The 144179-nt window shown below is 38.7% G+C and overlaps 3 protein-coding genes across 3 annotated transcripts; 1 reads left to right on the forward strand and 2 right to left on the reverse strand.

Moving 5' to 3' along the window:
- The first annotated feature begins 10362 nt into the window (after positions 1-10362).
- On the forward strand, positions 10363-20144 carry LOC126815903 (solute carrier family 22 member 21). Its single transcript, XM_050541997.2, has 8 exons — positions 10363-10607; positions 11439-11857; positions 14374-14613; positions 15315-15449; positions 16628-16710; positions 17424-17544; positions 18300-18372; positions 19121-20144. Exons 1-8 carry the CDS (start codon positions 10401-10403, stop codon positions 19319-19321), a joined length of 1479 nt encoding a protein of 492 aa, XP_050397954.2. The 5' UTR covers positions 10363-10400; the 3' UTR covers positions 19322-20144.
- A 20716-nt stretch (positions 20145-40860) lies between these two features.
- Positions 40861-98199, reverse strand: LOC126815887 (baculoviral IAP repeat-containing protein 7-B). The gene is made up of 2 exons (XM_056099474.1): positions 95316-98199; positions 40861-41317 (listed from the first exon to the last, which is right to left on the reverse strand). The coding sequence occupies exon 1, from the start codon at positions 98172-98174 to the stop codon at positions 96426-96428; it is 1749 nt and encodes a 582-aa protein (XP_055955449.1). The 5' UTR covers positions 98175-98199; the 3' UTR covers positions 40861-41317; positions 95316-96425.
- LOC126815912 (neurofilament heavy polypeptide-like) lies at positions 73350-79374 on the reverse strand. Its single transcript, XM_050542012.2, has one exon. The coding sequence runs from the start codon at positions 78679-78681 to the stop codon at positions 77239-77241; it is 1443 nt and encodes a 480-aa protein (XP_050397969.1). The 5' UTR covers positions 78682-79374; the 3' UTR covers positions 73350-77238.
- Positions 98200-144179: the final 45980 nt, after the last annotated feature.

Below are 144179 nucleotides of genomic sequence, written 5' to 3' on the forward strand. Positions count from 1 at the left end.
ATGTTATGTTATGTTAAAGACATACATTATGACGTCACATTAATAATGACGTCATTGTATTAATCATATTAAACATACATTATTCAAGAGCTAAATCTGCCTATTGCAGGCCTTTCTTAGGGCGTGAAATGTTATATAAACTATCTCGATGTCATCGTATGTGTCGGATTTTCACTGGATTTGAATCCGATCTGCAGCTCAACGCTTATTGATGATTAAATCCAAAACTGGATAATCGAGACTATGTTTTTTTTTTATCGTACCGACTTTAGTAATGATGATCGAGGCTAGGCTTAAAATTCAAAAGCTAATATCTTGGTTCAGAGTGGAACAATTTGACTGAAATTTTCAGCATATTCTGTTTATGTTATCTAGTTTTTAACTATTATAACGAGAACTGTCAACCCTTTATCTAATCTCCCATAATGTATCTTTTAATATTTACCATAAAGGTGTATCTTTAAGTTATGTAAATCAACCAGGTAACCAAGACAACGACGTTCAAAATTTAAACTGTCAAATACGCAGGGTCTTAGGCTCTTCTATAGAGGGGTGGGTGGCCGAATGTTTAGCGCGTGCGCGTTGTATCATTAGGTCTGCCATTGAGTCAACTGGCGTGGTATCGAATCCCCGGTTGTACGTGACAAGGAGTGGGGTCGCCTGCCCAACCACGTGAGTTTTCTCCGGGTAGTCCGGTTCCTCCAAGCGAATTATTGAAATAAAATTGAACCATGTGTTAGTCCCGAAATGACCTAGTTTGTGTCGAGTGGACGTTATCCCCTCTCTCTCTCTCTATCTCTCCCTCTCTCTCTCTCTCTCTCTCTCTCCCTCTCTCTCCTATAGAGACTCTCCTACGAGTCTTTTTTGATATCAAAAATATCAACATAAGTCGATAATGTAAAAAGAACGACGAGTGTTGATATTGTTTGATATCAAAAAAGACGAATAAAAGATTTTATTTATCATCCAACCCTTTCCATCTTTTGAATTGACCAATCAAATCCATGTAAAGTGATATCTCCTAGGAGATATGCAAGTTACGTAAATATACCGGTTACTTTCCTCGATTGAAGGTTGAGAGTCTCTAGCCTCTCTTGCGAGGGACTAGATATAGATGGCTCTCAAACCCTCTAGAACACCCGTTGTGAAAACAGTTCAAAATCACTGGTTCTTCTGGCTAGATCGTTTGTCTAGTGGCTTGGACTATCTTCTTTATTTCTTTCGTTGGTTCGTCACAAAGTCCAAGTTTGGTTTAAATAAATTTATAATCCAATCAGACACATACAGTTATACAAGGCTTTGGTACGGTTCACCCTTCTTACAGAGTTATATAATAAGTTTGTACTTAACACTTGGTACGTTTACAGCGGTAAAGTGCACGTCCGATAAATTCTTAAAGATACATTATGGGAGATTCGATAACGAGTTGGCAGTTCTCACTATAATCGATAAAAACCAGATAATGTAAAGGGAATTTACTGAACATTTCCGTCAAATTGATCCACTCTGAACCGAGAGTTGGAATTCGATATAAGAGTAGGCCGTAGTGTCGCTGTCCGGGCAAAATTTCCCTCATAGCACACTGTATGGCGTATGCCCAGTTCGGAGCAAAACAGTAGGACGTTAAACCCCATTTCATTTCATTTCATTTCCTTAAGAAATAAGGACGAAGAACACTGAATAAAGAGCTGTTTGGTTTTCCATATATAGGTTGTTATTCACCGAATATCATGATATGATTTATGTAGAAATGACCAAGTTACACCGTTGTACCATTAAACTAATAGACTCTGTCAAATGTACGACCCCGTTAATCTATGGAATACGTTTAAGTTGCCGAAGTGATAACTTATTTAATAATATTTTTCCTTGTTTAGGATGAAAGCTAATTAATAATTACTGATACGTTGAATAATCTGATTAAAACACAGATACTATTTCGTTTCGTTTTTTTATAGTTCAAAATTTAGTTTTATTTTTCTGTACAACACTAGGATCTGGAAAGGCGTGAGGGATTAGCCAATGAAACGGCCTGTTACGGCGACTGCACGGAACTGTGGGTAAACCACTAGAAACGTCTGCGCTGCATGATCGATTAATCAATGTCTGACGTCATAGGGTCAAAAACCGTTCGTACACGACCTCTGAGGCGACCTTTCACTACATCCTGTCAGATCTTTATGTAGTGTAGGTCATCGAATGTATAGATAATAGATCCCTATTATATATTATTATATATTATATGTACCATAGACATATTCACCGAGAGAGAGAGAGAGAGAGGGGGAGGGAGGGAGAGAGAGAAATGGAATTTAACGTCCACTCGACAGAAACCAGGTCATTTCGGGACTAACAAATGGTACAATTTTATTTCAATGATTCGCTTGCGCGTTGCAGTGGGAGGAAACCGGAGGACCCGAAGAAAACCTACGAGGTTGGACAGGCGACCCTACTCCTTGTCACGTACAACCGGGGAATTGAAACCACGCTAGTTGGCTTAATCACGGGACTTATGACACAACGCACACGCGTTAACCATTCGGTCACCCAACCCCTCTATAGAAGAGCTTAAAGTTATCTGGTTGAATTACATAACTTAAAGATACATCTTTATGGTAAATATTAAAGATACATCATGGGAGATTAGATAATGGGCTGACAGTTCTCAATATAATAGTTAAAAACTAGATAACGTGCTAACCATTCGGCCATCCAACTCCCCTTGAAAACAAGAAATCAGTTATCATATGCACACAAGGGATAAATAACGTTATTATTAGATTATTAACAAGAAACTTTGTGTATGGAAATGTGATACCGTCTGCCATAGCCCATTTTAGACCAAGATTCGGCTTGTTATCTGGATATTTTGTGTGTAATAACCTACCTAGACCAATGTTCTATTTGAGTATTAAGACTTATATATCACGTGATTATCACGTGATTATTCATGCGAATCAATGATTGAATAATGGATAATGGATGGTGTGACAATCAAGAGCTCGAATGTCGATTGAAATCTTGTCAGATGTAAATATCAAATGAAATGAAATGAGGTTTAACGTCCTGCTGTCCTGCTCCTATACTGGGCTAATGAAGACGGACATACAGATACAGTGTGCTATGATTTCCTACTCTTATATCGAATTCCAACTGCCAAGCGATCTTTTACGTGCACATCCATGTATACACGGGACCTCGGTTTTTCGTCCCATCCGAACAACTAGACAGCTGTCCTTGTCAGGCCCTCCATCCTGCAGCCCTGACAATGGGAAACCACGTCGGAAAATCCCGATGATCATTCTTCGCCAATGCAGGAATCGAACATGCGACCTCCAGGCTAGCGAGCCAGCGTCTTACACACTTAGCCAAAGTGGCCCTCCCGCTACCGCTAAAAAAAACCCATATGCACAAACGAATTACTGAAATAAAATTAAAAACCATATGTTAGTCCCGAAATGACCTAGTTTGTGTTGAGTGGACGTTAAACTCAATTTCTCTCTCTCTCTCTCCCTCTCTCTCTCTCTCTCCCTCTCTCTCTAAAAATATGACCTCGACCTTTGACTACAACATCAACAAAAAATTCTAGGACGAGGACTGATCCATTCTCTGTATGTTATCACGGCGTTTTTTATTTTATCAATAAAATATGTTCGTATAATTAATCCATTCATTGACGTGGGTTCACGTACAAATTATAAAGAATATTGATATGCTTAAGATACCCACTCACACAGTCCACGCGATATCGACCTGAAATAGGCTTTATACATGTATTATGGTATAAATAAATAAGCATGGCCCACCGCCTAGCTGCTATGTTTTATTATTGGTAGGAACAGATCAGATTACACCGAAACTAGGTAAAGATAGTCCATCGACACCCTTTGTCTTAACCAGAAGTGAATGGATTTATAATAAAAAAATTGCAATTTACGTTGCTTCGTTCGTACGTTCCTAGAGATTTACATTCACATCCACCATGGGTGATATCGTAGACTAGAGTACAACGTTGCTTCGTTCGTTCGTTTCTGGAGTTTTACGTCCACTTCCACCTAAGGTGATATCGCGTAGACAATAACGTTGCTTAGGTGAAAGAACTTTTTATGTGCCTACTTTGCACACAGACATAATAGACAGTATATTTACTACGGTGAACAATTAAAGAAAGTTGGTCGATTACTTACCGGATTATTTGAGAGGAACATAAATTTGAAATTTAATTGCTAGTCGCAGTAAGTATAAATATTTCGTTGACACAATTTTGTTTTTATATAAGAGTCAGAATTTAAGATGGTTTCAATTCGTGTATGTATCGTGTAAGTACGTTGAAAATGGACGTCGATTAGATCTATTTGATAAGGCCAACTTCAAGTTTGGTCAAAAGGCCATGAAATGTAAACAGGGCTAGCGGTAATCCGAACCCTAACCCTAACCCTTGACCTAGCCCAAATGCTGACCCTAAACCTAACCTACAATCTTGTCAACAATCACGTGCCCTAACCGTATTTACATCTCAGCGACTTTGACGAAAATTGAGCTGACCTTAACAAATAGCTTTAGCTTTGACAGAATTATGATTGACACGGAATTCCGTCCTGTCACACTTCTGTCAGTCTCGACAACCGAGGTGGTGGTATGCGTAGAATCGTGACGTAATTGAACACAATGATGTTATAAATGTTTCAGCTGTCATGGTTGGTTGAGATATTTTCATATTCACTCAACGCATGCGTTGTATTATTATTATTTTTATAGCATTTTTATAGTGCACCCTTTCAGGTAACATGTTCAGGGGCACTCTACAAAGTGACAATCTAAATGAAATGAAATGAAATGGGGTTAAACGTCCTACTGTTCTGCTCCTAACCTGGGCTAATGAAGACGGGCATACGCCATACAGTGTGCTATGAGGGAATATTTCCCCATGCAGCGACGCTACGGCCTGTAACTCTTATATCGAATTCCAACTGCCAAGGGATCTTTTACGTGAACGCCAATGTGTACACGGGACCTCGGTCTTTCGTCCCATCCGAACCGAACGACCAGACAGCTGTCCTTGTCAGGCCCTCCGTCCTGCATCACTGACAAGGAGAAACCACGCCGGAAAATCGGGATGAACTTTCTCGGCCAATGCAGGGATCGAACACCCGACGTCCAGGCTAGCGAGCCAGCGTCTTACCCACAAGTGACAATGTAATCATAAATAAACAACAAGATTATGGATATGCTAACTAAATGAAATGGGGTTTACCGTCCCACTGGATATGTTAACAGTTGTATACAGAGTCAGTTAAAAGCCTGGGGCCTGTTTAACTAAGATAAAATCCAAATTTTAGTAATTTGATTGGATAACATTAGATTGATTTTAGTGCTACTAAAATTGGATTTTATCTTTAGTTAAAATTTCGAGAAACACGGTCCTGATTAAATAAATGTGTTTTAAGTTGTTTTTTTAAAAAAGAATATAGAGATATACACCATCTTAAACTAAATGGTAGATTATTCCATAAAACAGGTGCTTGATAACTAAAAGAGTGGTAACCATAAGTGAATAGTGAACTTTAAAAGTAGTTTATCTGATGTACATAATGTTAGGCCAGGTGTATAAAGTTTTAGCCTGAAGTCCCCAATTCAATCTATTATCAACGCTTATGGAATTAAAAAAAATCCATTAAAATCGTCCACTTGAGCATCCCTTTAACGATAAGCCAGCCTCTAAATTCTTTCGTTATAGAACAGCACCTAGTGTTTGAAATTAGAACTATTTTTTCGATCGATTTCCGTGTAGTGAACTTAAAATGAAATAGTGTTCGACGTTACTGCACCAACTGAGGTAATGAAGACGGGCATACGCCATACAGTGTGCTATAAGGTCAATTTTGCCCAGACAGCGGCACCTACACTTTTTGAATTTCATCTGTCATCAAGGAATCTTTTGCCAAACAGCGGTGCTATGGCTTAAGGGGGTTTGGATGGCGGTTAGCACGCGCGTTCTGTATCATAAGGCCTGTCATTGAGTGAACTGGCGTGGTTTCGAATCCAGGACCCTGTTTCACGAAATTTTAACTAAGATAAAATTCAAATTTTAGTAATTTGATTGGATAATATTAGATTGATTTTAGTGCTTAGCCAATCAAAATTGAAATAACTAATAAAATTTGAATTTTATCTTAGTTAAAATTTCCTGAAACAGGGCCCTGGTCTTACGGTTTCCTCCCACTGCGCGCAAGCGAATTATTGAAATAAAATTAAACCATATGTTAGTCTCGAAATGACCTGGTTTGTGTCGAGTGGACGTTACCCCCCCCCCCCCTATCTCTCTCTCTCTCGTTAGGGCCTAATTTAATATCGAATTTCAACTGGCAAGGGAGTACTCAAACGTCCACATGGGACCTCGACTTTTCGTCCCATGCTAACGACTAGACACGTTTCCTGTCACTGATAATTCAATTACAATTAAAGTAACATACTGGTAAATATGTGTTAAGCTGCTACATTGATTAAACACTAGGGTCGAACTTAGTAAATATACAGAAACATCTGTCGTCAGGTTTTTGTATAAAAAAGTATTTAATTAGTCAGTTCGCCATATTATTTATGAATGTGATGTGTGATGTATTTATAACTGGTGAGACGTTAATGAACAACAACTACTATAGCCGTCATAGTATATCCTAGCCTATGGGGTGCCTGGATTGTCTCTATTTTGGCCCGAATGTCCCTGGACACCTGTTCAGCCGAATATACCAAAACGTGACCGTCACAATTGCCACAAGAACTGGGCAGTGCGAATGGTTGAACGCGTGCTCGTGCCACCAAATATTCATAAAGAAAGAGAGGGAGAGAAATGGGGTTTAACGTCCACTCGACACAAATTAACTAGGGGTCTTTAGCAGTGGTAGGAAACCGGTTGGGCCGGCGCCCCCATACTCCTTGTCACGTACAAACGGGAAATCGAAACCACGCCTTCTGCCCCATGGAATTACATTTATAAACATATTCTAGGCTGTGAATGGTACAATAAATAAGATAAATTAAAAGCCATATTTTTGTTTATGTACATAAACCTCACGACATCCATACACAATAGTCCCTGGTCATACTGAGTAACGTTAAAGGACTCAATGACAGACCTTATAATACCACGCGCACGCGCTAACCATTCGGACATCCACGCCCCCCCCCCCCATTTACATAAGATACAATGGACTGCACAGTAGGACGTTAAATCCCATTTCATTTCATTTCATTTCGTTGAACAGCAGATATTATGCAGATTACACTTGAATACAATGAATTAAATGAACGAATGAATTACAAAGGATCGTTAATACCGCTTAATGGGAGGTCACTCTGGTTTATTAAATAAAGATTTTATTGATTGAATTCAGGCACGTGCAAAAACAGGATAGAAAAGCTCTTTTCTGGTAAGTTGTAGTTAAAAGTAGGTTAATATACGAATCTCGCACTCCTGGATATAATTCCATAGGTGTAACCCGATAGCATCATAGTGAATGATAGCAGCAGTCAGATGTGCAGTTTAGATAAACCAGCGAATGATTTACTGACTCGGTTTATTAGCGTAAAAAAGAAATGAAATGGGGTTTAATGTCATATACTGTTCTGCCCCGACTAGGCTAATGAAGACGGGCCTACGCCATACAGTGTCCTATGATAGTAGCAGTCAGCTGTGCAGTTTAGATAAACCTGCGAATGATCTACTCTCTGTTTAATAGCGTAAAGTCTATTTTTTCTAAAAAGAAATGAAATAGGGTTTAACGTCCTACTGTTCAGCCCCGACTGGACTAATGAAGACAGTGGGGTTAGATGGTCGAATGGTTAACGCGTGCGCGCTGCATCATAACGTCTGTCATTGAGTCAACTGGCGTGGTTTCCATTCCCTTGTTGTACGTGACAAGAAGTGGGGTCGCCTGTCCAACCTCGTGGGTTTTCTCCGGGTCCTCCAGTTTCCTCCCACTGCGAAAGATCCCTACGCGTAAGCGAATTATTGACCTAGTTTGTGTCGAGTGGACGTTACACCATCTCTCTCTCTCTCTCTCTCTCTCTCTCTCTCTGTCATGGCGACAGTGTGTTATGAGATAAATTATGCTCTATAACTTCCATCAAATTGAACGAGTAATTAAGTGCAGTGAATTTATAGACCTCCAGCTGGTTATGATAATACATGTATATGATATTATCTGTTCAACTCTATACGAAGAATGTATTCGCCGTGTTAGAATTACAGAATTAATCAATTCCAGTTGTATAACCTAGACATTGTCTTAAAATAAAATACTTATGTGCAGTGCCGGGCTGGGCCAACCGGTCCACCTGTCCCAAGCTCATTAAAAAAAAAGTGGGCCTAAGCCTATAAAGAAAAAAGAAAAAAGAGAAAGAAAAATAAAGGAAAAAAGAAATGAGAAAGAAAGGAGAGGGGGGAGGATCCTTCTTTCCTAATGATAGTGCTCTTAGGTCATTCTGTTATCTAATTGTATCAGGAAATCAAAAATTTGCCTTCTTCGGCTTTGGTCTGAATAGCTTGGAAAATGGGTTTGCGGTTGTCAATTTTCGAAATTTTCAAGGGGGGAGACCGCCCCCCGGAACCCCCCTCAGACGCTCGCGCATACTTGTGTGACCTTGGTGGTCAATGAATTGACAGATGGGCCTTCGACCGACCAGTCCGGCACTGCTTATGTGATCAGCTATACATCCACTGATTTAGTAAATATATAACAATGACGTGTAGTTAGACCTCAAATTCCTTATATTCGCATCCCGGTCGTATCCAAGGGCGTGGATTAGTCAAAACTACTTTTTTTAGGGGGTGGGGGGGCGGCGGACGAACCATGGAACCTGCAACATTTCATTACCAAACCTAAATAATAATTACGAACAGTTTACTGTACCAGTGTTATGTCGATGAAAGCTGTAGCTAGGTGTAATATGATGACGATATGGAATAATTGATAGCTGCGATCGATCAATTAAGGAGATATCGTGAAGATCAGTAACTGTGGCGAGACCCAAGGCATGTGGATATAAACCTGAAAATCTGTCCTTGCGATCAAAATCATGGGGGAGGGGGGGGCAGAGACCTATTCGTCCCCCCCTTCCGATTCTAAGCGCCCCCCCCCCCCCTTGAATCCACACCCATGGTCGTATCCATTTTCCCTATTGTTGGATTATGTAATCAAGAGATTATTGACAGTCTAGAGTGCAGTGCTTCGACCTGTAGCTGGCCCCGGTCATTGGCTTGCGGTTGTGGTTTCGATCCCTAGGTGTGGGTGTATGTGGCTTGAAGATAGGGGTGCCTTCTCACCCTCGTGGGTTTACTCCGGGTACTCCTTTTTTCTCCCACAAGAAAGACCCCCGCGCGTACGCTAAGATGATAATAAAAATAAAATGTAAAATAAGACTTGTCTGCGATATCACCTTCGGTGGAAGCGAACGTTAAACCTAAGAAAAACAACAAGAAATATAGAGAAGAGGGGTAGACGGCGAAACGGGAGGAAGATCGTATGGACTCACCCAAGTTCAGCCGCTGCCGTGGCAGAAGTACGGAATGGTTATATTAAACTATTCATGTAATGTGTTGATGTTATTGTTTATATTCCTGGTGTAGTTTAGTTCCTGTTTAATTTATGTTCCTGTTTTATGCATGTAGCTGTTTCATATTCTTGTTCCTGGTGTAAATAAATTTTATATTTACGAAACTGATCTCTGTTATCGCTAATATAGTGTTACAGCTACGATCTATTCTTCTATTGAATTCCAACTATTAAGGGTTCTTTTACGTGCACACCAGCGTGTAACGGGGCCTCGGTTTTTCGTCCCATACGAACAACTAGAGACTGTCCTGTACCAATGACGAGGGGAAACCACGCTGGAAAATCCAAGGACCTTTCTCGGCCAATACCGGGATCGAACCCATGAACTCCTGGTTAGTCAGCCATCGCCTTACTCACTGAGCCACCGCGGCTTCCCAGCTTTTTGGTAGAAGACAGCAGAATGTCAGTCTATATTTATGATCGAGACTATGTTTTTTTTTATCGTACCGACTTTAGTAATGATGATCGAGGCTAGGCCCAAAATTCAATCGCTAAATTCTCGGTTCAGAGTGGATCAATTTGAATGAAATTTTCCAAAAATTCCCTTTACGTTATGAAGATTTTAACTATTATAATGAGAACTGCCAGCTCTTTATCTAATCTCCCATATTTAATATTCAGAACCCATTTAACTCTACTTCATTACATGTTTTGATATAATCTCCCATAATGTATATTTATTTTTATACTTTATAGTCGGTGAGTTATAAGAACTACAAGATGCACTTAGACGATCTAATGGAGGAAATTGGGTCGACAGGGAGGTTCCAGATTCTGTTAATCACAATGGTGTTCGTCCCAAAGTTGGCTATGGGGTATAATATGATGATCATGGCGTTTGGAGCTTTAGAACCAGAATGGTGGTGTGCTGACTCAGCATTAGAACAACTATCTAGTAATAGTTCCTCGTATAAACAATGCGATGTTGATATAAACAACAGTTCAACTTGTCATAGAGTATATGATGGTCAACTGAAGACGGTCGTATCGGAGGTGAATAGACAATTACTTACTATAAACTATTATTTTGGCGCATCGTTCCCAGGTGAATAGACAATTACTTATAATGAACGATTACATTAGCGCATAGTTCTGACATGAACAGACACTTATTTAGTATTAACCTTTACTTTGGCACATAGTTCCAAGGTGAATAGACGCGTACATTGGCGCATAGTTCTGGGGCAAATAGACAATTACTTAGTATTAACCTTTATTTTGGTACATAGTTCCGAGTACATAGACAATTTCTTATAATGAACTATTACATTAGCGCACAGTTCTAAAATGAACAGACACGTATTTAGTATTAACTATTACTTTGGCGCATAAGTCTTGGTTAAATAGAGGTAAATAGTGGTGAATAGACAATTACTTAATATTAACTGTTACTTTGACGCATAGTTCTGGGTCAATAGTTAATTACTTAATATTAACTATTACTTTAACGCATAGTTCCAAGTTGAATAGACAATTACTTATCGTTATCTATTGCATTGGCGCATCGTTCCGAGATGAACAATTATTTAGTATAAACTATTACTTTGGCGCATAGTTCTGGGGTAAATAGACAATTACTTAGTATTATCTTTGAAGCATACTCATAGTTGAATAGTTAAGATTTATAGATAATTACTTAGTAATTTGCTATTGCATTGATGCATAGTTGAGATGAGTTGACAATCACTCATATAAACTATTACTTTGACGTATAGTTCCGAGGTGAATAGACACGTGGTTCTGTCTTACTCACTGAGCCACCGCGACTCTCTATGGGGTATATTGAAATCGTAACTTTAATGCATACATGTTATTTATTTGTAGTGGGATCTTGTCTGTGAGAGGAAATGGGTAACACCTATCATCACCTCCATACAGATGTCTGGAGTTCTTGTAGGAACTTTAATTTGTGGACAGCTTGCAGATTCTTTTGGACGCAAAAAGACCTTCTACTTGACACTGTTGTTGCACTCTATCGTCAGTATTGGTATTGGTTTCTCAACATCCTGGCAGATGTTTACAGCATTGCGATTTGTTATTGGAATAGCAATGGGGGCCTACCTGGTTGTCTGCATGTTTCCAGTGGAGTTTCTGTCTTTCCGGTGGAGACCTTTCTTAACGCTGATACCATTTTGGGCAACTGGCGTCTGCTTTCTGTCCTTGTCAACTTATCTGCTTCAAGATTGGTCCTATGTCCACATAGCTGTTGGTATTTTTACCGTGCCGTGTTTACTCGGATGGTTGTAAGTATAAAATTTGATCATGTCAGGTATTTTTTTAATATGTCAGATATGGGTTGGCCGAGAATATTTTCCGGGATTAGTTCATCCAGATTTTCAGGCGTGGTTCACCCTTATCAGTGATGCAGAACGGAGGGACTGACAAGGACAGCTGTCTAGTCGTTCGGATGGGACGAAAGACCGAGGTCCCGTGTACACATTGGCGTTCACGTAAAAGATCCTTTGACAGTTGGAATTCGATAGAAGAATAGGCCATAGTGCCGCTGCCCGGCAAAATTTCCGTCATAGCACACTGTATGGCGTATGCCCGTCTTCATTAGCCCAGTTCGGAGCAGAACAGTAGGACGTTAAACCCCATTTCATTTCATTTCATTTTCCGGGAATTTCCAGAGTGGTTTCCCCTTTTCAGATATGCAGTAACAGCGGCTAGTCTTTCGGATGGTATGTAAAAGCATCTTTGGCAGTTTGCATTCGGCGAAGAGTAGGCAGAAACGCCACTGATGTGTGTGTGTGGGTGTGTGTGTGTGTGTGTGTATTTGTCCTCATATAACATGTTGCATTGTTGTCCTTAATAAGGGGTTGGATGGCTAAATGGTTAACGTGTGCGCGCTGTATCATAAAGTCTGTCATCGAGTCAACTGGCGTGGTTTCGATTCCCCGGTTGTACGTGACAATGAGTAGGGTCGCCTGTCCAACCTCGTGGGTTTTCTCCGGGTCCTCCGGTTTCCTCTCACTGCTAAAGACCCCTACGCGCAAGCGAATTATTGAAATAAAATTAAACCATATGTTAGTCCCGAAATGACCTAGTTTGTGTCGAGTGGACGTTAAACCCCATTTCTCTCCCTCTCGTCTTCAATATCCCGATTGGTGCAGAAAAGCCGAACGATAAACCAAATTTCATTTTATATTTTTCCCTTGTTTTTACGTCTGTCATTGAGTCAACTATCGTGGTTTCGATTCTCCGGTTGTACGTGACAAAGATTAGGGTCGGCTGTCCTACTTTGTGGATTTTCTCCGGGTCCTCCGGTTTCCTCCTACTGCTAAAAACCCTACGCGCAAGCGAATTATTGAAATAAAATCGAACCCTATGTTAGTCACAAAATAACCTAGTTTGTGTCGATGACATTAGACCTCTCTCTCTCTCTCTCTCTCTCTCTCTCTCTCTCTCGGTTTACCGTCACTCTATTCTATTTTTATACGACCTGCTCTATTCCGTTACTTTCGGTTGACAGTTAATATAATTTTCAATTTACAATTTATTTGACTTGACATTTATAATACAAAATAATGTTCATGTTAAACTATAAAATTCAATTCATAAAAAATTATTTGTCATTGTAAACAATTCATTCATTTGCACTCACTCCACGCTAATATGCACTGAGATGGATTATATTATTATGACATTTAATTATGATAATAGAATATATCAGCAAAATAATAATAAAAAAAAATAGGGAGGGCATATATATACTAATAAACAGGTGTTATAGACCAGGTCCCAGCTCGATTTCCACCCTGTGCCCCCCCCCCCACACACATATACACCCCCCCCCCCCTCAATATGATCTTAGCTTAAAGCGTTTTATTTCAATCTACCTATCATGCCTAAGAGCAGGGGCCTGTTTCACGAAATTTTAACTAAGATAAAATCCAAATTGGATAATATGAGATTGATTTTAGTGCTTAACCAATCAAAATTGAAGTATCTACTAAAATTACGATTTTATCTTTAGTTAAGATTTCGTGAAACAGGACCCAGGGCCCAGCTCGATTTCCGCCCTGTGTCCCCCCCCCCCCCGACACTACCCCCCTCCCCCGCCTAACACGCCCCCCCCCTTCAAGATAGTCTTAGCTTAAAAGCGTTTTATTTCAATCTACCTATCATGCCTAAGAGCAGGTCGTAACGCGGCTGTCCGGGCAAAATTTCCGTCATAGCACATTACCCACCTTCATTATCCCGGTGGGTGCAGAACAGTAGGACTGACGTTAAACTCCTTTTCATTTCATAACTAACACATAACGTCATTCTTCTACTAAGCAGAGTTGTCTCCCACTGTAGTTCACACTAACTGGATGGTGAGATCCATTTGACAAGGCCAAAGGCTAGCGCGAACACCAACCCTAACCCAAGACCTAGCCCTACGCCTTATACAAACGATAACCCACAATCCTCGGCAACAATCATGTGCCCTAACCCTGTTTACATCTCGTGACCTTGGGGGAAATATGCGTAACGGGATAGCGAGACTTGCGTGGAGAATGAAATAACGCATGGTTAGTGCTAAATGATAAGGCCAACTCAACTTTTCGTCATAGGTCACGGGATGTAAACAGGGCTAGCGCTAATCCCAACCCGTAAACCTAACCCTGGACCTAGCCCCATTGCTTACCCTAACCCTAACCTACAATCTCGCCAACAATCACGTTCCCGAACCTTATTTACATTTCAACGACCTTGACAAAAATTGAGCTGGCCCTAACAAATAGATTTAGCCATGTTCTTTTGGCAATTGTAGTATCATACCAGAAAGTGTAAGATGGTTGGCCGTCAAAGGTCAAATCAAAGAAGCGGAAGACATTGTGGAAATGGTGGCCAAGATGAATGGAAGGGTTAAACCTAGCAATACAAAAGAATTAATAATGAAAATTACAAAGGAGGAAGAGGCACAAAAGAAAGGCGGAAAAACATACTCGTATTTAGACATTTATAGAGGCGCTAAAATAGCCAAGCATACAATATCTCTACACATTGTTTGGTATGTTCAACTTCATTGACCCTTTAAGCGGGGGAGGCAATCCGAAAATTTTTGTTTTGAAATGTTAAAGCTATTGAATAGTACAAGTAGTTAGAAAATGTAATAAACAAGGAAAAGTTAACATTAAAAAAAAGCTGTTGCCATGGTAACTCTAACTACTTGTGCCATTTTCAATTCAATAGCTTTAGAATTTCAGAAAACATTTTTCGGGTAGCCTCACCCCTTAAAGCAACTGGTGGGTTACATGTGAGTTATCTAGCCTATTCCGTTTCGTTTTTTATAGTTCAAATTGCGTGGTTTCGATTCCCCGGCTGTACGTGACAAGGAATAGGGCCAGGATCGCCTGTCCAACCTCGAGAGTTTGCTGTGGCTTTTAAAAATATATATGACTTTTTATGGAAAGGCATGTGCTATTGCGGGGATGGGGGTGGGGGTTGGATGGCCGAATGGTTAACGTGTGCGGTTATTGCGGGTTCTCCAGTTTCCTCAAACTGCTAAAGACCTCTTTCGCGCAAATTAATGAAATAAAATTGAACCATATGTTAGTCCCGAGATGACCTAGTTTATGTCGAGTGGACGTTAAACCCCATTTCTCTCTTTCTCTCATTAGCCAAGTAGGTTCAGAAAAGTAGGACGTTAAACTCATTTGATTTGATTTGATTTGATTTTGATTTAATTTTCTTTTTAACGTATTTTATTAGGTGGTGTTTAGCGGCATCATATTATGGTTTTAGTTTTGGTGTAGGTAAATTTTCTGGCAATTATTACCTGAATCAGTTCCTGATGAATATTCTAGAATTCCCCATTTGTATACCTGCTATTTATTTCATGAACAGGTAAGTTTTGCCTTTCTTGGGTTTCAAAATATTTTATTGAACCATGGTCTGTGCCACAAGCGATACACCTCTTGTTGTTGCGCCTTTGCTGGGGGGGGGGGCATTCTCGGTATTCCCAGTCGTATTGTTCCGGTCTACTCCATTGACCCCTAGACCCATTCACAGGTTTCAATGAAATCAGCAGACCTTGATGATTTCATTGGCCACGTAGGTTGACTCTACGAACCAATCAAAACACAATTTATCATATACCAGTCTTACCGTCATCGTTTATCTTCACAACAATACAACAGCTTATGAAGAAACTTAATATCAAAGAAGTGACATGCCCACAAAACGATGCCCTAAAATGTTTTGAAAAATTTGCAACAAATTACCTTTCCTCGCTTGCTATGTCGATAAAGATGGTGGTCTTGACGTCAGGTTCGTTTTTTTTTGGTCTATAGCACGCTCCTATCTATTGGCACCATGGGTCACTGTTTCAATCAGTTGAAAAATGTTATAAATTGTTCAGTGCCGGACTGGTGGGCCAAAGGCCCACCTGTCAGGGCATTGACTAAGGCCCACACAAGTACGCGCCGAAGGCTTGCTAGCGTCCGAGGGGGGGTCTAGGGGGGTGGGTCTAGGGGAGGTGGGGGGTGGCCTGCCCTCCGGAAAATTTTGAAAATTGACAACCGCAAACCTATTTTCCAACATTTCAGACCAAACCAGAAGAAGGCAAATTTTTGATTTCTAAGTGAAATCAAAACCCAAACGTGATTAATTTTTCGCAAAAAACTCAAAACTGGCAAGTTTTTGGCGATTATTTCGGCAATAATGACATATGAAGTACTAAGTAGAGGTTAAAAGATGAATTACACGGTTCTCGGTATAATGAGGTCAGACTCATAAAGTTCTTTCCTTGTAGTACACTTCTTTTTTTGTGTTGTTTGTCAGTCATTTTTTTCCTATCATTTCTTTCTCCTGTCCTGTGTCCTGTCCTCTCCTTCCTTCTTTCTTTTCTCCCCCCCCTCTCCTTTCTTTCTCTTCTTTTTTCATTCTTTTTCTTCTTTTTTTGTTTTTTTCTTTATAGGCTTAGGCCCACTTGTTTTTAATGAGCTTGGGACAGGTGGACCGGTTGGCCCAGTCCGGCACTGAAATTTTTAATATTGTTAATGATATTTTCCCGTAATTTTTAGATTTGGTCGTCGAGCAATAGGTCTGTTGATGCTTGGTTTAGGCACGTCATGCTGTGTAATGGTGGTCATAGTTCAATATACAGGTATAGTTCAATATACAGAGAGAGGGAGAGATTAGATAATATATGTACCCTTAAGATTTCGATGCACCAACCCATTCACGTGACATCATGTCAGATTAAGAGACGCCAAAAAAAAGTTTGAAGCAGAACAGTAGGACGTTAAATCTCATTTCATGCATTCTGATCTGATGGGGTATAAATGGTAACTAGTCAATAGACGTCAGAGATTTCATTGTTCCTGCAACATAATTTCAAAGATTTTCTCGGTGAAGGCCCCACCCCACCACCAACCCGGACCCTCTGACGTTCCGTCGTACATGCCCCCACCCACCACCTCTTTACCCCCCTCCCAAACCTCTAACGTTCCGGCGCCCCTGGTCAGACATGAAAGTATGATAATATATACATTCAAAATCTAAAGGCACCGTTCAAAAGCCAAGTCAGGTAATGTTTATTTATAGGGCGGGTTGGATGGCCGAATGGTTAGCGCGTGTGCGTTGTATCATAAGGTCTGTCATTGAGTCAACTGGTGTGGTTTCGATTCCCCGGTGGCATGTGACAAGGAGTAGGGTCGCCTGTCTAACCTCGTGGGTTTTCTCTAGGTCCTCCGGTTTCCCCCAACTGCTAAAGACCCCTTACACGCAAGCGAATTATTAAAATAAAATTGAACCAAGTTTGTGTCGAATGGAAGTTAAACCCCATTTCTATTGCATTATTGCATTATATTTTTTTAGTGAATGCAGTTGACAGTGGAACTATTATAACAGTTTTGTCTCTGGCTACTAGAATATTTACTGGTCAAGCCTGGGCCGGTATAATAACAATGACCAATGAAAGCTATCCCACAGTTATCAGGTAATGTATACAGCCCAACCCCTCCCGTCCATTAAATTCCTTTTATTCTGAACTTTTGACCTAACGCAAACCACGAACAGATTTTTGTTGTTGTAATTCTTGTCTATTGCTATCATTCAGTATATAGTTAACTGTCGTCCCCCGGCTCTCGTTCATCGGTGGTGCAGACGGAGTGGTGTCCCCTTGCCAGTTGTCCAGGAACGGAGTATTGCCCCCTTGCCGGTAGTCCAGGAACGGAGTAGTGTCCTCGTGTCGGTGGTGAAAGACGGAGTAGTGTCCCCTTGTCGGTGATGCAGGACGGAGTAGTGTCCCCTTGTCGGCGATGCAGCACGGAGTTAGTGTCCCCTTGTCGGTGGAGAAAAGCAGGACGTTAAACCACATTATATTTCATTTCATTTTTAGACACCCACTTTGAAATGCGGTCATATCTCGTCATCAGCCTCACCAGTCATTCCGTCGTCCACTGTTGCTTGTGAACGCTCTAGTGACTAAATTATGATCTAATTGACTTGAAATTTATGGACAGTGTTTTTGTTCATGAGAAGAAGAGGTTTCCGACGAATTTCGATAATTACTATCTAGGTTATGGCCCTTGATCAATTTGAAAAATTATTGTTATGAGTTATTGAACTAGTTCAGTATTTCCTTTAAACACCGACAAAAGAATACATATGCGTCATGCTGCATGAAATGCCCTGCCGACCTATCTACAAAGGGCGTGTGCTAACCTTTTTTTTAATTTACCATATTTGCAGGAGCCTTGGTTACGGGGCAGCGAACACATCTGCTAGACTTGGGAGCGTCGTAGCTCCTTTTGTATTCGCTTTGGTAAGTTGGATATTATTCAATTATAAATGACACAAACACATTTCATTTAGGATGGAAACACAACGGGTCTGTTTACGGAACACATAGCATTAAGCGTAACGCTGCAACGTCCCGAGGAACGTATTTGACCTACACCGGGATCGAACCTAGGACATCTTGGTTATTGTTCCAGCGCATTATTTTTGGCTGTTTATTTTTCAAAAGATTTATTTATTTCATCCAAATAACAAATATTTTGGCTGCTGAACAGGTGTATTTTCTCCGTTACTGCACACTGTGACAGTTCCAGAACATCTGACACCACTTATGCATTGCTGGTTGCCAATTTTAAACACCTTCCTAACGGTCGTTATCAGTTATTTCAGACCTCTGGGTGAGCCACGGTGGTTAAGTGGGTAAGACGCTGGCTCGCTAGCCTGGAGGTCGGATGTTCGATCCCTGCATTGGCCGAGAAAGTTCATCGGGACTTTTCGATTGGATTTCCCCTTGTCAGTGGTGCAGGGCGGAGGGCCTGACTAGGACAGCTGTCTAGTCGTTCCGGTGAGACGAAAAACCGAGGTCCCGGTTATACATTGGCATGCACGTAAAAGGTCCCTTGGTAGTTGGAATTCGATATAAGAGTAGGCCGTAGTGCCGCTGTCCAGGCAAAATGTTCCACATAGCACACTGTATGACGTATGCACGTCTTCATTAGCCCAGGTTACGAGCAGAACGGAAGGACGTTCAACCCCATTTCATTTCATTTCAGACCTCTGAAGAGACGATCCCATATGTAATAGTAATTGTTCTAGAAGGTGTCAGCTTTGGTATCGTCTACTTTTTATTACCGGAAACTCTTGGTACCGCTTTAGAGGATTTACTTCCGGGTCAGCAAGAATCGAAGGAAATACAAGGCGACCCCGATCCAGAGGATGAAAAAAAATCGGCATTGAATAGAGTTGAGGTTTAACGTGTACGACCAATTGATGCAAATAATGCAATAACTGTGTGTATGAGTGTTTGTGTGACTGTTACTATGGAAACCGTTGCCGTGGAAAACGTTGCTATTCTGTTTGCTGTATGGTGAAGTCGGAACACGTGGTTCGATTAATTAATCAATATTACTTCATTTGTTGTCGAATCCTTCGTAACAGGCGATGCGTGACGTAATAATGGGCCCGTGTCGTAACAGTTGACGCGAGTCGTAACAGTCGACGCGTTTTCGTTTTTAAATCATCAATAATTTTTGACATGATATTTAAACAAAGTTGTTTCTTTCGAATATTTGTTTTCATTTTGAAACCAGGAACTACATCCGTACATTTTGTAAACTTATTATCCGATCCGTACTGTCGCCACTTTGTGTAGGATTGACATGCATCGATTGGTGCTATGACGTTACACTTGTAAGATAGCTTCGATGGCGGCATGGTTTAACCACTGTCAGTTCATATTTAACTTTTGAGTATTGACGTATTTATAATGTATTGAGAGTGTTCTATTATTAAGTTCTTGTTGTCAGATAGAGAGAGAGAGAGAGAGAGATTATTATACATGAACTGAATTATTATACAGAACCGGAATTATTATACAAAACATAAACTTTTATACAAAACTTGAATTAATTTACAACACATGAATTATTATACAAAATATGCATCATTATACAAAGCATGAATTGTTATATAAAACTTGAATTATTATACATGACATAAATTGTTATACAAAATATGAATTGTTATACATAACATGAATTATTGCACAAAACTTGAATTATTATACATAATATGAATTGCTATACAAAACTTGAATTATTATACATAACATGGATTGTTATACAAAACATGAATTGTTATACAAAAAATGAATTGTTATACATGACATAAATTGTTATACAAAATATGAATTTTTATACAAATTATGAGTTGTTATACCAAACTTGAATTATTATACAAAGCATGAATTGTTATACAAAACTTGAATTATTATACATATCATAAATTGTTATACAAAATATGAATTGCTATATAAAACATGAATTATTGTACAAAACTTGAATTATTATACATAACATAAATTGTTATACAAAATTTGAATTATTATACATAACATGAATTGTTATACGAAACATGCTGTTATTCAAAACTTGAATTGTTATCCAAACTTGAATTGTTATACAAAACTTGAATTATTATACATAAACTTGTATATTAAACCTGAATATGAAACCTGTTTTGGGGGGTAGGATATGATAATATCACCAGTTGCATATCATTACTATAAAATTTTTATTTTCTTAAATTTTGTTTTAATTATTGTTTGAGTTGGATTGAGGGCAGTTACAGAATTATATCCTTTAAATAAAAAAAATATCATTCCAAGCAGATGTTGATTAGAGAATTCTCTAAGGCAATAACATTTACTAACCAGATAAATATTGGGATTTATCGAAGACTAACACATCAGCAGCAGGGGTTATGTGAGAGGGGCGCAATGGCGAGCTTTGCCTCATGGTTTTAAATTTGTACGCCCTTTGCGATTGGCAAAAAATCTTACGGTTTCGATATGGTTTTCAACATTATAATCTTAATGCTTAAAGTAGCTAAGTCTCTAACCCAATATCATCCAAAATCTTCAACATTGAAAACACAAATTATTTGTCAATTTAAATCAACATTGATGCTGTGATCTTACCGGAAAAAGATGGCCTTCTGATATCCAATATTTAAGACAAAATAAACATTTTACCATTAGTACACGAATCGTGTACTATAATGCGTTTCAGCCCCAGTTCTAGCAAGAGACTCGAGGAACGAGGCTACACATATTGCACCAAACCAAACAGCGTATGTAGACTGGAATAACCAGGTGCTAGAAATTTGCATTCGATTGAGACTGCTGGCTTATTTCGCGGAACAGAACTGATTTGAAATTAGAGTAAAAACGGAAACCATTGAATGGATATCAGTTTATATACATTCATATTACAGTATTATATGAGTTCCGACCCACTTGTGTCAATTTCTAGGTCCCAAATGTTAGCGATTTAGCTCCTTTAACCAGTGACAAACATATACCACGAGTCAGTATGCTACAAATCGACTCTAGCATATCCAACACAGTCCAGTATTACTCGGTGGCACTGGGAGGACCCCCCCTCCCACCTGCACACATATATTGTTTTTTGGGGGCCAGGACGGGATCTTGTTCCTCATGCAAAATCATGGGTCACCACACCCTTGTTCCCGACACCCCCTAATGCTGCATACCGTGGGTTTCTGTGCTCCCCTTAGGGATACCATTCCTCATACAAAAGTATGTGTCACCATGCCCCTGATCAGTAGGACCTATATGTTTGTTCAAACATTAGGTTTAAGCCCGTCGTACATGAGCAAAGAAAATTTGACAAATTTCTTTGACGGCCTCTTCAATTTTTCTTTGACCGTGTACGAAGAAAGCAATTTATTTGACGCCCTATCGTACACGAGCATAAGTTCCAAATCTTTGACACGTTTATTTGACGAAAAGCTATGCATGCCAGCTTTTGTCAAATCTCATATGGCAAATGAAAATGTGGCAAATTTCCTCTCGTACACGTGCAAATTTCTGTGACAAATCACCATTTGTCAAAGACAATTTGCTCGTGTACGACGGGCTTAACTATCAGATAATAAATGACACAGTAAGATGCGTAGTGTGTAGGATTGCTCTCTAAGCTTTTACTACCTGGGTTCTACGGTAGAATATCCTCAAATCACTTAATTGTGGTTACTATTCATGGAAACTCGTTAGAAATATACGTGTTGTCAGTAGTCGCTTAAACCCGTTAGTACTTGCACCGCACATCACTATTCCTACAAATGGTCAAACGATGTTTTGAAATATAGGCAGTACTTGTATATATACTGTAAATAATTATCGAAAATCTTATATTCTAGAGTCGTAACGTTCTTAAAACATCAGTGAAATTAAATGGGGTTTAACTTCCTACTGTTCTGCTCCAAACTGGGCTAATGAAGACAGGCATACGCCATACAGTGTGCTATAAGAGAAATTTTGCCCGGGCAGCGGTACTCTGGCCTACTCTTATATCGAATTCAAACTGCCAAGCGATCTTTTACGTACACACCAATGTATACACGGGACCTCGGGTTTTCGTATCATCCGAATGACCAGACAGCTGTCCTTGTCAGGACCTCCGTCCTGCATCACTGACAAGGGGAAACCACGTCGGAAAATCCCGATGAACTTTCTCGGCCAAATGCAGGGATCGAACCCGCGACATCCAGGCTACCAAGCCAACGTCTTACCCACTAAACCACCGTGGTCCCTACCATCCATAGCTAACACGTTTCATTGAACAGCATTACAAGTAAAGTCATGTGTTATTCCACTTTTATCCAGGGAAAATTTTGAAAAATGAACCCCAAATATGCGATTTGGTGGCATATCTGATTATAATCTCTGTCAAATAATATATCTCATAAATCGATTAATATAGGCCAAAACCCCGACCTGCAAGTAATTTACAACCATCAACCTGTGAAATTATCATATCATCATATTATAAATTAACGTATTATCATTGTATCGTCAAGAGTCAAGAGAATTTAACTGGTTAAGAAATGGGACTAATTGAGAAAAATTTGACCATTTGATTAACCAGTTAGGAATATTTAATAAGTAAGAATATTTTCATTGAAAAATGTCTCATTTTTGTTGCCGTGAGCGCTAGTTGATTCCTCCTGTGATGGTAGTCCACGAGAAACATTGGTACAAAGTGACGAAAGTGAAATTCATGAAAGCTGCTTTTTGATTTTTGGATTTGTTGTTCCAGGTAAATTATTTTACCTTGACTCCGAACTTGAACATTTGACACACTACATATTGATTAATGAACATAGCATTAGTTCAGATAATGAATTCCGGCCCACACCCAGTACACCCGGCCCAGAAAGTATATTATACCAGCCCATTCCAGACTCCAGTGATGGCATGGCGGCCCGTTAAAGCCACCGGCCACATACAACATGATATCATCATCGCTCCATGCCCGGTCCAATACCCCCCCCCCCCATATAATTTTCAGCAGAAAAATGTTTTTTTTAGACGAATTGGACAAAATTATTATTTTCATTTTTTGTCTAATCCGCCCCTGTTTTTATCCTATCAATAAATGCTTTCGGGCATGTGTTAATAAAGGGAAATAACTCAATTGGCAGGTTTTGGGGGCAGACCACCCAAAATACACCATTGGTTCGTCTAATGTCACGACTATAATGTTTTTGAAAATGTTCTTTAGGCTGAATGCTATCCACCACAGAGCAATATGTAGCAATGTCTTAGTCCAAATCTAGTATGATGTGTACGATTCAAATTTCGATATGCACAAATCCGAATTGAATTACTAGCTTGCAAAGATGTAACCATTTGCGCTGTATCTTTAGGTCTGTCATTAAGTTAACTTGCGTGGTTTCGATTTCTCGGTTGTACGTGACAAGGACTATGGTCGCCTGTCCAACCTCGTGGGTTTTTTCTCCGGGTCCTCCGGTTTCTCTCCCTCTCTCTCTCTCTCTTTCTCGATGGGCAGAACGAAAAACTGAGGTCCCGGGTACACATTTCATGCACATAAAAGATCCCTTGGCAATACGAATTCGATATAAGAGTAGGTCGTAGCGCCGTTGTCCGGGTAAACTTTCCCTCATAGCACACTGCATTAGCCCAGCCAGAGTAGAACAGTAGGACGCTAAACCGCATTTCATTTCATTATTGAAAACATATTGCACACTTCCCCTTAAGGGTGAGAATGAAGTGACGCCGTTGGCTAATTGTCCACTCGATTGGTTAAATAATAATCCGTGTTATATCGTTAATTAAACCTTTAAATTACTCAGTGTGGGTGGTTTAACTGTGGCGAAAGAACTGATTTAACAAGATTCAGAAAATTAAAATTTATCAATCAAAATATGACATTTGACATTTTCCTTGTTCTGAAAGGATATATAAAGATTCAACTTTCATATTATGAATCAAATCAATCCATTTTCAGATCAAGTAAAAGAATTTCTTCGCCGGTAAGTTTCTTTTCGATATTTGGAAAGCATAGGTTAAAATATATAGGTGGAGGCAATTACTTTCTTTACCATGAAGAAAAAAAGCCAATCAGTGGCTTAGAGCCAAAGTGTCTTTTAATAAATCTAACTGATCGGCAATATTTCTTTTTATTCATTTGACTACGCCCCCCCCCCCCCCCTTATCAGTGATGCAGGACGGAGATCCTGACAAGGACTACTGTCTATTCGTTCGGATGGGACGAAAAACCGAGGTCCCGTCGAGACATTGGCGTGCACGTAAAAGATCCCTTGACAGTTGGAATTGGATATAAGAGTAGGCAGTAGTGCTGCTGTCCGGGCAAAATATCCCTCATAGCACACTGTATGGTGTATGCCCGTCTTCATTAGCCCAGTTCGGAGCAGAACAGTAGGACGTTAAACCCTATTTCACTTCACTTCATTTGACTACGCAGTTTAGTCGGACATGTTTACATTACATGGTATGCAACAATTCAGACGAATCTACCCGTTGAAACTATCTTAAAATCTAATTTTGGTCAAAACACTGTAAATAATAATTATCATTCCATCAACGCAGAATTATTAATACATATAAGCGAATACTTAATGAATTAAGTGAATAGAAGGCATGTCTTTAAATGGCATTTAAATATACGCCTTCTCGTATTATCAGTACATGTCATTTCATCGTTTCGTAGTGAATTTTCCTGAAGTTATAATTTTTACAGCGGAATAAAAAAAAAAACAAAAAAAAAAAAAAACGCGGGGAATAAAGCAATCCCGATCATCAAGTCGCAATATTCATATTTTATGTTTGGCGTTTGCCAGCCGCCGCACACTGATCAGCAGTGAATATTAGCTAGGCCGCTACAATCACTGATAAGGATGACATCATGGGGCTTAATGAGTCTCAAATATTAACTTTTTTTTCCACCGACAAATTAAATTCTAAAACTTTTTTTTGATGTATTAGAAAAAAAAAATAAAGACGTTTGATGTATTTGTAGGTAAAAATTATTTCCTATTTAGTGTAAATGGGTATTAAAATGACTAAGAGGCAGCATTCTGCCCGAAGCAGTAACGTCTTATGTAAACAATGCACGCGCCATTCAGCCAATGACTGACGCCGCGTGCTGTGATGGCACGTGTTAAAGGCAGTCATCTTTTACAGAGATATTAGAGGACTCGTAATTCTCTGTGAAACAGATTGCCGTCGCCGTTTCAGGAGAATCACAGACCCCGCAGTCGCACCTCACCCCACCCTGAGTAATAATATTTGTATTCAGTAAAGTTTTATATTTCATTTCAGATCCCCACCCCCTTTCAACTGATAAAATGAAGGTTGCAGTTACCACTCTTGTCTGTTTATTATTGGTCAGTGTTGTGTATGGTCAATATTGGCCATATAATCCCTGGATGAGTTCTATGATGGTACCAATGGTTGTTAATCCTATGTATAGACCAATTTATAATCCATGGGTATTTAATATGTGGAATCAATTAAATGATGATAATAATGATAATGGTGTATTTGGTAACAATGGGAACCTCATGTGGATGTCAGATTAATGTAAGTATTTAACGGAATCGGGAATGGGAGGTCCGCGTTGTATCATAAGGTCTGTCATTGAGTCAATTGGCGTGGTTTCGATTCCCTTTTCTTTGCAGAGTCAATTTGTACACATACCCTCTGTTTTTGGCAAATCTGAACTACTAGCAACACGTACCTGTACCCGCTATTACTGGCAAGTGGGGACCTAACTTAACAAGTACCAAAGGTCCCAATCGGTCCACGGGGCTAATTGTGAGCCCCCCCTCCTTTCCCACTAGTTAAAGCGAGAATTTCATATTGTCTAAGAAAGTCAAAACATAATTATTTCTATGTCTTTTGCTCAATAGATTGTCAACTCACTATTATACGATCACAGGTGTCATTCTCACACTTAAAATTCTTTCACACCGGAAATAATAACACAATTACCTCACAATTACCTCCCTTGTTTTTCTATTCCCCACCATGGAATAGCTATCTTCAAACGTTTGAATTTGAAGTTGAAAATGATACTTTTGCCAATTTCGCAACTGGCAAAAGTGAATTATAGGATTAATAGGATTATTCTTTAACAAGGTAGGACTGTTTATAGATACCATCTATTTTAAGGCTTTATTTTAATACATTTTAAAAAATATAACTTAAAAATATGAAATTGTAACTTTAAGGACCTTGCCATGTATGTTTTGTTTTAGCCACCCGTAACTCAAGATTGGTTACAGCGTAACATTAAATGTATTCGCATTCATAAAGATAAAAACATCTGATGGCTAAATGGGCGGTGGCATACATGGTGCCCGACAATCGACAAACATAACTGAATGTAAACAATCAGCAGAAACTACTAACGCATTGACCACAGTTTGAGACACTGGCCGATATGAATTAACCCAATAAATGTTTGTTTATATCTTGATTATTTTTGTATGAATATCTATAAACCAGGATGTATTTTTCAGATAGTTACCAGGAAGTGGATGAAATAATACCGGCGATGATGAAACAATACCGGCGATGACCAGAAGAAACTTATCATTTAGATGTATATAATTAACTGTTTATTTTTCTATGAACATATATAATTAGATTGTATTATAAGCATTATAATTTAAAGAGTGTATATATTTCAATAAATAACAAATATAAAACCCTTTTATTTTACCTATGTTTCATTTTATCTTAGTTTAACGATTTTTCTTAAAGTATATTGGGGAGGGGGAATGGCCGAATGGTTGGCGTGTGGGCGCTGTATCATAAGGTCTGTCATTGAGTCAACTGACGTTGTTTCGATTGTACGTGACAAGAAGTTGGATCGCCTGTCCAACCTTGTGGGTTTTCTCCAGGTTCTCCGGTTTCCTCCAACTGCTAAAGACCCCTATGCGCCACCTTTTTGTCAAAGGGAAAATTATTAGCTTGTATTTGTCGTTACTCACTGTCCATGAACCCTGGGTAAAATATTTGGTTATCCCCTTCCGTTTAATCGCAGAGTCAGCTGCACGTTTAAGTTTCTCAATGGTCTCACAGCCGCTAGACATTCCATCAACACATACGAAGCAGACTATAGGGCGGCAGGTTGCCAGTGTCAGAAAGAATGGTAGGCTTTCTATCGTCCCCTATCGGTAAAAAAGGTACAAGCGAAAATACCAACTTTACCATGTTTTTATTGAGTATCTAATGACATTCAGTTACTTGGATATCCTCTCACAGTCTCACGTAACAATTTTAGGTCTTCGAAGGAATTATTAGTGAGCAGAAATTCGCCCGTGTATCTGTTATCACTCTTCACTTCAGTCGGTTATATAGAGGGATAACTCGTGTTTTCCTTTTGTGTTGTCACTTCATTTTCTTCAAATCTTCGTTACGCATCTATCGTAGCGTCTCCGTGTTGAAATTATATTTGGAATGTGTTTAACCAGTTCTGTCACATATATAATAATGGCTGACACCAATATTGTTCTTTAAGCCAAAGTCAAGATTGTGGGCAGAGAAAATACTGATTGACAAATATAATCTTAGTTTTTGTGTGGTCACAACGTTATCGTTACGTCCGTGTTTCGGAGCGATAATGTTTCACACAGGCGCCTGTAACCTGGAAAATCTTATTCAGCTGTGACTAAGGGGGTACTCGATTCTCAGTCCAGGATGTCAAGAATTCGCAGAATTGCAATCAAGTGATACGGAATTCTGCCATGTCACAGTTCTGCCAGTACCGACAGCTGAGGTGACGTGAGTAGAATCGTGACGTATTTTAAGTAAGAAATATGTTTACGTTGTACTCCGAAATTTTCCATTTCACTCTATTCACACTATTTTTGTATTTGAGAGAATTTAATTCCGGAACGTTCAATCAAGTGTAATTTGTGAAGTCTATGAACTGGTTTGAAACAAATTTTCTAATTCAGGGGAAATAACTCTGAAACAGAATTATAATTATAATCCACACACAAGACTACTTAGAGTAAGAAATATTCCGAAAATTTTCTCTAAATTCGTTGAAAAATATTTCAGATGTGGTTATAAGTAACGCACGCTGAAAGTCAAAACGTGTATTTAGCGGCCTTGAATAGACAGATTGGTCTTAAATCTGGCATAGAACCAATTCTAAATGTGTAACTATACGACAAAATCGAAAATTACTCTTTTGACAACTGCCAATGACCCCAAAAGCGTTAATGTCCAATACGTATCTCTGTCAATCTAGAAAGATCTTAAATGACAACAGAAGATATAATAAATTAAATTAGTAATCTGTCGATAATAAAGGGCAGTGTAATAAAACAATAAAAGTAGTACTTGTTTAACAGATATCGAATGGCAACAGATGATATGATAAATTCAACATATTAGTCGGTGGATATTTTAAAAGTGCAGTCTAATAGTAAAATAAGAATGTTACTTTATTGACAACCACCGACGGCCTCGATGAATAATCTAGCCGGATCTCTATTACATCTAGCAGGATCTCTATTACATCTAACAGGATCTCTATTAAATCTAGCCGGATCTCTATTACATCTAGCAGGATCTCTATTAAATGTAGCCGGATCTCTATTACATCTAGCAGGATCTCTATTAAATGTAGCCGGATCTCTATTACATCTAGCAGGATCTCTATTAAATCTAGCCGGATCTCTATTACATCTAGCAGGATCTCTATTACATCTAGCAGGATCTCTATTAAATCTAGCCGGATCTCTATTAAATTTAGCTGGATCTCTATTAAATCTAGCAGGATCTCTATTAAATCTAGCAGGATCTCTGTTGCATCTAGCAGGATCTCTATTAAATTTAGCAGGATCTCTATTGCATTTAGCAGGATCTCTATTAAATCTAGTCGGATCTCTATTAAATTTAGCAGGATCTCTATTGCATCTAGCAGGATCTCTATTAAATCTAGCCGGATCTCTATTAAATTTAGCTAGATCTCTATTAAATCTAGCTAGATCTCTATTAAATCTAGCTGGATCTCTATTAAATCTAGCTGGATCTCTATTAAATCTAGCCGGATCTCTATTAAATTTAGCTGGATCTCTATTAAATCTAGCCGGATCTCTATTAAATCTAGCCGGATCTCTATTAAATCTAGCTGGATCTCTATTAAATCTAGCCGGATCTCTATTAAATCTAGTCGGATCTCTATTCAATCTAGAAAGATGCCGGCAGAAGAAATACCAGATATGATATAGAGCACAGATCTATATTTCGTTTCGTTTTTTTTATACTTTCGATGACCTACACGACATGAAGATATGACCAGTTATACTGGAAGGTCGCGTCAGGGGTCGTGCGAGCGACTTTTGACCCTATGACGTCAGACATTAATTGATCAATCAGCGTTGACGTTTCTAGTGGTTTACCCAGAGTTCCGTGCATCTCATGCCAAGAACTCGGCGTAACAAACAGTTTCATTGGCTAATCCCTCACTTCAACCAGAACGCCGGTAATATAACAACTCTTCCAGATCTTAGTGTAGTAAAGTCAAGTAAAACGAAATTTTGAAGAAATACCAGATATGATAGAGAAAACTGTAAATCCTTAAGGGCAGTCAAATAATAGAAAAATCCGATGTGCATACAGACAAAATGAGAAAGTATTAGGAGTTACACGTCATCCAAAAGAATAAGAGCCGCGAACACCAAGCAGAGTAAATGACATACCGACAGTGACGTAGTATTAGGAGTTACACGTCATCCAAAAGAATAAGAGCCGCAAACGCCACTCACGGATGTTGATAATATGTTGTTTCGTAATTACCTAACAATTCAAAGTTTGGTAATTTCATTTATCTTGACAAGATAAAGATTAAGACTAGTGCTGAAATGACAGTTCTGTGTTGCAAATGAATTTGCGTTTTGAAATTGATCAAAAAATGAAATCTTAGTGTACATCACAACAAATGTGATAAATTAAATTTTCCAAACGAAAACTGGTCGTTTAATCACGCGGCAAATGACCCATTTAGGTGCATATATATATGTAGTATATGTTTAATTGCATGGCAATATACCCCATTCATACGAATTTTTGAGGTGTTTCTTTCATAACTTAATCAATATGCTACCACATGCTCATTGTACGAGTACTTTCTATATTTCCTGAAAGGGACCTTTTAACACTGAATTATATGTTTATATCATCTCAGTAGTTAGTAGCTAAATCGGTAGGTAATGAATCAATCTATATTCGATGAGTACTGGTTTAATAGTAGATTAATCTGTACTGGTTTAACAGTTTAAAATCAACTCAGTAGATAACAGTATAATAGTTTAAAATCAACTCAGTAGATAATAGTATAATAGTTTAAAATCAACTCAGTAGATAATAGTATAATAGTTTAAAATCAACTCAGTAGATAATAGTATAATAGTTTAAAATCAACTCAGTAGATAATAGTATAATAGTTTAAAATCAACTCAGTAGATAATAGTATAATAGTTTAAAATCAACTCAGTAGATAATAGTATAATAGTTTAAAATCAATCAGTAGTAAGTAGATTAATCTGTATTCAATGAGTACTATTGTAACAGTTTAAAATCAAAATAAAATGAAATGGGATTTAACGTCCTACTGTTCTGCTCCGACTGGGATAATGAAGACGGTTATACACCATACTGTGTGCTATGAGGGGATAGCCCGGATAGCGCCGCAACGGCGTATTCTTATATCGAATTCCAATTGCCAAGGGATCTTTTAGGTGCACGCCAATGTGTACACGGGACCTCGTTTTTACATCCCATCCAAAAAATTGGACAGCTCTCACTGTCAGACCATCTATCCTGCGTCACTGACAAGTGGAAACGACGCCGGAAAGTCCCGATGAACTTTCTCGGCCAACACCAGGATCGAACCCGCGACCTCCAGACTAGTGAGCCAGCGTCTTACTCACTTACCCACCGTTGCTCCCACATCACGAATGAGTACACCGGAATATACTGAGCCAAAGTTTAAATATATATTTCAAATATTTTATTTTTCATATTTCATCAATGAAATTTATGTTGGCATATACACACTTCCTCCTAAGGGTCAGACTGAATTGACCACCGTCATTCGGTCACCACTCAACACGATGTTGACTTTTACCCGTGGGCTAATTGTCTGTTCGGTTAAATAATAGTCTATGTTAAAGAGTTAATTAAACTTTAAAATTATCACAGAAATACTCAGTGTATAGCATAACTCTGGATGGAGCGGATTTAACATGGTCAAGAAAATTAAAATTTATCAATCATAATATGACATTTGACATTTTCCTTTTTTTTTGAAAGGATATATAAAGACTGAAATTTCATTTGAATCAAATCAATCCATTTTCAGATCCAGTAAAAGAATCTCTTCGTCGGTAAGTTTCTTTTCGATATATAGGATACATTTATAGGTTAAAGCAAATTGCATTTAATATTCACACTTCTCTTGAAATTATTGTTTATCTATATAGCTCAGGTTAATTGGTTTCTCATTAATAGTGTTAATACATAAATTACATTGATCTTTATAAATAATAGGATTTTCCCCCTTTTTAATTCCTGTAAGGGTTTCCGTTGTGTAGGTTTAGTTTTTAATGGCCCCCCTAATCAAAAGTGTTAAGATTTTAGGGTTTTTTTTTTTATTTTTATTTTTGTGGCATATTCTGTATATATTTGCCTTCTATTCACATACCTGTATCATTTGCTTGATAAAGACGAGGGTATCCTCGTCGAAACGTCGCTTAGTATCAAACTCAGTAATTGTGTATCCATAAAATTCTACCTTGTGTTAACTTAAAAACACTTTGTTGAATTATTTGTTAATCATGCACTTGATATGCAGGGTCAAATTAATAAGCTTGCATGGGGGCCGTTGGCTAAAAATGGCACTGGGTCCTTTGCATCAGCAGTTAAAAGGGGACACATTCTCTGCATTTTCCGTCACACCCACACAAATACAATTTGTATATAGATAGATGTATTTATTTGGCAGAAAGAGAGAGGAAAGTGGTTTAACGTCCACTCGACACAAACTAGAGTTGTCTGTTCTTGAGCAGGTTAATTCCTTATTTAAGAGAAGAGAGAGAGAGAGAGAGAGAGAGAGAGAGAGAGAGAGAGAGAGAGAGAGATGGGGTTTAACGTCCACTCGACACAAATTAGGTCATTTCGGGACTAACATATGGTTCAATTTTATTTCAATAATTCGCTTGCGCGTTTGGTCTTTAGCAGTGGGAGGAAACCGAAAGACCCGCAGAAAACCCACGAGGTTTGACAGGCGACACCACTCCTTGTCTGGTAGAAACATATACAACATAACAAATAAAATCATAAAATTATAAAGTATATGCTTTATTTAAACACAAATTTAGAAATAATTTGAGGATCCCCTGGCTGCAGCCCAGGCAGCACACCCTCTATAGATCTATGTTTTGGTTAATAATGTTCTTGATAACGTTAGAATTATATAGTTAATAACATGTACTTGATAACGTTAGAATTATGTATTTAATAACATGTACTTGATAACGTTAGAATTATGTATTTAATAACATGTTCTTGATAACGTTAGAATTATGTATTTAATAACATGTTCTTGATAACGTTAGAATTATGTATTTAATAACATGTACTTGATAACGTTAGAATTATGTATTTAGAAAAGTAATACGCATTCCGATTAAACCTATTTCGTTTCGCTTTTAAACGTAATATGCAATCTGATTAAAGCACAGATGCTTATTTCGTTTCGTTTTTTGAAAGAGTTGTTATATAGCCCGCGAATGAAACGGTCTGTTACGACGTGAGGTGCATGTAACTTTCGGTAAACCACTAGAAACGTCAACGCTGATCGATTAATCAATGTCTGACGCCGTAAGGTCAAAAGCCGCTCGTGTGACATTTGACGCGACCTTCCACCGCAAGTGGCCAGATCTTCATGTAGTATATAGGTCATCGAAAGTATAAAAAAGCGAAAAGAAATATAGTTCTGTATTTTAATCAGATTGTGTAAAATGTGAATAAATCTACAATTATACATTATATATAATTCGTTTCTAATTGTTAAAGCAGAATAAAAAAAAACGCGGGAAATAAAGAAAATCCCTATTTTCTTTGTGGCGTTCCCCAGTCGCCGTTTTAGGAGAATCACAGACACCACAGTTGCACATCTCCCCGCCCTCAGTAATAATAGTTGTATTCAGTAAAGTTTTATATTTAATTTTATTTTATTTCGTTTCAGATCTCCACCCCCTTTTTACTGATAAAATGAAGGTTGCAGTTACCACTCTTGTCTGTTTATTATTGGTGAGTGTTGTGTATGGTCAATTTTGGCCATATAATCCCTGGATGAGTTCTATGATGACACCAATGGTTGTTAATCCTATGTATAGACCAATGTATAATCCATGGGTATTTAATATGTGGAGTCAATTAAATGATGATAATGATGATAATGGTGTATTTGGTAACAATGGGAATTTCATGTGGATGTCAGATTAATGTAAGTATTTAACGGAATCGGGTATAACATATTTGAAACCGGATTACAACTGCCAAGGGGTCTTCTTTTTTGTCCAATCCGAACGAATAATCCCCCACAGATTCCTACAGATACCAGACGAGACAAGTGCGAACCGGAAATAAAAATAATCCCAATGGTTCTACCCGATCCAGTATATTACTGACACAGTCACCACGCCCCCAGTAATTAACGACCTTGTGGAAGCAAGCAAATGATACCTGTGACCATTTATGGCCCAAACCATCAGTATTTCCGGATTCGTTGCTGCATGACACTGCGTACGCATAAACACACACGCTTGGTGGCTAAGTGATGTGTGTGTTTGAGAGAGAGAGAGAGAGAGAGAGAGAGAGCAAAATGGGTCAATTTTATTTCAATAATTTGCTTGCCCGTAAGGGTCTTTAGCAGTGTGAGAAAACCAGAAAACTCGGAGATAACCCATGTGGTTGGAGAGACGATCATACTCCTTGTCACGTACAAGTGTGGGTTAGAAACCACGCGACTTCACTCAATGACAGACCTTATGATCTAAAGCGCCCACTTGATACCTTTTGGCCACCAAACCCCCATGAGAAATGAAATGAAATGAAATGGGGTTTAACGTCCTACTGTTTTGCTCCGAACTGGGCTAATGATGACGGGCATACGCCATACAGTGTGCTATGAGGGAAATTTTGCCCGGACAGCGGCACTACGGCCTACTCTAATATCAAATTTCAACTGTCAAGGGATCTTTTACGTGCACGCCAATGTGTACACGGGACCTCGGTTTTTCGTCTCATCCGAATGACTAGACAACTGCCCTTGTCAGACCCTCCGTCCTGCATCACCGACAAGGGGCGACCAAACCCCCATGAGAGGGTAAACAAGCGCCACCAATACTTGAACAGGATCGTGTGAATTAACCTAATAAATGTTTTTATACCTTGAAATGCTCTCATATTTTTCAGATAAATACCAAGATGAAATAATACCGGCGATGATCAAAAGAAAATTATTATTTACCAGGGGCCTGTTTCACGAAATCTTAACTAAAGATAAAATCAAAATTTTAGTGCACTAAAATCAATCTAATATTATCCAATCAAATTACTAAAATTTAGATTTTATCTCAGTTAAAAATTTCGTGAAACAGGCCCCTGTACATTTACCTGTACATTGATTATTTTTTTATGAAGAACTATAACCAGGCTGTATTATAAGTATTGGAAGAGAATAACCAAAATAAATATTTAAACAATATTCCAATAAATACCAATGTTTTATTCTATCTATGATTTTGATTCTTATCGAGATTAGATGCCTTCCACCCCCCCCCCTCCCGCGGATGAACGACTTAAATGTGTCAGCAAAGAAGGGGGCCTTGATAACGTCCCTCATAAACATCAATGTACAACCGAAATATCAGCTGTGCCGAGCTTTATTGGATCCCCAGTGGCCAGCTTGGTAGCCAGGAGATGTCTGGTTCGCTCGGGCTTTTCCGGTACGATTTCACCTTGTTAGTGGTACAGGTCAAGGACATCTGTCTAGTCGTTCGGATGGTATGAAATTGGCGTGTACGTAAAAGGACCCTTGACAGTTGCAATTCGATATAAGTGTAATCCGTAGCGCCACTGTCCGGGCAAAAAGTCCCTCATAGATCTCTTACGTTCACGTCAATGTATACACGGGACCTCGGTTTTTCGTCCCATCCGAACGACTGAAAACGAAAATAGAGGAAACAAAGAAAAATTCAAGAAATGTATGGCATAAAATTGCTGCCAAAAAGAGAGGAAAACTTTATTGAATTATCATCTGATGACCTAACAAGAATGAATTTTCTCGGCTTACGCCAGTCAGATTAGTCGTTGGGCCCACTACAAATGACAAAAGAAATCATTCAAGCTATATACACCTAGGAGTGACCCCATCAATACCAAACTAAACTGGGGGGTTGGATGGCCGAATGGTTAGCACGTGCGTGCTGTATCATAAGGTCTGTCATTGAATCAACTGGCGTGGTTTCGAATCCCCGGTTGTACGTGACAAGGAGTAGGATCGCCTGTCCAGCCTCGTGGGTTTTCTCCGGGTCCTCCGGTTTCCTCCCACTGCTAAAGACCCCTACGCGCAAGCGAATTATTGAAATAAAATTGAACCATATGTTAGTCCCGAAATGACCTAGTTTGAGTCGAGTGGACGTTAAACCCCATTTCTCTCTCTATCTACCAAACTAAACTCTCAATGAATCTCATGAGGTGAAGGGTGTCAAATGTGCTATTTAGAGGGATTAGCAGTTGGGCCAAACACAAATTGCGAAGAAAAGCTTCCACCATACATTTATATTCAGTTGTGACCCCCTTAATACCATCAAAAATGTCACTAGAGGAAGGGGGTTGAATATGCTACATAAACGCCTTTTAAACTCGCCGTCGTTACTTCGGGAATATGCATAAACGCAAACATTGAGTCTTTTCGTGGCGTTGACCAAAACGTCCAAATACATTGATCATGGGGGATCACGTGGCTAAGTGGGTAAGACGCTGGCTCGCTAGCCTGGAGGTCGGGTGTTCGATCCCTGCATTGGCCGAGAAAGTTCAGATTTTCCGACGTGGTTTCCCCCTTGTCAGTGATGCAGGATTGAGGGCCTGACAAGGACAGTTGTCTAGTCGTTCGGATGGGACGAAAAACCGAGGTCCCGTGTACACATTGGCGTGCAAATAAAATATCCCTTGGTAGTAGGGAATTCGATATAAGAGTAGGCCGTAGCGCGCTGCCCGGGCAAAGTTTCCCTCATAGCACACTGTATGGCGTATGCCCGTCTTCATTAGCCCAGGTTAGGAGTAGAACAGTAGGTCGTTAAAACCCATTTCATTTCATTTCATTTACGTTGACCATGGTGTCTAACCATATGTTATCAGTATCCAGAAAATCGTAGAAGCTATTCTTAACAAGAAAAATTATGTTGCATCATAGGTAATATGCAAATCAGTGACGTATCTGCGTACAATAGCACATATGGCAAGCACTGAAATAGACCTTTGCAACACGGATTTTGTTCACACAAATTTACCCTTAAATCAACTAAAAAATAAAAGTAAATTTCGTTAATCTTTTATTTAACAAATTATGGCACTCTTTGAAAATAACAACTGCACCTTACTCGATTTCACAGGGGCGGATCCAGGAATTTTTGCAGGAGGGGGTTTGCCAGGTTCCTGAGACAATGCATCTCTCCCCCACCACCCTCCCGCATGGTCTCTATCGTCATTTTGGCGTATATACATACACATTGAGCTTTTAAACAGAGAAATTCAACACCTCGTTTGACGTCAATTTTTATTATGAATTAATACAATGACATTGTGATTCGATATCATGGATGCAAAGCATTAATTATGATATCACATAATGTCTATATCATTATCTCGTGCTTTGAGTGCCCATCCTGTCCCACATCTGACGATAAAGGATAAAGCGCACGGCCGAGAAATTTTTCTCATAAAAAGTGTTGATTTACAAACAAATTTATGTAGCTGAGCAGGGGCGGGGGGGGGGGGCTCAATCCGCCCCTGATTTCACTGGGTGCTCTGTTATAAAGAAATTCCACTTTTAGATTTCACTCATTTTACACGAAATTCTAGACTACTCCCCTAGCTTACACGGGAGAATATCTTACTGTCAGTGCCTCTCTTTTTAATCAAAATTGGATAAAACTGTGACCTCAAGATTGTCCACAAACAAATGTGAACGGACGTACGGACGACTGGACGTTCAAATGCCCAGATGGACGGACATATGCGACAACATAATACGTTCACAGAACATGTGGGCGTTTCAAAGTTCGCTCAATCGGTCCAGTGGGTAAAATTATAAATAAATAAAAGCCGAAGAAAATGGCAACCATTTTGAAAATGAAATAGTTATAACAGGATTTTCTTAATAAATAACTCTAAACTGACACTCATACACATTTTAGTTCTTGTTTCCAGATTTGAAAGATTTTTAAAATTAGCTGGCCCACTAATAATGGGAAATGTCACATTGTGGAAATTCTACCGTCCAAAGTTGCCCCCCTTTGTTCCGTCATATTGGGGATACTCGATTGAACATTCCGGAATTAAATTCTCTCTATTCCATGAATAGTGTCAATCGAGTGAATAGGAAAATTTCGGAGTACAGCGCATGCGCCGACTGCATAAAAAATATCCCAGCCAATCATGACAGCTGAAACATATTTGTTACTTAAAATACGTCACGATTCTGCTCACACCACCTCAGCTGTCGGGACTGGTAGAACTGTGACAGGACTGAATTCCGTATCACTTGATTGGAATTCTGTCAATTCGGGACGTTCTGGACTGACAATCTAGCACTCCCATTGTTGTACCATATCCTGTTGGAGTTTGATTATTATTATCATTCGAATTAAAACACAGAGAGGGGGGATTGATTTAACGTCCACTCTTAACAACTAGATAATTTCAGAACAAACATATGGTTCAATTTAATTTTAATAATTCGCTTGTGCGTAGGTTTTTTTTAGCAGTGGGAGGAAACCGGAGGAGCCGGAGAAAACTCTCAATTATTAGCAAGGGCCAAGTTAGCTTATGCAGTTAGTATGGTGTTGGTTAACTAACCAGGATGTCCCAGCTTCGATCGAGGTGTTAGCTAAAAACGTCCCTCAGGAATTTTACTTCACCCATTTCAAGGACAATATTGGTGCCATTCATTATCACATATGTGATAGAGCTGGTTAAACGCATAACAAATATAATTTTAACACAGAGATCGTTGCTACGATAGCTGAGTAATACAGGTTTCCTGCATCGGAAGTGACGAACGCCAAAGGAAAACACGAGTCATCCCTCTATATAACTGACTGATGTGACTTGTGATAACAGATACACGGCCGAATTTATCAAAACGCAAACTGTGTGTCACCTAACGACAAACGTGATGATTTTTATTTTCCAATCAAAATTTGGTCGTTGAATTGCAGATACATACATTTGTCAGATGCATAAGGGGTTTAATTTCACCGTTGTGCTAGAGCATGTCCAAAGTTAGCGCTAATGAGGGATACTGGCAGTTAGACCATTCTCCTGGGTAAGATAATGGGAATTTTCTAGAATTTTGTTCAAAATAAATAAAATTCATCTTCGCATCATCTGAAAAAACGAATGACCTAATCTATGAGTGGGGTGCGGGAGACGTTTATCAAGTTAGTTTCGTTTTCACGTCATGTCACGTATTCTTCACTGCGATGGGGTCACGGAAACCAGTTGGTCCAAGGGCCCAGAACAACATGTCCTCCTACAACTACACCATACACTTTATGACAATGGATTTTACACACATAGCCATTTTGATTTTATTCGAATTTAACAACATACTATGCCCCACACTTGATCAGCAGTGAATATTATCTAGGCCGCTACAATCACTGATAAGGATGGCACCGATGCGACTTAATGGGCCACAAATATTAACTTTTATCCTCCGACAAATTAAATTCTAAAACATTTTTTTATGTATTAGATAAAAAAATAAAGCTGTTTAAAGTTTTTGAAGGTAAAAAATATTTCCTATTTAGTGTAAATGGGTATTAAAATGAGTAAAAGGCACAATTCTGTCCGAACCAGTAACGTCTTATGTAAACAATGCACACGCCATTGAGCCAATGATTGACGTCGCGTGATGAGACGTCGCGTGTTGAAGGTAGTCATCTTTTACAGAGATATTAGAAGACTTTCGTAATCCGCTGTGAAACAGATTGATTATGCCCAATGAACTTTGCTGTAGTCTCATGGATAGCATCGACCGGGGTATATGGGAGGTATATGTTTAGTTCAAAATGCGATCTAGAATTAAAAGCAGAAAATCAAAAGTACAGAAAGTTGTTATCTAAAAGGGGTATTTTTGCGGTGGAAATCGATGACTTTGTGAATTTATTCTTAAGAAACTTCGACCTTTCAACTTTAAATCACCGGATTTCTACATTCATCGACCGAATTTCTACTTTCTACTGTCAACCTTTGCCTATCCGCTTTCTACTTTGGATTTTCTACCCCGGTTTTTCTCAAATATAATTTCCATCCATGTACTCTGTCGTGTAAACGAATCCCTGAGATTTCAAATTGGATTAGGAATAGTAGACGGAACCGCCGTTGATCTGGAGAAATATCATCTATTACACGGAGGATCTTGGTGGCTAAGTGGGTAAGACGCTGGCTCGCTAGCCCGGAGGTCGGGTGTTCGATCCCTGCATTGGCCGAGAAAGTTCATCCAGATTTTCCGGCGTGGTTTCCCCTTGTCAGTGATGCAGGACCTAGGGCCTAACAAGGAAAGCTGTCTAGTCTTTCGGATGGGACGAAAAACCGAGGCCCCGTGTCCATATTGACAGTTGGAATTCGATTTAAGAGTAGGCCATAGTGCCCTGTCCGTATTGGAAAAATAAATAAAGGCGTTTGACGTATTTGTAGGTAAAAATTATTTCCTATTTAGTGTAAATGGGTATTAAAATGAGTAAAAGGCAGCATTCTCTCCGAAGCAGTAACGTCTTATGTAAACAATGCCATTCAGCCAATGATTGACACCGCGTGCTGTGACGGCACGTGTTAAGGCAGTCATCTTTGACAGAGATATTACTAGACTCGTAATTCTCTGTGAAACAGATTGAACAGTCATGTGCCCTAACCTTATTTACATCTCAGCGGCCATGCACGAAACTTGAGTTGGCCTTAAAATATGTCTAGCTCGTCTTCATTCGCCCAGTCGGTGCAAAACAGTAGGACGTTAAACATTTCATTTCATTATATTTTAAAAGACTGCAAACAAAACACAAAAGACTATGCTGAATTTTCCAATGGTTACATTTAATTTCTTTAAATGAATAAACATTTGCTACTATTGAAAACAATTATTATATATTAACATGTTCATAGACTAGGATTGAAAATATATTCATAAAATAAGGAAAATCTATTTATTTTAAAATTTTAGATAAGGTCGTTGGCAAAATTGTTGTCAGGAATCATGTCTCCACCAGATCCAAGCATTGGGTTCATGTATGGGTTCATCATGTAGGGGTTCATCATATAACGGTTCATCATACCCATTCCACCAAAACCGCCGAGACCAAAACCTCCGAGCCCCATTCCACCGAGTCCCATTCCACCCATCATATATGGGTTGTATCCCATTCCCATTCCCATCATGCCCATGCCCATACCATACATGCCCATACCGCCCATATAAGGGCTTACACCCATCATCCCGACTCCTGGCCAGTAGTAGCCATTAACAGAAACCATGGCCAGTGCCATATACAGGGAGACAACAGCTAAAAGTTTCATTTTGGGATATTGGATATGGCTGAAATAGAAAAAAAAATGTTTTTATGAGTTTAATATTGAACAACAAAAATTATGTGATGCGATGAAATAATACGTTATTAAATTAACACAAAATGGCTGTTTCAGTTGCAACCAAGATCTGAATCCTTAAAGCTGCATTATGTAGGAGCTGAATCTGCCTATTACAGATCTTTATTTTAGCTTAGGATGTTATATAAGTTATTATTTAGACATTAATTAACATGGCAAGCCTATAATCAACTCTCTCTAGAACATCGATTGAGATTTAATTAGATTTAAACATCCACGAGATTTAAAAAAAAAATAACGACAAAATAAACAATCGAGGCTAAGTCTCTGTTGTCGAGTACCGTTGCTACGATAATGACGTTATTAAAGCGTCAAACAGTTATAGCTTCGCTTAGAATAAAATAATTTAAATGAAAAATTCAATATATTCGATTTTCATTATCTATTTTGAACTATTATAGCAAGAATGGCTACTATATCTTCGAAGCTTCGCTCAGAATAAAGTAATTTAAATGAAAATTTCAATACATTCGATTTTCAATATCTATTTTGAACTATTATAGCAAGAATGGCTATTATAATAACGCTTCATCTTCAAATAGTCATATCTTAGCTCAGAATAAAGTAATTTTAATAAAATTTTCAATCATATTCAATTATCAAAATCTATATTTGAACAATTATAGCAAGAGCTTGTACGTGACAAGAACGGTCAGCTTTTAAACTAAATCTTACTTAATGCATCTTTTATGCAATTTAATTTGCAATCACAAACATATTAAAATCACTTATACCAATATGTTGGTGTATCTTCATTTTAATAGTAAGTGCAGGAGGACTGCACTACACGCAAAACAAAAATCTACAAGATAAACCTGCGGACAAGACAGAAAATAGACATTGCACCAAATAAACAAATATCAAATCAAGTGGATGAATCCGGAGCAGTTAGTAAAATATTATCAAAGATACATTTCTGCATCAGAAAATCGGTTTCTGTGAGCTATAGATATATCTAATATACAAACCTATGAGCTTGACTCAATGGATGTTGAAATGAATTTGAGAATGTTGATATAATTTCTCGCTTTTATATCGTCCAGCTTTTAAAATTATCATCAACTTCACATTTCCTGCTTGACCATAAGAGTTCAACAGGTGAAATATTATGCTATTTAATTAGAAATTATAGCTTGGCAGGCACGAGTTTAACCTGACCTTTCCCCCCGAAGGATCCGGAGGTGTCTTAATCAAAACTCATCTCATTAAATTTTTAACCGGAGTGAGCTTCACAGCAGAGTGTGGCATTTCTATTAGAAACCCACACAACACACACACGAAGACATGGTTTACCACAAATATTAATTTCTTTCTTTTGGTCCATGTTTCTGTAAATAAATGAGAGAGAGAGAGGGAGAGAACAGAGAGAGAGAACTAAGCGGTTGAAATTTCCGCCTAGCCTCGATCATTATTACTAAAGTCAGTACGATAAACAGCATAGTTTCGATTATCCATTTAATCGTTAAATCGTGAAGGAAAGTTATGCAGTAAATCGGCTCATAATCCACTAAAGAGAGAGAGGAGGGGGGTTAAAGTCAACTCGACACAAACTAGGTCATTTCGGGACTAACATATGGTCCAATTTTAGTTCACTAATTCGCTTGAGCGTAGGGGTCTTTAGCAGTAGGAGGAAACCGGAGGACCCGGAGAAAACCCACGAGGTTGGACAGGCGACCCTACTCCTTGTCACGTACATCTGGGGATTCGATATACTTATTGAAAAACGACTACTATTTACGTTGTAGTCCCGGATAAATCTATTTGTTACGGTCAGCTCAAATTTCGTCAAGGTCGCTGAGATGTAAATAAGGTTAGGACACGTGATTGCTGGCGAGATTGTTGGTTAGGGTTAAGATAAGCATTAGGGCTAGGTCCAGAATTAGGGTTAGGGTTAGGATTTTTAGCGCTAGACTTGTTTGCATCTCGTGACCTTTGACCAAACTTTAAATTGGCCTTATCAAATAGATCTAACCTTGTAGCCCCGTTTTCATTGGCCCAGTCGGTGTAGAAAAGGACTTTAAACACCTTTTCATGTCAGTTCAGAACTTCTGTACGCTTCTTTTATACTCCCACGGAACTCCAATGTAAGTCGCTATCCCTTTATTATTACACGGAATCAACAAATTATTCACACTTAAAACCATTGGTCTTCATTTATTAAGTTATTAATCCCTTGAGCCTCGGAAAGAATATAAGTCCAAATATCGTTCATTTCCTTTCATTATTAGTTAAAAACTAAATAATGTAAAGGCAATTTGCTGAAAATTTCATTTAAATTGATCCACTGTCAACCGAGAACTAAGCGGTTGAAATTTCCGCCTAGCCGCGATCATTATTACTAAAGTCAGTACGATAAACAGCATAGTTTCGATTATCCATTTAATCGTTAAATCGTGAAGGAAAGTTATGCAGTAAATCGGCTCATAATCCACTAAAGATCGCAGGCTAGCGAGGCCATCTAGAGTGGATTATGGTCTGGATAGGTTAATTAATGTCTAATTAATATTTTATATAACATTTAAGGCCTTAAGAAAGACCTGCAATAGACAGATTTAGCTCTTGCATATTTTATGTTTAATCAAGATATAACAAATATTAATTTCTTTCTTTTGGTCCATGTTTCTGTAATTAAATGAGAGAGAGAGAGAAAGAGAGAGAGAGAGGGGTTAAAGTCAACTCGACACAAACTAGGTCATTTCGGGACTAACATATGGTCCAATTTTAGTTCACTAATTCGCTTGAGCGTAGGGGTCTTTAGCAGTGGGAGGAAATTGGGGGACCCGGAGAAAACCCACGAGATACTCCTTGTCACGTACAAGCGGGAAATCGAGGAACAAGGGCAAAATTTCCCTCATAGTACACTGAACAGCGTATGTCCGTCTTGATTAGCCCCATTCGGAGCAGATCATTGGGACGTTAAATCCCATTTCATTTCATTTCGTTTTGGTTAATGCTTTGATAATACAAGTTACCATTAGGAATAGGGCAGTAATTGTATATTTTTATATTTGCTAACGGGTAACGCCAATCTGAATAATGGACAATATTTGTCAGACATCAAAAATGTAGATTCGTGTAGATACAAGCGCTACTTATCTTGTACTTCACTGAGACAGCGCTCTTCGAAAAAAGCCCAAGGCTTCGCCAATTCAAGCACGATCACCATGTAACTTGAAATGCTTGTTCCTTGGACGCATTGATTGTCGGACTTCGATTTGACGTCATCATTTACCGTGCTTGTTATTTTCGCAAATATGAAACAACAAAATCTAGAAATCTTAGTTTCTATCAATTTCCCCTTATTACAAGGTTAGAGCTATTTGATAAGGCCAACTTCAAGTTTGGTCAAAGGTCACTAGATGTAAACAGTGCTCGCGCTAATCCCAACCCTAACCCCAACCCTTGACCTAGCCCTAATGCTTACCGTAACTCTAACCTACAATCTCATAAGAGAACCACGTACCCTAACCTTATTTACATCTCAGCGACCTTGACGAAAATTGAGCTGGCCTTAACAAAAAGATCTAGCCCTTAATGTACACCCTGTCATACAGATAAACTAATACTATCTATATAACTTAACCAGCTTGAGAAAGCTTAGTTTCGATTTAATTTCCCCCTATTACACGTCGTGTCATAGAGACCAAAATGGCTATCAAATTGAGCTTAAAAAAAAAACCATACATTTAAAAATACGTTATACAAGATTTGTATGCTAAAAGCGGAAATTGCAAATTTTCTAAGAAAGTCAAAACGTAATTATTTCTATGTCTTTTGCTCAATAGGTTGTCAACTCACAATTATACGATCATAGGTGTCATTCTCACACTTAAGATTCATTTAGACATGAAATAATAATACAATTACCTCCCAATTACCTCCCTTGTTTTCTATTCTCCACCATGGAGTAGCGATATTCAAACGTTTAAAAAAGAAGAGGAAAATGATATTTTTGCCAATTTCTCAGCTGGCAATAGTGAATTATAGGATTGATAGGATTATTCTTTAACAAGGTAGGATTGTTTATGGATACCATATTTTCAGGCTTTATTTTAATAAATTTTAAAAATATAACTTAAAAATTTGCAATTTCCGCTTTAAAAGGCCTGAAAACAGAGTGCGACAGATATAAAAAAGTGGCTGTCTTTTAGTTTAAAAATAGCTCATAGATTTGAAAATACCTTTATCACATGATTATTTTTAATTATTTTTAAAGAAATGTTGTTAATGATTTGAAGTTATACAATAAAACGTGGTTGAAGTAATTAGTAATATTAGGAAGTTGTTATAACTCGGGGCTAATTGTCAATGTCATTAATCACTGTCAAATGTATAAGTAGTGGTTAGTTCAAACTGGTATTTTAAGAGAGAGAGAGAGAGAGAGAGAGAGAGATAGTGTCACTAGACACTGTTCTTGTCAGACCCTCCACCCTACACAACTGGGGTGCATTTTATGTGGGTGGCACTTTTTGTCTACTACATTTTAAAAAATCTTGCATTTTTCTGTATGGACCAGGACAGAATGAGGGCATAAAACCAGTCTGAAATTGTTGCTTTAAACTGCTTTTTGTTTAACAGTTGTAGGTACGGGGGCGGGGGCGGGTGGGGGTGACAAATGCAGCTCGAACGACGCAGACTATAAAGAAAATAGAGTATTTTATTTATGAAGGAGAAAATAAAGTCCCCTTAATACTACGTCATACTAATATAATAAGCCCTGTAGCCAATAACAGAATATATTTAATATGCCAATGAACTATCTATCTAGTGTACATTGATGAAAATATAGGAGTTCCTATAGAAACAATCAATCACCCCAATACCTACCTGCCATTTTTATTAAAAAAGAATTAATCAAAAATAATCTAGGCTTTGAAGCCACTAAGTTTTCACACTGATTGAACAAGGTAGGTAATTTATGATTTATAAGAATATGTAGATATTGTTAGAATTATTGGATTTAAAGAGAGAGAGAGAGAGAGAGAGAGAGAGATGGTGTTTAACGTTCACTCAACACAAACTAGGTCATTTCCGAACTAACGTATTGTTAAATTTTATTTAACCCGCGAGGTTGGACAGGCGACCCTACTCCTTGTCACGTACATCCGGGAAATCGAAACCACGCCAATTGATTTAATGACAGACCTAATGATACTAACACATGGTTCAATTTTATTTCAAAAAATCGCTTGTGCGTAGGGTTCTTTAGCAGTGGGGGGAAACCGGAGGACCCGGGGAAAACCCACGAGGTTGGACAGGCGACCCTACTCCTTGTCACATACAACAAGGGATTCGAAACCACGACAGTTGACACTATGACAGGCCTTATGATACAGCGCGCACGTGCTAACCATTCGGCCACCCAACCCCCTATTGCATTTAAAGTAGCTAAGTCTCTAACTCAGTGCCATCTAAAGTCATCGACATTGAAAACACACATTATTTGTCAATTTTAATCAGCCTTGATGTTGTGACATTACCGGTAAAAGATGGGCTTCTGATATCTAATATTTAAGACAAAATATTCATTTTACCATTGGTACATTAATTGTGTACCATAATGCGTTGCAGCGCCATTTGTAACAAGGGCCTCGAAGAACGAGGCTAGACATATTCCACAAGTCATATTCTTGCGCAATAAACACTATCGGTGTAGACTGGAATAACCAGACGCTAGAGAATGCCATTCGATTGAGACTTCTGGCGTATTTCGCCGAACATAACCGATTTGAAATTAGAGTGAAAACGGAAACGATTGAATGTAAATCAGTTTATGTACATTCATATTACATTATTATATGCGTTGCGACCCATTTGTGTCAATTTCTAGGTCCCAAATTTTAGCGATTTAGCTCCTTTAAAGCCGTTGTAATCGACTAAGATTTAGTCAAATTAAACAGGGGCCGATCAAAAGATTTTAAACCGACACTGCGTAAAGTAACGGAGTGTGGCATTTTTTAAAAAAGATAATATCTGTTTTTCAAAGTTAAATCAATGCTAGAATGTCCACAGATTTATTATTTAAATTTAATTTAAAAAAAAAATCAAAAAAAAATCAATACATCAAAGCGAATTTTCCAGATTTAAAAGAGGCGCATCAAAAGATTATAGATGGCGCTGTTTATAAAAATATGGATAGAAACCGTAGACATTGTTATTTGAATTATCGGATTGAATTATTTGAATTGATTTCGATTCAATCGTTTCCGTTTTTAATTTCAAATCAGTTATGTTCGGCGAAATAGGTCAGAAGTCTCAATCGAATGGCGACCTCTTGCGTCTGAATATTCCAGTCTACACTCAATCTGATTAAAACACAGATCCTATTTCGTTCCTTTTTTTATAGTTCAAAATTTCGTTTTATTTGTCTACACTACACTAGGATCTGGAAGAGTTGTTATATTACCGGCGCTTGGATTGAGGTGAGGGATAAGCCAAACAAATGGTCTGTTACGGCGACTTCTTGCTGTGTCATGCACGGAACTGTGGGTAAACATATAGAACGTCAACGCTGATGGATTAATCAATGTCTGACGTCATAGGGTCAAAAGCCACTCGTACAACCCCTGACACGACCTTCGAGTACAACCTGTCAGATCTTCATGTAGTGTAGGCCATCGAAAGTATAAAAAACGAGACGAAATATAGATCTGTAGTTTAATCAGATTGGTCTACACTGATAGTATTTATTGCGCATGCTCTCCAGATAAGACTATGGCGTTCCCGTTTGACATGACTTGTGGAATATGTCTAGCCTCGTTCTTCGAGTCCCTTGTTACAAATGGGACTGAAATGCATTATGGTACACGATTCGTGTACCAATGGTAAAATGTTTATTTTGTCTTAAATATTGGAGATCGGAAGTCCATCTTGTCCCGGTAAGATCACAACATCAATGTTGATTTAAATTAACAAATAATTCGTGTTTTCAATGTCGAAGACTTTGGATGATCTTGAGTTAGAGACTTAGTTACGTTAATATTTAATTAAGAAAACAAAATCAATAAATCAAAGGGAGGTCATTGGATTTAAAAGAGGGCAATCAAAAACTTATGGGTGGCGCTGCCTGGATTATATTGTTTGTAGATGATGTCACATGATTACCAATATTTTCAATTTATCATATCTTGATTAAACATATATTATGACGTCACATTAATAATGACGTCATTGTATTAATCATATTAAACATACATTATGCAAGAGCTAAATCTGTCTATTGCAGGCCTTTCTTAAGGCCTTAAATGTTATATAAATTATTAATTAGACATTAATTAACCTATCCAGACCATAATCAACTCTAGATGGTTTTGCTAGCCTGCGATCTTTAGTGGATTATGAGCTGATTTACTGCATAACTTTCCTTCACGATTTACAATTAAATGGATAATCGAGACTATGCTGTTTATCGTACTGACTTTAGTAATGATGATCGAGGCTAGGCGGAAATTTCAACCGCTTAGTTCTCGGTTAACAGTGGATCAATTTGAATGAAATTTTCAGCAAATTGCCTTTACATTATTTAGTTTTTAACTATTATAGTGAGAACTGCCAACTCGTTATCGAATCTTCCATAATGTATCTTTAATAATGAAAGGAAATGAACGATATTTGGACTTATATTCTTTTCCGAGGCTCAAGGGATTAATAACTTCATAAATGAAGACCAATGGTTTTAAGTGTGAATAATTTGTTGATTCCGTGTAATAATAAAGGGATAGCGACTTACATTGGAGTTCCGTGGGAGTATAAAAGAAGCGTACAGAAGTTCTGAACTGACATGAAAAGGTGTTTAAAGTCCTTTTCTACACCGACTGGGCCAATGAAAACGGGGCTACAAGGTTAGATCTATTTGATAAGGCCAATTAAAAGTTTGGTCAAAGGTCACGAGATGCAAACAAGTCTAGCGCTAAAAAACCTAACCCTAACCCTAATTCTGGACCTAGCCCTAATGCTTATCCTAACCCTAACCAACAATCTCGCCAGCAATCACGTTCCCTAACCTTATTTACATCTCAGCGACCTTGACGAAATTTGAGCTGACCGTAACAAATAGATTTATCCGGGACTACAACATACATAGTAGTTGTTTTTCAATAAGTATATCGAATCCCCAGTTGTACATGACAAGGAGTAAGGTCGCCTGTCCAACCTCGTGGGTTTTCTCCTGGTCCTCCGGTTTCCTTCCACTGCTAAAAACCTCTACGCGCAAGCGAATTATTGAAATAAAATTAAACCATATGTTAGTCCCGAAATGACCTAGTTTGTGTCGAGTGGACGTTAAAACCCATCTCTCTCTCTCTCTCTCTCTCTCTCTCTCTCTCTCCGGTTACTAAATGCCTCTAAAAGATTACAAAATACATTGTGCTATGAAAGGAATTCTTTTTCGAATTCCAACTGAAATTGTTGTCTTTCAAAGACTGGAAACGTGACTGTAGCGCTATAGAATTCCTACAGTGAAGGTTGAATAGTAATAACAATCCACAGGGACGGATCCAGGATTTTCAGAAACGGGGGCGGGTGGGGGGGGGGGGTGCTGCCCCACTTGGGAGTGCGAAGCGGACTGACGGGCGATCAACCAAGTCATCAACCCAGTCGTTTCGGAGTAAATAACGATTTCCCACCTAAACTGACTGGTAATTCCTTTTCTGCGAGAATATATGGGGTAAAAAATTATTCGCCACAGCAAAAAAATGTGGGGACCCGCGCCTTGCCCAAAACTAATTCCAGTTTCTTTTGTATTTACAAAGAGATATGGCGAATAGTAAATGCCACTGATATATGTAAAAAGACCGCCGCCATCTTTTTTCAGGGAACCAAATTAATGGGCCTGTTTTAAATGCGACTGGACCCAATCCGGGAGAATATACGGCGCTGGTTTTTGATTTTGTTATCTTAATTAAATGCTAAATAATCAATCTGGGTATATATTAATAGTAGCGTAGATTGAACCGTAAGAAATTTGATATTTTCCGAAAAATGCAAATCACAAATAGTTAATTTAAAGCACAAAATATCATACTAGAATGGGATCTACATGTGATGGAATTTTGTTTGATTAGTCGAAGATTTTGAAGAAATGTATCATTTTATCAAATATGACACAACACAGTTCTATGGATAACAATCACTATATTATACACACGACGTTTCGACAAGATTTCACTGGTTGTTATCAAGCATACAAATTACAAATGATGAAAACATTGTATATTTACTATTACATGCTATCGAGACTTGATTTCGGAGAGAGAGAGAGATGGGGTTTAACGTCCACTCGACACAGACTAGGTCATTTCGGGACTAACATATGGTTTAATTTTATTTCAATAATTCGCTTGCGCGTATGAGTCTTTAGCAGTGGGAGGAAACCGGAGGACCCGGAGAAAACTCACGAGGTTGGACAGGCGACCCTACTCCTTGCCACGTACAACCGGGGATTCGAAACCACGCCAGTTGACTCAATGACAGGCCTTATGATACAGCGCACGCACGTGCTAACCATTCGGCCATCCAACCCCCCACTTGATTTCGGTCTTGATAATTAAATTAATATCTACTTAAAGATACATTATGTAAGATTTAGATAAATAGCTAGCCAGTCTTCTAAATAGATAATGTAAAATGAAGAATTTGAAAATTTCATTAAAATTACAGTATTCTATTTCGAGCGAAGATATTAGTCTTTGAAGGTTTGACAAGACATGTGCAATAGTTTCAACCGCCGTACTGGCTGTTCGAAGCTAAGTCTCGCTTCTCCATTTTTAGCTTAAATCAAAATATGGCTGAATTGTTCTAATCTATTTAATATCGGAGAAATCCGATGCCATCGAGAGTTGATTATGGCCTGGATGAGTTAATTAAAGTCTAATTAATAATTTAGAAAAAATTTCAGGCCCAAAGAAAAACCTGCAATAGGCAAATTCAGCTCTTGCATAATGTATGTTTAATAATTTAGATAACATTTAAAGCCTACAGAAAGACCTGCATAATGCATGTTTAACTTGACTAGCTGATGATAGAAATTATCTTGAAAATTATTATCTTTGCTTATTTGATAATAAATAAATTATCGAAATTCGTGAAAAAAAATATATAGAGGATATTTGTCGTTTTAGAGTGAATAACATATTTTATTTCATCGAGAAGCAAGAAAACTTATATTTTCACGAATGCGTAGCATGAGTGAAAATATAAACGTTTTCTTGCTTAGAGATGAAATAAAATATGTTATTCACGACAAAACGACAAATGTTCAATTTATTTTATGATTTTACAATCATTTTAGGTAAAAATAACATGGACTACTGCTTGCCAGTGGAATAATACTTTTATTTCACTGATAAAACGCGGTATTCCACTACTGATCATAAAATAAATCATGTTATCATTTGTTATTACTTAATGAAAAATATTATCTCGAAGATTTAAAAAAAATATTATCATTTTATCTTTGATTATTTGATGATAAATTATCTCAATGATTAGGAAAAAAAATAAAACAATATTTAAAGATACATTATGTAAGATTTAGATAAAGAACTAGCCATTCTTGCTATAATAGTTCGCAAGTAGATGATGTAAAATGAATAATTTGAAAATTTCATTCAAATTACTCTATTGCAAGCGAAGATATTAGCCTTTGAAGGTTTGACAGACGTGTGCAATAATTTCAACCACCGTACTGGTTGATCGAAGCTAAGTCTCGGTCCTCCAGATTTGATAAAATCAAAGTATCGCTGAACCATTCTAATCTATTTAATATCGGGGAAATCTGATGCCATCGAGAGTTGATTAAGGCCTGGACCAGTTAATTAATGTCTAATTAATAATTTAGATAACGTTTCAGGCCTAAAGAAAGACCTGCAATAGGCAGATTTAGCTCTTGCATAATGTATGTTTAATATGATTAATACATTGACGTCATTATTAATGTGACGTCATAATGTATGTTTAATCTTGTGTTACTTGTTAACATGATAATATTATCTTTAAAGAAAATATATTAATTCATCTTTGATTTTTCATGATGAATTGTCTCAAAGATCAAAAAGAATAACAAAAAAAACAAAAAAATAATAATAAAAAAAATAAAAACAATATTTTATGTTTTACTACTTGATAACATGATGATAATATTATCTTTTTTAAAAAAAAATATTAATTTTTCTTTGATAATTTCATAATGAATATAATCTCCAAATTTTTGAAAAAAATATCTCATTTTATTTTTTGTTATATTACCCAAAAGTAAATATCAATATCATTTTATTGATTAATTGTTGATAAATTATCAAGATTTAAAAAAAAAAAGAAAAAATAAATAAATAACATTTTATGCTTTGTTATTACCCAATAAAAAATATCAATATCATTTCATTGATTAATTGATGATAATTTATTAAGAAGATTAAAAAAAAAATGGAAAAAATAACATTTTATCTTTTGTTATTCCCCAATGAAAAATTTCAATATTATTTGATTGATTATTTGATGATAAAGATTAAAAAAAACAAAAAAAAAACAAAACATTTTATCTTTTGATTGATAGGATGATGGCAAATATTATCTTGGAAATCTTTTTAAAAAAAGAAAATATTATCGAGTCGTTCAGATGGTACGGAAAACGAGGTTCGCCCATGCACACGCAAAAAGAACCAATGACATTTGGAGTTCGACGAAAAGTCATTGCCCGGGTAAAATTGACTTCAAAATAGTTTTGAGGGATGCTAATTGTAGGCCGGTTGGGGAGGTTCGGGTGTTTCGGGAGACCAAAATAGCCGCTTTACATAAATGAGAATTTTGGGGAATATTAGACCTAACCCTAACTCTAACCCTTTTTAGAAGACTGAACCTTTTACTCCTCTTAAAATGGTTAGGGTTCGGGTTAGTATTTCCCCCAAAATACTCTTTTATATAAAGTGGCCATTTTGGACCTCGGAAACACCCGAACCTCTTCAATCTACCTACAATTAGCAGCCCCCAATAGTTTTAACACTTGTGAAATGAAATGAAATGGGGTTTAACGTCCTACTGTTCTGCTCCTATACTGGGCTTATATCGAATTCCAACTGACAAGGGATATTTTACGTGCATTCAAATGTATACACAGGACCTCGGTTTTTCGTCTCATCCAAAGGACTAGACAGCTGTCCTTGTCAGGCCCTCCGTTTTGCACTGACAAGGGGAAACCACGTCGGAAAATCTGGATGAACTTTCTCGGGCAATGCAGGAATCGAACACCCGACCTCTAGGCTAGCGAGCCAGCGTCTTAACCACCTAGCCACCGTGGCTCCTTTTAACACTTGTAATACTAAAGGACGTTTGGTTTACTCGAAAGAAAGCTTCACGACAAAGATTAACTAACCCACAACAACGGATTGTTGGACTGCGAACCGCCAACGAAAACGCTCAAATGCTTTTAGTTGGTGCTAAATGATAAGGCCTGCTCAATTTTTCGTCAAGATGTAAACAGACCTAGTGCTAATCCCAACCCTAACCACAACCCTGCACCTAATCCCGAAGTTTACCCTAACCCTAACCTACAATCTCTCCAACAATCACGTGTCCTAACCTTATTTACATCTCAACGACTTGGACAAAAATTGAGCTGGCCTTAACAAATAGATTTTGCCGATATTTAGCTCTTATTTCATATGCATTTTTTCCTTTTTGTTGTGAAGTACTATAAATGTCTATAATTATAAATTTGTTCTGTTGCAGCTGCTATGTGGTCATACATACTATGTGTGTTGAGTGTACTAAGTAAAGCTACGGTAGATGGACAGTTTGTGTTTCCAGGCCTGGGCCCAATTGGGCAGTCTCCAGGTCCTCCAGGACAGTTGCCAGGTCAACCCGGTCTTCCAGGACCGTTACCAGGCCCACCCGGTCTTCCAGGACCGTTACCAGGCCAACCCGGTCTTCCAGGACCGTTACCAGGCCAACCCGGTCTTCCGGGACGGTTACCAGGCCTGCCAGGACAGTTACCAGTCCAACCTGGTCAGCAACCGGGTTTCCAGCAACCAGGTCCATTTATAGGACCAAATCAGACTGGGATGAATATGGGACAGACTGGGATGAATATGGGACAGACTGGGATGAATATGGGACAGACTGGGATGAATATGGGACAGAATATGATGAATAACAATGCAATGAATAACATGAATAATATGCCAGTCATGAATAATATGGGAAACGGAATTGGTCCTCAGAATTTTAATGGAATGCCCGGAATGAATAATGGACAAAATAATATGAATATGATGAATAATATGCCCGGAATGAATAATATGCCAGGCATGAATAATATGGCAAACCGAATTGGTGGGCAGAATTTTAATGGAATGCCCACAATGAATATGGGGCAGAATTTTAATGGAATGAATATGGGACAGAATAATATGAATATGATGAACAACAATGCAATGAGTAACATGAATAATATGGGAAATCGTGGACAACAAAATTTTAATGGAATGCCACCCGGAATGAATATGGGACAGAATTTCAACGGAATGCAGGGAATGAATATGGGGCAGAATAATATGATGAATAGCAATCCAATGAATCCAATGAATAGTATGCCACAGATGAATAATATGGGAAATTTTAATGGAATGTCCGGGATGAATATGGGGAATAACAATGCAATGAATAGTAGAAATGGTATGCCACCGTCACCGTGGAATAATATGGGAAATGGTGGGCAGAATTTTAATGGAGGGCAAGGAATGAATATGGGCCAGAATGGGATGCCGCCTTGGATGCCGCCTACATTCCCTGGAATGAATAGAATGCCCAACCGGAACGGCATGCCCAACATGAACGGCATGCCCAACCGGAACGGCATGCCCAATAGGAACGGCATGCCCAACATGAACGGAATGCCCAACATGCCCAACAGGAACGGCATGCCCAGCATGCCCAATAGGAACGGCATGCCAAACATGCCCAACAGGAACGGTATGCCACCCGGCATGAATGGAATGCCACCAGGCATGGGATTTCCGGGGGGTGGTAATATGTTTGGTGGATTGAGCAGAATGTTTGGTGGAGGAGGTGGAATGGGTGGTGGTCGGGGTTTTCCATTTGGTTGATTGGGTTGAGACGATATAAAAACTAACATTCGAAGCCTCTGTCACCATTTGTTATCTTAATCCTTTCGCTACTCAAAGTATTATTAATTATAATTTAATAATAATTTATTCATTTATAAGGCGGCCAAAATCCAGCTAAAAGCTGCTCGATAGCGCCAATACAATAACAAAAAGTACACATAAAATTATTAAGAAATTCTTATAAAAAGTTCTATATTAAGTTTTCAATAAATACACACAAAACAATAATTAAAAATTATGTGACTTTGTTTTCTAAATTGAAGTAGCCTTTTAAATTCTACAAGAAGACGATCTCGATTATGTTTTGTATAATTTTATAACCTTATGGACTGAATAAATATGAAACTGTTTAAACGTTATATTGATAAATGTAATTCTGTGGTTGCAATTTTATATTTTATTTCTTTCAAAGACACTTTTAATGAGAATTGGTACAGAATAAATTGTTAAATATACAACTACTAGATCAGATGGTTTCTATAAGGCCAAAAACAATATTACCCCGTTTGTTCGTGGAGTTTTACGTCCACTTCCAACAAGGGTGATATCGTAGACAAGTGTTTCCTAAGAAACTTGCCAGAGGAAGCCACAAAATAGGCGAGATCCAGGAGAGGGAGGGAGAGAGAGAGAGAGAGAGAAATGGGGTTTAACGTCCACTCGACACAAACTAGGTCATTTCGGGACTAACGTATGGTTCAATTTTATTTCCATAATTCGCTTGCGCGTAGGGGTCTTTAGCGGTGGGAGGAAACCGGAGGACCCGGAGAAAACCCACGAGGTTGGACAGGCGACCCTACTCCTTGTCACGTACAACCGGGGAATCGAAACCACGCCCGTTGACTCAATGACAGACTTTATGATACAGCGCCCACGTGCTAACCATTCAGCCATCCAACCCCCCACTTGATCCACTTTAATCAATAATTACTTTCGATAACCTTACCTATAAGTCAAATGGCATAACAGACTATAGAATGCAAATGAAATGAAATGAAATGGGGTTTAACCTCCTACTGGGCTAATGAAGACGTCATACGGTGTGCTGTGAGGGAAATTTTGCCCGGGCAGCGCACTATGGTCTACTCTTACATCGAATTTCAACTGCCAAGGGATCTTTTACGTGCACGCCAATGTGTACACGGTACCTCGTTTTTTTTTGTCTCATCCCAGCGAATAGACAGCCGTCCTGCAACACTGACAAGGGGAATACCCCACCGGAAAATCCCGATGAACTTTCTCGGCCAACGTAGGGATCGAACTCGCGACCTCCAGGCTAACGAGCCAGCGTCCTACCCACTTAGCCACCGTGGCCCCCGACTAGAGAATGCAAGAAACCATGTATTTTATTATAAGTTCAGTTAGTTATATGCAACCTTACCCCACGGGCGAAAAAGACATCTCAATCTACCAACCTTATTTTGAAGGGCCGATGTAATCCGAAGCGTCCGTACAGAGCCGCCGTAAGTAATTTGGGCAAGCGATTGGGGGCAGCGTGGGGCAGCTTTTCACAAAAGGGTTTGAACAGGGATACTGAAGGACGTTCGAGTTTACAAGCAAACCAGTTAGGGTCTAGGGGTAGAGTAATATATAAGGACTTCTATTTCATGAAACGTCTTATACAGAGCTAAGAGAGAGAGAGAGAGAGAGAGAGAGAGACACACACACACACACACACACACACAAGCTAGGTCATTTCGGGACTAACATATGGTTCAATTTTATTTCAATAATTCGCTTGCACGTTGGTACCTTTAGCAGTGGGAGGAAACCGGAGGGCCCGCAGAAAACCCAAAAGGTTGGGCAGGCGACCCTACTCCTTGCCACGTACAACCGGGAAATCGAAACCACGCCAGTTGACTCAATGACAGACCCTATAATGCAACGCAAACGCGCTAACCATTCTCCGCCCCCGCCCCAAAACCCCCGAGCTAAACTAACATTTCCACATTACCTTTCTAATTTCAAACTGCAGCACTTCTAACCACCAGACTATTTTCCCAACTTTTTTTAAACCTTTGTCATAGACGGCACACGAAATCGTTAATTGCATAGGGAGTTGGCAAAGGGAAGTAACTCTCATCGGGTAAAGTAAGCAAAACGCAAAGGCTCAACTTCTTGAGACAAGCTTAGGAATTAGCCATCAGGTAACCTAAATGGGAAATGTCCAAATTATACTAATTGCATATTTATTAACAACAAATTATAATTATTTTATAATATATAAATGAGGACCAAACAGGTGTTTATATATCCATGTATGTAGGTTCAGGTGTTTTGTTGAGAATCAAATAGCCAAGTATAAGTTTAACAATAATAAACATAACAGAATGAAACATTTCAGACAAACAACGAATAGTAATAATAATAACAAAAGTCAAACATACTGATGTTATATATCTGAAATCAGCGAAACATACTACATATTTTGATAATACAATTAAATATAAATGAATTAGAAATATATACATTATTTACATAAATCATTTAGTAAATGGGCATGAATATGGTTATCTACCCTTATAAAAACGAAGGCGAAACGACTGTTCGTGAACTGTTTTTTTGATAGGTTCGAGAACTTAAGCTACAATCAAGGCCATGGCAGATAATTTGAAATCGTGGAAACCCTATGGATTAATTCAGGTTATAGTGGAGTAGAACGGAATGAGTACACTGGGGATACCGAGGATGGTTTGTATCATTTATAAGTTACTGGTCTGTACAGCAGTGGCGGCGCCAGCCGTCGGTGATTGGAGAGGCAAAGCTGGGGCAAAGTCCAAGGTTAAGGGGGCAAAGGCACGATCTTCAACTAGGGGTAGGGGGCCTCCTCCAGAAAATTTTGAAAAACAGGTTGCCGGAAATGCAGCCTGGCAGTATTTCAGGCACTGATCGATGAGGTTAAGTTTCAAACGAACGGACTTGCGAATCACGACGAAGCCCACTCACGAGCGTCAAAGTAGGGAGTCTTCCCCCAGAAAATTTTGAAAAATAGACTACCGGAAATGCTGTCTTACAGTATTCCCAGGTACCAATCGTCGAGATAAATAGATCTGACCAGATACCGTCCGTTGCCTGATCACTAATTTATCAGACTATAGAACAAAATGTCAAACGAACGGACTTGCGAACCTCAAAGAATTCCCCTTGTGAACGCCAAAGTAGCGAGTCCTTTGGGGACCTCGCCAAGAAAATTTTGAAAAATAGACTGTCGGAAATGCTCTACAACATGCAAGTTTATGACTGAGTGGGGATGTGGGATTTATTCACCGTAGAATGTATTGATTACCGAAACGTATCACAAATACTTTTTTTTATTTTCTAAAATTATTGGGGGGGGGGGGGACAAACAGAGGGCAGACTAGATTAATGGGGGGGGGGAATGCCCCGCCCCCTTGCCCCCCCCCCCCCGGCGCCGCCAATGCTGTACAGCCCAGAGGACGAGCATTACTGACCCACGTGTGTGTAATTCCTGACCTTACTTGATTGCTGTCAAGTGAAATGAAATAAATTAAAATGGGGTTTAACGTCCTACTGTCTGCTGCGACTGGACTAATGAAGATGGGCATACGCCATGCAGTGTGCTATAAGGGGATTTTTTCCCAAAGCTACGGCTTACTCTTGTATCGAATTCCAACTGTCTAGGGATCTTTTACGTGCACGCCCATGTGTACATGGGACATCGGATTTTCGTCCCATCCGAATGACTAGACAACTGTCCTTGTTAGGCCCTCCGTCCTTGACCACTGACAAGGGGGAATGGTTAGCACGTGCACGCTGTATCATAAGGCCTGTCATTGAGTCAACTGGCGTGGTTTCGAATCCCCGGTTGTATGTGACAAGGAGTAGGGTGGCCTGTCCAACCTCGTGGGTTTTCTCCGGCTCTCTATTCCGACACAGTATCGGATTTAAGACAAATGAGACCAGTTAAAGGAGATAAATCGCTAATATTCTGGACCTAGTAACTGACAAAAATGGGTCGCGACGCATATAATAATGTAACATGAATGTATATAAACTGATTTCCATTCAAACGTTTTTGTTTTTTCTCTAATTTCCTTTCAGTTATGTTCGGCGAAGTTATTATACTCGAGGAGTCTCAATCAAATGGCAATCTCTGGTGTCTGGTTATTCCGGTCTGCCCCGGTATTATTTATTGCACATGCTATCCAAATAAGAATATGACGTCACCGTTTGACATGACTTGTGGCATCACAAATTTAGGCTGCCTGTCTACAGCTAGCTCCGCCTGAGAACAGGCCCTAAGCTAATTACCCGACATTTTAATTCCAACATCGACGATTTTAGTCGAAAACACTGAGTATGCTTTTAGTAATTTTTAGAAGTATTTATTTATCTTCTATTGTCATATTGAATGAAATTAAATATGTTTATTTAGCCGCTGTGTGTATGAAAGATGTCAAACTAATCACATAATAGTCCTCTAATTATTCAGTATGGCGGCGCCCATAAAAGGTAATTTCACAGAGGCGGTTTTGTTTGCGAAGATAAATTTAGGAGTATCTAACCTTGTTTTGAAAGATAGACAGATTGAAACTCTAAATACAGTTTACAATGGCAAAGAATGTATTGCAATATTACCTACTAGTACATATTATATAGCTGTAGTCCGGTCGATAAGTCCCGCCCCAAAATGATCACGTGAGCGTTTTAAATTGCGGCTAATTGGGACAGTGATCATAATGACGTATGACGTAAATGGATCGCTGCGTGCAGTTTGGACTAGTGGAATATGTCTAGCCTCGTTCTTCAAGTTCCTTGTTACAAATGGCGCTGAAACGCATTGTGGTACACGATTGTAAAATCTTTATTTTTTCTTAAATATTGGAATATCAGAAGCCTACATTTCCCGGTAAGATCACAACATCAATGTTGATTTAAATTGACAAATAATTCGTGTTTTCAATGTCGAAGACGGTGGATAACATTGAGTTAAAGCCTTAGCTACTTTAAGTTATAAGGCCCCTTATAATTACTTAGGCTCTGAAGGCGGTAGCCCCAGTATGTCAACACAAGCAGCCCGGCTTACATGGTCAGAAAATTTAGGAGTTGTTAAAATATTGCGCATTACCTGATCAATCATCATTTTCAACAGGTTTTAGGCAAATGTTTGAATTATTTAGAAGGAAGATGCGCCATCCCAACCCACCCCTGGTCAACCGGTCCCTGTACTTAAGCACACCTAATCACAATGGTAATTCCAGCACTGCCCCGACGTCATCGTCTACTGTGATGATTCTCAACCAGTGTGCCGCGATATTTTGAACGACAGACGAAGACAATGCGAAAAACCAGGTGATCCCAATTGAGTAGAAGTTCATAGCTGTGTTGTTCTTTGTTTAGTTCGAGTCCTTCTATGTGTCTACTGTTGTATGCCATCTGACATACCACGTTTTTTTTATTTTGCAATAAATATATATATTTAGCCAGGCGTGCCGCTATTCTTTCATGTGTTCCAAAGTGTGAAATATTTAAAACCATCTCACAAATTTTACCAAAAACCAAAACCCTACCCAGCAAAGTAATAATCACTAATTGATAAAAAAAAACCAAGCATTTTTTCATAATTTTTGCATTTATAACCAAGTTTATGTCAAAAAGTTCGATAATACTGAGAGGGATTTCAAGCAAACTTTCCGGTTTCCTCCCACTGCTAAAGACCCCTACGCGCAAGCGAATTATTGACATAAAATTGAATCATGTGCTAGGCCCGAAATGACCTAGTTTTTGTCGAGTGGACGTTAAACCCCATCTCTCTCAAATCACACAGTTAGTACGCGGGGATTCATCTTAAATCAGATATCAGCTCTACTACTTTTACTATATTAGTGTTTAATGTCCGCTTCCACCGATGGTGATATCGCAGACAGCTTGTGTTTGATCATGCTTAGCGCCGTCGTAGGAGTCTTTCCTACAAGGGGAAACGGGAGTATCCGGAGTAAACCAACGAGGGAGAAAAGGCGCCTTTTTCTACATACGCCGACACCAGAGATCGAAACCACGACTACAAGCCAGAAGTGAACGGGCAGCTAGAGGTCGAAGCGCGGCACTTTAGATCACTAGACCATCCCACCACCAGCGAAAAATAAAATGAAATGGCGTTTTAAGTCCCACTGTTCTGCTCCGACTGGGATAATGAAGACGGGCATAAGCCATACAGTGTGCTATGGGGGACATTTTGCCTGGTCAGCGGCGCAACGGCCTACTTTTATATCTAATTCCAAAAGCCAAGGGATCTTTTACGTGCACGACAATGTGTACACGGGACCTCGGTTTTTCGTTCCATCCTAACAACTAGACAGTTGTCCTGCACCATTGGTAAGGGGGAACCACGCCGGAAAATCCCGATGAACTTTCTCGGTCAACACCAGGGATCGAACTCGCGACCTCCAGGCTTTTCCTTCGTTTCTGGAGTTTTGCATCCACTTCCACCGAGAGTGATATCGTAGACTAGCAAATTGTTTCGTGCTTTTATACCTTAATGTACATAAATGCGCATCACCATGTGTTATGAAACCTTCCTGGTCAGATGAAGATCAATGATAATATTTAGTCGTTGCTCATTAATTAGTTAATTGATAGATAAGTAGCTATTTAGGCCACACCGACTAGATTATCTGTTTTTCGGGAACACCTGGTAAAATTTTGCTTCTTATTTCTCTTGGAAAAGGACATATTTAGAAACAAAAAGTACTTGCTTACACTGTTCTAAAGCAATCCCCGGTTGTACGTGACAAGGAGTAGGGTCGCCTGTCTAACCTCGTGGGTTTTCTCCTGGTCCTCCGGCTTCCTCTCACTGCTAAAGACCCCTACATGCAAGCGAATTGTTGAAATAAATTTAAACCATATGTTTGTCCCAAAATGACGTATGTTTGTGTCGAGTGGACGTTAAACCCCATTTCTCTCTCCCTCTCCGTCTCTCTTTCTCCCCTCTCTCTCTCTTTCCGAACTTTTAAGTTAATCCAGACGCCTGAAGAACTGAAAATTAAATTTGTTTGGCCTTCATGGGTTATTTACGGGACATTTATTGGTGATTAGTGTTTCAATCGAATCCAGACACCCTTTTTTTTATCCATCCTCTAACAGGAAGTATTACATAGTTTAATGGGGGGGAAGTGTGACTTATTGACCACCGTCGTGCATGATTACATCGTCTCGGTAATGGCGTATCATTATGAAGAATTTAATCCGTATAAATACCTAGATCAACCAATAATATTCAGTCGAATGATTCACCCTCACAAATGTAAGTGTTTACAGTTTTACTCTCTGGATTTTCTGTTTTTAATGCTGGGGGATCACGGTAGCTAAGTGGGTAAGACGCTGGCTCGCTAGTCTGGAAGTCGGGTGTTAGATCCCTGTATTGGCCGAGAAAGTTCATCCAGATTTTCCGGCGTGGTTTCCCCTTGTCAGTGATGCAGGATGCAGGACGGAGGTTCTGACAAGGACAGCTGTCTAGTCGTTCTGATGGGACGAAAAACGGAGTTCCCGTGTACATATTTGCGTGCACGTAAAAGATCACTTGACAGTTGGAATTAGATATAACAGTAGGCCGTAGTGCCGCTGTCCGGGCAAAATTTCCCTCATAGCACACTAGGACAGAACAGTAGGACGTTAAACCGCATTTCATTTAATATCATTTAATTTGTCTTAAATGCTTGTTCACAAAAGTATTTATTATTAGTAATTGAACTGGAAAAAGGCATGTCACAATTTTAAGATGTACAATTAATGTTTATTATTGAGCGTCGTTTCGACTTAGCTTCGACTATTTATTAAGCAACTTGATAAAGACTTTAGAAGCCTAGTTGAAGACGCTCAGTAATTGTATTCTATAGAATTGGGAAAATTAGGGAAAAATGATATATTAATATGAGTAAATCCCTAGACCTTCACAAACTGCCCGAGAAAATCTGTCTTGTTATATTTCATATTTCATTATTGCTTGATAAATACTAAAGAAGACTAGTTGAAATTGTATGCCATAGGATTGTGAACTATGTATGTAGATGGAAAAATGAAAACTTTCATATCCTATACAGGGCCGCCGAGAGAATTTTTCTCTGCCAAAGATAGGCCAATTTTGCCCCTCACCGCGACCAACCTACCTCCCACCGGAGTAGGTCATCGGGGTTTGGATCGGCAGAAATACCGACCTCACCGACGTATAGTTTGCATATTTAAGAGCTCCAGGAGTTTCATGGGACTCGGAGCGATGTACCAGCCGCAACCCCCTCCCTCTCCTTGAGCCTGATACCATATCACATGAAAAACTGAAAAGCTACATGTATTTTGTTAGATATTTGATTACCATTGTTATTTACCTTGTGTGGTACATAATTTTGAAATTGTGATATTCTTGTTGTGTAAATTATATATTTTATTTAAATCTATTTCAGAAAAAATGCATCAAATAATTATTAAAGCTGTTTGTCTCTTGTCCGCCTGTCTGACCATAAGGGCACAGGATAGTACCACCGCCATGGCGAATTCGTGGAGTATGCCACCAATGGGTGGCATGGGAGGCATGGGTGGCATGCCTGGCATGGGAGGAATGGCAGGATTTGGGGGTATGCCCGGAATGGGTGGAATGTCCGGATTCGGAGGCATGTCAGGATTTGGAGGTATGCCTGGATTTGGTGGAATGTCAGGCTTTGGAGGTATGCCTGGATTTGGGGGCATGCCTGGATTTGGAGGCATGGGACAAGGAGGCATGGCCGGATTTGGGGGCATGCCTGGATTAGGAGGAATGTCTGGGATGGCGGGTATGACAGGCATGGGCTCAATGCCACCCATGGGTGGAATGCCACCGATGGGAGACTTCGCCTCGATGAGCGGCATGCCAGACATGAGCGGCCTCTCACAAATGGGAATGCCACCCATGGGCATGGGCATGGGCGGTTTCGGAGGATTTGGAGGAATGAGTGGATTTGGAGGCATGAGCGGATTCGGTGGAATGAGTGGATTCGGAGGCATGGGTGGCTTTGGAGGAATGAGTGGATTCGGCGGAATGGGTCCTGGATTCGGCGGCATGGGTGCTGGATTCGGCGGCATGGGTGCTGGATTTGGCGGCATGGGAATGAATCCAATGGCTATGAATCCAATGATGGCCGGTGGAATGGGAATGTGGAATGGCGGAGGTATGGGAACCAGTGCTACAAAGTAAACACGTAAATCCATGTGAAACATCGGAAGTCCATGTTTGAATTTGTTGAATCCATTTCTCATTACAAATATCTTGTTGATTTTGTAAATAAATTAAGTAAATCGTCAATTTGTTCTGAGTAATTGAATTATAATCTTATGTAAATTATTAAATACTTTTCACATGACTTCAAAATATTTGTTTGTAGCTTTCTTCTCATCTTTGTTTAAATGATTTGCCCACATATTTTGTTCTGTAAAGGATACAAATGGGTCAAGGTTCGTAGCGCCATTGTTGTCCTGCAGATAACCGTGACTAAAATGGAGAGTTAACTCCCTTTCTAAACCAATTATGAGAGAGAGAGAGAGAGAGAGAGATATGGGGTTTAACGTCCACTCAACACAAACTAGGTCATTTCGGGACTAACACATAATTCAATTTATTTTATTTCAATGATTCGCTTGCACTTAGGAGTTTTTAGCTGTGGGATTAAACCGGGGGACCCGGAGAAAATCCACGAAGTTGGACAGGCGGTCCTACTCCTTGTCACGTACAACATGGGAATCGAAACCGCACCAGTTGTTCTGTTATGGATACAGATGAGTCAAGGATGGTTTTTGTTCTTAGTGATATCGCAGACAAGTCTTATTTTTCATTTTTATTATCTTAGCGCACGAGCAGTCGTTTTTCCTGTTGGAGAAAACCGGAGTACCCGGAGTAACCCACGTGGTTCAGAAGGCGCCCCCTATCTCCAAGCCACATACGCTCACACCAGGGATCGAAACCACAACCGCAAGCCAGAGGTGACCGGCCAGCTAGAGGTCGAAGCGCGACACTCTAGACCACTAGGCCATCCCAACTCCCCAGTCAAGGTTGGTAGATATAGTTCCTTGAATACACAGGGGGTAGATACTCGAACGGTTAGCACGTGCGCGCTGAATCATAACGCCTGTCATTGACTCAATTGGCGTGGTTTCGATTCCCAGGTTGTACGTGAAAAGGAGTAGGGTCGCCTATCCAACTTCGTGGGTTTTCTCCGGGTCCTCCGGTTTCCTCCCTCTGCTAAAAACCCCTACGCGCAAGCGAATTATTGAAATAAAATTGAACCATGTGTTAGTCCCGAAATAACCTAGTTTGTGTCGAGTGGACGTTAAACCCCTTCTCTCTCTATTGTTCTGTAAAGGATACAAATGAGTCATGTTTGGTAGCGCCTTTCTAAACGTATTATGAGAGAGAGAGAGAGAGAAAGATGGTGGGGGGTAACCCTACGCCTTGTCACGTACAACTGGGGAATCAAAACGACGCCAGATGACTCAATGACCGGCCTTATGATACAGAGCACACGTGATAACCATTCGTCCATCCAACCCCCCAAACCAATTATGGGCATAATGCACTTTTGATTTGTAAGAATTAAAGGCGGATTAATGTAATTTTATTTCTTATTGACGGCTTCAGTGGAAGGTGAGGGGTTGTTAGAGCAACGGACTATCCAGCAATAAATTTTAAAGATTCTTCATAACACAAATATTTCCCGAAATAGATACTTATTATTTACGTATATCCATTTAAGTATTGCATACGAAGGTACATTCATATGGGGGATAAGAACTTACTATTTACGTATATCCATTTAAGTATTGCATACGAATAAGAACAAAGACACATTCACATGGGGGATAAGTCCTACGTGAGATATGAACAAAGTTATACGGGGGAATATCAACAAAGGTACAGTCATATGACGGATATGAACAAAGGCAAGTTCATACGGGGGATATGAACAGATACAGTCATACGGGGGATATGAACAACGACACAGTCAGATGGTAGAAATGAAGATAGATCCAGCCATACGGGAGATACGAAGATAGATACAGTCATATGGGGATAAGAACAAAGGTGAAATAAACTGAAATTGGGTTTAACGGCCTATTGCTCTGCACTGGCGAAGAATGGCACAGCCACACGGGATATATGAACATAGGTACAGTCATACAGGGGATATAAATGAAATGAAATGGGGTTTAACGTCCTACTGTTCTGCTCCTATACTGGGCTAATGAAGACGGGCATACGCCATACAGTATGCTATGAGGGAAAGTTTGTCCGGGCAGCGGCACTATCGCCTACTCTTATATCGAATTCCAATTGCCAAGGGATCTTTTACGTGCATATCAATGTTTACACATGACCTCGATTTTTCGTCTCATCCGAAGGACTAGACAGCTGTCCTTGTCAGGCCCTCCGTCCTGCATCACTGACAAGGGATATAAACAAAGGTACAGTCATAAGGGGATATGAACAATGGTACATAAATACGGCATATGCAAAGCTTGCACTGATGATAATAATGGTATTTTTTTAATAAGAAAGAAACAGATAGCCACCCAAAGCGTGGAAATGCGCCAACACAACAGCTGTGTCTCCAAAGATAGTATAGCTGTAGACATCCGAAAGGAAAACGTCAATGTTGAGCATATTTGATCAGAATAATACTTCAAAAAATCTGATCTCTATCGTGTTCACAAGCTTTGCCGGACACATACTATAATCTTTAGAATAAAAAAAAGCCCTAGAATTAACAGGATTCTTCATCTCCGATGCCAATGCTTCACATCAAATTTGAAAAACAATAGCTTAAGCCTCTCACATTCCGGATAGTTTTCGCCAAATTTAAAGAAAATCTGTTTAAAAATGTTGCCTCGATATTTACTTGGTAATGTTAGGACAGAAAATGAAAATGAAAATAAAAATGAAAATAAAAAAAATAAAAAAAATGAAAATGAAAATGAAAATGAATGTTAGGACAGAAAATGAAAATGAAAATAAAAATGAAATAAAAATGAAAATAAAAAAAAAATAAAAAAATGAAACTGAAAATGAAAATAAAAATGAAAATGAAACGAAAATGAAATTATAATAGGGTTTACGTCCTACTGTTAATTACCGACTTGGCTAATGAAGACGGTCATACGCTATACATTGTGCAATGAGGGCACTACGGCCTACTGATCAAAGTTCTTTTACGTGCAAGGATCGAACACGCGAACTCCTGGCTAGCCTGGAGATCGGGTGTTCGATCCCTGTTTTGGCCGAGAAAGTTCATACAGATTTCCCAGCGTGGTTTCCTCTTGTCAGTGATGCATGACGGAGAGCCAGACAGGTACAGCTGTCTAGTCATTCGGATAATACGAAGAACCAAAGTCCCGTGTATGTATTGGAATTCGATATAAGAGTAGGCCGTAGCGCAGCTGCCCGGGCAAAATGTCCCTCATAGCACACCGTATAGCGTATGCTCGTCTTGATTAGTCCAGTATAGGAGCAGCAAATTTAGGACGTTAAACCCCATTTCATTTCATTTCTTGTTATCTAATTGATAGTAATTGAAATTAACCATAATATAACAGTACTTTGTATGTAATTTATCATTTTACGTAATTTATGCAGGATGTGACGGAGTTAATTGACATATAATTATCATTTGTAAATGATTATTTAAAACCTGATTATATCACCTGGTTCTCCCAGGTACATAAATGGCAGGTGACGAATATTACTGACCATTGCTTAATCTTCATTTTACCCGATCAGGTTAGTGCTTTATTTTGATTTTTGCATTTTCTAGATTTTACTAAAATTCGAAATATTACATGACATAATTTTTGCATGTCCTGACAGTAGTCCGTAGTGCCGCTGCCTGGGCAATATTTCCCTCATAGCACACTGTATGACGTATGGCCGTCTTCATTAGCCCAGTTCGGAGCAGTGCAGTAGGACGCTACACCCCATTTCATTTCATTTTTGTTAACAACAATTATTACTAGTTGCTATTTAACATATATATATATTCATAAAACATACGTCGACTGGCGTGGTTTCGAATCCCCGGTTGTACGTGACAAGGAGTAGGGTCGCCTGTCCAACCTCGTGGGTTTTCTCCGGGTCGTCCGGTTTCCTCCCACTGCTAAAGACCCCTACGCGCAAACGAATTATTGAAATAAAATTAAACCATATGTTAGTCCCGAAATGACCTAGTTTGTGTCGTTAAACCCCATTTCTCTCTCTCTCTCTCATAAAACATACGAAATCGTACAACTACTTGTGGGTTAATTGTCGAAATCGTACAACTGGGTTAATTGTCGAAAGCGAGACATTAACTAATATACTGAAACAACATTAAGCAACTTTAAATACAGCAAGTCACGTGCTTTGCAATGAAATACGTCACGCGAGTCAAAAATTTCAACTAGTATAAATAATGAACGCTTGGCACATTGTCCGTACCATTATTTGAATTAATCAACATAAAAGGATGACGTCACATCTGTATTTTAATAAATGTTAACCGCAAGTTTCTGAAACTCTGTTACAGGTGGGGGGTTGGATGGCCGAATGGTTAGCACGTGCGTGCTGTATCACAAAGCCTGTCATTGAGTCAACTGGCGTGGTTTCGAATCCCCGGTTATTCGTGACAAGGAGTAGGGTCGCCTGTCCAACCTCGTGGGTTTTCTCCGGGTCCTCCGGTTTCCTCTCACTGCTAAAAAACCCTACGCGCAAGCGAATTATTGAAATAAAATTAAACCGTATGGTAGTCCCGAAATGACCTAGTTTGTGTCGAGTGGACGTTAAAACCCCATTTCTCTCCTTCTCTGTTACAGGTGTCTGAATACTACTACCACCAAGATGAGAATCGCTGTGGTTGCTATTGCCTTGTGTGCTTTGGTCTTCTCTGCTTCCGTGGACTGCCAACTGTGGAATATGCCAATGATATTCAACCACTTCATGACGCCCCTCTTCATGGGTCCTGGGATGTTTCCGCTATTTAACGGAGCTTTTAATTCTAGACTTTTGGTGAACAACATATTCCACCGTAATCTCAATCTATTTGGACAAAACAACATGGGTACACAGGAAACTCCGGTTGACGATGATTTATTCTCAGATAGAATTCGAAGTTAAGAGTAAGTTCAATTTCATTTCTTAAAAATATTAAAATTGAATTTACAGAGCATTTGCATTTGGTGATTGAGACTGCAATTACATAAAAATAACACCAAAAAAACAAGCTAGTATATTTCCGTGGAGTTTGCTAATTACAACTGTGCTATTAAAGAACAATATTGGTGTCAGTCATTATCATATATGTGATAGAACTGGTTCAACACGTTCCAAATATAATTTTAACACAGAGATCATTGCTACAAAAAATGCGAAATAAAGGTTTCAACAATCGGAAGTGACGAACGCAAAAGGAAAACACGAGTTATCCCTCTGTATAACTGACTTAAGTGACGAGTGATAACAGATAGATGGGCGAATTTCTGCTCACTAATAATTCCTTCGAAGTCCAAAAGTGATAATGACTGACACCTACATTGTCCTTTAAACAATGTCCTTTTCTTGGGATCGTCCGAAAAGTTTTATACTAATAATGATCGAGAGAGAGGAAGAGAAATGGGGTTTAACTAGGTCATTTCGGGACTAACATATGATTTAATTTTTTTTTATTTCAATAATTCGCTTGCGCGTAGGGGTATTTAGCCATCCAACCCCGCGGGGGTGGGGAGGGCTCGATGTCTAAGTAAGTAAGACGGTGGCTCACTAACTAGGAGTCTCAGGTTCGCTTCTGGTGTGTTGGCCAACAAAGTGCCTCGGTATTTTTTTTTTGCGGGGCTGGGTGTGTGTGTGTGTTGGGGGGGGGGGGGGGCTTCTCTCAGTGACTAAAACGATGGCTCACTAACTAGAGGGTCTCGGGTTCGCTTCTGGTGTTGGTCGAGAGAATTCCTCGGTCTTCTCCGGCGTGGTTCCCCCATTGTCAGTGGTGCAGGACAGGGGGACCCGTGAACGCGAGTGTCTAGTCCTTCGGATGTTACGAAAATAAAACCCAAGGCCCTGTGCCCTGTACATACATGTACTTATTGAAAACAGCTACTAATTTATTTGGGTGACGCCCCGAAGCGTATTCTCTGGTCCAGTTTATAAAGATTAGGGCGATGTTTCCAAGGGTATTAACGCCACGTTATTAGCTTGAGAATATTGAACAGGGTTGGATGGCCAAATGGTTAGCGCGTTGTATCATAAGGTCTGTATTTGAGTCAACTGGTGTGGTTTCGATTCCACTGTTGTAAGCGACAAGGGGTAGGGTCGACTGTCCAACCTTCTTGGTTTTCTCGGGGTCCTCCGGTTTCGTCTAACTGCTAAAGACCCCTACGCGTAAGCGAATTATTGAAATTTAATTGAACCATATGTAGGTCTCGAAATGACCTAGTTTGTGTCGAGTGGACGTTACCCCCCCTCCCCCCCCCCCCTCTCTCTCTCTCTCTTGAGAACATTGAGAGAATACTCTTCAAAACGTTGCCCAATTATTTAATACATTAGTTACCGTTTTTGTATGTGTTATAGTTTATTACTCTATCCAGTTACTAAATGTCTCTAAAAGATCATATATAATTATGCTATATCGACATTCTATTGATAGAATTAAATTCATCAGTAAAAATAGCATTATAAAGTATACCAGCTGGTCTGGGGTAAAGGGTAAATCTTCATCACGGCTCCTACCGACGTTAGTAACAATAATTTGACATCAAGGGGCGATTAAATTCAATTGTCGTATACGTAACTCAAGTAAAATTCAGTGACGTGTGATGTGTATTGCGCAGGCGCATATTTATCAATGAAATGATAATTATTACAATAATTAACCTAAATTATAATTAGGATCATTTTATGATTTTGACACCTTCCTTTATAATAATTGTTGCTTCTATCTTATTATTATTTTTTTTCAGATTACCGACGAGAGAAACACCATTCATTATAGAGGACATCATCTTTTATTGTATTTAATTATTTATTTCTATACACAGGATTCCTGATTCACCATTTTTCGATTCCCTGGATGTACGTGACATGGAGTAGGGTCGCCTGTCTAACCTCGTGGGTTTTCTCCGGGTCCTCCGGTTTTATCCCACTGCTAACGTCCCCGACGCGCAAGTGAATTATTGAAATAAAATTGAACCATAAGTAAGTCTCGAAATGACCTAGTTTGTGTCGAGTGGACGTGAAACCTAATCTCTCTCTCTCTCTCTCTCTCTCTCTCTCTCTCTCTCTCTCTGTATTCAAAGTGCGGCTTTTTGTAGAATTAGAAGAAATGTCATTATTCTTTGAAGATTCGAGACGGCCTTGAACCTCGGCCTCACTAATTATTATTAGTTGAAATGGCTATCAAATTATCGGAATGAAGTTACGGGTCCGAGACATTCTTATATCGACAGGAACAGACATTTAGGATATAAACCCATATTTCAAGTTTTGTAGAAATGGGATAAACATGTTATTCGATTTTGATGAAACTTGAAATATAGGCTCGTCTCTCTCTGTCTCGCTGTCTCTGTCTCTCTCTTATTTATTTACAAGACACATCCATAATCAACTCTCTAGACCATCGGATGACTTGGATATTAATTGGATTAGACCATCCGTGTTTTTTTTAATCGATTACCAATAAATTGAGACAATCGAGAATACCCTATTCTTGTCAAAACTTCGAACATTCATAACTTTCCCCAGAATAAAGTAATTTAACTGATATTTTATTCATGGTTCATTATCTCTCTCTCACCCCCACCCCCCTCTCTCTCTCTCTGTGGCTTCCAATTATTAATAGGTTAACGTTAAACTTCGTGTAATACTCCTGCCGTTTGGAAGCCCCCCCCTCTCTCTCTCTCTCTCTCTCTCTCTCTGTGGCTTCCAATTATTAATAGGTTAACGTTAAACTTCGTGTAATACTCCTGCCGTTTGGAAGCCCCCCCCCCCTCTCTCTCTCTCTCTCTCTCCCTCTCTGTGGCTTCCAATTATTAATAGGTTAACGTTAAACTTCGTGTAATACTCCTGCCGTTTGGAAGCCCCCCCCCCTCTCTCTCTCTCTCTCTCTCTGTGGCTTCCAATTATTAATAGGTTAACGTTAAACTTCGTGTAATACTCCTGCCGTTTGGAAGCCACCCTCTCTCTCTCTCTCTCTCTCTCTCTCTCTCTCTCTGTGGCTTCCAATTATTAATAGGTTAACGTTAAACTTCGTGTAATACTCCTGCCGTTTGGAAGCCACCCTCTCTCTCTCTCTCTCTCTCTCTCTCTGTGGCTTCCAATTATTAATAGGTTAACGTTAAACTTCGTGTAATACTCCTGCCGTTTGGAAGCCCCCCCCCTCTCTCTCTCTCTCTCTCTCTGTGGCTTCCAATTATTAATAGGTTAACGTTAAACTTCGTGTAATACTCCTGCCGTTTGGAAGCCCCCCCCCCCTCTCTCTCTCTCTCTCTCTCTCTGTGGCTTCCAATTATTAATAGGTTAACGTTAAACTTCGTGTAATACTCCTGCCGTTTGGAAGCCACCCCCCTCTCTCTCTCTCTCTCTCTCTCTCTCTCTGTGGCTTCCAATTATTAATAGGTTAACGTTAAACTTCGTGTAATACTCCTGCCGTTTGGAAGCCCCCCCCCTCTCTCTCTCCCTCTCTCTCTCTCTCTCTCTCTCTCTCTGTGGCTTCCAATTATTAATAGGTTAACGTTAAACTTCAAACATTCACCCAGAATAAAATAATTTGACTGAAATTTTATTCATTGTTTATTATAATTTTTTTTAAATCTTACATAATGCATTTTTAAGTACTGTAGATATTTTAGAAAAATTGAGGCCGACGAAAAAATCAAAAAAAAAAAAAAAAATGCTAAAAATATTAATGTAAAAAGAATAAGCAGCTTGTGATAAACTATGTTATAATTTTTATGGTACATTGTTTTCTTAATAACTTATATTATGTTTTAAAAATAAACAAATAGTTCAAACCCCGACACTTAGTTTCTTGTGAACCCCGACCCCCTCATCAACAACTACATTGTAATAAAATAGGGTTTAACGTCCTACGTTTCTGGGGGGGGGGGGTGGATGGCCAAATGGTTAGCACGTGCGTGCTGTTTCATACGGCCTGTCATTGAATCAACTAGGTGGTTTCGAATCCCCTGTTGTACGTGACAAGGAGTTGGATCGCCTGTCCAACCTCGTGGGTTTTCTCCGGGTCCTCCGGTTTCCTCCCACTGCTAGGGACCTCTACGCGAATTTTTGAAATAAAATTAAACCATATGTTAGTCCCGAAATGACCTAGTTTGTGTCGAGTGGACGTTAAACCCCATTTCTCTCTCTCTATCTCCTACGTTTCTGCACTAGGCTAATGAAGACGGGTATACGCCATATGTGATTTGTGCCCCGCCCCAAACCCCCTTATAACGACCCAACTTGTGAGTTACTCTGGATATTCTTCTATTGCGTTTTAATGCGCAGTTTTGTTTATTGGCTGTGCCTGTTTATTTTTGGCGTGCCCTTGGTACTCTAAAGAAACCGAAGGGCGCCGTAGGCTTGTGGTCGGTTGCCTACAGAAAATGTATGAATAGTAAACACTAGTTCCAGGTAGAGTAAATTCCGAGCATACGTCAGGTTATAAAATGGGAGGGTGCCTATTAGCACGCACAATTGATGAAGGTTTTCAGATTTAGAATTTTAGGATAAAGTGACTTGTTCGATTTTTGTGAGTGAAGCCTTTATCATTACAGGCCCTATAGTGTATAGCGCAGTGGGGCTTTACCAGGGGCTAAGTGAGAGAGACGCAATGCTTTGCGTCCTGGTATTGATTTTTTGCGCCCCTTTGAGTTTCTGTGCACCCTCGCCCATGACAAACAATCACGCCGTTTCAATGTGGTTATCAACATTATAATCACAATCGTAATGCTCAACCAGTGTTGTTGGGGGTGGTGGTGGGGGGGGGGAGGCGGAAGGGATGTCGTTCCTCATGCAACATCATGGGTCACCACGCTCCTGGGCTTTACGACTGGCCCCCTGATGCATTCACTTCAATTCTTGTACTTTGTCTTGTCCGCAGGTTTATCTTCTGAGATTTGTTTTGGGTGTAGTGCAATTCTCCCTCAGTTACTATGGTGATAGTTATAATTCACCCGAGACTACTTTTGGGAATGAAGTCACGGTGGTAAAGTGGGTAAGACGCTGGCTCGCTAGTCTGGAGGTCGCAGGTTTGATCCCGGTGTTGGAGGAGAAAGTTTCCCCTTGTCTGTGGTGCAAGGCGGAGGGCCTGACAAGGACAGATGTCTAGTCGTTCGGATCGGACGAAAAACCGAGGTCCCTTGTATACATTGGCGTGCACGTAAAAGATCTCTTGACAGTTGGAATTCGATATAAGAGTAGGCTGTAGTGCCGCTGTCCGGGCAAAATTTCCCTCATAGCACACTGTATGGCGTATGCCCGTGTTCATTAGCCCAATAGGAGCAGAACAGTAGGACGTTAAACCCCATTTCATTTACTTTTGGGATCTGTTCAATAAAAGAACTTCAAGTTTCGGAAGTTATCTCTAGAGTGTACTCAAATTTATTATTTAATTATGAAAACAAATCGAAAATATTAAAGGGAGATAACCTCTCGGGTTGAATTCAATCGGATCAAAAAGACCAATCAAAAGATTTTACCCAACACTTATATGTGGCACTGGTTTGTTTATTTCTTCTTCAGGGTATTGCCTTCCAACCTCGTGGGTTTTCTCCGGATCCTCTTGTGTCCCCCTATACACGCACAAGCGAATTATTGAAATAAAATTGAACCATATATGTTAGTCCCGAAATGACCTGATTTTTGTCGAGTGGACGTTAAACCCCATTCCCTCTCTCTCTCTCTCTCTCTCTCTCTCTTCAGGGTATGTTGATTTAATAGTATTGTAATATGTCTCGGATTCAAAGTCCCTCGGGAGCCACAGTGACTAAGTCAGTAAGACGTTGGCTTGCTAGCCTGGAGGTCGCGGGTTCGCTCCCAGTGTTGACCGAGAAAAAGTTCACGTAGAAGCTGTCTAGTTGTTCGGATGGGACGAAAAACAGAGGTCCCGTATACACAATGGCGTGCACGTAAACATCCCCTGGCAGTTGGAGTGCGATATACGAGAAGGCCGTAGTGCCGCTGTCCGGGCAAAATTTCCCTCATAGCACACTGTATGGCGTATGTCCGTCTTCATTAGCCCAATCGGAGTAGACTGTAGGACGTTAAACCCCATTTAATTTCATTCCTTTTCAAAGACCCTCAAATGCTAGTGTAGCGATTACCGTGGATGACGATAACCTCACACGAACGCTTGACACATGTGTGGAAGCTAACACAATCATACGATGTTCGTAATTTAATTTTAATCAATATTCACTATTTGATCTAATTCAATTATGCGTTAACCCTTTATGGTGGACGGATAACAGTACCTATTCATGCGTGTAAAATAGCTATATGTCAGCGTTATCTATAGTTAATACTATCTTTACTGTAATCTATAGGTATGCGTGTACCATAGGTAATTTGACATACCTTTGAATACAAGGTAACGTGACATACCTTTGAATACAGGGTAAACATAAAAGATAATTCAGACTAGGCTAGACTTGTCTAAAAAGATTGAACGACACTGTACACAGTTATAGGCCCATAGAGACCAGGTTATTAATAGTTCAAGTTAAAGTGGTGGTTTTGCATATTGTATTAATTAAGGAAAGGGGTATTTCAACCGGATAAAAACCTTGGGCTGGTTGCTCGAAGCTCCGTTCAATTTTAACGACTCGTTAACATGGAGTTAACGGATCGTTACCTTTAACAGAGAGAAACTCTGTTGCGGGAAGCCTCATTAACTTTAACGTGTCGTTAACCTGTCGTTATATTTAACAGGTGTTATCTGTTTAACGATGGCATTAGTTTAACTTAGTTTTGAGCAACCGGTCCCCGATCAATATCTCCGACCCCCCACTCTCTAGGGTACATATCCACACATTTCACCTTTATCCATATAACCTGTCTAGAATGTATCCAGTGATTTGAACACATCACAATCTTTACACATATAACCTGTCTAGAATGTATCCAGTGACGTGAACACATTACAATCTTACTTATAACACGTCTAGAATGTATCCAGTGATTTGAACACATCACAATCTTTATACATTTAACACGTCTAGAATGTATCCAGTGACGTGAACACACCACAATCTTACTTATAACGTATTACGTATAACAACATGCATAATTCGATGATTATTTGTCAGCGACTAAGTAAATCCAATCGAAAACACATAGTTATTGTTTGACTGAACAATATCATACTTAATCCTTTCATTTATGATTTCCTCTCCGTGGTTCGTAAACAATCAACATCATGCTAATAATTCCTCTCTTTTTGAGTCAACTGGCGTTGTTTCGATTCACCGGTTGTACAATACAAGGAGTAGGGTCGCCTGTAAAACCTCGTGGGTTTTCTCCGGGTCCTCAGGTTTCCTCCCACTGTTAAAGACCCCTACACGCAAGCGAATTATTGAAATCAAATGTTAGTCCCGAAATGACCTAATTTGTGTCGAGTGGACGTTAAACCACATTTCCCCTCTCTCTCTCTCTTTATTCATTTGTCTATCAGTAGATTCGTTGCAAATCACCTGACTCGATATCAAATTGTCCCCCAAGAGAAGCTAACAAATCACTGTTTCATGACTTCGTAAAATGTCCTTTAACCTTCCTATCTACAAGAAGTTTTTCGGAGCCCATGAAAACGACATCATTGCTTCTTTCTGTCATAGGTGAAGAAGGAACATTATATTTCGTCGCTTCTAACTGAGGATTTTTTCTTGTGTGTTCTGGCGTTCCAGTTTCAGGAAGTGGACTTTTCCTTGGATGTCCAGGCGTTCGCGTTTCAGGAAGCTGACTATGTCTTTGGGAGTCTGGCGTTTGTGGTCCGGGAATAGGGCTCTTTGGTTTACGTTCCACAGTTTCCGTTTCTGAAATGAGATATTTTCGTCTACTTTCCGGCGTTCGTGCTTCTGGATATTGACTTTTTCTTGTACGTTCCGGTGTTAGTGGCTCTCGTCGTAAACTCTTCTTTCTATATTCCGGTGTTCCCGTTACAGGAAGGGGACTCTTTCGTCGGGATTCCCGAGTTCCTGTTGCAGAATTGGGATATTTTCTCGGGGTTTCAGGAGTTCGTGTTCCAGAATTCTGGCTTATTCTGCTACGTTCCGGCGCTCTTGACTCTCGTTGTGAGCTATTTTTTCGAATTGCCGGCGTTGACATTTCTGGTAGCGGGCTCTTTCTCCTATACTCTGGCGTTCGAGTTTGTGGAAGAGGACTTCGCCGTCGCGATTCCTGAGTTCGGACGTCCGGGAGTGGATTTTTTCTCCGAAATTCCGGTGTACGACTTTGTGGGCGAGGGCTTTTCCTCTGGTATTCTGGCGTGACAGCTCTATTGAAAATGTCCGTAGGGGTAGCTTTGGGAGTATCTCGTGTAACACTCCTGCCGTTTGGAAGCCCCTTATGAGAATCTTCAAGTTGGCCATTTTGTTCACTATGGCGAGGGATTTGAGAGTCATCATCATCATCACCATCATCATCAACATCCCCACCAATCGTTTCAGAAAGTAGCGATCTGATAAATTTACACTTAGGGGATCGTATATGATGTTCACAAAGGGGCACAAAACATTCGTCCCAATCCTTGAAGATTTTTTCACATTCGAAACACTTAACCGCATCACCGGGTCCGACATAATAAAATCCTGAATTTGACAACGCTTCCTTGCTTTGGTTAAAGTGATGTTCGTATGATATGAAAGATGAAAGTCTGCTTGTAATATCTGCATAAAAGGATGTATAACTAAAGACGTTATCACTAGGTGAATAACTTGACACCACCCCTTTAAACTGTTGAACAAACCTACAATATCTGTTGACTTTGTAATGCTCTATGTAAGGATGCTGTTTCCTAGCCCAATGCTTGATGGTCTGTTTACACTCACAGCACTGCACTTCATCATTTCTTAAAGTATAATAAAATCCACATCGCACTAATGATAAAGCTGAGGGCCGGCTTAACGGCCACGTTGAGAAGGTTTTCAGTCTGTCGGCCCCCGACATTTCTGTGTCAACGATATGCATGTAGATCAATAAGCGTAGATTGGGTCTATATCAATTATGTAAATGTTGTATCTATATACCAATAACTGCAAACAGTTGTTAAGTCACTCATCACAGATTAGATATAATATCAATAATATTACTTTCAATACCAAAAACTGAACACAAGGTAAAGTTGGTCTCACACAAAGGACCCTGCATAATATAGCCATATTGCCATTATTATCTATATGAGGTATAGATTGATCGTGTATACCCAGGGCGTCAATTGTTAAGCGATATAATAACTACAAGAGATATTCACTGGGTCTGGGTTATTGCAAATCTTGAAATGTTTTATGTTGAATTGTCAATATACCAAAGCAAACTGTAAGTGTTCAATTGTCAGTATACAAAACAAATGAAATGAAATGGGGTTTTATGTCATACTGTTCTGCTCCGACTAGGCTAATGAAGACGGGCATACAGTGCTATGGGGGAAATTTTGTCCGGGCAATGGCACTATGTCTTAATCCTATATCGAATTTCAACTGCCAAAGGATCTTTTACGTGCACGCCAATGTATACACGGGATCTCGGTTTTTCATACCATCTGAACGACTAGACAGCTGTCCATGCCAGGCCCTCCGTCCAGCACCACTGACATGGGGAAACCACGTCAGAAAATCTTGAACTTTCTCGGTCAATGCAGGGATGGAACACACAACCACCAGGCTAGCGAGCCAGCGTCTTACCCACTTAGCCACCGTGGCTTCCTAGCGAGCTAATGTCTTACCTACTTAGCCACCGTGGATTCCCAGCGAGCCGGCGTCTTACCCACTGAGCCACCGTGACTCCCAAAACGGAAATGAAAGTGAGATGTAATAAAGTTTATCGTCCTACTGAGCTAGTGAAGACGGGCTTACACCATGCAGTGTGCTATGAGGGAAATTACTGCCCGGTCTACTCCTATTACGTGCACGACATGTGTACATAGCACCTGTTGTTTTTCGATTCACCGTCCTGCACCATTGACGTGGAGGGGTGGAGGGCACGGCGGAAAAGTCCGATCATTTTTCTTGGCCATGTTCGATCACGGGACCTCCCCTGCAGGTTAACGAGCAAGTTTCCATTCCTCATTTGTACGTGGCAAGGAGTGCGGTCACCTGTCCAACCTCGTGGGTTTTCTCCGGGTCCCTCGATTTCCTCCCACTGCTAAAAATCCATACGCGTAAGCGAATTATTGAAATAAAAATGAACCATATGTTAGTCCAGAAATGACCTGGTTTGTGTCGAGTGGACTTCTATATAATTGTGTCATGTATTATTTCGAATTTAAGTAAAATCTAGAAAATGCAAAAATCCCCCCTCCCTCTCCATCTCTCTCTCTCTCTCTCAGGCGACAATTGTTTCATGTCTGAGAAAATACGTCGCCTGGCGTGACATGAATAACACGATGAAACCAGGTTGGAAAAATCCCCTGAAGTTTTTCTGAACACCGAGGACCTACTTGGTAGTGTGCCAATCTCACTAGTATAAATATCACACGAAGCTCAGAGTATTTACATAACACAATATATAATTTAAAAGCCATTGATAAAAATGTATTAGAATACAAACATTAAATCAGATCCACATATAGAATTAATCATAACTTAGATAAAATGTGAACTGTATTAAACTGTCTAACCAATACAGGTGAGGCATCGTGGCTCAGTGAGTAAGACTTTGGCTCGGTAACAAGGGGTTCCGTGTTCGATCCTGTCGTGGTTCCCGCTTGTCAGTGGTGCAGGTCGAGGGCCTGATAAGGGACAACATATAGTAGTTCGGATGGACGAAAAACCTAGGCCCCCATTACACGTTTGCGTGCACGTTGAAGAACCCTTGCCAGTTAGGATTCGAAGAGTAGTCCGTAGTGCCGCTGTCTTGGAAAATGTCCTTTATAGCACACTGCAGGTTGTATATCTGTCTTTATTAGTCCCGTCCACGCAGAACAGTAGGACATTAAACCACATTTCATTTCTAACCATTTACGATAATCGTCTCCGATAATATACTATTTGCGTCGATAAACAAAAGGTGTTTTAAAATAAATTACCTTAGCCGAACATCTAACTTAGTTCCTTTATCTTATCTCAGTTTTGTGTCATGTGACAAAACATGTAATTCATTTTCTTCACATATCTTCGGCAGAGAGAGAGAGAGAGAGAGAGAGAGAGGGGGGGGGTGTTTAAAGTCCACTCGACACAAACTAGGTCATTTCGGGAATAACATATATGGTTCAATTTTATTTCATTAATTCTTTAACAGTAGAAGGAAACTTGCAATTGAGGACCTTACGATCTAAAGCACATCGGTTAAACCGTTTGTCTCCCTCTTTCTTCAAAATGAATTGGGGTTTAGCGTCCTACTGTTCTCCTCCGAATGGCATACGCCAAACAGTGTGCGATGAGCGAAATTGTGCCCGGACAGCGGCGCTTAGGCCTAGTATTATATCGAATTTGAACTGCCAAGGGTTCTTTCATATACGTACACGCCAATGTGTCTTTTGTCCCTATACGTTTTTATCTTTGCCAGGCCCACCGTAATGCACCACAGACAAGGGAGAGCCACGCCGGAAATCCCGTCGTACTTTCACGGCAACACCGGGATCGAACAAGTGACCCCTTGGTTAGCTGGCCGATGTCTTACTCACTTAGCTACCGCCGCTACCCGTATTTGTTAATAAGAAATTACCATTTAAATACGGATGTGACGTCACTTTTTAATGCTGACATACTGTTATATAATGATTTATATCAATATATTAAACATACATTATGCAAGAGCTAAATCTACCTATTGAACATCTTTAGGTCATTGATGGTATACAAAATATTAATGTTATATGTTATATGATGATAAGAACTCCCATCTCTTTTTCTAAATATTACATAAATACCTTTGTTTTAAGTGATAAACTTTGTCCATCAACATTATCAAGAGCCCTTATCATCGGCAAATCGAGATACCCGACTTATAAATATCCGATAGCGTTAGTCTTTACCCCCAAATAGCCCGACATTAAAAACATTTCTTCATCCATTCTATGAGGCCGTTCGTTTAAAACCAGAGCTTTGGACTTTTCAGATTGTCGGGTTAATATTTAGCATCCAGTCTGTTTCAAAGTTCAAGAGTGTCAGAAATCGGGACCCCCCCCCCCCGCTCCCGGGTGTTAAAATTTCTTGCTACGCCACAGACACAATCTGGAATAATATGTAAATCAAATAAATTTCGACCCGAGTACTTCCCGATAAGTTATACTTCTTACAAATTCGCAGGATACGCTCACATTGTTTGTAAGAGATGGATTGAGAACAACAAGCGATTTTTCGTACAATCACGGGCCATAATTCAGGAAGTTACGATTCGATAAGCACGTTTCGATAAGCGCGAATATCGAGAGGAACCAAGATCTTTGGGTTATAAACATGTATTTCAAGTTTCAACAAATCGGATCAAAATTATGACCTCTAGAGGGTCCACAACCTTGATATACCATATTTTTATACCAATCGCGTACGATGGGTGGCCATTTTGTCTAAACGTTTTGATCTAATTTTCACGAAATTCGAACTCAACCATCATTACAGTATAATGGTGATATATTCAAACGTTTCTTTTAAATCGGATAATAATTGTGACCTCCAGCAGGACCACAAGCTAAAAACGCGATTTTTCGTACAATCAGGGGCCATAATTCATGAAGTTACAATCCGATATGCGAAAATTCCGAAAGGAACCAAGATCTTTGGGTTAGAAACTTTCATTTCAAGTTGCATCGAAATCAGATGAAAATTGTGACCTCTAGATATCCCACAAGCTAAAACTCGATTTTTCGACAATCAGGGGCCATAATCTATTAAGTTATGGTCCGGTGTATGCCAATATCGAAAGGAACCGAGATCTTTGGGAGATAGACCTATAAGTTAAGTTTCGTCAAAATCGAGTGTCCACAAACAAATTGTGGACGAAATGAAATGAAATGGGGTTTAACGTCCTACTGTTCTGCTCCTAACCTGGGCTAATGAAGACGGAAACTGTGGACGAACGGACGGACGGACTAGGGCGACGACAATATACGCCCACATGAAAATGTGGGCGTATAAAAACGAAACCTAACATAGGAAATATTTACATTATATGATGTCAGCTATACGTAATTATACCCCGATTTATAACTCAATAACACATTCTACAGTAGATATCACTTTCATAATCTAGTGAGCAATATCTATTCACAGGAAATATTTACATTATATGATGCCAGCTATACTTATAACCTGATATACCGTTACGACCTAATGTGTGGTTTAAGGGTCAAGTGCTAGTTATTAAGTCATATGTTGATATTGAACGAGACCAGTACGCAGCTTAAAATATAGGCACTAACCGGCACGTGAAATTCACGAAAGTCTAATGTTTCATACATTGATATTGCACGAGACCATTACGCAATTTAAAATGTTTCATCAATTATAAATAATGTACCTTGCCAATATCAAGGGTGACGTAACATCTGTATTTTAATATCGAACACTAAATTTCATATTAACATTATGGACCATTTATTTTTCTTTGAAATTTTGTAATTAAATTGAGAGTAACGTGTATAGAGCATTGATAGCGTTCACGCTCTAAATAATAACTACACTGGTATGCAATAATGAACAACTTCTCCACTGTATTATTCAAAAAGGTTACAAAATTGTATTGACAATTTTAATATAAACCAAGATACATGTAGTGACAACTCTAGAAATCTAATATTTATAGCGTTCACGCTCTAATTAATCTAATTAATAATTATATCCGTATGTAATAGTGAGCAACATTTCCACTATTTTTTAAGATGTAACAAAATTGTATCTAACAATTTTAATATACATGCAAGATACACTGAGTCAAAAATCTAGAAATAAATAAATACTTGAAAATAATTAAAGTAACGGTTGGTGATTTCTTAATTAAATGTTAAATAATCAACCATTACGTATTAACGTGGATTAACCAATGAGAAATTAGATATTTTAACGAAATATGCAAATGGGTCAGCTTTCGTTAATGGAGATGATTTTTAACACGTTCGTGAATAATACATCTACATGAATAATCTACACGAATAATACATTTCATTTCAGGTGGACAATCACATGGATGCATGCGGGTGTGTTTCCAGACTGATTTATATTGTCAGGAGTTAATGTACACATCTTGTCAAACCATCAAAATATCTTCGATCACAAGAGATACCTCAGGGGAGTTGCGAGCCAAGTGGAACCACCGGGAGAATGCGAAAAATTCAATGATCCACATAAAAGCTACGGGGATGCGACATATTTCATTCCAAGAGATATTCTGCTGCTGGTGGACAATCACATAGATGTTAGTGTACGTGTTTCTAGACTGATTCGAAGTGTCAAGAGTTAAATATGCAATATGTAACAGTCAAACCTGCCAATTGTGGTGGCTTCAAATTGTCCTATGTTATTGTCCATGTTCGTCTACATGACCTGTACGTTGATGGATATTAGGGTAGTGTGCTCAGGGACTCTTAACTGTTTGATTTTTTTGAATAAAATCCTTGGTGTCTTTAAGGTTGGACGCGTGTTGACATGCTAGAGGTAATAAGAAGTAGTCGATAAATTGTGATACGTTGTATGATTCGCTGCCACAGTCTGGTATTATTGGACGCCCCTTGACTAATGTTTTGGGAACGAACCATTCTGTTTCTGGATTTTTATGTATTTTTGGTAGCGTATAGAAATGTCGTTGTCGACAGTCAGATTTAGCGGATAGATAATCATATTGTTTTGTGTTATGTATTATTTGTCTTGTAATTCATATGAGATGTTGTTCATTAAGGTTGCCGGTCTTTAAAGATGGGTTGGTCTAATTTAGTGTAATGTTAAGGATAATTTAATTGTTTTCCTACCTCAAAGATATAGTCTGTGCGATTCATTATGACACAACACGAGCCTTTATCACTGTTCTTGATTATTATGTATTTGTCTTTTTTAGGGTGTTTCATGCTGTTTTTGTTCCTCGGTAAAGACATGGGTTTTGTGATGGTGTTTGAAGGGATGATATTTCTGTGTTCATTTCGTCAAAAATTTTGAGGATGGCTAGTGACAATGATTTTTATGTGGTTTCTATGTGGACTGTTTTGTGAATACTTTTTTTTACCTCGGCCGGGTTTGTTACTATTAAAATAAGTTAACGAGAGAGAAATGGCGTTTAACGTCCACTCGACACAAACTAGGTCATTTCGGGACTAACATATGGTTTAATTTTATTTCAATAATTCGCTTGCGCGTAGGGGGTCTTTAGCAGTGGGAGGAAACCGGAGGATCCGGAGAAAACCCACGAGATTGGACAGGCGACTCTACTCCTTGTCACGTACAACCGGGGATTCGAAACCACGCCAGTCGACTCAATGACAGACTTTATGATACAGCGCGCCCACGCTAACCATTCAGCCATCCAACTCCCCATAAGTTGACGAAGGTGATCCTTGGAAGCGATCGGCTGCCTGAGAGATGGAGTTTTTGAATGTTATTGTGGGGGTTGGGATGAATATTATAAAGCCTTTGTCTCGCTCAAATTGAAAAGTGTCTGTCGTAAAGACGGCTTCTCATTCCCTTTCCCTAATCAAAGTTAAAATTCCTCATTCAGCAGTTGACGATCTCTCTGGTCTTGTCTGGGCTCTAGTGGTTGGCGTTTGGTGAAGGTGCAGTGGAGATCAATTTGTTGTAGCTGGCAATGTTTTGGTAGACGATCGGATTTTCTTGTCGGAGTTGGGGAGAAGTAGGGGTCTGTGTGGTGAAGAGCTTAGTTGTTGGGAAAGCTATCCTTGGTTCACCTTCCCCCCTGTTGTTGAGCCCGACACCAATTCCTCTGGTGCAGGTCCCATGTAGTTCTAGAGGATCTGTTTGATGTGGTTGATCTTGGCTTCAGAATAGCTATGGATCTCCCAGTCCCCTAGAAAAGATAAAAGTCCTAACCAGGGTTTTTGCCATGAGGGTTTTAGGTACCAAAATTTTTCTCGTCGTTACCTTTGTAGCTGTGTGGTCTCTTCGGGGAAAGGTTAAGTGATCGCCTGCATCTGGTGGAAGACCTGGTAGTGATTCAAGGGGAAGACAATCGACGAGAGCGATCAGTGGCGATATAGATCCCGGGAAGGTGAACCAGACACAACCCGGGGCGAACTGGTTGACCTAGCTGTACACTTCCAGGGAGTGTTAGTGCATTTGCCTTCTCCAGGGTATAATTTTCTGTTGGATGTGTTTCGTTTTGGTGTGTTTCGGAGAAGGTTGTGTGTAATATGCATTGGTGATAATGGAGGGGATGACAGCTTTAGGAACCGTGAACAGGAGGAGATGGAACCATGACTTCACAATACCCTGAAGTGCTGGCCGTAGGACTTCCTGGCCCATGCTAGGCGTGGCTAGAGTGACGGGACTTCTAGTACTCCATTTTTCTATCCTAGCATGGCTCGGTAGTGTGTCGACAAGGATGAGGCAACGTTCTTGGCCCATATCAGAATCAATGATGGTGGCTAAGATAGGCGTTTTCATAGTCGGCTTCACGAACTTGTTCAGGTCTTAGATGTTCCAAGTTGCATAAAAATATACAAAAAGAAAAGCACTTACAATATCGCCCTTATTATTGTGACTTTATATCACCTTCTAACATATCACTCAGTCAGCAGACGGCTGTCTTTCGAGACAGTCTACATTTCTTATTTGCTTCTTTGTATTCATCCCCGGTTGTACGTGGCAAGGAGTAGGGTCGCCTGTCCAACCTCGTAGGTTTTCTCCGGGTCCTCCGGTTTCCTCCCACTGCTAAAGACCCCTACGCGCAAGCGAATTATGTAAATAAAATTAAACCATATGTTAGTCCCGAAATGACCTAGTTTGTGTCGAGTGGACGTTAAACCCCATTTCTCTCTCTCTCTCTTTGTATTCAGTTTTGTTTTTGTTTTTCTGACGGATTGAACATGTGTCCTATATGTATTGAATACTGAAACGTTTCTTGATTGTTTTTACAGCAATTAGGTTTAGACTATTTTATACATTTCACCGATGTGGTTACTTGTATAGTTGAATTTTACTACATATGCTTACATTCGTATTTCGTGTAGCATATAGCAGATCATGACTCATGCTAGCATTGCACAGTGGATTCTTAGGGTTGTATTCCTGGGCCCTGTTTCACAAAAACTTAAATCACCTTAAAATCGTCTTAAACTAAAATTCCACCCTAACTTAAGATAGATGCGTTTCACAAAACGATTTTAAGCATTATAGATAAAATCCAGTAAAATAATATTATAAGTTAAAATTGTATCTTAACTTAAAATAGTGGCGTTTCACAAAAAAATCTAAATCCACTTTATATCTAATGTCTAAAAACAATATTTTTGTAGGCCTACAATTGTTTAAAATGAGAGAGAGAGAGAGAGAGAGAGGGGTTTAAAGTCCACTCGACATAAACTAGGTCATTTTGGGACTAACACATTTTTCAATTTTATTTCAATAATTCGCTTGCGCGTAGGGATCTTTAGTAGTGGGAGGAAACCGGAGGACCCGGAGAAAACCCACGAGGTTGGACGGGCTACCCTACTCTTTGTCACGTACAACCTCGGAATCGAAACTCCGTCAGTCCTTTAATACTAGATACGCCATATGCAAAGTATTTATTGTTTTGGGGTTATGATTTATACAGGAGCTAAGGGTATTTTATATTGGGAAAAAATCATTTTAATTTAGTAAGATAGATAGGCATTATCCAATAAGAAGTGTGGCACTTTGGCATTTTCAAATTATTATTGAAAGTGTCCATGGGACTGACATTTCAAATCTAGGCATCGGAACATTGGTTATTTCGTGTATTAGTTTAAAAGTTATTAAATATTTTTAAAAATCGACAATACTTTAGTCTAGATTAATCGTTTGAGTCAGAAATATCACGTTTGTGACAATTTCTCAATAGTTTCTGTTATCCAAAATACCATAAACTACGAAATTCAAGCGATTTAGTATATCGATACGCATTATTTCTATTGAAGCCTGCGGGTAAATCATATGCCAAGGTCACGAAAGTGACATGCAAGTTCAAGGCCAACCAACTAATTCATTTCAAAACGAATAACACGCAATTAACTTATTTATTTCATCTCTCTACGACTGTCTGACCATGTGCAGACATTGTTACAACGTATGAAACCCTCCTCATTGGTATTGTAACGGTTAGTTCAAGCTGGTAACAGTTTTCAGTTACGAAGCGTGTATGCTTACACCCTAAGTGCCCTCGCCGGAATTGTGCACTGCGCGAGCGCAAGCATTTTTAACTAAAATCTATTAAAATTGCATTTTAAGTTACAATCGATCTTCGTGAAACGCATAAAATTTAAAATTTCTGTTTGATTTTAGTTAAAATCGATTTTAGTGATTTTAGTTTAAGTTTTTGTGAAACAGGGCCCTGATTTTTTTCAAACTTTGAGTGAAGTCTGTGTCACTACAGACCTGGGACTGTACAGCGCAGTGGACACTTACGGCTAGCCCCCGGATGCATTCACTTTTTTTGAATTGTCTGTCTGTCTTTTCCTGAGAATGATGTCTTTCCGTGTATTTGTTTTTGTGTAAATTTTGTGTGGTGCAGTCCCCCTACACTTACTACTATATAAAATATTATGTCTGTATTTTAAGTAGTTTAAAGGACTCGTGTAAGACATTACGTAATATAAGCTACGTCTACACTAGCAGCATTCACCGTCTACACTAGCCTTTTAAATCCCGGTTTTTTCCTAAAAGCCGGCTTTTTCAATTTCTCAATCGTAAAAGCCGGCTTTTTAAAATCCGGCAATTATTGAGGGATTTTTCAAAATCAAAAAGCCGGCTTTTTCAAAAAACCGGCAATTTTATGTGTGTAGACGGTAAATCCGGGATTTATCAAGTACCCGGATGTCATTCGTCCCGAGCTTCCGTACATTCATAACATTGGCATTGCTTCCGGTTCTAAGAAATTGCGGTAAATCTCAAATCCATCTATAGCCTAGCCTATTTAATTTCAACATGCCTAACCTAAAATGGGTTAACGAGGAGTGCTTATTGCTAATTGAGATTTGGGGGCGGGGGAACATTCAAGCTTTGTTTGATGGAACTGTCAAAGACAATAAAATTTACAGGGTTATATGCGCTGAATTAGTCGAAGCTGGCTTCTCTCGGTCCACCGAACAGGTCAAAAGCAAGTTAAAACGGCTCAAGAAGGAATACGTCGGTGTTCATCGTCTTTTTCCGTTCAGTCAGTGTAGACGCTACACTTGAAAAAGCCGGGTTTTGAAAAAACCGGGTTTTTAAAAAGCCGGCTTTTTCAAGCCTAGTATAGACGAAGCTTTAAGACACAGAAAAAAACGGGAATGATCACATATGTAAAACCGCCTACGAAACAAACTAGAACAATGTATAAATTTTCCCTCGTGTACTTTTCAACTGGTAATTTCTAGTTACAAATTCACAAATATAAAATCCCCCAAGCGAAACACAATACAGGAAGTATTTTCATTGTGAGATAACCTGCTTTATGCGTAGTTTAATGATCGACTGCGAAACATCTAATAATATATTATGTCAACTATACATATAACCTGATAAAATGTTACCACATATGGTAATATCGATCGCTAAATATCTTAATAACAAATAAATGCGTCATATAATTTTCTATAAAAAGGTATATTCATATCGAAAGTGAAATGAAATGAAATGAAATGGGGTTTAACGTCCTACTGTTCTGCTCCTAACCTGGGCTAATGAAGACGGGCATACGCCATACAGTGTGCTATGAGGGAAATTTTGCCCGGACTACGGCCTGCTCTTATATCGAATTCCAACTGCCATGGGATCTTTTACGTGCACGCCAATGTGTACACGGGACCTGGGTTTTTCGTCCCATCCGAACGACTAGACTGCTGTCCTTGTCAGGCCCTTCGTCCTGAATTACTGACAAGGAGAAACCACGCCGGAAAATCTGGATGAACTTTCTCGGCCAATGCAGGGATCGAACACCCGACCTCCAGGCTAGTGAGCTAGCATCTAATTAATAACTCTATTGGTATGCTTATAACTTCCCCACTGTGTTATTTAAGATGTTACAAAATTTTATCTGCCAATTTTAATATACATTCAAGATACACTGAGTCAAAAGTCTAGAAATAAATTAATATTTGAAATTAATTAATGTTAAATAATCAATCTGAGTACACAGTAACGTAGATTAGCCCATGAAAAATTAACGAAATATGCAAATGAGTCAGTTTTACTTCAAGGTAGATAAGTTTTAACACGGCCGCGAATAATACATCTACAGATAGGACAATCATTTACACGTACGGAACAGAAATTACAAGTTAAAAGATGGCCACATGGCTGAAATGTCACTTCAACAGGATTGTCTAAACAAATTTTACACAAAATGACACCTTCTCTTTCGTAGGTTTGCTGGCTTTGATAGTTTAAAGAATTGCCGATTCCTTCATCCACATAGGTATGAGTGTTGGACGGTGTAATTACTGGTGGGTTACAATCATTATTAGATACAGGATTTTTATTATCTAGATAATCTATAGAATTACCGAGACCTTCATCAACAACTGGGACGCTTGAATCGTCAACCTTCTCCTGACGGTTCTCTCTGCTTCTCTCAGTATTTCGTTCGATAGTTTGTTTTAAGTTGTATGATGTATCTTCCTGGGCATCCAAAACAGCTGCACATAATTCCTCAGCATGTGCAAAGCCTTTTCCAGTTTTATCAAGATGTTCCCGGACAACCCTTTCTACGAGTTTTCTATCGAAGTCCATAGATACAACAACTTCTATTTGGTCACTGACTGATAGCCCCTTTATTTCTTCGTCAAGCGTACCAGATGATTGAGTTGTTGATGATCGATCAGTAGGTTGTGTATGATCAACAATATATTGATCTCTTTTGATGTCTTGAATTTGAGATGAAGTCGGCGTACGGAGTCTGTTTTGATGACGAGGAGAGTCAAAATAATTTCTTGTAGCCTTCTGAAGGTATCCAAGTCCACCGTCTGGCAAATGATTTGGTTCCCTTTTTCTGGTTAGGATATTGGTATCCAGTCCAAGGATTGAATCAAGATTCGCCAGAAAGGCTTTAACGTATGGACAACAAGGAGACCATTTAATATGCTCACACATTGGTATGTCACAAGACACCCATTGTTTCAGTTCAATTCTACACTCAAAACATATCACTTTATCCCCTGGTCCTTTATAACAGAATCCAGCATTTGATAAAAATCCTTTATTTTGGTTGATGAAGAGGTGCTCCTTGGTAGCAAATGAAGAAATCCGAACAGAATAATCGGCCAATTTTGATACACCAGTACTAGGATAATCAGTAAGATGAAAGCGTGACACTTTATCCTGAAACTTTTGAACAAATATACAGCGCTTGTTTATTTTGTAATGTTCAATGTAAGGATGATCCCTTTCTGCCTAATTCTTTACAGTCATCAGACAATCCAATCACAGCATCGAACCTCGTCATCTCTAGAAGTAAAGTAAAATCCACACCGTGCCAGCGTCAAGGGAGCAGGGTCGTTTCCACGCCACCATGCTCGATAGGTTTCCAGCCGCTCAAGTTCAGTGCTTGTGCTGTTACATCTGACCACATATTTTTCAAGTGGTGCACATATATTGCCAGAGCATTCTAACATTGAAAGCTAGCTACGATTAGCGTGGCGTGATCCTTACTCGACAAGTGTAAACGACTGCTTGGCCTTGTGATACAGAGATTGATAATGATATACTAGTATAACAGTAATCGGGTATTCAAAAGGCGTGTATATACGTCATGCATTAACTAGAGTTTTACGTAAGTATATAGAAATAAGACTATCAAATTTCTTCTGGCTTAATACACGCTAATATTTACTTGATCAGCTTGATTATTTAACATTTATTGAAGAAAACAAATTCAAAATACACATACCAAAATCTGATTAAAATACAAATCTACATTGCGTTTCGTTTATTTATACTTTCGATTGCCTTCACTACATGACGATTTGACCGGTTGTACAGAAAATTGGGTGGGTTGGATGGCTGAATGGTTAGCGTGCGCGCGCTGTATCATAAAGTCTGTCATGAGTCTGACTGGCGTGGTTTCGACGCCCCGGTTGTACGTGACAAGGAGTAGGGTCGCCTGTCCAACCTCGTGGGTTTTCTCCGGGTCCTCCCACTGCTAAAGACCCCTATGCGCAAGCGAATTGTTGAAATAAAATTAAAAACCATGTCAGTCCCGAAATGACCTAGTTTGTGTCGAGTGGACGTTAAACCCCATTTCTCTCTCTCTCTGTACTGAAAATTCGCTTTTGACCCTCATTGATTAGTCTATCAGCGTTGACGTTTCTAGTGGTTTACCCACAGTTCCGTGCATCGCACCGGAAGAACTCGCCGTAACAGACCGTTTCATTGGCTAATCCTTCGCTTCAATTTTGAACTATAAAAAACGAAAAGAATTAGGATGTGTTTTAATAAGATTGGATAATGTCCCGTCCTTGATTCAATCTGGTTTAAAACAGGCCCAGCAATAGGGTTCACGGGAAATGGGCAATTAACAATGGCGGCCGTCTTGCTACATAGGGAGCAGCACAGATCGATTGAATTTTCAATTAATCATATCTTTGTAAATACTGAACGGTAATGAAACGCCTTGTACTTATATTACTATGAAAGGTTCAGCTTTCACAGTAGTTTGCAAGGATTTCTTTAATGTTTGTTAATAAGTAATTTAACGTTCAATATTATCTTTAACGCTATATCAGTTTATATGTCATTGTGTAGCTGACATCATATAATGTAGTTTACAAGGGCTTCTATGATGTTTGTTAATAAATAATCTATCTTTAACGTTATATCAGTTTATATGTAAAGCTGATATCATATAATGTAAATATTGTAAAACTATTTGTGATAACAGAGATTGAGAAAAGGAACATACACACAATGGAACAAATCAAACAGCAACTTAAATCTACCGGGAACGTAGAACGAATATTGGTAATTATAACAAACGTAAAAACATATACTTGTTATACATATTTGAAAATCAGTGAAACATACTATAGATTTTGATAATACAATAAAATATAAATGAATTAGAAATATATACATTATTTATATTTAAAATACAGATGTGACGTCATCCTTTGATGTTGGAGTACCATTATTTCAAATAATCGTACGGGCAATGTGCCAAGCGTAACTTCGTAAAATATTGAACTCGAGTGACGTATTTCATTGCAAAGCACGTGCAAGTGTCTGTATTTTAAGTTGTTTAATGGTCTCGAGCTTAAGACATTGAGTAATATATTGTAAAAACATTCGGGCCTCACGGCCCTCATGTTGTTACAATATATTACTTAATGTCTCGCTCTCGACCATTAAACAATACAAATCATTCATTAAATGGACTTAAATATATACAATAGCGTTGTCTCCCCTTATAAATTCGAAACGAAGGCCGTTTTAGTAACATGATACAGTTTGTTCCCATTCCATTCCGTTATCCATTCTGCGTGGCTTTCCGTTTAAAACCAGGGCCCTTTTTCTCGAAATCTTAACTAAAGATAAAATCCAAATTTTAGTGGATACTTCAATTTTGATTGGCTAAGCACTAAAATCAAACTAATATTATCCAATCAAATTTTAAAAATTTGGATTTTATCTTAGTTAAAATATCGTAAAACAGGCCCCAGATCTATGGACTATCATACTGTCGACAGAAGAGGCGGTCCGTTTGACAGAGGTATTGCGAAAGTTGTCTTATAACTCTATAAGATGACTGCTTTCAATATGTGACGTCACATCACGAGGCGTCGATCATTAGCTCAATGACGCGTACATTGTTTACACAAGACGTTGCCTTTTACGCATTTTATGTACCCAGTTACCCTAAATAGGATTTTTTTTTTATCAACATAATAAACTTTATTTATTTTTCTAATACTTCAACAAAATGTTCTAGAATTTACAATTTGCAGAAGGGAAAGAGTTAAATAGTGCGAGCTAATTACCGGGACTGCACGTATTTAAGCCCAGGGCTTAAATACGGATTTTTCCTGTTTTCATCAGGTAACATTTTAGTCGAATTTAAGCCCAGGGCTTAAAAACGAAAAACTAGCAAAAACAATCAAAACATGTAGAATATTCAAAGTTTAATAAAGACAGCATTTTCATGATCTCTCCAAAAAAATGAAAATTGTCAAGTTTGGTTTTAACAATTAACTTGGCGTCATTAAGTTCTCAAAAATGTTATCTTATCCCCGCAAACGGAATGCATGTGCACCACATCAAACATATCAACAAACATCCATTAAGGGGGACCACTCTAATTCGATAATCTAATTTACGCCCATGGGCTTAAAAACGTTTTTTTAGCCCGTTATTAAGCCCATGGGTTAAATAACGGGTGGGCTTAAATACGTGCAGTCCCGGTAACCCACACCGATCTTATCTGTATCATTGATTATAGCGGCCTAGTAAATATTCAATGGTGATCAGTGTGCACAAAGGGTTGTCGGGTACAATATAAATGTTAAGGCCAACTGCAGATATCATCAAGGCCAACAGCTCTTATCATCAAGGTCGTAATATGGTTAGGGCACGTGATTATTGGGAAGATTTAAGAATTTGGGGGAGAGGTTAAGTCCCCAAAGAAGCACTGACTTAGGGCGATGAAAATTTAGTCCTTAGTGGTGGTGGTGTGGGGGTGGGAGCAGTTTGTACGGGGGTTATGCAAATGGGTCAAACTAAGGAAGCTGTTAGATGAGACACAGTAGAGATCGGAAAAGGAGACAAAAGGCAGGGGGGGGGGGGTGAAAAAATGTATATATAGACTGTTGTGCTCAACCTGGTTCATTGTGATATGAAATGAAATGGGGTTTAACGTCCTACTGTTCTGCTACGAACTGGGCTAATGAAGACGGACATACGCCATGCAGTGTGCTATGAGGGAAATTTTGCCCAGACAGCGGCACTACGGCCTAATCTTATATCGAATTCCAGCTGTCAAGTGATCTTTTACGTGCACGCCAATGTGTACATGGGACATCGGTTTTTCGTCACATCCGAACGACTAGACAGCTGTCCTTGTCAGGCCCTCCGTCCTGCATTACTGACAAGGGGGATTCACGCCGGAAAATCTGGATGAACTTTCTCGGCCAATGCAGGGATCGAACACCCGACCTCCAGGCTAGCGAGCCAGCGTCTTACCCCGTTAGCCACGTGATCCCCATGAAACAAAGAATGTTAGGCGAAAATCAAATGAGTTTAACAGAGACGAAGTTGGATAATTGAGGTATGTGAAGCAAATTAATGGAAGGGTTATTGAATAACTTTAGAATCAAGCTTGCGCTCAGGCGTGTACTGATTTCACAATATGACTGGTAACGTGAAGGAATGCAACTAAAATTATAACAAGTATGAGGGCAAAATAAATCGTTTGAACTTTGACATTTATTGATGACACAGTATAGTATATCGTGCGATTTAAAACTCGAACATAAAAATAAAAGTTGCATAAAAATATACAAAAAGAAAAGAACTTACATAAAATATAATGTCTGTATTTTAAGATGTTTAAAGGTCTCGTGTAAGACATTACGTAATATATAGATAAAGACCCCGTGCTAAGGCACTCGTGCAATATCAATATATTAATTAAGCCACAGAAAAAAACGGGAATGATCACATATATACAATCTCCTACGAAACAATCTAAAACAATCTATAAATTTACCCTCGTGTACTTCCCAACGGGTAATTTCTGTTTACAAATTCACAAATATAAAATCCTCCAGGAAATATTATCATTGTGAGATGTCAGCTATGCAGATGATATCCTGCTTTATGTGTAGTTAATTGGTCGAGGGCGAAACATTAAGTATTATATTTATATTGCACGGAGGCGTTAGCCCCAAGGGTTATATGTATATATTACATAATGTCTTGCCGGTGATCATAAAACAACTTAAAATACAGGCACTATCGAGCATGTGCATTTCAATGAAATACGTCACGCGGGTCCAATATTTGAATTAATTAAATTACTGTACGCTTGGCACGTTGCCCAAATCATGGTACGCCAATTATGGTATACAATATCTAATTAATATGTTATGTCAGCTATACTATAACCTGATATAACGTGACCACATATGGTAATATCAAACGCTAAATTTTTTCATAACAAATACATGCGTCATATAATTTTCTATGAAAAAGTATATTCATATCGAAAGGGAAAGTAATAGTATTGATAACCTGATATAACGTGACCACATATGGTAATATCGATCGCTTAATTTCTTAATAACAAATACATGCGTTGTATAATTTTCTATGAAAAAGTATATTCATATCGAAAGTGAAAGTAATAGTATTGATAACGTTCGCGCTCTAATTAATAACTTTATTGGTATGTTTATAATGAGCAACTTTTCCACTATTTAAAGAGGTAACAAAATTGTATCTAACAGTTTTAATATACATTCAAGATACACTGAGTCAAATATCTAGAAATAAATAAATATTTGAAAATAATTAAAGTAACGGTTCGTGATTTTTTAAATTAAATGTTAAATAATCCTTCTGAGTACGTGGATTAACCCATGCGATATTAGGTATTTTAACGAAATATGCAAATGAGTCAGCTTTACGTTAAGGTAGATAAGTTTTAACACGGCCGCGAATAATACATCTACAGATAGGGCAATTATCTACACGTCCAGAACATAAATTACAAGTTAAAAGATGTCCACATGGCTGAAAAGTCACTTCAACAGGATTGTCTAAACAAATTTTACACAAAATGACACCTCTTTCGTGGGTTTGCTGGCTTTGATAGCTTAAAGAATTGCCGATTCCTTCATCCACATAGGTATGAGTGTTGGACGGTGTAATTACTGGTGAGTTATAATCATTATTAGATGCAGGATTTTTATTATCGAAATAACCTATAGAATTACCGAGACCTTCATCAACAACTGGGTCGCCTGATTCGTCAACCTTCTCCTGACGGTTCTCTCTGTTTCTCTCAGTATTCCGTTCGATAGATTGTTTTAAGTTGTACGATGTATCTTCCTGGGCATCCAAAACAGCTGCACATAATTCCTCAGCATGTGCAAAGCCTTTTCCAGATTTATCAAGATGTTCCCGGGCAACCCTTTCTACGAGTTTTCTATCGAAGTCCATAGATACAACAACTTCTATTTGGTCACTGACTGATAGTCCCTTTATTTCTTCGTCAAGCGTACCAGATTCAATTTTTGATGATCGATCAGTAGGTTGGGTATGACCAATAATATATTGATCTCTTTTGATGTCTTTAATTTGAGATGAAGTCGGCGTATGGAGTCTGTGTTGATGATAAGGAGAGTCAAAATGATTTCTTGTAGCCTGTAGTCCCTTTATTTCTCCGTCAAGCGTACCAGATTGAGTTGCTGATGATCGATCAGTAGGTTGCGTGTAATCAAAAATAGATGGATGGCTTTTGATGTCTTGAATTTGAGATGAAGTCGGCGTACTGAGTCTGTGTTGATGATGAGGAGAGTCAAAATAATTTCTTGTAGTCTGTTGCAGATATCCAAGTCCCCCGTTTGGCGAATGGTGTGGTTCCATTTTTCTTAATAGGCTTTTTGTATCCAGTCCAAGGATTGAATCAAGGTTTGCCAGAAAGGCTTTAACATATGGACAATAAGGAGAAAATGTAATATGCTCACAAATTGGTATGTCACAAGATACCCATTGCTTCAGTACAAGTTCACACTCAAAACATATCACTTTATCCCCTGGTCCTTTATAATAGAATCCAGCATTTGATAAAACCACTTTATTTTGGTTGATGAAGAGGTGCTCCTTGGTAGCAAATGAAGAAATCCGAACAGAATAATCGGCCAATTTTGATACACCAGTACTAGGATAACCAGTAAGTTGAAAGCGTGACACTCTATCCTGAAACTTTTGAACAAATATACAACGCTTGTTTAATTTGTAATGTTCAATGTAAGGATGATCCCTTTCTGCCCAATTCTTCACAGTCATCAGACAATCACAGCATCGAACCTCGTCATCTCTAGAAGTAGAGTAAAATCCACACCGTGCCAGCGTCAAGGGAGCAGGGTCGTTTCCACGCCTCCATGATCGATACGTTTCCAATCGCTCAAGCTCAGTGCTTGTGCTGTTGCATCCACGCGTTGTCGATCTGAGCAAACCGTTAGACCTATGGTTTTGAAGCGGTGCCGATGCATTATCAGATGCCTCTAACATTGAACGCGTAGCTACAAATAACGGTGGCGTGATCCTTAATCGACAAGTGCAAACGACTGCCTGTGCTTGTGTTATGGAGATTGATAATGATATACTAGGTATAGTAAATCGGGTATTCCTAAACGTATATATACATACCATGCATAACAAGTGATTCGAGCTTAACGTTAGTATATATAAGTGAAATAAAAAGAGACGTATTATTACAACATATTTATAGTGTGTCGTTAGAAGTGACAATGTAACCATATTTATCACCCAGTAATACATTCTACAGTAGATATCGCTTGTGTGATAAATGTAATAATCTACTGATTGGTCAATCAAAAAGGAACTACGTTTTTTTAATTTTGAAAGAACAGTTCATTTTTTTTTATTAAAAATAATTTCTTCCTTATTAAAAAAGGAACTATTTTTATTTAATTGACTTTCATGGAAACACTGGGTCAATATAAAGGACTTTGCAATGGTCGAATTGCTGTCAAAAAGTGATGTATCACTGCGTCGTAATGTAATTAGGTTCAGTAAAAGTGCATGTAAGAAAGGATTGAGTGATAAATAAAATTTCCTACTCGTCTTTTATGATATCTAAAAATATCAACACTCGTTGATAAAGTAAAGAAAGAAGACAAGTAGGAGATTCTCTATATAAAAGAAACAACAAGATTATGGAGAGAGAGAGAGAGAGAGAGAGAGAGAGAGAGAGAGAAATGGGGTTTAACGTCCACTCGACACAACTAGGTCATTTCGGGACTAACATATGGTTTAATTTTATTTCAATAATTCGCTTGCGCATAGGGGTCTTTAGCAGTGGGAGGAAACCGGAGGACCCGGCGACCCTACTCCTTGTCACGTACAACCGTGGGGATTCGAAACCATGCCAGTCGACTCAATGACAGACTTTATGGTACAGCACAAGATTATGGACATGTTAACAGTTGTTATAAGTTCTTTATTAAAAGAATGTAGAGATCTACAACATCTTAAACTAAATGGTAGATTATTCCATACAACAGGTGCTTGAAAACTAAAACAGCGCTGACTATAAGAAAAACTTAAAGAGAACAAGTAAACGACAGAACATGGGCAACTAATTAACATTTTGGGTGAAAAAGGGAATATTGCAGACGAAACTTAAAGCACTATCGGGGATGGGGGTTCTCTCAAACCGGCCCATGCTAGAGTCGGTCTGAGCCATGATATACGACACATTGGTCCAACCCGGATCTTTCTATACCAAGATTACACACCTTTATTAATAGCACTTATTTGTTCTCAAATTCTCCGAACTCGTTGTTAAAAATAAGCAATGAGCCTGAGGAGAATTTTCTTTTAAAAGGTTTGACCAAAGAGCATTAATGTTATAGATCGTAAGTATGTAATGTGTTGCAAGAGATTCCGTCACCTACATGTATTATAAGCCTACCCGGTAAAGACTTGGGGAAATTTATTTACATATAAAATATCTGTGAATATATAGATAAGGTAAAATAAACGAATGGAAAATATTTGAATTTGAAAAACTATGAATCATAAGTGACGAATCCGCACAGCCCCCCCCCCCCGCACCAAAAAAAGCCCCCAAAACAAAACAAAAATCCAAACCATTCTCGCGGGGGAGCGAAATGAAATGAAATGGGGTTTAACGTCCCACTGTTCCGATCGGGGAAGCGGTCGTTAAATAAAGGTATTTAACACACACGCATAACAGGATCAACTGCGATGTGAACCGAACCGTGCAATCCCATACCTAAAATGTATTTTTGCAGTATCTTTAACTTTAAGATATGTATATAGACATTAAGCGCCGCTGTCCGGGCAAAATGTTCCTCATAGCGCCCGTCTTCATTAGCCCAATCGGAGCAGAACAAGACGTTAACCCCTATTTCATTTCTTTCCTAGCATGTTCAGCTTAATTACTGAGTGGGGTTCTTGAACCGATACCGAAGTGTCATTGCGGAGAGCCTTGTATATGAGACACAATGTTTAGTGTCGGCTGATTTAATGTGAAAACGGGTATTCATTTTGATAAATGAAAACGAACTATTCACCAACAAAGATTATTGTGACAAATAATCAAACAATAACAAAAACAGCGTTTAAAGCAGATAATATTAAAGAAATATTACACAAAGTATTTTATTTTCCCGTGACCCCATGACTTGAGCTATTACAAGTAATAAAAGATGTTTTGAAATTAGTCTCGCGAATACAGTCTTCTTTGACGCTATGCACAAGCATGACTATTGTGAAAGGTTACTTTTAAGTTAAAGATACATTATGTAAGATTTAGATAAAGAGCTAGCCATTCTTGCTATACTAATTCGAAAATAGATAATGTGAAATGAATAATTGCGAGCGAAGATATTAGCCTTTGAAGGTTTGACAAGACGTGTGCAATAATTTCAACCACCGTACTGGTTGTTCGAAGCTAAGTCTCGCTCCTCCATTTTTAGCTTAAATCAAAATATGGCTGAACTGTTCTAATCTATTTAATATCGGAGAAATCCGATGCCACCGAGAGTTGATTATGGGCTGGATAAGTTAATTAATGTCTAATTAATAATTTAGAAAACACTTCAGGCCTAAAGAAAGACCTGCAAAAGGCAGATTTAGCTCTTGCATAATGTATGTTTAATGTCTACCGTCAAAAAATCCCTTTCTAAAGCACGTTGGGTTTGGCCAAAACATTAGTCAAAGTAAATATGGGATTGTTGGTTGTCTAATAATGATCCAATATCTTACACAATGCGTCCTGTTGGGGATTTGGGTTTTCCAATAGCTTAACGCGTGCGTGTGAGATCATAAGGTCTGGCATTGAGTCGCCTGTCCTACCTCGTGGAATTGCTCGGGTTTCCTCCGACTGCTAAAGACCCCTACACGCAACCGAATTAATGAAATAAAAGTGAACCATATGTTAGTCCCGAATGACCTATTTTTTATCGAGTGGACGCTAAACCCATCACATTCTCTCTGTTTCCTGTTCTTCAAGTTTAAAGAGAGAGAGAGGGAGAGATGAGTGAAAGTCCACTCGACACAAACTAGGTCATTTCAATATTCTTTGAAGAAGCTAGACGGCCTTGACACTCGGCCTCACTAATATTATTAATGGAAATGGCTATCAAATTATCGGAATGAAGTTACGGGTCCGAGACATGCCAATATCAAAAGGAACAGACCTTTGGGATATAAACCCATATTTCAAGTTTCGTCAAAATGGGGTAAAAACTTTATTCGATTTTGATGAAACTTGAAATATATGTTTATAACCCAAAGATCTCGATTCCTTTCCATATTCGCGTATATCGGACGCAACTTCATGGATTATGGTCCCCTGATTGTATGAAAAATAACGTTTTTAGCTTGTGGACACTATCGGATTCAAAAACCCGTTTATATATATCACTGTTACACCCTAGAAATGGTTGAGTTTGAATTTAGTTGAAATTGGGCCGACATTTCCCGACAAATAGTGTAAAAGGATGTCAACTTAGTATTCCCAAGTACCGTGCGTAAGTAGAACATATTTCAAATGTTTATGTGGGTGTTTAAGTGCTAGAATGATTCCCAAGATTTTATACAAATGATTTGACATAAGCAACTGAAATAGAAATAGTTATATTTGGACTTTATTAACATACTTTATGCAAGAGCTAAATCTGCCTATTGCAGGTCTTTCTTTAGGCTTCAGATGTTAAAGAAATTATTAATTAGACATTAATTAAGGATACATTATGGGAGATTCAATAACAAGTTGGCAGTTCTCACTATAGTAGTTAAAAACTAGATAATGTAAAGGCAATTTGCTTAAAATTTCATTCAAATTGATCCACTATGAACCAAGAACTAAGCGATTGAAATTTCCGCCTATAGCCTCGATCATCATTACTAAAGTCAGTGCGATAAACAACATAGTCTCGATTATCAATTTAATCGTTAAATCGGCTCATAATCAACCAAAGCTCGCAGGCTAGCGATGCCATCTAGAGTTGATTATGGTCTGGATAGGTTAATTAATGTCTAATTAATAATTTAGATAACATTTCAGGCCTAAAGAAAGACCTGCAATAGACAGATTTAGCTCTTGCATAATGTATGTTTAACTTATCCAGACCATAATCAGCTCTCGATGTCATCGCTAACCTGCAATATTTATGGATTAGGATCCGATTTGCTGCTCAACTTTCATTCATGATTAAATCATGAAATGGATAATCGAGACTATGTTTTTTTTTTTATCGTACCGACTTTAGTAATGATGATAGAGGCTAGGCCTAAAATTCTATCGCTGAATTCTCGGTTCAGAGTGGATCAATTTGACAGAAATTTTCAGCAAATCCCCTTTACATTATCTAGTTTTTAATTATTATAGTGGGAACTGTCAGCTCTTTATGTAATCTCCCATATTGTATCTTTAGAAAATGTGTCATTATTGCGCTTTGTAAAGGCCAGTTAGGTCTGCCAAAAATATTCTCCAAAAATAATTATGGGATTGTTAATTGTCTAATAACGATCACGGACCTTTGTATATTTCTTTCTGTTGGGGATTTCGACGTTTGAAAAGGTTAACGCGTGCGGGTCGGGTCATAAGGTCTGTCAATGAGCCAAGTGGTGTGGGGTCGTCTGTCCTACTTCGTGGTTTCTCTCCGGGTCCTCGGGTTTCCTCATTCTGCTCACGACCCATACACGCAACTAAATTAACCGAATAAAATGGAACCATATGTTAGTCCTGAAATGACCTAGTTTGTGTTCAGTAAACGTTAAACTATTCTTCTCTCTTCCTCTCATTCTGCACGGGGGATCACGTGGCTAAGACGCTAGCTCGCTAGCCTGGAGGTCGGGTGTTCGATCCCTGCATTGTCCGAGAAAGTTCATTCAGATTTTCCGGCGTGGTTTCCCCTTGTCAGTGATGCAGGATGGAGGGCCTGACAAGGACAGCTGTCTAGTCGTCGGGATGGGACGAAAAACCGAGTTCCCGTGTACACATTGGCGTGCACTTAAAAGATCCCTTGGCAGTTGGAATTCGATATAAGAGTAGGCCATAGCGCCGCTGCCCGGGCAAAATTTCCCTCATAGCACACTGTATGGCGTACGCCCGTCTTCATTAGCCCAGGTTAGGAGCAGAACAGTAGGACGTTAAGCCCCATTTCATTTCATTTTCATTTCTCATTCTGCACTCAGAGATCCATCTAATTCATTCCTCGAGAATTGATCTCTGTCCTAGATGACCGCCATATCCAAAAATTGATATACTGTTTTGTAATGCGGTTCTACTCAGTTTCACATCTGTCATACACACAAGGACTAAATAAACTTAAGTCGATTTAGGACGTAAAAGCTACGTTCCCAGAAAGGTATTTATCGGGTGGTTATTTCCAATAAAACTATGGCAATTTGGGACATATGGAAAGTAGAAATATCCAATCTTACTAGAAAACTACTGGATTCCCCAGTTTTTAACCGGGAATGTATCTTTAAAATGTCGGTCAACTAGCTTAGTGTCTGTTATCAAGCGGAGCTAACTAAGTTTAATATGTTTTCCTCTAATAGGCCTGCAGCCAAAATTTCTAGCGTGAAGTTCCGCTGCATGGTCCTTCCAAATAAACAAACTATACATTTTTGGAAAGCTTATAACACCAGGAACACAAATCCAGATAGTTCTAAGCAAACAGTTTGCACTAACTCGATTTAGCTCCAGATGAAAATTGCGATAATTGTCAAGTAAATGCTATATTTATACTAACAATTGTGAAGTTGACATAAAATTAAATATTGGTGAAAACACCCGATGCCTTCATCCTATACAAAGAATATGCTATTGGTTAAATTTTGATTTAAAGCAAAATGCAGAAACCATAAAGGACAGGGGAACGTCACGTGGGGGGGGGGGGGTGGATGGCCGAATGGTTAGCACGTGCACGCTGTATTATAAGGCCTGTCAATCAGTCAACTGGCGTGGTTTCGAATCCCCGGTTGTACGTGACAAGGAGTAGGGTCGCCTGTCCTAGTGGGTTTTCTCCGGATCCTCCGGTTTCATCGCACTGCTAAAGTCCTCTACCCGCAAGCGAATTATTGAAATAAAATTGAACCATGTTTTAGTCCCGAAATGACCTGGTTTGTGTCGAGTGGGCGTTAAATCCCATTGCTCTCTCTCTCTTCTCTCTCTCTCCGTTATGCTGAATTATACTGGGGACGTTTTGACATTGATAAAATAAAGAAATATGGCAATTAATTGTGCAGGCAATATGCAAATATTATATAAATCAGGTTTAAAACACTTTATGTTAGGCTACACAAAATAAATGTCTTGTTTCTCAGGCAACTGACAGCTGAAACTGTAGGGGGGGGGGCGTTTCTTTTTTTTTTTTTTTTACCTCATTGCTGGCTAGAGGATGGTGCAAAATAAAATTTGGCTATTGTTGAAAATTGTTGGGGCGGGAGGGCGGCCTTGTATTTTTTTTTTTTTTTTAATGAGAAAGTCATTACTTGTCTACGGTTTTGCTTTCAGTTATATATTGTACATACTTAGAACATAAACCCCAAAATCAAGTCTACTCAAACATTAACACTGACTGAAAGGAAAATAATTTTCCATATTTATTTCACGTAATGTAGCTTACAAATGGTAATGGTGACAACCATAATTGAAATTGGTTTAAAATAACATTCCGTACGACTATTAATAGCCGTCCATAATAACAACAATAATTTAAAGAGTAAGCCTCTGTCAGCATGTGTATCAAAAATAATCATCACGGTAAACGACACTTAGAACTAAATCTAGTATCGCTGGTTTGACCTAATTCCAACCAATGCATGTCACGTGTCATCGGGATTCGTGAAATGACTGTTTCTCAGGATATTCGGTGTGTTTCTCAGGCTATTCAGTGTTCTATCTGGGGTTTATATCGAATGACTATTTAAATTTAACTAACAACTGGTCAGTAAAACCATTCAAACCATTTTATTTGTGTTGCCTTAATATCTTTGTATTTTGAGCTTGACGTAATATTTTGTAGGCCGATTGGGGAGGTTCGGGGATTTCCGGAGTCCACAATGACCGCTTTATGTAAATGAGTATTTTGGGAAATACTAAATCTAATTTACCTTTAACCATTCTAATTAGGGTTAGGTTTAAAAATTTGGGAGAGAGAGATGGGGTTTAACGTCCACTTGATACAAATTAGGTCATTTCGGGACTAACATATGGTTTACTTTTATTTCAATAATTCGCTTGCGCGTAGGGGTCTTCAGCAGTGGGAGGACCCGGAGAAAACCCAAGAGGTTGGACAGGCAACCCTACTCCTTGTCACGTACAACCGGGGATTCAAAACCACGCCAGTTGACTCAATGACAGGCCGTATGATACAGCACGCACGTGCTAACCATTCGGCCATTCAACCCCCTAAAAATTTGGGGTTTGATATTCTCCAAAATACTCATTTATATAAAGCGGCCATTGTGGACTCCGGAAATTCCTGAACCGGCCTACAGTTAGGATCTCAAAGGACAGAATGACAATATACGGCTATGGATAATCGAGATATTTTGTTTACGTAACAACATTAGCAATGACAATCGAGACTACCTTTTCTTCAAACGGCCATAACTCCGCTCAGAATCAACTAACTTGACTGAAATATATATCGAATATATAACCTTTGTTTAACGTATGAGTAACTTATTCATTACTTATCCCCAATGTAAACAGAACATATACAAGCATATGACAGCGTGAGCCCATGAGCGAATTTTTAGCGTTCTTGACTTATGCGGAACTCATGCACAACGTTAGTCTAACTTATGCATAGATGTCAGAAATAAAAGCGGAGCAAAGATAGATAAAGTTCCGACAACTGTGAAGCCAGGAATTTCATATGACGTCATGCAAATATGACATCAAGTGCACAAAGACGTCATCTTGGATCCCAAGTAACTCTACCAACTATCTATTTATATGTGCTATTATATTGTTAGCTGCCCAGACAAACAGGGGGTGTAGATAGATATGTCATAGATTTCAGCGAATAAGTGTCTATAGGAGATAAAACATACATTTTTTAAACGAGAAGTATAGCTGAACGCACATAATATAGCTATATAGCCTTATTCTATAAGAAAAATCAAAATAAAAGATACACTAGATAAAAGCGCTATTAAACATATTTAACTTGCATTCGCTTTTAATGGAGCTAAATCGCTATTTTTTGGGACCTAGAAATTGTCATAAATGGGTCGCAGTAACCGCGACATGTGTTTCGGGCATATGAATGCAAAGACAACAGCCCGATTGTTTGATTTGTTCAGATGTCTTTATTAAAATGGACCACTTTCAGGTTGCCGTATTCACAGCCTGGCAAGAAAACGCGTTTTCCGGCTTGCAATTTCCATAAATTTTCTGGAGGAGACAGGCCCCAAAAATTCCCCCTACGGTGCGTTTCTTCACTTCGGCACTCGAGGGTGACCTTTAAGCGACGTCGAAAACCATTTAAAAGACAGTAAAAGTCACATCTTATGAGATTATCGCTGGTCTTGTCGGAAAAATGACATTTTAAATTTAACAGTCAATTTGAAGAAATGCCCGGCGCGCCCATACACGTGAAAAAAACATTTTTTGAATTTTTGTCAAATTCGGATTTCGGCACATTTCGCCTCTATAACCAGTTAGAAAGTAATTATTAATTCCACCACCACTAAAACGCACTGATTACGAAATATAGCTCTCCCAAACTTCCTGGTTTCTTTTGCAACTTTTTTGGGTTAAGATGTTATCACTGTAGACAGGCAGGGCCCCTTTGAAGCAGCTCAGTGAAGGGGACGAAGATGGTTTAGAGTTTGTCTGATCCCTTGAAGGGGCTCAGTGAAGGGGACTCCTTTGAATATTTGCGCCCCATCTCCAACGAAAACAATCATGTTGCTCTGATGCTGTTCTCAACCAGTATCATCGGGAATACGTCACGGAAACTACAATAAAAACTTGTTTACAAAACCATTCTAAAGAGTGAAAACTGACATATTTCAAGCTTTACTGTATTTAAAGAAATAATTCAGATCAGCCGGCTGAAACCCCATCCCCGGTATTTGTTCATTCTTTAGGTATAGTGTCCGTTTCCACCGAAAATGATATCGCAAACAAAAGTTCAACCCATAAAAGCATACATTCCTAACAAAATGTTTCTTTAGTCAAGTGGAACAAGAAAATTCAAAACTATGAGTAAATTCGTGGTAACAAATCTGAATAGGCTAATTGGACAATATAACAAGTTTACCTTGATGTTGACAATATACGTAAGACGATATGCACATCAACTAAAAAGATATTATAATGTGATTCGGCTGTAAGGCCATATCCAGCATAGATAATTAAAATCTCTGTTCAAGTTAAACCAACTGTATCTATTTATATTTAAGTCTTACGCCTAGCTGAATAAATTATATGATTTATTGTCATTAAAACATCTATTGGTGGTTAACAGCGTGTAACTAAAAACTATAATTGGATCTTTATTATTGCCAATGATTTAAGGTACCTTGGGTTTTCTACACGACATCTATCGTACCCAGATATTTAAAGCGCGTATACAATATATCTGAACTACAGGGTACATGGAACTGAACTAAAATGGGGTTGAACGTCCTACTGTTTTGCTCCGAATGAAGACGGGTATACGCCATACAGCGTGCTATGAGGGAAATATTGCCCGGACAGCGGCACTACGGCCTACTCTTATATAGAATTCCAACTGTCAAGGGATATTTTACGTGCACGCCAATGTGTACATCGGACCTCGGTTTTTCGTGTCATCCAAATGACTAGACAGCTGTCATTATCAGGCCCTCCGTACTGCATCACTGACAAGGGGAACCTTGCCGGGAAATCTGGATGAACTTTTTCTGCCAATGCAGGGATCTTACACCCGACCTCCAGGCTAGCGAGCCATGGTCTTACCTACTTAGCCACCGTGACCCCCATACATCGAACTACAGGGTACATCATGGTTTACAGACTCTATCTTAACTACAGGTTACATCGAACTACAGGGTGCATCATGGTTTAGAGACTATCTAAAGTACAGTTTACGGGATTATTTAGAGAGGCTTTATCCGAACTACAGTTTACATCCCGGTTTCGAGACTCAATCTGAACTACGGGGTACATCGTGGTTTAGAGACACTATCTAATATCCAACAGGAAAAATGATGATTAATTTAATATCCGCCGTGTTGCTGCCATTTTGTATTTTCAAAATTTATCTTCAAATTCAGAAATGCCCGGCACCATATGAAAAAGTCATTCGAATTTTCGGCACATTTCGCTTGCATAACCACTCTGTGTTTGAGGAATATCAAAAGAAATCATTTATCCTCCCACCAGTAAATAATAAAACACACTGATTACGAGATATCGCTCTCAGAAAATTCCCCGATTTTGAGTATGATTTTGTTTGATATATTTATCACTGAACCAAACTGCATGGGTTTCTTTTGCATTTGTTTTAGGGTAAAACGTTATCCCTCAACGCCTAATACTGCAAGAAAAAAATGAAACGTTTTGGCATGGACCGTGTATATATGGACAGGCAACGCCCGCGAAGCCTTTAGAATTCTATGCCGCAGCATATAACAGACCTGACAATCGTGACTAAAATAAAATTACCTTCCCTCGCGCAATTACCAGTATTAAGTTTAAAAGCTAAGAAACAGAAATCAATTCATAATATTTTTATTAATCTTGCTACTCTTTTTTTTTTGCAACCCACACATAGATAGACTACTAACTGATGATTGGGGTGTAAATGTATCAACACATCGTCTTTGTTTACTTCGGACGCGCCCTTGTGAATCCGAACAAACATGTTGATTTTTCATTAATAAACATACTAAAACCACTCTTTTAATTTTTACTTCTGCACGATTAACCGTCATTCCGATCAATATTATCCCTGAACTTTATTTTCATAATTTTTAAATCCTTCATACATACGGTAATTTGGAGTATTAAGCAAAACCAAAATGCTTACAAAAACTACGAAAAATTTGAAATCGATCATTTCCCGATTTTCAACTGCCTGTATAAAATCCCGCAATGTCAAAAATCACATCGCTAGCGCAAAAGCCCCTTTTGTAGTTCCATTTAGCGCAACAGCAGCAAGTGCATCCAAAATCATCAGAAAACACTATACTGATCTCCAAGAAAATCACCCGAAAATATTCACACAGAAACTTATAATTGCATATTCTAAAAATAAAAATCTGAACGATATCCTAGTGCTCAGTAAATTAGATTAAATAAGACCAGTCTCCACCCTAACCCAAAACAAACCATATATCAAATCCTATCCCTAACCGTTAGTAAATAAAATCAACTAGATATAAGAATCCCTAGCCCTAACCCGGTGATGTGGAACAAACACGATTTTTTAGAAAATCCAATTCGTAGTAGGAAACACACTAATGTGGCTCTCCCCCGAGATCACCAAATTTATTCTTTTTCTTCTTCAGAAACAAAAATACCAGAATACCAGAAGTACCATCCAAGGAAGACCATCAGCGCCACCAACACCAAAAAACCAGTGAAATCGCTTTTGAAATAAATCTAATGTATGTATTTTTAATAAAACTAGGAAACATCCTAGGTCATTGCTTATGTGGAGACTTAACCTCACCCCCAAATTCTTAAACCTGACCTAACCCCTAATAATAGATATCGGTGGACTAATGAACAAGCGGACAGTTATTTCTAGTACTCACTCACCACTGCCGTCAACAAAATATATGATAAAGAAATATTGTCTGAACTGACATTTATAATAATACCAATTAATTCCAGATTTTACTTTAACTTTAAATTAAACGGAAATACAGGTAACATTTTACGACCCCTTCTATTTTACAAAAACCCAAACACATTTCTTTAAGGTCAAAATAGTAAGTCAAAAGTACAGTCGCCTTTATTTGACATTTTGTTACAGTGTGGTCTATCGGACATGAACCATTTATCCACGTCATCGAGGAGTCATGCACTATATTTAATTTACAGCAGTATCTGACACGAACATCGTGTTTTAACGAGGTGATATGACCCTCCGTTCTTCAACCAGTCGCCGGGGGTCATATACTTTGTGAGACCTTCTCATACCCATTTGCACACCGTTGCTGTTTTTAAAATGCCTCTTTTCGTAGAATTAGGGGGTGGGGGTGGCCGAATGGTTAGCACGGGCGCGCCGCATCATAAGGTCTGTCATTGAGTCAACTGGCATGGGTTTTCTCCGGGTCCCCCGGTTTCCTCCTACTACAAAAGACCCCTACGCGCAAGCGAATTATTGAAATAAAATTGCATCCTATGTTAGTCCCGAAATGACCTAGTTTGTGTCGAGTGGACCCAATTCTCTCTCTCTCTCTCTCTCTCTCTCTCTCTGTTGTAGAAGGAGAAATGTCATTCATCTTTGAACAATCGAAACTATCTTCACCCTCAGCCTCACTAATAATTCTTCCGCAGTAGAAATTAATCATAGCGAGTCACTTGCGGAAGAATTGTTAATGACTCACTGTGATTAATTTCTCCTCCGGAAGAATTATTATTAAAGATACATTTTGGGAGATAAGATAAAGAGCTGGCAGTTCTCACTGTAATAGTTGAAAACCAGATAATGTAAAGGCAATTTGCTGTAAATTTCATTCAAATTGATTCACTATGAACCGAGAACTAAGCGAATGAAATTTCCGCCTAGCCTCGATCATCATTACTATTGTCAGTACGATAAACAGCACATTCTCGATTATCCATTTAGTCGTTAAATCGTTACTGTAAAATAATAATCTAAATTTCAACCGGGGGGGGGGGGGGGCGGCGAATGGTTACTCGTTGTATCATAAGGTCTGTCATTGAGTCAACTGACGTGGTTTCGATTCTCCGGTTGTACGTAACAAGGGGTAGGGTCACCTGTTCAACCTCATGTCTTTTCTCCGGCTCCTCCGGTTTCCACCCACTGCTAAAGACCCCTACGCGCAAGCGAATTATTGAAATAACATTGAACCATGTGTTAGTCCCGAAATGACCTATTTTCATTGGCATTAATACTAGGTCAGCAACTTAGAATCGAAAATATGAATTTGAGTAAAATCTCCACGGGCCTTATCACTATTAATTTGTATATCAAGTGTCTTCAGTCACAACTTCGGGTTCTACAAAACACGTAAGAATTCAATTTAAAGCGACATTAGGTAAGGTTTCTTAAAGAGCTGACAGTTCTAGCTATAATATCTCTGTCAAATTACTTCACTCTGAGCCAAGCTATCGGCGATACAGTTTTGGTCTAGCCTCAATTGTCATTACTACCGTTGTTACGATAATAAACAGTCTCGATTATCCAGATTTAAGGTTATTTCATCAACCACAAAACGTATTCAAATCTACTAAATATTGAAGCCATCCGAGGGCATCGAGAGTTGATTATGGTCTTTGTAAGTTAATTAATGTCTAATAATTTATTTATAACATTTCAGGCCTAAACATTTAGCTCTTGCATAATGCATGTTTAAAGACGGTAAGTCTTGAACAATGTTGAAACCTGAGGGAGATTCGATTCGAACTCGAACCTATATTGTATGCCAAACTTCATCACACTTGGACAACAACTTTCAGCCGTGGACAGATATGAAACAGAAATCTCCTACTTTTCTGCACCGACTTTGATAATGAAGCCGGACATATGCCATACAGTGTTTTTTTGGGGAGATTTAGCCCGAACAGCGGCACTACGGCCTACTTTTATTCGAATTCCAGCTGTCAAGTATTCTTTAACGTGCACGCTAATATGTACATGGGACCTTGGGTTTTTGTCCCCACCCGAAGGACTAGACGATGTCACTTGCCAGGCTCTCCGTCCTGCATTATGGTAAGAGGGAACCATGCCGGGAAATATTTTCATCCATAGTACACTGTGTGTTGAACGCCCGTTTGCTCTAGTCCACTCGGTGCAGAACAGTAGGAGGTTAAATCCCATTTTATTTCCCTTAAAACTAGCCTGAGGCATCAATCACCTTCTAGGTTGCCCAGTATCTTACAAAACGTCTTCTGAAAAAGACCATTATCAGATACAAAGAAAAAAAAAGCTGCTTGAAAAGTGTGAATTATCCTTGTGTATTATTTATCTGAATAATTGAAGTATACAAAACTTTTATAGATAATTCTCTAAGACGGAATTATATTAAAATCTGTTTAAACGACCTTGCACACACACAAATGAAAAAGGGGGTTTGGTAGTGGTAGGCTAAAATGGGTCAATGAAGAAGACCATTGTTACATTATCAATCAATTCGCTCGCGACTTCACTCATTTATAGACATTAAATAGACATAATACTCAGGGATTGTGCAGCTTCCTAGGTAGGTGACAACAGGCTCTGGAAAGTGCGAGGAAAATGGCACCCACGGTAACAAGTCAAATAAATTAAAGGGAGATATCTGACACTGCGTTCTATGTCAAATATGTGAAATTTACAACACAGGTCTTCTGTATTGGCATACATTACCCAAAAGATTAAAAACTGAAACATTCATTATTTTAATTGTGAGAAACATTTTCAGTAAAAAATAGATCATAACTATCTACAGTAATACATAGTTCATAACTATCTACAATAATACATAGTTCATAACTATCTACAGTAATATATAGATCATAACTATGTACAATAATACATAGTTCATAACTATCTACAGTAATATATAGATCATAACTATCTACAGTAATACATAGTTTATAACTATCTACATTAATATATAGATCATAACTATCTACAGATCATAACTATCTACAGTAATACATAGTTTATAACTATCTACATTAATATATAGATCATAACTATCTACAGATCATAACTATCTACAGTAATACATAGTTCATAACTATCTACATTAATATATAGATCATAACTATCTACAGATCATAACTATCTACAGTAATACATAGTTCATAACTATCTACATTAATATATAGATCATAACTATCTACAGATCATAACTATCTACAGTAATACATAGTTCATAACTATCTACATTAATATATAGATCATAACTATCTACAGATCATAACTATCTACAGTAATACATAGATCCGTATCATGTACAATACGACAGTTAATTAGTTCCACCAGTACAGGTAGGTTGGATAAGGTTATTATATAGGTAATCACTATATACGGTAAATAGTTTCACCGCACACACGTCGTTTAATACTGCAGAGGGTAAATAAAGAATAACCAGGTTCTTTTGGAGTATAGAATATATCTTTAATCTTCTCAATAAACGAAGTCCACCACCGGAATATCTAAGCTTCACGTTGTGTATTATAAAATCAGTTAGTTCTCTCGTCTGTCAGCTCTTGTATTTTGTCTGGTTGTCTGCTACACGTGAATACCTGGGTATGCAGCTCGGTACTGTCAGGTCTGTCTTATCTTTGACCTTATATAGGTACCTGACCAGTATGCAACCTCACGATGCCCAAAGGGCATCGTGTAGATATAAAAAAAGTTAGTCTCCAGATCAAAAGCCAAGAGCCGACAGCGGACATTATTATCGATCATAGAAAGGACTGCAGGCATTAGGTACACAAAGCTCTCTTGTTTGATTATAGGCTAATTAATACAAAATATTACCTGGACAATGGCCTGACCGATTTATCGAGTAGGCTAAACATAGAGTATGAAAGTACTACTATTTTACAATCGACCATCTTAATGGGTGGTTATAGTTCTTTGGGCCAGCGGTCTGTAACCACCGTAGTTAGAGATACGCCCACCATAGATGTTAAGGTGTTGACACCAGTCGTCCATAGTTTGTTATATCAATCCACCATAGATGTAAGGTGTTGATACGGGTCTACCATAGATGTTGAGATGTTAATACGGGTCTACCATAGATGTTGAGGTGTGATATCATTCCACCATAGATGTTGACGTGTTGATACGGGTCCACCATAGATGCGATGCGTTGATACGGGTCCACCATAGATGCGAGGTGTTGATACGGGTCCACCATAGTTTGTGATACAAGCCCACCATAGATGTTGAAGTGTTGATACCAGTCCACCATAGATGTTGAGATGTTGATACAGGTTCACCATAGATGATGATACGGGCCCAACATAGATGTTGATATTTGTTGTATGTGAATCATAGCTCTTCGTCTACATTTTCGATTTATTCTTAGTCGGAGCTCTGCTGTGGTAATCAGACAGCTTCATTGTGAGTCCAGCACTGCTTTGTTCTGTAAGCTCTCGTAAGACATTAGGATAGACTGGACCTGGCTGTTCGTCTCCGGTTTAATTCCTTTAATGTTATTTAGTTCAACCACGTAATTTCGTGGGTAATTTTTCCACAGACACCTTGAATTTGCAAATTATTCGGTCAAAGGAGGGTTTATCAAAGTAGTTAGATTCATTTTGATAAAAGGCAGACGATCGCTTTATTATACCCGGAGACAGCATATCATTAATTGCCTTATACACGCCCCCCCCCCACCTTTTACCCTTATGCCCGCATCAGACCTATACGGTCGATGATTTATTGTAGGATGATCGCCGGTATTAATTTCCATGGCGACGGTTGGAGTTTGACCTAAATCATTATCATCCCTCGCGAAAAGATCTCTATGTTTAAAAATTAATTGACTAACTACATGTATTTCTTTATGCCTCGGGTCAACGGTAAGCAGACCCAGTAACTTGAAAAGTTTTATTACTTATCGTGGCTGTCTCCTGTGTCGGGTCCGAGTTATTCATTTCTTTGTCGCTGGAGGGTTCAGATCGATCGACGAATTACGCAACCCCTTTTAATTTGAACGTTTTGTTTGTATTATTTACTATTAACACCGGTATACCCTTGTGTAAGTTAATATCACTGACCTGGACCGATCTGTTGCATATCATTAGTCCGGATTCAGAGCCTACGAATCCGTTTTGTCTGTGGTATCTGTTTCTGCATGGATACACACAGCACACTGGGTTGTGGACACACAGTCACGTCCCTCGTTATACACAAGAATGACGAGACATGTCCCGTATATACGGAGACAACCAAGATCCGAATAGAGCCCAACATTGTTATCCACTAAAAAAATATCTACCGAAAATTAAATTCCTGTTCATGCTTGTTTCGACGCAAAATATTTGTTTTAATTTTTTTCTTATTCATTTCGAAACGGAATATCGCATGGCCGTCAACCTTCATTTCATGGTCGTTGACAGACTTGAGCGATATTGTTTCACGAGTTAATTTAGGTTTATATACAAGTCCCGAATATACCCTTCGGTGCATAAGGTAACAATCAGCCCAAGGATCCAAAAGGCACCTATACAATTGTTGTTCTATTTTCACCAAGCATAGACTCGGAATTCCCCGCCAAATTTATATTCTTAATAAGTTTTGGTTCGTCGTCACTCTTTCCAACAGGTCTTGGTTGGAGAGAGGGAGAGAGAATGGGGTTTAACGTCCACTCGACACAAACTAGGTCATTTCGGGACCAACATATGGTTCACTTTTATTTCCATACTTCGCTTGCGCGTAGGGGTCTTTAGCAGTGGGAGGAAACCGGAGGACCCGGAGAAAACCTACGAGGTTGGACAGGCGAACCTACTCCTTGCCACGTACAACCGGGGATGAATACAAAGAAGCAAATAAGAAATGTAGACTGTCTCGAAATATATATTAATTGGCCCGGGAAGATGTAATATTTAATTACACTATATAATCTGTAATTGATTTAATTACTCTTTTACCAGGAAGAAATTAATCCAATGTTTCACACCTGTATATAAAGCCCCTGACTAGTGTAGTGTGACATAAAAATAAAGGTTTACCTTGTAGATACTCTATCAAAGTATTATTCATACAGGTAAGATTTACCTTGATTATTCATACAGGTAAAAATTGGGTTTCAATAGGTTTTCATCGATCTATATATTTTCTTAGATTTTTACAAATTTTCCTGAATGTAAAATAAATAATTTTGTATAAAAGGCTTCAAATCAATACCAACTAAACCTTTCGTAAAGTTTCAATTGATAGATTGTGTATTATTTAGCTGAACGAATTAAATGATCAAGAAGTTCTATTTTTAGCTGACAGTAGTTCTGTTAAATTTCTATCTGAATGCATTAAGTAATTCTATTGACAGTCGTACTGTTATATTTTGGCAGCTAGCATCACGAAAACCATCGTATCCATTGCTTTCGGCCTGCTTTAGCTACTGTTGTTCTCAGACCAAAGACTATTCCCATAACCGAGTTGTCAGGTTAATTGCTAAATTGTGTATTTTAGCTGAATTTATTAAGTAAACCTTCTGTTAATTTTTTGCAGCTAGCTTCATGGCTCTAGCCACTGTAGTTCTTGGACGAAACCCCACTATTATCACCGAGTTGTCCGTTTAATTGCTAAACTGTGTATTTTAGCTGTGTAATCCTTCTGTTAATTTATTGCAGCTAGCATCATGAACACCATCTATTGTCCTCTGCCTGGCACTAGCTACTGTTGCCCTAGGAGGAAACTCCATCCTAATCACCGAGTTGTCCGGTTAATTGCTAAACTGTGTATTTTAGCTGAATTAAGTAATCCTTCTGTTAATTTTTTGCAGCTAGCGCATCATGAACACCATCGTATCTATTGTTCTCTGTCTGGCACTAGCTACTGTTGCTCTAGGAGTAAACCCCATCCTTGGTGGATTTGGTATGTTGTACAACCCTTATATGTATACTTCTCCTTATATGTTAGGAGGTATGTACGATCCTTACATGATGGGTGGTCTATATAATCCTTACATGATGGGTGGACTGTACAGTGGATTCTATAACCCGTATATGATGGGAGGTCTCATTGCTGGAAAATAAGGTATAACATATATTTCATACATACAAAATACAAGTCTATTTCTGGGACAATAATGTCTGAATTTTGACGGCTTATTACCATGAGTCTTTATATAGTGACAATAACTGAAATTAAATTAAATGGGGTTTACGTCTTATATCCTGTCTCAACCGGGAGGATCAAGACGGGGAGAGGTAATAAGCTTAAGTGAAATGAAATGAGATGAAATGAGCTTTAACGTCCTACTATCCTGCTCCTATACTGGGCTAATGTAGACGGTATACGCCATAGTGTGATATGAGAGAAATTTTGCCCGGGAAGCGGCACTATAGCCTACTCTTATATTGAATTCCAACTGCAAAGAGATCTTTAACGTGCACTCATGTATACACGGGACCTAGGTTTTTCGTCCCATCCTAACGGCTACATAGCTGTCCTTGGCAGGAATCGGGATAACTTGCTAATATAATAGATGTATTATAAAGTTCATGCTGGCTCCATTAAAGGAGTCAAGTCTCTAACTCAGTAGCGTCCCCAGTCTTCGACACTGCAAACAAGACTTATTGGTCAATTTAAATCAACATTGATGTTGTTATCTTACCGCGAAAAGTTGAGCTTCTGATATCTACTATTTAACACAAAAATGAAAATTAGTTTTAAAACTGGCAGACGAATCGCGTGGCAGAATGCTTTTGGATACAATAAGCTACAAATGACCATAATATATTATGTTTTTACACTATGCAAATATTTCACATTTAATATAATAAAACAACTACTTGATATACAAAAAATCAATAGAACTGTCCACATTTTATCTTCATTAAGAGTGTTTACTAATACGCTTATTTTTCTTTTTTTAGATGAAGATCACACAAAACAGAAACATGAAGCGAAATGACGAGCATATCAACGGATGGAATTATTTAATAAGTTATCAATGCATGGAGAATGACGAGCATATCAACGGATGGAATTATTTAATAAGTTATCAATGCATGGAGAATGACGAGCATATCTATGGATGGAATTATTTAATAAATTATCCATGACATGGCCAATAAATAATTATTACTAAACTATGAGATTATTTAATAAATTAAATGATTGACTATTATTGCTTTATATTCAGATTATCTAACTTTACATAAGTATATAATAAAATGATCCAACCAATAGCCAGATTATCTATTCAATTAACACCTCGTGGTTTTTCTCCGGATCCTCCGGTTTCCTCCCACTGCTAAGCGAATTATTGAAATAGAATTGAACCATATGTTAGTCCCGAAATGACCTAGTCTTGAATTAACACTTTACATTGTAACTATTTAATGAAATTGCTTTATAATCAGACTATCTAACTCATGACACAATTATATGGAATACAGGTTAATTTGCTTAATAAAGACGAGAAAACCTTCGTCAAAACGTCGCAAGAAATAAACTTTTAAAGGCTCAATACCACTCTTGTTGTAACTGAATAATATGTCCCAATCTTTATTCTGGTCAACAAATTGTACTATTTTACAATATTCCAATTAATTGATGATACAAATTTCACCTTAACACACCTAATTTAAAAAATTCGAAAAATTCAACTAAATGATTTGAAAAGCCTAACGTAAACCTTTTCAAATGTGACTTGGATTTAAAAATATTTTCGAACCCTCTGGACAAGTAAAATAGGATGTAATGGACAATTTACACAACAGGTAGGACACTTAAACATCTAATACTTAGAATAAGGCTATTATTTATTTTCTGGAGATGCCAAGCCAGCAAGAGTGTTATTTTCCCTTTAAGTAACTTGTATTCCATATATTTGTGTCCATGTGTTAGTCTCATTCGGATACTAAATACCGCTTAAACAATTTATCAGATTATGTAATGAACTAATATTTGTTATTATAACTATGTAATGAACTAATTTGTTATTATAACTATGTAATGAACTTATATTTGTTATTATAACTATGTAATTAAATGACTGAATAAATTATTACTATAATGTTAGATTTCTATGTTTGTCAACAAATACACGGTGACAAAATATTTTCTTGGATACAAGGAAATGAAATGGGGTTTAACGTCCTACTGTTCTGCACTGACTGGGCTAATGAAGACGAGCATATGCCATACACTGTGCTATGAGGGAAATTTTGCCCCGGCGGCGAGACTATGGCCAACTCTTATATCGAATTCCTACTGTAAAGGGATCTTCTTCGTGCACGCCAATTTTACACGGGCCCCCGGGTTTTCGTACCATCCGAACGACTAGACAGCTGTCCTTGTCAGAAAATCCTTCCAGCACCACTGACAATCGGAAACCACGTCGAAAAATAGCGATGAAATTACTCGGCTAATGCAGGGATCGAACATGCGATCTCCGGGCTAGCGAGCCAGCGTCTTACCCACTTAGCCGCGTGATCCCCATGAAACAAAGAATGTGAGGCGAAAAGCAAATGAGTTTAACAGAGACGAAGTTAGATAATTGAGGTATGTGAAGCAAATTAATGGAAGGGTTATTGAATAACGTAGGTATTTTAACGTAAAACCACCGACGCATCTTTCCCAATTTAGGACGAGAATACGTTCCCCCTAATGGAAATTGTGCTGATTCTCCAACAAAATAATTTGTTTTCCCTGATCGACAACATCTTACTCAGCCACCGCAATTCAATATGGCCGACAATGTGAAGCTACCGACGCATCTGGCCCCTGTAGATAACATCTATCCGAACTTATGACGAGAATACGACCCCCTGATTCTCAAACAAAATAATTTATTTTCCGTGATCGACAACTATTATAATTATAAAGTATCCATAAATGAAATATACCTTATGATGTTTTCTATCTTGAATTTGTTTTCCATCTTGTCCATCATCCATTAAGCAGCTAGAAGATGCAATTTCCCCACTGGACTGAACTAGGAGAGTGTTGCATAACTTGCTATGACGTACATGTATCTCGTGTCACATTAAAGGTAATTAGTTTCTTTATTGCCCCCTGAAGGTCCATTAATATATAACACATGTAAGAGACTAAGTTCAAGGTCACTTGATTTGAGTTCAGCTATTAAATTGACAGGGAGTGAAGTGAGTAAGACGCTGGCTTGCTAGCATGGAGGTCTCGGATTCTATCTTGGTGTTGGCCGAGAAAGTTCATCTGGATTGTTTGGCGTGCAGGACGGATGACCCTACAAGGACGAAAACCGAGGTCCCGTGTACAAATTGGGGTGCACGTAAAGATCCCTGGTCAGTTGGAATTCGATATAAGAGTAGACCGTAGCGCCGCTGTCCGGGCAACCCCCACCCCACTCCCGCACACTATTAGGGTTGGCAAGCTGCCAAGTTAATTCCAATTTCTGTCTTTTTTGGCACTCTTTAAAGACAAAACAATACAATTCTTCACTGCAAGCCAACGATCTTGAAGTTTCTCCTTCAATGCAACCATGGTTTCATTTATGGCATTAGTATAACATTCTAACCTCTTCTTTGCTTTGGGGGGGGGGGGGGTGTATGCCGAATGGTTAGCACGTGCGCGCTGTATCATAAGGTCTGTCATTGAGTCAACTGGCGTGTTTTCGATTCCTCGGTTATATACGTGATAAGGAGTATGGTCGCCTGCCCAACCTCGTGGGTTTTCTCCGGGTCCACCGGTTTCCTCCCACTACTAAAGACCCCTACGCGCAAGCGAATTATTGAAATAAAATGGAACCATGTGTTAGTCCCGAAATGACCTAGTTTGTGTCGAGCGGACGTTAAACCCCATTTCTCTCTCTCTTTGCTTTCATAGTACTGTTTAAAATACCTACTATTTTCAATAATGCTTATTGTCTTTGGGTTGCATTCATAACAATACGTCGAACTACCTAGGCTAATTTGTCGGGTGACGTTGGCATTCTCATTTTCAACTTTTAAGCTCGTTGTTTCCTTTCAGTTGTTGACAAAGGCACTGATTGTGGTGGTGTAGATTGCAACATAGTACTTGTACCAATATTTGTCTTGCTCAAATTGAGTTGAGTATAGCGCAACCTATCTTTCTGTTTCCTCTTTTCCGTTGGGCTGTCATGTTATTTTTGGTGGTGGAGAATGTCGAACGCCAAAACAACATTAAGGATAATGTGACTTGATGTTCGGGATTCCTTTATTCCCCGCGTATTTTTTTATTCTGCTGTAAAACTACCGGAAAATTCACAACTAAACGAAACAATGCCATGTGGTGATAATACGAGAAGGAGTATTAATAATTCTACGCTGATGAAATAATAATTATTATTTACAGTTTTTCGACCAAAATTAAATTCCAAGAAAACTTAATCTATGGGCTCTCTCCTAACTAAAGTTAAATATGAATGGACAGATTCGTCTGAATTGTTGCATACTATGTAATGTAAACATGTCCGACTAAACTGCGTAGTCAAATGAATAATAATAAAAAAAAAACATTGCCGATCAGTTAGATTTATTAAAAGTCACTTTGGCTATCGCCACTGAGGGCAATGTTTCTTTTTCTTTCTTTCATTTGACTACGCAGTTAAAAGTAGCCAAGTCTCTAACTCAATATCTGAGCTAAGTCTCTAACTCAATATCTGCATCCAGTCTTCGATATTGAAAACGTGAAGTATTCATTGTCAATTTAAATCAACATTGATGTTGTGATCTTTCCGGGAAAAGATGGGACTTCTGATATCCAATATTTACGACAAATTCAACATTTTACCACTGGTACACGAATCGTGTACCATAATGCGTTTCAGCGCCATTTTGTAACCGGGGACTCGAAGAACTAGGCTAACCATAATCCACAAGTCATATTCTTTTCTGGAGAGCATGGGCAATAAATACTATCGGTGTAGACTGGAATAACCAGACGCTAGCGATTGACATTCGATTAAGACTTCTGGCGTATTTCGCCGAACATAATTGATTAGAAATTACAGTAAAAACAGAAACGATTGAATGTAAATCAGATTATATAAAATTCATATTTTATTATTATATGCGTTGCAACCCATTTGTGTCCCTCTCTAGGTGCCAAAGAATAGAGATTTAGCTCCTTTAATCTCAGAATACTTCCAAGACAGTCCGAAGGCCAAGTAAGTTGTGTAAGTAATAATTGTGACTAGACCAATGATTAATTATGTAAGAAACAGCAAGCCCTATATTTGAGTCAAAAAAGTCTAATCTGTGAAGTGATAACGTTTTTATGCTGGGTAACACCAAACTTGGCAATTTGGACAAATTTCTTAAATTGTAAGTTATCCAATTTGTCTACAAAAGGCTGTAGTTGCCTGCGTATGTTGGAAATATTTTCTTTCAAACTGGATCAAATTGAATCGTATTCGGAAGTATTAGGTACGCAGCAGCAACAATTATTTTGTAACTTCTTTCGAATAACTGACGTCGTGCTGTAGATCGTTCATTTTGTGAACGGATCATGTATTCTGAAATCAGATTTCTGCTAGTTGCACCTGTCATATTTTTACTTTTGGCTTTCTGTCATATTTACTCTACAAAGTTTGGAGTTTGAGTGACGTGATCTACAAACTGTGTAGTTCACAGTTCTGTGGACGCAGTCTAAATTAATATAAAGCCCCTCGGCCCCACACACCTCAATGAATATTGGAACCAAGCTAAACTGTTATTGAAACCCGTGTTGCCTCGTCTTTTCGGGTTACTGGTTAAGTGTTTGGTGATAGCCCGCAAGGATCCACTGTTCTCTAGCAAATTAGCCAAGGTGGTTTTTATGTCTGGCAACTCTATCAGATTGCCCATGGCCACCGAGTTGCTGAGGGATCGCGATGTGCATGATAGCTAGTAATATGACAATTTCAGCCATATTATTGTCATCCCAGAAAACGACAATACAGCGCATTACAATTTAAGGGAAGTAACTCGTATCTTACTTTTCTGACATTTTGGATGCCGGTGCCCCCCCCCCCCCCCACACTACTTTCTTTGGGCAATGCTTTTTATAAGCCCACACCTAGTATGGGCGTACATTGTGATCACCCTTTCGTCCGTCGGTCCAATCATGTTCACTCTGCAGGCCATACTTCATTATTACATAAGTAGCCGCTTCAAAGAACATGCACAACGGGCTTTCTTTACATTTTGGCATGGTGCTTTTTGGAGTGGCTTTAATGTAGAAAGGTTAAGAGAGAGAGGGGGGGGGGGTACCACCTAGGTCATTTCGGGACTAACATATGGTTCAATGTCATTTCAATAATTCGCTTTAGCTGTGGGAGAAAACTGGGTGACCCGGAGAAAACCCACGTGGTTGGATAGGCGAGCATATTCTTTTTCACGTACACACTGGGAATCGAAACCACTAGCGGTCTTTAGCTGTGGGGGGAAACCTGGTGACGCGGAGAAAACCCACGTTTTGGGATAGGCGGGCCTATTCATTTTCACGTACATGCTGGGAATCGAAACCGCCCCACTTGATTCAATAACAGACCCAGTGATCAAAATTAGAACGCTTGACCTCCCAATCCCTAGCGTATAAATGACAGACACAGTATTTAATTTTCAACTTTTATTCATGTTCCACCTTAATCTACATGAAGATCCTTTCATTCTGGTAGCTTTTAATTAAAACTATCAATTTGGGACATCAAAATCTGAAATAAAAATATAGAAAACACTGAAAACTCGGGTATTTAAATATGATTTATCAGAGTAAAGGTCAAAATAGAGTTTAAGACCCTACAAAACATTTGTTTTTACCGAAAAACGAATTGATCAACACTTATTCGAATCAGTAATTCCTATCTAACGTGGATGGGGTTGTCCGAGTGGAATTGATCAACATTTATTCGAAACAGTCATTCCTATCTAACGGGGTTGGGGCTACCCGAATGGAATAACGCGTGCGCTTTAGGTAATAATGTCTGACATTGAGTCAAGATGTGGGGTTTGATTCCTGACCTTTGTACATGGTGTTTAACGTTCACTCGACACAAACAATGTCATTTAGGGACTAACATTTGGTTCAATTTTATTTCTATCATTCGTTTACGTATGGGGTTCTTTAGCAGTAGGGGGGCCATAGGATCCAGAGATTACCCACGAGGTTGGACAAGCGACCCTACTCCTAGTCACATACAAGCTGGGAATCGAAAGAACGCCAGTTGACTCAATGACAGACCTATATATATGAACTAAAGCACGCGCATAAGACCATGCGACCACCCCTCCCCCTCACACTTTTATTTTATTTATTGTTTTTAAAAACAACTAAATAATGGATTGCATACCTGTATTTTTATTTTATTTATTGTTTTTAAAAACAACTAAATAATGGATTGCATACCTGTATTTTTAGTATCCAGTCATAAATATCTATAAATATGCCGTTTTCACTTACTTTATTTCTTGTATCCTGTCATCATACCAAGACCTCCAAGGCCTCCCATCATCATGTATGGATTGTACATTCCACCCATCATACCAAGTCCACCTCCATACATACCCATACCACCCATCATGTATGGACTGTATCCTCCCATCATACCTAATCCACCCATCATGTATGGACTGTATCCTCCCATCATACCCATGTATGGACTGTACATTCCACCCATCATACCTAATCCACCTCCTAGAGCAACAGTGGCTAGAGCCAGACAGAGAGCGAGAGATAAGATGGTGTTCATGATGTTTGCTGGCAAAATAAAAAATGTTGATTTTTAAGCAAATATCTAAATTGTTTGAAATGATTGAAATTTTATATATGAAAAAGAAAGAAAATAAAGCTATAAACATCGAGACTAAAAAGAAAATATAGACATTTAGACGATACGTGATATTAATTAAAACGAAAAAAGTTGGCATTGGTTTATTGTGATTCATTAATGTTTAGTGTATTACATAGTTAATTTTGACCCGGTGACGCAGTGAGTAGTTGACGCGCTAACCTCGAGGCCCCATGCTCGATCCCTGCGTTGGCCGAGAAACCTCATCGAGCCTGGAAAGGGACAACGTATAGTCGTTTGGACAGGACGAAAACCCCATGTCATGTGTACACACTGGCTTGCAAGTGAAAGGACACGCAATCCGGGCATAATTTCCCCATAGCTCACTGTATGATGCATGCCCGTCTTCATTAGCCCAGTCGGAGCAGAACAGTAGAACGTTAAAGCCTATTTCATTTCATTTGACCAGTTGTCCCGTGTTTCTTGATGTTGGCGTGATTCCCCGTTGCCAGTGGTACTAGGTTGCGCGTCTGGCAAGGAACAGTGTGTAGTCTTTCGGATGAAACGAAAAACATGTCCCGTATTACACTGCTTATGGTGCAAAATTTCCCTAATGACACTGCATAACAGTAGGAGATTAAACCACATTCCATTTTCATTTCTACTAATTTTGAACCTAAATCCTTGATTGACATTTATCGACTGAGCACAATACAAAAATATAACATTTATATGTAAAAGCATCACTAGTTTGTATATATATAAAACACGGCGTTTCGACAGGTGCTCTCTGATCATTAACAAGCAGAAATGGATAACTTACCTATTAGTTGTAATGCTACAGACTGCACTGGGGATGTCTTCCGATGGTGGGTATTTATATACTACACACCCTCCCCCCACACGTCAGGTGATCAATAACTTTTGAATTATTAAGGCCATACCAATTTTATTTTCAGTTATAATAATAATTTATTGAACTTATATAGCTCAAAAATCCAGCTTGCAAAGTTGCTCTGTGGCGCTTGTCAAAAAAAGAAATATATCATGAATACACATAATAAAACAATGCAGATAGAAAATCATAAAAGAATAAAGTTAAAATATTTGATAAAAAAGATAATAGGATTTTAAAAAATAAAATAGCAGAGTGCAGATAAAATATAGATTGAAAATCATAAAAAATTAAACTATTTGGTAAAACAAATAAATAGCGGGGTACATTAATTATATAAAATATTAAAATAACTAGTAAAGGAGTCACTTAAGGGTCATTCGAAACAATTCTGTTTTTAGGTTCTTCGGAAGGGGAGAGGGAGGTCGGTGATTGTTTAATAAATCTAAGTGATTGATGATTTGTTTTAAAATTTCAAAACTTGTAAATTTGGAACTAAAATCATCTGAAGTTTTTATTAGTTCACGCAATCATTAAACACCGATAGAATTACTGAATGAATTAACCAAGGGAATATTCCTATATTTGGCAAACAAGCAACGTACATAGAAAAACATTTGCTTCCTCTATTTCTAACCTTTCTTTAAATATGCCACCAAGTTTAATATGTGTTTGATATTGTTTTAGCTCATATTGTATTTTATTTTTATTAAACTGTATGTTATATCCGATGAGTCGTTGACTTAAAAACACATTCGTTAAGAGCTAAATGTGCCTATTGCAAGTCTTTCTATGGGCTTCAAATGTTATAGAAATTATTAATTAGATCTTTATTTATATATCAAGCCCTAAATCAACTCTGTAGACCCTCGGATGGCTTTGACACACCTTGGAGACTGTCGATGATAGGACTGACAATCGAGGGTACCGTAGACATTGAGAATGTTACTTGATAATCGAGAATAATTGATCAGAGTTATCGTCTGTCAAATAAACGATCTGTGGGGACAGTTGATGCCTGTGTCTAGTCCAAACTTCCAACAGTGATAACGTAGTTCAGAATAAAGTAAATTCAACATTTTCTTTTTTTAACATCTATTTTTTAAATATTATAGCAAGAATGACAAACTCTTTATTAAACTCTTAACTAATGTATCTTTAAAGAAAATAACTTTGATTTAAACACCACAACCAAGAACAGAAAATCTATTTGGTCTCGCCTAATTATCTTACAATCTTCCGTGTATACTTTTCATTATGACTGTAATAATTGATAACATCGGTTATAAAACTATTACAATATTTATTAATGGTTACGTTCACCATTATATAATAACTGAATTAATTAATATAATAATTGTAAATTACGGGTTATAAGGAAGAACTAGTGATATATATAAACTGATCAGGTTCTGAATATCTTCAGTGAAACTTTTAAAGTTGTAACCAAAAGGTAATCTTTTATTTATTTTTGTTTAAATGTAGATTATAATACTTAATACATTTCTTACATTTAAAATATCAGCTAAGCTTAAATGACAAGAAATGGGGTTTAATGAACTTCCATTCTGCACCGACTGGGCTAATGAAGACCAGCATACTCTATACGATGTGCAAGGTCGGAAATTGTGCTCGGACAGTGGCGCTATGGCTTACTCTTATTTCAAACTACAACTGAAGACTTCAGGGGAAAAGCTGGTGATGTCACGTTTTCTGACTTTTGAGTAAATGGAAATTTCCAGTTTAAACACTCATTTCTTCAGTTTGGAAGAGTTTTTTTTAAAAAATATTGCAAGTTTCTATGAAGAATCATGCATTTAGTGAGAACATTTAAGCTGGTGCACACTCCCATAGCATTCCTATGGTGTATTTTGGGTATTTGATTTGACTGACCATGGTTTGGACATCACCAGTTTTTCCGTTTTATGCCTTTCAAAAAAACCTCTGTTGTTCCATACAATATTTATAGAGAAGAAAGAAGGGACCAAGGGGTAAAATCAGGGGAAGTAATCGAACAAAAGCATAAATGTGGACATCACCAGTTTTTCCCCTGTGGTCTTCAACTGTCAAGAGATCTTGCACGAAAATGTGAACACGGGACCTCGATTTTTCGTCCCATCCGAACGACTAGAGAGCTGTCCTTGTCAGGCCCTCCGTCCTGCACCACTGACAAGGGAAAACCATACCGGAAAAATAACATGGAATACAATTACTATTTTAATTAATTAAATGTGACGTTTTGTCGAGGGTACTCTCAATGTTAGCAAGCAAATAAACCCTCAAGGAAACGCCGAATTGATGAATATACTAATTATCTTCTATATTCTGTTATTTCTTTTATGATGTATGTCAATTTCTAAATGCCGCCCAGAGAAACATAAAATATGTTTCTTTTTGTTAACTTTTAATTGATTATAATAATTTTTAATAGTGATATTAAATTATTCTTAAATATTCCTCAAACTATTGCAACACAATGATAGGTGGATTAGGTATGATGGGAGGATTAGGTATGAGGATAGTCTTAAATTCTTAATAATCTTTAAATCTTTTCCAGATATCATCATGAACACCATCTTATCTCTCGCTCTCTGTCTGGCTCTAGCCACTGTTGCTCTAGGAGGTGGATTAGGTATGATGGGTGGAATGTACAGTCCATACATGATGGGCGGAATGTACAGTCCATACATGATGGGTGGACTTGGTATGATGGGAGGATACAGTCCATACATGATGGGTGGTATGGGTATGTATGGAGGTGGACTTGGTATGATGGGTGGAATGTACAATCCATACATGATGATGGGAGGCCTTGGAGGTCTTGGTATGACTGGATACAAAAAATAAGGTATGCCTGTGTTACACTGAATAAAAAACCCAAACAATACATTCGATCCCATTCCCCAATGAAGATGTGTCATTTTCGACAAGGGGGGGTTGGATGGCTGAATGGTTAGCGTGCGCGCGCTGTATCATAAAGTCTGTCATTTCGAATCCCCGGTTGTACGTGACAAGGAGTAGGGGTCCCTGTCCAACCTCGTGGGTTTTCTCCGGGTCCTCCGGTTTCCTCCCACTGCTAAAGACCCCTATGCGCAAGCGAATTATTGAAATAAAATTAAACCATATTATGTTAGTCCCGAAATGACCTAGTTTGTGTCGAGTGGACTTTAAACCTCTCTCTCTCTCTCTCATTTTCGACAACATAGTGGTTTTCCCCCTTGTCAGTGGTGCAGAACGGAGGGCCTGACAAGGACAGCTGTCTATTGATTCGTATGGCACGAAAAACCGATGTCCCATGTACACATTGGTGTGCACGTAAACGATCCCTTGGTGGTTGGAATACGATATAATAGTAGTCCGTAATGCCGCTGCCCGGGCGCAATTTCTCTCATATCACACTGTATGGCGTATACCCGTCTTCATTAGCCCAGTAGGAGCAGAACAGTAGGACGTTAAACCCCATTTCATTTCATTTTCAATTACCAACTGATCCACTATGACTCCCTTACTGGTTTCTAATGTTTTGATACGTTACCTGAAATTTGTTTATGAAGACAGCAATTTATTAATTTTATTTATTTTCCAGGACCATCTGACGGTGGATTAAATTAAAATCAATCTTTTATTAATACACCCACAAAAATAATAAAATAAAGGCTGTTTGATCATTATAATTTTGGATTGGTTTGTTTTAGTCAATTTTAAACCAAAATGGCCCAATTTATATTGACCGACAATGGGTGTCGTGAAGGCGATGATGCAGGCTCGCTACCAAGGAGGTCACGGGTTCGCTCCCAGTGTTGGTTGAAAAAAAGGCAAGCGTGATTAAACACCAGCTCGTTTCGTTAAATATTGATTAATTTCAGACAGATCAAATCATAATTAAGACATTTACATTGTAAGATTTCGTAACAAGGGATGATAACAAGGTGTGGGGGGGGGGGGGTATCGAACATTTTCTATTTCTTCCTTTCCGTGAGCTATGGGGTATTCTAGCCTGTCAAGAAATGTGGTTCCACGATATAAGAAATGATCAAGATATAAGAGGAGAGAGAAATGGGGTTTAACGTCCACAAGCTAGGTCATTTCGGGACTACCATATGGTTCAATTTTAGGGGTTTTTAGCAGTGGGAGGAAACCGGGGGACCAGGAGAAAATCCACGTACAACCGGGGAATCGAAACCACGCCAGTTGACCTAATGAAATATCTTACAATACAGCGCACATGCGCTAACCTGTCCCTCCATCCCCCACACTATTAGAGGGATTTCTCTTCTTGATTGTTTAGGTAAAATATATAGCACTCTACTTAACAATAGGTTACGAAGACAAATACCGTTGGGTCCAAGGACATTCCATTATTGACCATATATTCACGCTACACAGAAATGAAATGAAATGAGGTTTTACGTCCTACTGTTCTGCTCCGACTGGGCTAATGAAGACAAGCATACCCCATACTGTGTGCTATGAGGGAACTTTTGCCTAAGCAGCTACACTATGGCCTACTCTTATAACAAAATCCAACTGCCAAGGGATCTTTAACGTGCATGCCAATGTATACACGGGATCTCGGTTTTCCGTCGCATCCGAACGACTAGACAGCTGTCCTTGTCAGGCCCTCCGTCCTGCATCACTGACAAGGGGAAACCACGTCGGAAAATCCCGATAAACTTTCTCTGTCAATGCAGGGATTGAATACGCGACCTCCAGACTAGCGAGCTAGCGTCTTACCGACCGTGGCTCCTTCACGCTATACACGATGTTGTGTAAAAATACATTTCTAAGTCAATACATGTATTTTCTCTCTTTGGATTTTCGCCGCGCTTCCGTTTCCATTAACCGTTCGAAATCATTGACTTTATTACTAAACAATGAGCTATCCTGGGAAATATGTATATGTCGTCAGTTCTTGTGTTAAAGTGAACTGAAAGCTAACTCCGTATTTTAACTGTAAATCGGGTGTGTGACAAGGTTGTACTTTAAGTCCATCGCCATTCTGTCTATGCATCAACTATCTTGTAGATTGTATGAGAAGTGGAAATGTACGGATGTAGATGGTAGTCTTATTCTACTGTATGCAGATGATACTATAAGTGACCTCCAGCGTAAAATATACGTATAAGAAATTTGAATTTAATTGATACGGCAATATTATTATATCAAAACAAAAGTTGTAGTCTTCGTGGACGGTGGTATACCCCGACACCATGGCGAGAGAAAGAGAGAGAGAGAGAGAGATGGGTTTAACGTCCATTCGACACAAACTAGGTCATTTCGGGATTAACATGGTCCAATTTTATTTCAATAATTCGCTTGCGCGTAGGGGTCTTTAGCGGTGGGAGGAAACCGAAGGTCCCGGAGAAAACCCACGACAGGCGATCCTACTCCTTGCCACATACAACCGGGAAATCGAAACCACACCGGTTGACTCAATGACATACCTTATGATGCATCGCATACGCACTAACCACTCGGCCATCCACCACCACCACCCCCCGCCGATAGAATGACTGGTTTTACTATAATAATATTGAATGTGCCATTTATTACAATTATCTACTGTTTTCAATAAAGCAGTATATATTTTTTCTGTACAAGCTAAAAAAAAAGAAGCGATGATGCCCATACAATGTTTACTTCACTTACTTCACTAATTTTCCCCGTTATGTTTAAAATTTTTGATTGTATTATGAAACCCAGTGTAGTAATTGAGGAATTTATTGAAGATAATAATAATAATAGCTCCTACCAATATATGTCTGAAGTTTAAGACTAATTTTCCACTACATATTAATATTATGAAACAGTATATTGTACAGTTAGTTCATGTTTAAACTGGTAATCTTCTTCATTCATTTTTTTTTTATAGGCCTTCATTTTCATGTGGACGTATATTTGAAATATAGGTCTATCTCCCACAGATCTCAGTTCCCTTCGAAATTGGCATGTATTGGAACATAAATTCATGGATTATGGCCACTGATTGTATGAGTCATCACGTTTCTAGCTTGTGGACACTCTAGAGGTCACAATTTTCAGGTGGAGTTGTAATTATCGCAAAGATCTTGATCTTTGAAAAACAATTTTCTGTAAATTTATTCTCGATAACAATCATTGTAGCTTAACTGCAGGGGCATAGGCAGAATTTGGTTGTCACGATCTCACAGTATATCAGATGACATCAGGTGTGCGTTTTTAGCTGGAGCCACGGTGGCTAAGACGCTAGCTCGCTAGCCTGGAGGTCGGGTGTTCGATCCCTGCATTGACCGAGAAGGTTCATCGGATTTTCCGACATGGTTTTTCTCTTGTCAGTGGTGCAGGACGGGGCCTGACAAGGACAGCTGTCTTGCCGTTCAAATGGAACGAAAAACAGGTCCCGTGTATACATTAGCGTGCACGTAAAAGATCCCTTGAGAGAGAAACGGGGTTTAACGTCCACTCGACACAAACTAGGTCTTTTCGGGACTAACATATGGTTTTATTTTATTTCAATAATTCGCTTGCGCGTAGGGGTCTTTAGCAGTGGGAGAAAACCGGGGGACCCGGAGGAAACCCACGAGGTTGGACAGGCGACCCTACTCCTTGTCACGTACAACCGGGGATTCGAAACCACGCCAGTCGACTCAATGACAGACTTTATGATACAGCGCGCGCACGCTAACCATTCAGCCATCCAACCCCCCTAAAAGATCCCTTGACGGTTGGAGTTCGATATAAGAGTAGGCCGTAGTGCCACTGCCCGGGCAATATTTCCCTCATAGCACACTGCAGTGTATGCCCGTCTTCATTAGCCCTGTTGGAGTAGGACGTTAAACCCCATTTCATTTCATTTCGACCCCGGTGTTGGTGGGAATTTCCGGCGTTGTCCCTCTTAGTTTAGTGGGATAGGACGGAGGGTCTGGCAATGGAAAAGGTCTCGTGTACACGCTGGCATGTACGTAAAACAGCCCGTGACAGGTCGAATTCGATATAAGTTATGGGTGGGCCAAGGAGAAACCATAGTTGTTTAACAACTGATTTTCGGGAAGCTTGTAATCGGCTGCTAACACCACATTCACAAGTTATGCCTGGGTAATAACCACATCTTCGTTTTCTTTTGAAACAAAACAAGGAGAAAATGTCTAGAAACCAAAAACATTTATTTCAGTTATAATTATTTATTCGATTTTTAATAAAAGCGAGTCCAAAATCAGTTGTCATTCGCACTCGTAGGAGAATGTGACTTTGTTGTCGATTTTTCTTCATCTGCAAATAAAATAGAGAATATGCCCATGATAAAACACAGTATCGTTCGTCTATCTTAAATATGGATAAAGTATGATTTGTTTAAAAACTGAAGTTATAAATGGTTGAAATTTTGACAATAAAAGCTCAGTCTAGTGTCATTTTCCATTTTAGCGTTAATCACTGAAATGGCGCATAACATAATATCGCATCCATCGGATGGCCTAGAAAGTTGATTATGGGCTTGTCATGTACATGTTTAAATAAGAGGTTTAATGCCCACTCGACACAAACTAGGTCATTTCGATTCGAGCCGGCGCCTTAACAGAGGGAGAGAACCTGACTAGGAGAAAAACCACAAGGCTGGATAGGCGACCCAGGTACAAGCGAGGAATCGAAACCAACGCCACTTGATTCAATGACAGAGGTCATGATCTAATAACGCAGGCTATTTTATAAATTACTGTTTACCAAGTTCCACTCTTTCTCGATTTCCAGCGTTAAGTTGCGGTCATGAACGATTGTTAGCGACTATAGGTGATATATTATATTTCCAAGACGACGACGAACAACTTCTCACTATACATTAAATATTAGTACCTTATTTCTTGTATCCAGTCATCATACCGAGACCTCCAAGACCTCCCATCATGTATGGATTGTACATTCCACCCATCATACCAAGTCCACCTCCATACATACCCATACCACCCATCATGTATGGACTGTATCCTCCCATCATACCTAGTCCACCCATCATGTATGGACTGTATCCTCCCATCATACCCATCATGTATGGACTGTACATTCCACCCATCATACCTAATCCACCTCCTAGAGCAACAGTGGCTAGAGCCAGGCAAAGTGCGAGAGATAAGATGGTGTTCATGATAATAGCTGGAAATATTGAAATACAAATTTATAAGCAAATGAATTGAAATGAAACGTGGTTTAACGTCCTACTGTTCTGATCCCACTGGGCTAATGTAGACTTTGAGGGACAATTTGCCCGGACAGCGGCGCTATGGTCTACTCTTCTACCGAATCCCAACTTTCAGGATGTTCTATTATGTGCACAACAATATCTATACAAGCAGCCTGTTTCTTCATCCCATCCGAACGACTATATACATTGTCCTTCACCACTGACCCCGTCTTTCACCGTCGGAAATACTGTGTAACTTTCTCAATTAGAAAATACGGAAAGTTATTATAACTCGGGAGATTCTAATCCAGATTCTAGTGTCCATAACCTTCGACTACTACGAGCTATTTAAAAGATAAAAATCTTAAACAAATACCGAGTAACGTATTAGGTTAGAAAATACGGAAAGTTATTATAACTCGGGAGATTTCAATCCAGATTCTAGTGCCCATAACCTTCGACTACTACGGGCTCTTTAAAAGATAAGAATCTTACCTTAGTGTGAGTTGAACTGTTAAAGTTGTACTGATGATACCCTAGTCCGTCAACTATTTATACAAAATATTCAGATCACGTGATACAATAGTCTTCCGTGTTCGGTGGTTATATCTTACCTGTTCGTTGATCTTCTTATAGATCAAACTTTAATTAATCTAATTAATTATGTAATTTAATGATCAGTAATTAATCTATACACACGAATGGGTGTAATTTGAGGGTATAATGCGTGTACATTATCTCCTTGTGGCTGTCATACAATTATTGAGTGCCAGCATAAGTACGTTAAAACACATAGAGATGTATCTGTACAGGTAGCTTAATGGCTAATTAATTAAATTATGTAATTAATGAGATGAATGAAAGGTTGATTTTCAGATGACCAGCGAACAGGGAAGATATAATTTCTGAAGCCGGAAGATTATTGTGTCACGTGGCTTTGGAGTATTTGTATAAATTGGATCCGAAAATCGAAGTCTTCAGTACAACTTTTACAGTTCACCTCACACTAAGGTAAGAGTCACACCAAGGAATTCAGGTTTTATTCCAATCTGGTTAAAACAAAGATCCTATTTCGTTTCGTATTTTACAATTCAAAATTTCGTTTTACTTGTCTTTACTAGACCAGGATCTGGAGGAATTGTTATATCACCCGCGTTTTGGATAATGTGAGGGATTAGCCAATGAAACGGTCTGTTACGGCTAGTTTTTGGCGTGTAGTGCACGGAACGGTGCGTAATCCACTAGAAACATCAACGTTGATTGCTTAATAAAATGTCTAACGTCATAGGGTCGTACATCAGCCAGATCTTGATTTAATAGAGGCCAACGAAAGTATAAAAAAACGAAATGAAATATAGGTTTGTATTTTAACCAGATTGGCTTGATTCAAATTGAAATAGTCTTTTTTCCAAGTCCAACTGCGATCTCTGAATTCATTTATATGGATACTTGACTAACGCTTCTATTTTAAATTGAATTCTATAATTTGTAAAAAAGATTTAAGCTCAACTTGATTTTCGTTTATTTTCAGCAAGCATCATGAACACCATCCTATCTCTCGCTCTCTGTTTGGCTCTAGCCACTGTTACTCTAGGAGTAAACCCAATGATGGGTGGTCTAGGTATGATGGGTATGTACAACCCATATATGATGGGTGGACTTGGTATGATGGGAGGTATGGGTATGATGGGAGGATACAATCCATACATGATGGGTGGTATGGGTATGTATGGAGGTGGACTTGGTATGATGGGTGGAATGTACAGTCCATACATGATGGGAGGTCTTGGTATGATGACAGGATACAAGAAATAAAGTAAGTGAAAACGGCATTTTAATTGATCAAAATTTACGTTATTTGTCGGGCTAAAGAATGTCTATTCAAATCTTAACTTTAAAGTTGCATTATGTAAGATTTAGATAAAGAGATGACAGAACTCACAATAAAAGTTTTAAAAATAGATAATGGAAAATGAATAATATATTGAAAATGTCAATCAAATTACTTCATCCTGAGCGAAGTTATGGCTGTTTGGAGAACAGCGGAATCTCAATTGTCATCCGTCGTCATTAGCCCAGTCGGAGCAGGACGTTAAACCCCATTTCATTTCATTTCTCAATTGTCATTGCTATCGTTGTTATAATAATCAAATTATTAAACGACGACCTTGTTTCAATTCATTGAAAATCGCGAGGATTTTAATAATTCTATCATCTAGAGGGTTGATTATGATCTGTTAAAGATGTCATGGTTAAGACGCATTATGGAAGAGCTAATTCTGCCTGTTGCAGGTCTTTTGTTAGGGACTTAAATGTTATATAAACTTAGCAATCTCTTTGATAGCTTCCTTCTAATACATATTCATGGGAGTTCACTTAAACATACATTATGCAAGAGCTAAATTTGCCTATCACAGGATCTTCTGTTAGGGCCTTAAATGTTATATAAAATATTAATTAGACATGAATTAATTTACCAAGATCATAATCAACTCTCGATGCCATCGGATACTCTAGATGTTCAACGGATTTAAACACGATTGGCGGTTGAACTGGGACATTAAACATTTATTTATGTCAAGTTTTAAGATATATTGTATTGACGTCACCTAGTAACTTGGGATTTAGTTTGAATTTAAATTAATATTTATTGTTTATATTCTTTACAGTTGATGCTGATTTCTAAGATGAAAGAAAAAAACAACAGAAGAACGAATTCGAATTTTGCATAAAACTATGACTGGTCAATAACCACGTGTTTATAATCACCAATAATCGATTATTTTAATTAAAAAGTAAAATGTCGCAATCCAGGTTTTTTTGTTTATTATACTAAAGTGTACGGTTATACAGGGTGGGCTGAGAGGCCGAATGGTGGAACGCGTGCAGTAATTGTGTCAAATGGCGTGGTTTCGATTCATCGTTCGTATGTGAGAAAGTTGTCTCGGCGTGATACCGCTGCTAAAACCCCTACGCAGAAGGCCTAGTTTGTGTCGACTGAACATTAAACCCCATTTATCTTCCTCTCTCTCCCTCAGGGCTAAGAGGCATTTCGTAAAATCAACACGTTGTCTCTAAAATCCATATCCAATAATAGTTTTGTTTTATGGAGAAATGATGATTAGGTCTAAACTTTTATATCAGAAACCAGGGTGATTCTCAAGTCAATGTATTCTGCAATCTATCTTTCAAGCACAACAACTTGATTTATTGAAATTTTGTAAGAACAATAAGTTCTGTCAATTTTCTCAAATTCAAAATCAACATCCAAACATATCATCCTTGTTATTTCCAATGTATTCTCCAATATGGATGGGGCGAAACTCAACAAGAGCATCGCTACCGCTGCAATATACGTCCACATGCCTGCTTTGATTGATATGGTACTTTTTAAAATGAAGAGAATGAAATATGAAATGGCTGTAATATGACAAGAGGCAAAGAAGGCCTGGCGTTTGTTTTGCCAAATTTACAGACAAAATATTAACAAAAAAGTGGGTGTGACACTGCACCAGGGGGTCGGGACATGAAATGAAATGAAATGGAGTTTAACGTCCTACTGTTCTGCTCCTAACCTGGGCTAATGAAGACGGGCATACGCCATACAGTGTGCTATGGGGGAAATTTTGCCCGGACAGCGGCACTACGGCCTACTCTTGTATCGAATTCCAACTGCCAAGGGATCTTTTACGTGCACGCCAATGTGTACACGGGACCTCGGTTTTTCGTCCCATCCGAACGACTAGACAGCTTTCCTTGTCAGCCCGTCGGGACATGAACCAAAATAAGTAGTTGCTACCCTGACAGTATAAGGTATAAATATAAATATGCAAAGTTCCAAAATGATCCATTTAGAATTCCAGTCTGTAGACAAAAAACACAGGGACGACGGCAATATTAATGTGGACGTATAAAAATGACCAATTCCGAACAGCATGACCTTTAAGAACAGGGCCCTGTTTCACAAAAACTTAAATCTCCTTAAAATCGTCTTAAACTAAAATTCCATCCTAACTTAAGATAGATGCGTTTCACAAAACGATTTTAAGCATTTTAGATAAAATCCACTAAAATAATATTGTAAGTTAAAATTGTATCTTAACTTAAAATAGTGGCGTTTCACAAAGCTATTTTAGGGACAATTTTAACTAAAATCAATTTTAACTAAGGACAGCCGTCACCCTCTCCTAACTTAAAATCACGACATTAACAAACATTGATTAGAGCTACGTTGTGGGATCTATTGCGACATATGGATATATTTGGAATAATGATAATATTGCCAATGGCCCGGGTTGTATAATTTAAACATACTATCATTCACAAAAATAATTCTCATTCGTTTTTTTTTCATTGCATGGGAAATATAGCTGCGGCCCACCTGTTTATTTTATTGTAAGGCAATATAAGCAATTAGATGACGCCCCAAATTAAAACCCCAAGAACAAAAAAAACCCTCAAAACTCTTTGTCACTGTTTTATATATTACCATGATTCAAGTATAAATAATATTATTTTCAAATAATTAAAAGACCCCCGCCCCCCCCCCCCCAAAAAAAAAAGTCCTAAAAAAATCTAAACACACTTCATATCTAATGTCTAAAAAAATATTTTTGTAGGCCTACAATTGTTTAAAATGAGATAGAGAGACTTTTCGGGACTAACACATGGTTCAATTTTATTTGAATAATTCGCTTGGGCGTAGGGGTCTTTAGTAGTGTGAGCACACCGGAGGTCCCGGAGAAAACCCAAGAGGTTGGACGTACAACCGGGGAATCGAAACCCCGTCAGTCCTATAATACTAGATACGCCATATGCAAAGTAAATGAAATGAAAATGAAATGAAATGGGGTTTAACGTCCTACTGTTCTGCTCCTATACTGGGCTAATGAAGACGGGCATACGCCATACAGTGTGCTATGAGGGAAATTTTGCCCTGGCAGCGGCACTATCGCCTACTCTTATATCGAATTCCAACTGCCAGGGGATCTTTTACGTGCATTCCAATATATACACGGGACCTTGGTTTTTCGTCTCATCCGAAGGACTAGACAGCTGTCCTTGTCAGGCCGTCCGTCCTGCATCATTGACAAGGGGGAACCACGCCGGAAACCTATGCAAAGTATTTATGGCTTTGGGGTTATGATGATTTATAGGAGCCAAGGGTATTTTATATTGGGAATAGATAGGCATTATCCAATAAGGAGTGTGGCACTTTGGCATTTTCAAATTATTATTGAAAGGGTCCATGGGACTGACATTTCAAATCTAGGCATCGCCGGAACATTGGTTATTTCGTGTATTAATTTAAAAGTTATTAAATACTTTTAAAAATCGACAATAGTTTAGTCTAGATTAATCGTTTGAGTCAGAAATATCACATGTTTGTGACAATTTCTCAGTAATTTCTGTTATCCAAAATACCATAAAACTACGAAATTCAAGCGATTTAGTTTATCGATAGGCCTACGCATTATTTCCATTGAAGCCTGCGAGTAAATCAAATGCCAAGGTCACGAAAGCTACATGCAAGTTCAAGGCCAACCAACTGATACATTTCAAAACAAAAAACACGCAATAAACGTATTTATTTCATCTCTCTGCGATTGACTGACCATGTGCAGACATTGTTACAACGTATGAAACCCCCCGCATTGGTATTGTAACGGTTAGTTCAACCTGGCAACAGTTTTCAGTTCCGAAGCGTGTACGCTCACACCCTATGTGACCTCACCGGAATTGTGCACTGCGCGAGCGCAAGCAATTTTAACTAAAATCTATTAAAATTGCATTTTAAGTTACAATCGATCTTCTTGAAACGCTTAAAATTTAAAATTTCATTTTGATTTTAGTTAAAATCTATTTTAATGATTTTAGTTTAAGTTTTTGTGAAACAGGGCACAGAACAGTACAGTACAGAACTCAGATCAAAGACATGCCATATCATCCCTGAGTAAAGCTGGTCCGTTACCAGTGTCACTCCCCTTGAGATGAAGAGAAGGAATGTTATGATTTACTGCTTTCACACTGTTTGGTAATGAATTCTGGGAGAAATATAGCAAGATCATATTTTATTTCTGCTTCAAAAAATCCATGACCTGGGAGTTCTGGATTTAACACCTGAAAACCATCCAGAATATTAGACATGATTTAAACATGTACTATGCAAGTGCTAAATCTGCCTATTGCAGATCTTTCTATAGGCCTGAAATTTTATAAACTATTAATTAGACATTTATTTAAAAAAACAAGAGCATATTCAACTCTCGATAGCCTTAAAAATGTGAAAGCGAGGCTAAGTCTCAAGTATACCAGTACCCTGGTTACCACAATGCACACGTCATCTTGTCAAAACTACTTGGCTCAGAATAAAATAATTTAAATGAAATTTTCAATATTTTCATTTTACATTATCTATTTTTGAGCTATTATAGCAAGATTGGTCAGTTCTTTATAATGTATCTTTAACTCTCATCGTGTGACTTACATTATACAAATTTCACACAATCTTCAAAGTTTTCGTTTGTTCTCAGTAATATAATAGATCTTGTTCATAACCTTCCCTTTGAATTAAACAATATTTACAAAAATATTCAGAATTTCCCAAATTTGTAACAAATCCACTCAAAAAATGACTTCCCAAATTGTCTCCAATAATACAAGCAATATTAGCGGTGTCTATGATTCTCCCAAAAACGGCGAATGACAAAAATTAGGAGTAATACGACTTGATGATCGAGATTTCTTTATTTCCCGCGTATTTTTCATTCTGCGCTAAAATGCAGAATTATCCGAGAATTTATAACGAAAAGAATAAATACTTTCTGCTGATCAGAAGACGTCTATTTTAAATACATATTTATTAAAAACGTGCTTTTAATTCACTAAATTCATTAAATATTCGCTTGTCGGTGTTAATAAATCTACGCCAATTCAAATATATGGGCAGGAAAAATATCCATTTCATTTTCATTTGTGTCATTTGGAAATGGTGGTAAAGGAGGTCTATCTTTATTTCTGACACCGCCAAATAATATCCATTTCATTTTCATTTGCGGAAGTGGGTGCAGTGGTGGAATCATGTGCCATTGATCTATCAGCAACCGAACTTGAATAGAATCCCTTCTCTTAAAATAATGTCTAACCAACGGCCAAATTGCGTTATTGGGAAAAAGCTTTACATCTCACTTCACTTATATTATATATTACGGTGCGCATAGGATGAATAATCTTCAAATCATTAATGATTTAAAAGGGCCATAAACATTGATGTCAAGCAGTTGTAGCTTCTGGATACAATGTGGAGAAAAAGTTACATAATTAGACCATTATCTTTCGCCATCTTTATTGTTTCAGCCAAAACATGGTTAATATGATTGTCCAATAAAAGAAGGGTCTTTCCTATCTTTGGATACAGGCGTATATTTAATAAAATATATTTAAGAACTTTTGGAAATATTCAGCCGTCATCCATAAAACTGTAAACTATCCATTTGATATAGCGCTAATTTTAATAATAATCTTCAAAAGCGCTGTACATAATGCACTACCTGATCAGAAATTGGTGAAGAGGTGAGTCTTGAGGGCATGCTTGAACTTTTGCACATTTTCAGATTTTTTAATGTCGTTCGGCACCGCAATCCATCCACTTTTAGCACAAAACCCAACACTTCCAGGTGGAGAACCTGATATCGTGATTGTGCTTTTTGATATGCATATGCTGGAGATAGTTTATGCCCTACTGCACTGTTACACATGGTTACAAGAACCCCACCCCCCTTTCTGCAGAAACAACTTGACCAAGCTGTTTTGTACCTTTCTCAGCTAGGACTTTTGCTGGTTTGTGGACCGTGGTAATACCGGTATCGTCTAAATTAAAAATTCTATCTTGAGTAAATTTCTGTTTTTAAAATTGTTTCAAGATTATCAAAAAACTCGTTAATCGTGGTCTTGTTAAAGTCTCTCCTCGCCTTTGGGAAAATTTGGAGAATGGTAAAATCGAAGGTCCATTTTCTAGAATAGCTGTGAATATTTCTGAAATGTAAGTAGATGCATCGTTTCGCCTAACAAACCCACCCCATCCTTGAATCTTCTGTTTATGAATCATGTACCCATTCTGAAATCTCCCCAGATTTGGCTCTATATATTTTCCTTTCAGTTAAACATTCTTCGCTGAAATGCTTTGATAGATGAGGTATAAAACCCATCAGTTTCTGGATACTGGGTAGTAGTAATAGCTATTTTCTTGTCAGGGGTTCAATGACGTAACCCCTGTTTTTCTTGACTTCGCATGTATTCCAATAAAAACTTTTTCTTGTGCTTAGAATGCTCCAAGGATTTGCTCTTCCAGACTAAATGTAATACTGTTAATCTTCTAAATAGGAATGGCCATTCAGTTGTCAGTTCGTATTAATGTGTCCTCTTATTTGTGGAAATGCATCTTTGATTTTGACATATTGATCCTTGAGCCGCCATCCTTCTTTTTTGTATGTAGATCTCCAATCTCATTAAACCCTGGACTTAAATTCCAGCTGTCCAAAAAAACACAGCTAGATCGTTTTTGTTTCTTAGAATTGTCACCAGATTCACCTTTCTTCTGTTTTTATTGAGGACTCTTTCGTTTATTTGATCACCCCAGCTGCTCACACCAGAACCATTAGGGGGTTAAACCCTGGACTTAAATTCCAGCTGTCCAAACAACCATAGCTAGATCGTTTTTCTTAGAATTGTCTCCAGATTCACTTTTCTTCTGTTTTTATTGTGGACTCTTTCGTTTATTTGATCACCCCAGCTGCTCACACCAGAACCAATAAGACTACCACTAAAGTTGTCAGAAAGTGTAATTTCATACATGCCTATAAGTTTTGAACAAACCGCATGTACACCCTTCATTGGTGGCCGTTTGCAAATGGCTTGGATTTCATCCACCAATTTCCTCACATCTTGTTTTCTGTCTGATGGACGTGGACACAATGATTCTTCACTGGCGTCTACAAGGTTTTGAGGGAACTTCTGCCAAGGAATTTTTAATTTGGGAAGACCAAGGAGACCAATCTGGTAATGATTATTCAGAATCATCAAAACTACATTTGCTGCTCGTAATAGTCAATGCTGGGCTATGCTGGACAGGCAGGGGCTTTCACAGCGAGAACTTACGAAATCTGTACTTACATCTGCCGAATAAGAAGAATCTGAAAAATATGCAGCCTAATTTTATAAAAGTTACTGTCTGGGCCTTGCTAAAAAAAACGAAGTAGACCCACTCTCGTCCTATATAAATCAACTACTTAAGTTTTCTTAAAACTTACCCACGTGTTAAAATCACCTGTACAACTACATATTCCAACGCATTAGAATACTTCTCTCTTGAAAAATTAAACTGTCTTTAATGTGGGAGGAAACCGGAGTAAACCCACCAGGTGGAGAAGGCAATACGCTCACGCCAAGGTTCGAGACCACTACAGCAGGCCAGAGGTGACCAGGATGTAGAATGCACTAAGCAGGCGTAAACGACTGTCGTTCCATATGAACTGTTCACGTATTTCAAAAAATATAAATGATTCGAAATTACAATATTTCTTTCAAAAATTGAAATTAAATCACATTACATGCATTCATCATTACATTATTAGGTGTATTAGAACCATTTTTGCCTATTTCAAGGTTCCAAAAAATAGAGCCATTCGCCTTTTAAGAAGCTCTTAATAAAATATGTTTACAGCATCAATTTGTATATTACTGTCAAGGGGTTTTATTCTCTTTTTATACACAGAAATTCTGGCACAGGTATAGTATATAGTATATAAGTTGACTAGTTCGTACGGCTGAGAGTTGTTTTTGGATCAATCTAATTAAAATACAGATCTATATTTCGTTTCGTTTTTTTTTATACTTTCGATGGTCTACACTACATGTAGATCTAACGAGTTATAGTGGGAGTTCACGTTCCATGACGTCATGTACCAAGCAAGCGACATTTGACCTGATTACGTAAGTCATTCGATTAACCAATTGGCGACCGCCATGTATTTTTTTTTATCTACTTTTGCTTGGTTTTGATATCTTTTGCCGCTAATGTCTACCCACAGTTCCGCGCAAAAAAGGTCAAACGCTCGATTCGACAGACCATTTGATTGACTGACCCCTCATTTCAATCGGAACACGAGTTAAATAACAACGCTTCCAGATCCAAGCGTAGTAAAGACAAGTAAAATCGAAATTTTGAACTATAAAAACGAAACGAAATAGGATCTGTGTTTTAATCAGATTGTTTTTGGGTTGTAACCCAATTAAAAAATATGGTTTGAGGATCTGGAAGAGTTGTTATATTACCCGCGTTATGGCTGATGTGAGGGATTAACCAATGAAATGTTCTGTTACGACGAGCTCTTGGCGTGAGGTGCATGGAACTCCGGGTAACCCACTAGAAAAATCAACGCTGATTGATTAATCAAATGTCTGGCGTCATAGGGTCTAAAGCGGCTCGTATGACCCCTGGCGTGACAATCTTGCAATAGTAGCCATCGAATGG

Source organism: Patella vulgata, chromosome 3 (genome assembly GCF_932274485.2).
Source record: "Patella vulgata chromosome 3, xgPatVulg1.2, whole genome shotgun sequence".
NCBI lineage: Eukaryota > Metazoa > Mollusca > Gastropoda > Patellidae > Patella > Patella vulgata.

What these genes read in the sequence shown, in the direction of transcription:
- LOC126815903 (XM_050541997.2), top strand. Translation starts at nt 10,401, where the DNA reads ATGGTGTTCGTCCCAAAGTTGGCTATGGGGTATAATATGATGATCATG. An exon ending in CCGTGTTTACTCGGATGGTT is followed by an intron (nt 11,858 to 14,373) that starts GTAAGTATAAAA and finishes TGGCAATTGTAG; the next exon opens with TATCATACCAGAAAGTGTAA. An exon ending in AGCTATCCCACAGTTATCAG is followed by an intron (nt 17,545 to 18,299) that starts GTAATGTATACA and finishes CCATATTTGCAG; the next exon opens with GAGCCTTGGTTACGGGGCAG.
- LOC126815912 (XM_050542012.2), bottom strand. Translation starts at nt 78,681, where the DNA reads ATGCATATCGTTGACACAGAAATGTCGGGGGCCGACAGACTGAAAACC.
- LOC126815887 (XM_056099474.1), bottom strand. Translation starts at nt 98,174, where the DNA reads ATGGTATGTATATATACGTTTAGGAATACCCGATTTACTATACCTAGT.